Source organism: Delphinapterus leucas, chromosome 10 (genome assembly GCF_059928025.1).
Source record: "Delphinapterus leucas isolate spDelLeu-1000000601 "Yukka" chromosome 10, BTC_Dleu_Yukka2, whole genome shotgun sequence".
Taxonomy (NCBI): domain Eukaryota; kingdom Metazoa; phylum Chordata; class Mammalia; order Artiodactyla; family Monodontidae; genus Delphinapterus; species Delphinapterus leucas.
Window position 1 is genome coordinate 24,974,933 of NC_143138.1, and position 144,179 is coordinate 25,119,111.

General features: G+C 40.5%; 6 protein-coding genes and 1 pseudogene across 8 annotated transcripts; 3 read left to right on the forward strand and 4 right to left on the reverse strand.

Annotated features, from left to right (window-relative positions):
* LOC111178962 (butyrophilin subfamily 1 member A1-like) overlaps positions 1-3,003 on the forward strand; it is a 7,808-nt pseudogene extending 4,805 nt beyond the window's left edge.
* A 3,686-nt stretch (positions 3,004-6,689) lies between these two features.
* BTNL2 (butyrophilin like 2) lies at positions 6,690-19,716 on the reverse strand. The gene is given in 9 exon segments (XM_022581475.2): positions 6,690-6,725; positions 6,727-6,758; positions 7,349-7,447; positions 8,153-8,434; positions 9,463-9,810; positions 12,951-12,971; positions 14,169-14,450; positions 16,139-16,486; positions 18,879-19,716. Coding segments are annotated over 9 exon segments (1,527 nt in total). The 5' UTR covers positions 18,958-19,716.
* An 18,891-nt stretch (positions 19,717-38,607) lies between these two features.
* Positions 38,608-43,312, forward strand: LOC111178931 (HLA class II histocompatibility antigen, DR alpha chain). The gene is made up of 5 exons (XM_022582151.3): positions 38,608-38,742; positions 40,793-41,038; positions 41,485-41,766; positions 42,066-42,231; positions 42,904-43,312. The coding sequence occupies exons 1-4, from the start codon at positions 38,664-38,666 to the stop codon at positions 42,218-42,220; spliced, it is 762 nt and encodes a 253-aa protein (XP_022437859.1). The 5' UTR covers positions 38,608-38,663; the 3' UTR covers positions 42,221-42,231; positions 42,904-43,312.
* A 9,295-nt stretch (positions 43,313-52,607) lies between these two features.
* Positions 52,608-61,139, reverse strand: LOC111178928 (DLA class II histocompatibility antigen, DR-1 beta chain). Of its 2 annotated transcripts, XM_022582146.2 has the most exons (6): positions 60,980-61,137; positions 57,120-57,389; positions 54,587-54,868; positions 53,719-53,829; positions 53,227-53,250; positions 52,608-52,946 (listed from the first exon to the last, which is right to left on the reverse strand). In XM_022582146.2, the coding sequence occupies exons 1-6, from the start codon at positions 61,077-61,079 to the stop codon at positions 52,933-52,935; spliced, it is 801 nt and encodes a 266-aa protein (XP_022437854.2). In that variant the 5' UTR covers positions 61,080-61,137; the 3' UTR covers positions 52,608-52,932. The 2 variants fall into 2 exon arrangements, with proteins under 2 accessions (XP_022437854.2, XP_089774741.1); XM_089918615.1 differs by lacking the exons at positions 52,608-52,946; positions 53,227-53,250 and having other exon boundaries at positions 53,278-53,829; positions 60,980-61,139.
* Positions 61,140-62,455: 1,316 nt separating this feature from the next.
* Positions 62,456-76,178, reverse strand: LOC111178929 (DLA class II histocompatibility antigen, DR-1 beta chain). The gene is made up of 4 exons (XM_022582149.2): positions 75,959-76,178; positions 73,421-73,702; positions 72,059-72,082; positions 62,456-71,744 (listed from the first exon to the last, which is right to left on the reverse strand). The coding sequence occupies exons 1-4, from the start codon at positions 76,161-76,163 to the stop codon at positions 71,731-71,733; spliced, it is 525 nt and encodes a 174-aa protein (XP_022437857.2). The 5' UTR covers positions 76,164-76,178; the 3' UTR covers positions 62,456-71,730.
* A 39,029-nt stretch (positions 76,179-115,207) lies between these two features.
* Positions 115,208-121,867, forward strand: LOC111178927 (HLA class II histocompatibility antigen, DQ alpha 2 chain). The gene is made up of 5 exons (XM_022582145.2): positions 115,208-115,340; positions 119,265-119,513; positions 119,971-120,252; positions 120,511-120,685; positions 120,853-121,867. Exons 1-4 carry the CDS (start codon positions 115,259-115,261, stop codon positions 120,663-120,665), a joined length of 768 nt encoding a protein of 255 aa, XP_022437853.1. The 5' UTR covers positions 115,208-115,258; the 3' UTR covers positions 120,666-120,685; positions 120,853-121,867.
* A 9,553-nt stretch (positions 121,868-131,420) lies between these two features.
* On the reverse strand, positions 131,421-138,599 carry LOC111178925 (boLa class II histocompatibility antigen, DQB*0101 beta chain). 2 transcript variants are annotated; one of them, XM_022582141.2, is made up of 5 exons: positions 138,444-138,597; positions 136,751-137,020; positions 133,314-133,595; positions 132,696-132,806; positions 131,421-131,673 (listed from the first exon to the last, which is right to left on the reverse strand). In XM_022582141.2, exons 1-5 carry the CDS (start codon positions 138,550-138,552, stop codon positions 131,666-131,668), a joined length of 780 nt encoding a protein of 259 aa, XP_022437849.1. In that variant the 5' UTR covers positions 138,553-138,597; the 3' UTR covers positions 131,421-131,665. The 2 variants fall into 2 exon arrangements, with proteins under 2 accessions (XP_022437849.1, XP_089774743.1); XM_089918617.1 differs by having other exon boundaries at positions 131,632-132,806; positions 138,444-138,599.
* Positions 138,600-144,179: the final 5,580 nt, after the last annotated feature.

A 144,179-nucleotide genomic window follows, 5' to 3' on the forward strand; every position in this document is an offset into this window, starting at 1 on the left:
TGCAGGACCACATGGAGACTGCACCTGGGAGCAGAATGAATTAACATGGTCTGTAGGAGCCAGGGTTTTCAGGAACAAGAGAATGAGGTGGCGCTGTTTTCTGTGGAAGTATGTAATTGGCTTGTTTGATATTTTTTGCAGGCTGACAGGGAGGTAAAGTTCATTAGGTTGAAGACCAGCTGTGGTTCAGCTGTTTTGGCCAACAGGGAAATTAGCTGAGAGGGGGAGCTTTTCCTGCTGGGTGGAGGGCATACCTGGTGAGAGCAGGAGAGCTCACGATTAGGCATTTGGAGCCCTGTGAAGCTCAAAGTTATCAAGGCAGCACATAGAATTTTAGGCTTTCCAATACACTCTCACAATTTAAGCCTACTTTTCCTTTCTTCCCGCAAAAAACCAGACCCTCATATTTTAACATAGATGTAGAATGTGGAAAGTGTGAGAAATAAAACAGGAGATGTAAAAGAGGGCAAGTACATCAGAATTGTCATTGAGATAATGAATGCAGAAATATAGTACTATCATAAACCCTCAGATTTCTTGTGGTCACTGCAATTTCACACCCTGAAGTGGCATTCCAATGAATGAGAGAATCTAATTCCTTTGTTCTATTTCAGATTGGAGAAAAGCAGAGTTATATGCTGGTGAGTAACTGATGTTGTCTTGGGGCTTCAGGTACTTCAGGATTTCATGAGACATTTCCAGAGAATTTTTCAGATAGGTGCCATCATCTGGAGATTTTACTTTGAATCTGGGAGTCCAAAAAAATACAAGAGGTAAAGGGATAAGCATCTCACTAGTTCGGAGGAAACGTCCTTAGCATATTTTCCCATATGATTTTCTTTTTAGACTGGAGAAAGGAATAGTTCAAAGCAGGTGAGTGCCCTTACTATTTTGTCTCACTTAATCTCTTTTATACAAATGAGAAACTACTCTATTTGTATAAACTCCCAGTAATACCTAACTGGTTTTTCATTTCGTGGCTTTCATTTCAATCTCATGCAGAAATGTTAACAGATTTCTTACTGTTCTTACACCGTTCATTCATCAGCATAAAATTATACAACTATTTATTCAGTGCCAAATAAATAGAGTGGAGCTGGTCTCTAACTTCACGGAAAAGCACATGTACAAACTGTGATGAATCTTATGAAGGAATAAAAGATTGCCATGAGAAAAAAAAAATCGTGGATTAAAGGAATTACCCCGAGGAATTGATATTTAATATGAGACTTAAGTGATATGGTAGATCTATTCATGTGAATAACATTGAAAGAATAGTTCAGTCAGAAGGAAGCCTATTACATACCCAGTCTGATACACAGAAGAGCTTGTTGCATCTCAGTGGAAAAATGGCCCCTGACCATCTTAGGGTCTTTCCAGAATTATGAGTCGACTCTCTATTTCTACTGCTTGCTACTTCACTCTGAATATCCCTGTATCTACACACATTTCCCAGTTAAATTAATCCTCCAAAAATTAAAATATATTATAATTGCTAACATACAAATTCTTATGAGAAAACTTTTCATTATTGAAGATGTTCGGTTTGACAAGAAGCAGATTAATTACTACTAGTATTAGCACTATTGCTATTATGAGTACAGGTATTAGTGTTATTACAACCATCAGAAGCTAAAATTTACCAAGTGTTCATCATGGACAAGATGTAGTACTAAGTTCTCTACACATTAGCTCATTGACTTTTCACACTAGTCCTGTATGTACTGAGGTACCATAATGATGTACATCTTCATGAGATTAAAGTGGGACAGAGAGAGACAAAGTAACTTCAACATCACTGCTACGAAAGACAGAGTGATTATCAAAATTCAGCTCTTTCTGACCACACAGCCTGGGATTTCAACCATTAGAAATATAATAAGAGTGTATGAGAAGTAGATGACTTAGTTTTTACATAAGCCTAGAGAAAAATGACACCAAAGAAGCTTAAATGAAAGTGGGTACACTGTGATTGGAAATAAGGCATGGCTTAACTATTAAGAGCAAGCAGTAGAGCAACCAGCATTTGCAGGAGGTTAGAGAAACAACAACTTGAAATATATGATCCTGGAGATTTTCAGATGAGACAGACTTCTTGGCTAAATGGTCTCAGCCTGTCTGGAACACATGGTTACCCAAGGTCCTATCCATCCCCGGCCTTCTATGATCTATACATCATGTGTCTCCTATGAATGAACATAGGAGAGAACATGCATTGTTTTACCTAATCTTCCATTTCTCTCCCTCTTATTTTTCTTCATTCTCCTTTCCCAGTAATTTGCATCTTTCCTAAAACTAACAAGTCTCCACTGTGGAATGACCTTTATTTTTTTCCCCCATACCTACAGTGGTTTTTACTCTGGATCCAGCCACAGCTCTTCCCAACCTCATCTTATCTGAGAGCAGAAAACATATTTATTCAAAAGAGAGTGTTTCTCAGAATGGTGATGCCCCAACACACCAAGAGCAAGGGGAGTCTGAAGCCATCTTCAGTGTTCTGGGCAAGATTTTTCTTACTGTGGAGAGACAATACTGGGAGGTAGAAGTAAATATTGGGACAGAAGTTGGATCTAGAACTAGATGGGCTCTGGGTGTTTGCTCAGACACAGCAAAGAGAGAGGGGTGGTTTTTAGAATGTCCAGAGAAGAATTTCTAGGTGGTGGTATACAAGGCAGGAGAATTCATATTTCCCACCTCCCAGAGAAAGCCTCTGTCACTGAGGCAGCACTCCTGCAAGATAGGAGTTTTCTTGGACTGGGATGCTGGGAATGTGTCCTTTTACAGTATGATCGATGGGTCCCACATCTATCCTTTTACTGGAATCACCTTCTGTGGGACCCTTCATCCTTATTTTAGCCTTCAGGGTGCTGGCGCATCTTTGACCATCTGTGCAGCTTCAGATCACACTGAAAATTGTCCTGATTCTTCTCCAAAGACCTCTTTAACTCATTTAAGTAATTGTGATACAAGCGTCCCCCAAGAAACTCTCTATTACCACCATAAGAAGTGAAGTGTCAGCACCTCTGCTGCCTCTGCTCAAGCTTCTTATAGGTATGTTGTCCAAGAAAGCTCTTCTTCTTGAAGAGTAGGTCATTCTCACTAGGTATAAATCCGACCCCTTTCAAAGAGAGGTAGAGGGAGAAAGAGAAATGGCACGGCTAGAAAATGTCTGGGGGAATTTCCTCCAGTGCTCCCTTTGGGGAAATACTCTTTCTGGGCAGCAACGATTTGTCACGAGAAAGCTCCAAGTTAATTCATGGGCCTTTCTTCAGCTCTGGTACTTACTGTGTTTTGAAGTAAATATGTTTAAAGCTACATTTAAAGAGAAAATCTCTCTTCTTACTATTTTTGTTATCAAATATGGAAGAGGGAGTGATGTTTAAAGGGGAGGGTCTCAGTTGAGCAGTACTGTTGGAGATACACGCAGAAATCTGTTCAAGTCTTTTAAAAGTTAATGGCTCAGCTTGTTCTTTCTTCAGACTTTGGTGTCCATCAACTTCTAAACTTGGACTTTGCCAAGGTGTGTTGAAGACTGATAAATAACTGTAAAACCATTTGAGGAGAACAAGCCTCCTGGGTAGGAAGAGCCTTTTTTTTAAAAAAAAAAACAAGTTCTTACTGGTCAGCAAGTCCAGAACTGTATGTGAATAAAAAAGGAATGGATGTTACAATTTATGTTTTCAGAGAAAAAAGAAATCATCAAATAGGAATGGAGAAACATCCTCAGACTTCATGAAGAAAGAGTCATCATTAACATTGCCTATTTTTTTCTTTCTGACCAAGTTCTTTCCACTGTTGAGGGTTTTTCCTTTGCCTTTAATGCAGCTAAGCCTTCTCCAGGTGTTTATCACAAAGCTTACGTTTTCAAGAATATAAAATATGAGCTTCTCCTGTTAAATGAACCCTCTCTTTCTGACAGTAGATGAGATCAACTTAGATCCACTTAGGTTTTTCTGCACTTCTAGCAGATCTTTAAGTGACAAGTCCCTTTAACAACCTCTCTTGGAAGGTATACTGCCATAGCAAAAGTTCCCTAACACACAGCCACTAAGTGGCAGTCAGTATTTGAACCCAAGAAGAATAAATCCAGACCCCAGAATATTAACTTTACTGACAATAAAGGAAGGGCTTAAATAACAAGCAAGAAATAATAAAAGCAGGAGAGAGGTAAATGAACGGTGGGGAAAATATTAATAGGTATAATCAAATGGACATGTGGATGAGGATATGTGAGGGTAACAACAGAATGGGTACAAATGGTATTGGAAGTATGATATGGAACAGGAAGGACAATGCGTTCAGTTTGGGATATTTTACTTTTGTCATATATATGTGTGTGTGTGTGTGTGTATGTATATATATCACACAAAATGTGAACCCTGATGTAAACTATGGACTTTAGTTGAAAATAACGTACCAGTATCAGTTCATCAGTTGTAACAAATGTACCACACCAATGCAAGTTGTTAATAATAGAAGAAACTAAGGGGTGAGAGGGGAGGGATATGGGAGTGCTCTAGATTTTCCACTCAATTTTGTTGTAAACCTGAAACAACTCTTAAAAAATAAAGTCTTTTAATTTAAAAAAAAAAAAAGGATGAAGTACTGTTACATGCCACAACATGGATGAACTTTGAAAACATTACACTAAATTAAAAAAATACAGACACAAAGAAATCCATATATAGTATTTTATGATTCCATTTATATGAAATACCCACTATAGGCAAATTCACAGAAACAAAGTATATTAGGGGCTGGAGGGAGGGAAAAATGGGTGTAACTGCTTAATGGTTATGGACTTTCCTTTTAGAGTAATCAAAATATTCTGGAGCTGGATACTGATGAAGGTTGCACATATTGTGAAGGTAAAAATACCACAGAATTGGACAGTTTATTTTTTTCTTTAAATAAAATTCTAATGGATATGAAAATTAAATACACTTTGATTACATTCCTTCCTAATTTTGATTGAACTCAGATTTGAGACATCATTTCAGTAATTATATATCTTTCTCATCTTAGTAATAACATCTTTCCCATTTTGCATTCTGCCATTGAGATTTCTGTCTTCAAGAAACTGTAAAATCAGAGTCTAAAAAGGCCTGAAACTGTTCATGATTTTTGGTTCCCTTTAAGTTAAAACAACAATAAGAATTGGACACTTTAAAATGACTAAAATGATGAATTTTATGTGTATTTTACCACTACTGGAAAAATTTTAAAACTAAATCAAATAAATGTTCAAATACTTGTGAAATAATAATACTACAGTATTACACTACATAGTTTCAAACATAAGTTCATGAGTTTAAAAATAGAGAAAACATATCATGACCCAAAAGAGAAAACTCCAGAATGCCACAGATGAATAATCCTCAAAGGACAGCTAAAACCGTGATGTCTGCCTTCCTAGAAAGCAGCAGCCTGTCATTTGCGGGTATTCCTCATTCTCACTTCAGAAGCTTTTAAGACTTCTTCCAAATCTTTATTTCTTCACATTCTTTCTTGTCCTATGTGTGGCTTCTCTCTTTTAATTCATTGTGACTTTTAAAATATTTTTATTTCCATTGCATTTTATTACTTGTGTTGCATTAATTGCTTATGTTTATTCTATAATTGTTAATTTTAAACTGTGTGCTTTTTTCACTCTAAAACAGAAATTGATATTTTCATAAACGTAACATATTTTTCTCTTGGACTAAAATTTCTGAAAAATTTCCTTACTCCACATTCTTAATTAACTTTCTGAAGAAGTCTGGTGCAGGAATTACACACTTTATGTGATTTTCAAGATTATGTCTTAGTGATCAGATTTTTCTCCTTATATTCAGCTGTATTTTCTTTACCTCATTTTAACCATATTTTTTGTTTTCTCACCCCCACTTGGATAATTAATTGTCACTTTCCTAGAGAAACCAATCAAATATTTGATCATTCCTTGCACTTCCTCCTCTAGGCTAAATTGTATTTCCCATTGGATTTTCTAAGGGTCTTTTATCACCAGATATCAGATTGTGATCCGTAGGCAGGATATCAGAGAGCTTGGGATATGATAGGTCACAGAAGGGATCAGTCTCCAGGTCAGAATTGATGCCAGAGTAAAGTTAAAGCCTCTTGGTTAGGTAAATGGGTGATCGTGTGAGACCCCTTCAAGCGGTTGGTGAAAGGGGAAAAGAGCTGGGACTTAGAATATAATCCTGGTTTCCAGAATCCAGGGTTATTGTTTTCCTTGGAGGTGTTGCTGGGGCTCTCTTAAGTGCAGGGAAAATGTCAGGAGAACCTACAGTAGGGGACCAAAGAATGAAGGGGGTGCAGAATTTCAGAGAAGAAAATTAGGGGGGTATAGATAAGGCACTTGTTCATGTTATAGAAGGAGAGACATCCAGAAGTGTAGTCCAGAGAGATTCTAACCTGTCCCAGAGACATCTTCAGAGAGCGGAGGCTTAGAGAAGAGGAAATGGCCCAGTACTCATTTCCATAGCAACTCACTGCCCGAACCCATTCTCAGTTGACACAAAGATGACTCCTTCACGACACCATCCTTGGCAACACTCAGGACCCATACTGTCCTGTCCCTAACCTCCACTTCTTGTAACCACCTTCCTGAGATGAGCCCCTCCTGGCCCATCGCAGTGAGGAGGCCGTCAGATCACTGTAGGAAGTCTGGCTGCGTGACCGTCTGTGGGCTACACGCTCATTTCCCTCAGAAAGGATCAGTTCTGAGTGAGCTGTATTTGGATCCAATGTCTCATTCACTGCAGAGAAAGAAAATCCATTCTGATAATAATCAATACAGGAATATTTAAAAATATCAATTTCATGATATTAACATCCAAACAGGAAAACAAAAGTTACAATGACTTAAGAAATTTAAAGTGGAAGAACTTTCTAGGGCACACAAAACAGCCTATCAATACATGAGAAGTCCTTCACTGGCAGAGCAGGAATAGCCAATAAGCAAGTCACCATATTTGTAATGATCTTAGTGAAATGTTCATGCCAACAGAATCCCAGTTAAGTCTCAGCTCTCAACTTCAAAGTGAGGATGGCTTTGCCACTTTTTTTCTTCCTTTCCCTTAACTAAATCACTTGGGAATGTGCACTGGGAGATTAAATTATTGTCTTTTAATTCTTTTGCTTCTATTATCACTGTAAACTGAGCTCTTTCAGCACCGATCCTCAACTACATGAATGTAAGCCATCAACCTCATGTTTCATGAATTATTGACTATCCCCTGAATGTCTCTGTGCTTCAGTGCCTGCTGTAAAGAGAGGTTAGGGAAAGTGTACAGTAAGGCTCCCATCACAAAGTGTGCTCCACGCTGTTTCTGTTTTCCTAACTTACCTTTTCTACAGCTCTTCCTCCAGATCAAGCCTACAGCCCCAACAAGAGGAAGCAATCCCAAAATAAGCAGTATCTTCCATGAAAAAGTCATCCCAGGCTCTAAAATGGAAACCCCAGAATCACATTAAATCATGAAACTGGGAAATTTTCAAGATCGTTCTTTTCATCTGAGAGCTCCTAGACTGGAGAGGAAGGTGAGAATTAGTCCTGTCAAGAAGAAAGTGGGTCTGCTTCTCCCCGCTCTGCAGAGGCTGAGGAGAGGCTAGGGGTTTATGCTAGCTTTCTTGTTTGCTCCTCTCAGAAATACACACACACACACACACACACACACACACACACAGAGTTCTCACCCTTCTCTTTTCCAATTATACCACCACAATCACTGGAATAATGAGGGCAGCAAAAGGATAAATTTACTGAGTCCACAGCCATGAAGACGGTGTTAAGGAAAATTAATTTCTAATCCAGAAGAAAACCCATCATGAGGGGGAAAAAATGATGTCATTGTTTTCACATTAGAAGAAAAGAGATTATAGATATAGTGATGATAGAGTCAATTCTTGGAATTCAGTAGATAATAATGTAACCATATAACCTTAGGGCTTTAGTTGGGAATTTCAGGAAGAAACTCTAAAGAGTAGAATCTCTAGGTGTCCTGAAGACCAGCTTTGCAAGAGATAGCAAGAGACTTCATCAGAAAGAAAACATAAAAAACAGAAAATAGAAAAGCAATAAAATGAGTAAGTTTGTGTTGGTCTTCATATTAATTTCCCAAAGCTGAGAGGAGCACATGGAATCACTAACCTGAAGGAGAAAAAGTTGTCATTTTCTCCTCACCAAGAAGGGGGTTGCTGATGGAGCAGGTCACATTCACAACAGAGCTGTTTTTGACCAGTAGAAATGCCTCCACATGGAACAGGCCCTGGCTGCCTTGAGTCAGGTCCTGGGAAACTGATGGTATTGTCTTTCCTTCCATGTCCCTCCATTGCACATGGGGCTGTGGGAACCACCCTTCTGAAGTGCACTTCAGCTTTGTTTCTCCATCCTTCAGTGTCTCCATGGAGATCTGAGGGGAAGAACCCAAACCTGGGAATAGAGATGAAGGAAGGCAATTTAGAGTCTCTGCAAGTGGTTACACAGTCAGTGATTGCACAGAGGGGGAAGAGAAGGGTTCAGAGACTTGGAGAAGAAAGCAAAGCTTAGGGGGGAATTATACTCCACTCAGGAACGAGACTAGCTGGAGCCTTTACTTGTCTCCTTTTGTTTGCAAATTTTTATTTTTATGCTTTGTATTCCTAAAATCATTCTGGGACAGATTAAAGGATACAATACATTTCAAATCCAATTTTTTTTCTTCTATACCTGAAACAAAGTAACTTTGACCAGGTAGGTCATGAGTCACATAGCCAGAAAGATAAAAAAGACAGAATATCCTCAAAGAACAAAATCTTATAAATACATGCGTCCAATGGCAGAAAATGATGAAGTTCATTAAAAGTTTTAACATGTGCTCTCATGGATGTTTTCTAAACATATTTATTAATTTGAATACACCATCAATGGGAGAAACAAGTAGATTTTCCTCAATTTAGGCAATGTCCTCAATGACATTTGCTAACCTTGGAAAATCAATTCTCACCCACAAACATAGGCAGTGGGAAATCATGATGCAGGGATTGATTTTGTCTTTCCTCCTCCGTCCTGCCAATACTGTCAATGTTTATGATTTTTGATTATATGGTGGATCTAGTTTAGCCTTCAAATCATCATGCTTCCTAATAACTACATATTTCCCAGAATTTTAAAAACACACTGAAATAATGAGTCCTGTGTACTTATGGAGTAAGAATCTCACATTTTACTAGGTGTATGGCCACTTTATGGAGATCCTGGGAAGGATACAAATTTACACACAAAGGATCAAATCTGGTCCTTTAGGGTTTGTGGACTTTATGTATTTATTACAGCTCCTGCATATGGGAGAGTTTACTAAAAATTTGATGAGTGAATGGACATTAAGAAAATTTCAGGTGCCAGAGAAATTTTCCATGAACTAGCAAGTTAAAGCAGTGGGAACAAATGTTGATTTCAAAACATCTATCTAGAATCCTTACCTATGATCTTCAGATCCAAATCAGCCTCCTGGTAGACACCATCTTTTTCAAAGAGGCACTGGTACTTCCCATCATCTGAAGTCCTGGCATTGTTTATCTGCAGGGTCAGCCTCCCCTCACTGATAGCATCACTCACCAATGCAGTCCTCCCTCGATACTCGGCCATTTGCTCTCCAGCCACATGGTCCCCATCCATATAGACATAAACAGCAGGATAACGGTGTGATCGCACCCACCTCACCTCCATGCTCTGTGCATCAGTCTTTGGGGACAGGGAACAGGTTAATTGTATGTCTTCTCCCACTCTGACAAGGATGGGCTGGGAAGGTCCAATCACTTTTAAGGAAGCTGTTAAATACAGCAGACAAAAAGCAATGGAAGATCCAAACTGGAGCAAATAGTGTCATCAGTAAGAACATCTTGAGTAGGGTTTAGAACCCAGGGACATGCCAGGGGAGCCCTGAGGTTCAAGGTCATCCCTTGGAGAGGTAGAGGTTTGGTGGAATCAGGATAGAGGTTGTCCCTATTCAAGGCAGAACCATCCCATTATGTGTGTCTGTCTGAAAATTATCACTAACAGAACCCACACTTGCAGCCCCTACCTATAATCTTATTCAGTTTACAGCCCAATAAGAAAATAATTTTGCAATTAAAATCAAATTAAAATTTTATCATTTTAAATTTGCACAACCTTAAACTACTTCTTAATCTGTGTATGTCTCAGCTTCTTATACCATAAGACAAATATATCACTATCAAAATCATAAGTTTTTACTGGAGTTAAACAAAATAACCATATAAAGAGTTTGATGACCATGCAGTATGAGTGGAGACCTAAGATTATAAGACTTGAGGTCATTGGAGCCAATCCCACTCTAGACCTTGATAATGGGAAGGGAACAAAACTGAGTCAGGTGGCTTTTTAGTAATGAAATGTGAAGAAACCTTCCCTAGTTTGTTTTATAATACCTTATAAGTCAGATCCGCCACCGTATTTCAGTTTCCCAAGCTCCCACATATGTGGGGCACTAAACACACAGCAGTCAATGTTCTCAGGTGATCTTGAGAAATGTTATAAGATCAAGAATTGGGGAGATTGGCAAAATACGAAGCACAAAGCAAGAATGAATACATAAAAATGAGTCTAATTCCCCCATTATGAAGAATGGAGATTTTCTCTGAGGGCTTTCCTGGCTTTTCCTGGACCCAACTTGCAGTTCTCATCAGGTCCTGGCCATGTTGATTATGCTCTATACTATATTTAGAGTCATCCTTTTCCATCAAATGGTAGAACGTTTTTACCATTCTAATGCTGAAGTGTAATGATCATTTATAAAGAAATACAAGCATAAATTTGTAAACTGTCTGGACGGGGAGTCAATGATCAAAGGCAAAATGTCTTCATTATGTATTTAGCCAAAATATTCTAGGTACTTCTCTAGAGAGGAAACTCGTTGCCAACATAATTTTAATTTTCAGATTATTTCATTCTATTCTTGCTAAAATTTGACTCCCAGTTATATCCAGCATGTTGTTTGCTTTGTTCTTCAATTTTACCTAAAACATATTATCTCTACTTCATATGTATCTGTTTAAATATAAAGACAAAAGTAGGAATCAGAAGAAAAAAAAAAACTAGTAGTTAGTTTGCTGCTATTTCTCCATCCATGTATCTTATAGTAATAAAGCAGACTGTTTCCTCATCTCTGTTATCCATATGAGGTTTTTTTTTTACTCCTGTCCATGACCTGTGGTGCAAATCAACTCTCAAACTGAATTACTCTTCCAGAGATTGGTAATTAAGAGCTAAAATTGACTGTTTCCCAACTGTAAAATGATGATAAATCTATTCACCTTTAAATTATTGTAAGAAAAGAAAATAATTCCTGAAAAGCACTTAGCATCGTCCCAGGCATGTTATTACCATTTCAAAAACTTAGTCATTATCTGTATTACCAGCAACATTATTTGCCAGAGAAGGGAACTAGGATTTCAGTCTCAGGACTTCTAAGGAAATCTCGGTTCACCAGCAGCCTCTGAGCTCTAATTCACAAGCTCTAAAAACATGGAGGTAGCTGTGAATCTCCTACTCTACTCTCTATTAGGAGCTCACCCTCAAAGCTCCTGAGGGCACAGCCCTCCTCCTGACAGGGAACCCACGGAAGCTTTGTCTTTTCATATTGTTTCTATGTGGGCCCAGAAGGTGTGCACAACTTGGAAACAACAGGACATCAGATTGTATTTTGTGTGCTAGGTGTCCAATGGGCATGTCAATTTGGTTCAGATAACTTAGAGAAATGAGTCTTCACTTAAATTTTTCTTAAGGGACAGAGACATGGGTCAACCTGCCCAAACACTGGCTTGGCTTTCTGATCTGTAACTAACAAGCTCTGCCAGCCAAGGTTTCTGTCCTATCACAAGCAGATGTCACCTGGGTGGGAGGGTATCCGACTTGGAAGGTAAGACTCGCAGATGTGCACTCTCTTCAAACTGTGGAGTTACCTTTGACCATCCCAAGGCCCTTTCCTTTATCTTTATGGTCCAAAGGGGTCCAAAGTGTCACACTAGACTCTGACAGGGATTGGGGTGTGTTCGCCACCCTAATTTTCCTCAAAAACTCCTACCTGGGCCGAAAAGTGTGCTTAAACTCACCTAACATGTGCACAGGCACGCACCCACATAAGCATATATTCCTGTAACAGGTGACTTGAGGGAAAGCAGAGTACTGATGGAAGGAGAAAACGAGCAGGTAGGGGGCAGGTTGGTTGTCATGGGCTGGGAGGAGAGGTCACAGAAATGAGGAACAGGAGGAAGATGATAAGGCAACAAAGGAGAAACTGAAAGAGGTTCAAAAATCAGTTGGTTACTGTTTAAACCACTTATCTTAGGTACAGTAAAATCATACCTGCAGTCCAACTATTAAGGAAAGAAATAAAAAGGAAAATGATAACCCCAAGCACAGGGTCCCAGGCTGCATCTAAGAAAGTCACAGCTCCCTCCCGACAGTGATGAGGTCAGGCTTACTGGGGTGAAGAGCAGGTACAGAAACCGTAGCAGGGCCAGAGGTTGCAGGTGGTGGGTGAGGACCGCCAGTTATCGTGATGGCACTGCTTCCTCGCACTAGAAACTCACATAAGGCCTCCAGAGCTGGGCCAGCTGTCCTTTGCCTTGCCCTACACACTCCCTTTCCTCCCACCCAGAAGGACAGAGCTTAGGTCTGCACCCATTTTAGGCATCCATCTGAGGCTCATTGGGGTCCCATGAACACTGAAAGTGGCAGGTTACGAGGTGCAAAGGTGCCTTCAGGAAGCTGCACTTTGCTGGTCCCTCTACTACTAAATGTGAGACTTGGGAAGGTCATGTCTCAGTTTCTCATCTGGATCACGAGGTGTCACCTTCTCTGTGCACGCTTTGTCCAAGGAGCACCACCCTCCCCTGGAGAGGGCAGAGGCTCGTGTATACTTGTGAGAGCCACCACCTCTACTTACCCAGCTCTGTCTGGAGTTTTTCTGGAAAAAGAATGAAAATAACATATCAAGGAATTTGATCTAAGGGAAAGGAGAGAAAATATTTCCCCCCCAAAACCCCCAAAGTTCTACATCTTATGGAAACACTTGATTCATAAGAAAAATAAAATGTAAAAAAATAATGATTTTTCCCCATCCACCTCCTGGTGGTCCAGCTGTTTTTCCCTTTCTCTGCACAACAAAAATGCTCTCATTTCTACCACCCCATGATTCTGCTTGTTTCTGCTTATATTTAACATATCGATATTTAACTATTTCATAAAAATAATAATATTCTTTTTATAAATGCATGAAAAGTATAAAAATATATGGACATAGACAATTATCACCCATAATTACAAACTGAGAGATATATAAATATATATGTATATGTTTTGCAATTATGTATATATATGTATTGTTCCTTTTAACATTAACATATAATATTTATTTTAACTTTTTTCCTGTATCCATTTATATGAATAACTATGTACTTATTTCTTTATATCTAAATGTAGAGGGTGTCCCAAAAGTCTTAGTGAAATTTTAAGTTATTTAAAGCCAATAATCTTTCCATGATTGGAAATATCTATTTATAGATAGATAGATGATAGATAGATAGATAGATAGATAGATAGATAGATGTAATCTTTATCATTTAAGTAGTCCATCAGGGGGATATTTTCAACCATTAAAATTATTTGAAAATACCATTTTTCATCAATGCTATAAGTAACATAAGACACTTAACACTCCACTGCTGTATTGGGTTTTTGGCTGTTGTTTTTGTTGCTATTTATAAATGAGGCTATAATAAAGATGCTGCTATGTAAGCAGCTGTCTCCATCTCTGATTGTGTTCAGATGATAAGCTCCTAGAAGTAACTGGCACAAATACAGCACAAGAAAACACTTCAGTTGAAAGAATATAGTTGTATTTCCTTTACAATGTAAAACATACTTGTGAGTAAAGAAAATTAATAAAGAAAGAAGAAAAGGCAGAATCTGAAAGAAACTGGAATGCCATTAACAATAGCTATATAGTATATATATTTCCAGCCATAAATGTTTTATAGTTTTTAATGCATATTACAAAATATTAGATATTCTTCTTGATTAAAAAATATTAAGTGCTATGGAACAGTCCCTGCAACCTTTCCTGCTAATCAGAGCATCTTGGTCCTAGAGGCAGAGCACTGACCTGGGATGGAGATGTCTGAGCCCCTCTCCTCAGTGAGTGTGGGGCTGTGGATAAAGCAGGACACAATCTCTGTAGAGACATTCCTGACCACAAGAGTGCTTTCTACATAGAACAAGCCATCTTCATCTTGGATGCTATGCTTAGACATAGTCAGCAACTTTTCTCCCCTGATGTCTTGCCAAGAAATCTGAGGTTCTGGGAACCAGCCTTTTGCAGTGCACACAAGCTGGAGTCCACTTTCCACAGATCCATCCATGTGGATGTAAGGGTCAGACCCCAGACCTGTGGTGGAAAGACACAGCCCTGAGTCCCGAAGCCCATGGAGGCACAAATCACAGAGGCTGGGAGTCCAATGACATTGCATAGGGAGAGAGCAGAAGTTCAAGGTTCTGGGGAGCAAAAGATGGCCCAAAGTCCTCTTCACATTCAAACTGGAGTTCACATACACTTTATTTATACCCCACTCTGGATCCTTAAATTTTAGCACATGAGCAGTATTTTTATTCAGACCCAGACATGAAAATAAGAGAAAGGGACATAATAACATTTTGCTTGTGTCTCTAGCACGGCAAACTAAGATGTGTTAAAATTTACTCACGAACTCCCTCACGCCACAGACTCTGCCTGTTTCATCTTAATATTATTGTGTCAGGCACTTTGACTTGTTGGATAATATCTTGACTCCAATTAAATAGAATACTTAATATAAAGTGAGACATCATTTCCAGGGAGAATATTCTTCTCATTTCTTTTGTTGGTGGTTGTGAACTTGGGGTGCAAACAGATAATCTGGGTCATGTAAAATGGGAAGCTTCATGTTGAGTTTCTGTATCTAAATATTCCATTCCATGGGAAAATGTTGTCAAGACATCCCAGTTTTATATAATCCTGAAATTCTTTCTCTATTCAACACAACTCTCAAACCCAAACGAAGAGGATTCTATTTTCCATAGATGGTAGTTCTGTCTCTATCACTTGCTGGGGACAGAGACACATTTTCTTCACCTAGAGGCTTAGAAAATGCATGGTTTCTTTTCAAATGTCCCTGATAGTGAAATGCCTTAGTACGTGCCCTCCCCACTCCACATCTCAGAAGTATGTGGATTCTTTCATCCATCTTGAATCAACTTGAACATAATAACATTAATAATCATACATAGGTGTTGAGACAAAATGTGTTAGGGAACAGAAAGAGGTCACATCAGCCAGAGATGTTAACATCTCCAGAGAACCATTTCCCTGATAAGGCAAGTGGATTTGCCTGATTTTCTCTTTAGCACATGGAGGAGTTATTCCTGCCAGGGAACCATACGATAGTTTACTTTTCAGATATTTGTTTCTCCACAGAGACATCCTTTCTTCAGTCGTTCCCTTCTTCTGACCCTGTCCTACTTTGCTAACACAAAAACATCATGCAGACCCTTGTCACTCACAATGGGTATGTCCCCAAAGCATCTGTGAACCCCCAATTCACTGAACACTAGTATACAGTAATCTCCATAAAAGCACCATGTTCTTAACGTCTTAGTCTCATCACTAACTTTCTAACTTGAGGTGGCGTTACACAAAGAAACAATGTGTTCACATCTCAGTGACTGTGTACTTGAGGCTGAGTAGAGAACATGGATGCAGGGCAGTCCGCTAGGGTCGCTCACCCAGCAATTGACTTGCCCTTGTGCACTAGCCTATATGGCACAAATTCTTGCCTCAGCAAAACTGCTAGTGACTACATGTCATCAATGTTAAATAATCCTCAAGAATAGTCAAAACTGTGTAAGTTAAATTTGGGGGGATTGTTTGTGAGTTCACTTTAAAGATTTCAGAACCACCTGCCTCCAAATGAATCAGGATAGAGGACTGGACAGGAGCAATTGCCTTGATGATTCAAAGGGAATTCTTCAATTGGAACCAAGCTTAACACAAATTAATACACTTCTTCTGAGCCCCTATGTCTTTTCTGAGATACTCACCTGCTACGTTGAGCAGCAAGCTTGTTTCTCCACAATAGTTTCCCTCTTGGAAACGGCACCAGTACTGCCCATGATCAGATGGCCGGATGTTGTGTATCTTCAGAGCCACACTTCCCTCAGTAACGTTGTCCTCTATCCACTCTACCCGGCCTCTGTACTCCTCCATCTGCATCTCAGTCACCTCAGCTCCATCCCGATACAAAAACACAGGTGTGCTGAGCTCTGAGTGGTACCACCTCACCTCCATGTGCATCGTGGTCCTCTTAGGGAGGAGCTGACAGGTTAGTAGGGCATCTTCCCCGACCATGACCAGGGTAGGATGGGCAGAACCAATCACTCTAAAGTCATCTACAAAAGAGTGACAAAGAGAAACCGGGAAATGCCAACCGGAGGATCAATATGATTGTTTTGGGATGTCTACTCTATGAAAATGGAGGCACCTGGAGGAGGGAAAGTTTTATTTGCAATGTTTTAGAGAAACCCAGCATTATGATTTGCATCTTTGGTTGTACAGAGACAATCTTGTGTACCGAAAATAACACGCAGTTCAAAAATTTTAGTGTGATGGACTTCCTTGGTGGCACAGTGGTTGAGAGTCCGCCTGCCGATGCAGGGGACACGGGTTCGTGCCCCGGTCTGGGAAGATCCCACATGCCGTGGAGCAGCTAGGCCCATGAGCCATGAGCTAGGCCCATGAGCCTGTGTGTCCGGAGCCTGTGCTCCGCAACGGGAGAGGCCACAACAGTGAGAGGCCTGAGTGCCGCAAAAAAAAAAAAATTTAGTGTGCGTGCTAAATCTATTACTTACCAGCTGTGTGATTCAGGGGCAAATCCATTATTCTCGATGAGATTTTAAGATTTGCAATCTCAATTTATTCATCTTTAAGATTTTAAAACCACCGTCTCTGGGTTGCTTTTATTCTCAAATAAGTTAATGTGTAAATTGATTTTTTTTTATTGGGAACTTTATTAGTTAGTGATTTATTTTATATTTTACAGTGATTTATTTTCTAGTTAGTAATTTCACTTTGGTGACTGACATTGTAATCACTTTTCCTAAAATTTAGATAATAGATTTATTCAATAGATTTTTCAGCTTTTCAGAATTGTTTTTGTCTTGTCCTATGTAACGAACTGGGTTTGTTTTGCTTTGTTTTGTTTCATTTTGTTTTTGTCTGGACTGGGCAAGACTCCAGCTACTGGGGCTATGTAAAATGCAGTTTTTGCAAGGACATTTTGTGGTGGATTAAGGGTAGTGATTAGTGAAGTAAGTCAGAAAGAGAAAAACAAATATCGTATATTAATACATATATGTGGAATCTAGAAAAATGGTACAGATGAACCTATTTGCAGGGAAGGAATAGAGACGCAGATGTAGAGAATGGACATGTGGACACAGGGGGGAAGGATAGGGTGGGACAAACTGGAGATTAGGATTGAAATATATACACTACCATGTATAAAGTAGATAGCTAGTGGGAGCCTGCTGTATAGCACAGGGAGCTCAGCTCCATGCTCTGTGATGACCTAGATGGGTGGGATGGAGGGGAGGGGGGAGGGAGGTCCAAGAGGGAGGGGATATATATATATATATATATATAGCTGATTCACTTCGTTATACAGCATAAACTAACACAACATTGTACAGCAGCTATGCTCTATGTAAAAAAAAAAAAGAAAGAAAGAAAAATAAAAGGCAGTGATTAGTATAAAGAGTTCAAGCCTTCCAATAAAACTTTAAGTCATGTTTGACGTCTTCTTTATCTGCAAATTGAAGAGCTGTTTAATAATTCTGTATGTTCCTATGCTTAATAATTTCATATGTCATGTATATTATGTTTTTTCTCATCCTAAAATGCTCCAGGGCCATTTGCACTTCGTGCAGATCCAACCCTCCTAAGAAGGAACTTCATCTCGTTTAGCTGATGCTCAACATCAAGTAGATGGTGCTCAAAAGGTCACTATGGAACGTAGATAGACATCTGCTTGCATTGTGTTGATGGAATCCGAGTATAAAGCTAGAACTGAAGTCATACCATTTGGGTGACTTCTTTTACAGGTTAGGAAGTTGCATCCCATAGCAGGGAGGGAAGCCTCACCACATCATATAGTTTCTGACAGCCTCAGTCTGGAGCCTGTGCCTTCTGATGTCCTATCCAACGTTTTTTCCCACCTTGCAATCCTGCATTTTCCTTGGGGCTCTGATATTACCCACTGACATTGAATTTTCACAATCCCTTTTCAAGGTACAGTATTTTGACCAACAAAATTCAGCTACTGAGATTTCCAACCCCATTTCTTAGAAGTCTCCTTCTAGTTCCTTCTTTCCAAGTACTTTTATGCTGTTTAATTTATGGTAGGAAGCAGCCACTTTTTTCTCACCCCGGAAGCGTTGTCCTAAATAGAAGCAGGAGAATGCATGACTTACCATGTTCCCGGTACTGATTCAAGTGTTTTCTATGTACAGCCTGATTTAATCTTAAAGGCTGTGCCGAGCTATGAGATGTAGGTAGGTTGTTATTCTTATCATAAAGATGAGAAAACTAAGGCAGAAGGTATTCAAGTAACTTTCCAAAGGTAACACAGTTGGAGGTGGAGGAGCCCTTTTTATAACACAGGTGCTTTGACCCCTGGATCCCCACTCTTAATATTGTACTAGCCCTTTTGAATTTAGAACTCTGCACCCAGACTGGACCTCTGAGACACTCGAATATGCAGTAAAGGGAAGAAGAGCATCCTACCTGACTGCTTCATGCTGAGCAGTACAAAGAAAAAGGAGGCAACTACACCAGACAGACTGTACCCTGGAAAATCCACCATCTTCCCTGGAACAAACACAAGAGAAAATATGACTGTACCTAAATGAGGCTGTAATACAGCAAGCACTTCTGTGGTTTCCAGTGGTTACGTAGACATAAAGAAAAATCAACATCAACACCTTCCACAATCAAATGATGAAATGGGCTTTGTTCCCTTTCTCTGCATTTATCGATCATTTCCAAACTCTTACTTACTGTGTTGTACTTTAACCTATTTGGGGTCCCCGAGGGAAGATTTCTGATTTAAATGAAAATGACTTCTGGGCCAAAGGGACAATAATATTTAGATAATTTTTAAAAATCTCCTTAGATCCATTTATTCTGAGCATGCAGAATTTCAGAGACCTCCTTCAAGTCCCTCCTGCAAAGTCCTTCATCTCTACGGTCTCCAAGATGTAAAGGAAAGAGCAGAAAGGCTCTGCATTCTCATGCTATAGCCAGGAAGCCATTACTAGGGCCTCGGGAGGACCCAGGGACAGGGGATGCCTTGGAAAGGAAAGGGAAGAATAGTGGAAATGGTGATACAGAAGAAGACTGGCAAAGAAATGACTTGAATGACCTTTCAGTATCATCTAGAAGACATATAGAAATGAATTTTTAAAAATAGCCCAACTGGCAGAGATGGGCAAACCCAACATGCCCATTGTACCAGCATTATAAAAATACTTCTACACAGGGCTTCCCTGGTGGCGCAGTGGTTGAGAGTCTGACTGCCGATGCACAGGACACGAGTTTGTGCCCCAATCCAGGAAGATCCCACATGCCGCGGAGCGGCTGGGCCCGTGAGCCATGGCCGCTGAGCCTGTGCGTCTGGAGCCTGTGCTATGCAACAGGAGAGGCCACAACAGTGAGAGGCCCGTGTACCACAAAAAAAAAAAAAAAATGCTTCTACACAGATTTTAAAAAGTTTTAAAACTACCAGGAAAAAAAAATAGAATGCTAACTTTAGTTTTGGAAAATGAAAAATTCAGAGTGAAAGACGTCTAAGACTTATTCTATCTGCTGTGTCAAGTGTTTTATGGAAAGAAAAACTTGCTTCGCACCAAATAGAAGAAACTGCACAGGAGCAATGATAAGTTACTGCTTCTATCACCCCGTAAACTAATGTCAATACGATTTTATAGAGCGGGGCGGTGGGGGGAACAACAGTCATCTGAAATGGGGATGATGAACCATGTGGTTCAGGAGATTATTTTTACTCCTTTATGACTATTTACTTTCTAAAGTGATGCATACTTTCATCTAAAATATCTCTAGGAAAAGTGATACAAACCCAGTCACAAAGCCACAATACCTGAAAGAGTGCTCAAATATTTATGGAAAATTAGACTGAGCATTAGAAGACAGCACGGAACAGCACTAGTTTGCCACTTGAAATAGATGAGTCATGTCCCCTCAGATGAAAGGAAATTGCCTTCTTGACTCCTTGACTCCTCCTGTGAAAAGCAGAAACATGTTATTCCACCAAGTAAAAGCAAAGAAAACCCACAAAGACCGTGCTAAGCTTCACTGCCCTTTCCTGTGAGAAAGAAGGACTCACACTTGCTACAAACCAGTTTATAGGTTTGTGTTCCTTTAGGCTGTTTATGTGAAAGCCAAGGGGAAACCTACAAATGCCCTCTAGAAAAAAAGCTGTCCAAATCATTGAAGCTTTTGAAGGAATTGTGAAAATGCATCTTAACCTTCAGTGATGCTCAGAAAGAGATTTGTGAGAGAGTATAAACAGGGTGAATAAATGCCTTAGACCAGGGTTCTCAACGGGGATGGAGATGGTTTTGCCCTTGAAGGACATTTGGCCAATGTCTGCAGACATGTTTGGTTGTCACACCTCAGGGGAGGGGACGCCCAATGGGTATTAGCCAGGGATGTTGCTAAACATCCTACAAAGCACAGGAAAGCCCCTACAGCAAAGAATTACACAGCCCAAAATGTCAATAATGCCAAGGAAAAGCATTGCCATAGGCCATCAGCTGTCAGCGTGCTGAAAATCTTTGGCACTTTTTTCTGTAAATAAATAACTGGACTCACATTGTAAGTGTTAAATCAAAACATTTTAATCATAAGCTTTTGACATCTCCACGTTACGACTTGAATGTAAGCCAAGAATCTTCTGAAACCGCCATTGATATTAAATATGGTAAACTTTGATATTGTCAAGTGATATGACCTGATATGCATGTGTTCCATCAAATTCTCAAAAATCCATGTTTCATTTAGTTTTCTGGATAAAGTGCAACTGTTAAAATGAGGTGATAAGTGGTGGTATTTAGGCAATGGGTAAATAACATTCCAGATTTCAAGGTCTATGCATGTTCTATTAAAATTCATGCCAGGGCTTCCCTGGTGGCGCAGTGGTTGAGAGTCTTCCTGCCGATGCAGGGGACACGGGTTTGTGCCCCGGTCCGGGAAAATCCCACATGCCGCGGAGCGGCTGGGCCCATGAGCCATGGCTGCTGAGCCTGTGCGTCCGGAGCCTGTGCTCCGCAACGGGAGAGGCCACAACAGTGAGAGGCCCACGTACCGCAAAAAAAATAAAAATAAAAATAAATAAAATTCATGCCAAAGAAAATTACAAGTTTCTACATGTCATGGGTTGTTAGAGGATTTTTTTTCAGTAAAAAACCTCAAAAGTTAAATTCTCAAAATGCCAAGTAACCATAGTAATTAACTGGTGATAATGAATTAAATCAGTTCATGAAGTTTGAAACTTATTTACCTACATACACTTGAACAACAGATCCCCATTATATAGAGAGAAAGCAAAGTAACATGAGATTTCTTGGAGCCAAGGTGACTTGGTATTTACTTCCGTGACCTTGAGAATCTCACTCCATTTCCTTGAACCTCTCCTTTCTCTCCTCTCTGAAGGAGACAATCATTCCTAACATTTTTCCAGCTGTATCATCGCCATGTGACAGACAAGGAAGCAAGGCTCAGAGGCACAAGCACAACATCCGACATGACAACGGAGTCATGTGATCCTGGTTTTCTGAGGTTTAATCTAGAGCCCTTTCCTCACCCAGCCTGCTTCACAGCAACATTGTGAGGCTCGAATACACTATGGCAGCACTTTGAAAAATGTAAAATGGAGTTGAGTATAAAATAGAAGTAGGGGGACTTCCCTGGTGGTGGAGTGGTTAAGAATCCGCAGGGAACACGGGTTAGAGCCCTGGTCCGGGAAGATCCCACATGCCGCAGAGCAACTAAGCCCATGCGCCACAACTACTGAGCCCACGTGCCACAACTACTGAAGCCTGTGCTCTAGAGCCCACGTACCACAACTACTAAGCCCATGTGCTGCAACTACTGAAGCCCGCGCGCCTAGAGCCCATGCTCCACAACAAGAGAAGCCACCGCAGTGAGAAGCCCGTGCACCACAACGAAGAGTAGCCCCTGCTTGCCGCTACTAGAGGGAAGCCCGTGCACAGCAACGAAGACCCAACGCAACCAATATTAATTAATTATTTAAAAAAATACAAGTAGGTGATATGACGACAAGGGGCAGAGGGCCCCTGACAGGTGTCTCTATGCCCTGCTTCATCATCTTAGCCAACTTCCCTTTCCTCCCCAAGCTGTCCTCTACCAGAGAGTCTCCAAACCACTCACGTGTCCCCCTCTTTGCTTGGGGGAGAAACCTGGGGCTGCTGGGGCTTCTCCTCACTGCATCTCAGCTGTACCCTGCATCAACAGAGCAGATGTCCAAAGACAGGTCAGAGCTTGAAGTGCTGACTGGAGCAAGAATTGAGGGACAGGCAGATGGGGTGGAGGCAGCCCCCGTCCCCCAGGGCGTTGGGTGGAGGAGGATTTAAGCCATCTCACCCAAACTGAAGGAAGAGCCCAATCCCTGAAGATGAGATTCCAGTCAGAATTGCATGTTAACCTCCTGGCTGTAATCCTCTGGAAAGTGAAACTGAGATGGCAAGTGAACTTTGGCTGGGTTTAGTGATGAGTTCTTTAGAGCTGCAGACCAAACCGTGACATTTACACTCCTCACCCTTCCCCAGAAAGCCAGGTCCCATCGGACAGCCATCTGTGCCATCTCATCAGGTCCTCACACAGCACCTCAGGCTGGCTGTCTGTCTACAGCATCCCCTCTACCTACACACACGTCAAGGATGTCCATCTACTGCCAAGTTTCTACCAGAATACAGTGCGCATGGGGCTTAGAGTTGGAAGCACGGCTGAATACCAAATATCCTTTCCCTCTTTTTTTTTTTTTTTTGTGGTACGCGGACCTCCCACTGTTGTGGCTTCTCCCGTTGCGGAGCCGCTCCGCGGCATGTGGGATCTTCCCAGACCGGGGCACGAACCCGTGTCCCCTGCATCGGCAGGCGGACTCTCAACCACTGCGCCACCAGGGAAGCCCCCTTCCCCCTCTTTTTACTGATGAGAAAACAGAGGCCCAGAGAAAGGAATTACCTTCTCCTGGATCAGAGCACCAGGCCAAGGTCTCCTCCGTGCTAGTTTATTGCTCTTTTAACTTTGGTTCTTTATCTTTGCTGGGTAATAAAGAGTTTAATTATTCTCAGACATTAAACCAAAGAAATTTAATAAGCTTCTCAACACAATGTTCAGGCACAAAAATTATAATGATGGAAGTTATAGGTACATTTTGTGTGTGTGTGTCTGTTTTGGTTTAAGTTAGATTTTCCTTTAAAGTCCTCTTAAGTCCATTTTCTTGAATCAGAGTGCAAGTACCCCTGGGGGTCTGCAGATACAGGCATACTTCCTTTAATTATACTTCCCAGATATTGCATTTTTTAAAAACAAATTGAAGGTTTGTGGCAACTCTAAGTCAAGCAAGTCTATTGGCATCATTTTCCCAACAGCATCTGTTCACTTCATGTCTCATGTCACATTTTGGTAATTCTTGCAATACTTCTAACTTGTTCATTATTATTATTTTTGAATGGTGATCTGTGATCAGTGATCTTTGATGCTACTTCTACAGCTCACTGAAGGCACAAATGATGACTAGCATTTTTTAGCAATAATGTATTTTTAATTAAGGTATGTACTTTTTTAGGCATAATGCTACTGTACACTTAATAGACTACAGCACAGTATAAACATAACTTTTATAAGCACTGGGAAGCCAAGAAATTTGTGTGACTTGCTTTATTGCGATACTTGCTTTATTGTGGCGGTCTGGAATCACACCAGCAGTATCTCTGAGGTATGCCTGTATATTCTCAGGAATTCAAGAGTTCTCCAGAACAATTTTTTCTTTTTTAAATTTTTATTTATTTATTTATTTTTGGCTGCATTGGGTCTTCATTTTTGTACGAGGGCTTTCTCTAGTTGCGGCGAGTGGGGGCTACTCTTCGTTGTGGTTTGCGGGCTTCTCATTGTGGTGGCTTCTCTTGCTGCTGAGCATGGGCTCTCTGTGCGTGAGCTTCAGTAGTTGTGGCACACGGGCTCAGTAGTTGTGGCTCTCGGGCTGTAGAGTGCAGGCTCAGTAGTTGTGGCTCGCAGGCTCTGGAGTGCAGGCTCCGTAGTTGTGGAGCACGGGCTTAATTGCTCCACAGCGTGTGGGAACTTCCCGGACAAGAGCTCGAACCTGTGTCGCCTGCATTGGCAGGTGGATTCTTAATCACCACGCCACCAGGGAAGTCCCTCTCCAGAACAATTTAAATTTAATTTAGGTGTTCATTTCAATGTAAAATAGAAGCATATGCAACATTATGGTGTGGTAGTGTTTAAGCTGATTCTTTTTCCTGAAGTTTCTTCTTCTCCTCTGGTATGATCAGCCCATATTTGGGCCATCTAACTTGAAACTGCTATTCTTAATGAAGAATTTTTTCCCTCCAATCTTCAGTGTAGATAAAGACCCTCCCCATTGTGGAGGATGAGGGGTTTGAAGAGGAGAAAAAAATAATTAAACTTGGTGAAAGTTCCTTTACCCTGTTTCTTTCTCTCAATGAGGGTAGAAGGGACCGTGCTCCACTTCACCTCTGATTCCCAGAATGGCAGCGGTGCCACAGACGTCTCTCTCCTACAACAGAACCAAAGAGCAGCAGCAAAGGGAAAGCTACCCAAGGCAAGAAGAATTGGGCCCTGGAATCTTCAACTATTAGAATGAAAATTTGCTGCCTAAAATGCTGGCATGGGATGATACAGGAAGAGGAGAGCGATGGTATGGATATAACAGTCATCATCACCAACATGGGAGGGGCAGGGACGAGCAGGGGCAGTGTGACCATGACATACAGTGGGAGCCAACGCTGTAAATATGAGGAGAGCCTTCTGCACCAGTCCTGCACCACCTCCTACCTGGGGACTTAGAAATAACCCTGGGCAGAGAGCTGTTTTTAAATTATTAATTGTTGTGAAAGCCACGGAATTTTCTGGAAATTACTAGATTGACCCCTTTGCTCTAAGACATTATAGGGCTTGACATAAAAATTAGGATCAGTGGGCTTCCCTGGTGGCGCAGTGGTTGAGAGTCCGCTTGCCGATGCAAGGGACACGGGTTCGTGCCCCGGTCCGGGAGGATCCCACGTGCCGCGGAGCGGCTGGGCCCGTGAGCCATGGCCGCTGAGCCTGCGCGTCCGGAGCCTGTGCTCCGCAACGACAGAGGCCACAGCAGTGAGAGACCCGCGTACCGCAAAAAAATAATAAATAAATAAATAAATAAATTAGGATCAGTAATAGGAAAACACAGAAATTTATTTTTTCACACCCAATTTTGTGGTATGAAAATATTCTACTCATGACACATATTCTGTATCATCTTCATGGTATATGCTGTCGGAATTTTCCCAGGACCTTAGGACTTGTCTTTGCGCTTTTTTTATGGTCAGTCACATTAGCACCAACCGACCACTTAAAGAAGCTCTATTTAAAATTTTATGCATCTCTTCACAAAAGGCCCGTACATACACTTTTTCAAGGGGACCCCAGTTTTGAAATAAGAACTGTGTCCTGAATTATGTCGTGGATTATGGATATTCATTTTGTGTAGGGACATGTTGGTATGTGGAAGAGAGAGGCATGAAAACAAGACAAATGCTCCTATCAGTGAGGAAACCAGGGAGAATGAGGATTCCAGAGAAGGCAGGAGGGAGGAGGGAGGGAAAGGGTGTCATACATCAATATGGCCACGAGAAGGCAGCAGAGACATGTTCACTGCCCCTCAAAGGCTTTTGTTCAAAACCTGATTCACTTCAGACCTTTCCTCCTCCAAATGCTACTGTCCTGTATGACACACATTCATGACTCTCTTAGCTAGTAGATGACAAAAGGAGCCCTGAGCTTAGGATGCCTGAGATTTAAATTCTAGTTTTGCTATAAATTTGGGCAAGCTTCTTCTTTGGATAAGTCTGTTCATTTCTGAGGTTTCAATTTCATTAGCTTTAAAATGTGCACTACTCACATTTAAACATTTCTAAAGGGTATGTGAAAATATAACTGTGACACAAAATCCCTATTTAGGTTTCATTATTGGGAGTAGAGAGTCTTGGAAAGGCCAGAGGCTAAAACAATAGGGGAGATAAATGAAAATAAGAAAAAAAATGTCTTACTGAGAGAGGACATCAGGACTCTGGCTATGAATTCAGAGAAATTCAGGTGATCACTGTCAACTTCTATTGGGGGACCTGGTGGAAATCTATTTTGAGAGTTGTCAGGTGGACTCACCATAAAGGTAATAATTATTTCACGGAGTCCCCTAGCAATGGGTCTTAAAGATGTACAGTTCTCTCTGTGCAAAAGAAAGAAAAAGTATCAACTCAACTCTCATATCCTGGTGGCATAGCAGTCTATCATTCTAATGTCTTCTCCGTTTGTTTTCTGACTAGAGGGGAGAAAGCACTGGCAGGGCTCTGAGATGCCCACCCAAATGCTGAGGCACGTGTCTAATGGTCCCCAAAGCACAGAGTGGGGAGGGGGGTTGATGCTCAGAGTTGGACGGTGGCCTTTCTTCATATGTATGACCACAGTGCAGTTGGCACCTCGGGAAGGGTAACGTTCTATGTCTCTCTTCTCCATCACCCTTGATGCTCTGGAACAACTGCAGATAGGAAAGTCTGACTCTCACTATTGTTTGGAAGAAGCCCGAAGCTCTAAAATCTTGTTTAAAATAACATTTCTTGGATCTGTTCCTCTCGCTAATGTGTTTTTCTGACACAGGATAAAAGATAATTAGCTTTGATAGAGAGGGATGATTCCCTTAATTGAAGGTAATATTTGAGCCTAAAATGAGGAGTTCAAGCTACCCGTAACAGGGACAGTAGGGGGAGGAAGTAGGCCCACGAGGGGGCTTAGTGTGCAGGAGGAAGCTGACCAAACAGGTGCAAGTCAGCAACCCTGACCTCTGGGAATGTTGCACCCCAAAGGGTGGTGTGTTCCCAGGTATAAACAGCCTGAAGATTAACCCAAGTCCTGAAGGGGTAGAAGCAAGTTATTCTGTGTCCGTGGCCATATTGGAGGCCCCGCTGTGATATCTCAGGTCCATAGAGATGAAAGTGATGTGGTAATAAATGCTCGGGGAAGAGCTCTGAGGACTCCTTGGTGTGTATGCCTCCCTGTCCTACCCTACCTTATCCAGTGTCACCTTGGCCTCAGTAGGGGACACAATGGACATGGAATTGTGCTTCCCTTCCGGAGATCTGCAGGGCTTAGGGCCATGACCATGTTCCTTTAAATCAAAGGGAAGCACGGCATTGCCGTCTGGCCAAAACCCAGGAGGAAAAAGAATCAGTGACAAAGTGAGATCCTACAGACTGAGGAATCATTTAAAGGAGAAGGAAGAATATAGTGATTTCTAAAGTTCCTGCCACAAAAATAGGGTAACTGTAATACTGTGATTGGCCCCAAGGACTCTCATTCAGATCCAGCTTTCTTAATAAAATCTCCCCATCTTACAGATTTTCCACCAGAAGTCAGTATAAAAATAAAAAGCAGTGGAATTCCTGCACAGCAGTGCTTAAAATACCGAAACATTTAGGGTTGGGGGACTGAGCTAAATCCTAGCTGAAGAGCTCATTGTACTGTTAGAGCCATCCCAGTCTTAGAATCCAAAAAGTGTCTGACAAACCAGTTCCTCCTCTGAAGTGTTTAAATTTTTTAAAATGTACTTTTAAATTTCAGTTTTTACTTTGAAATTTACTTTTGTGAGAAAGTTACGGAAGTGTAAACACAGTCACTAATTATCATCCTTGACTTTTTGAAAGTGATAAAATTATGTAAAATTGATTCCGCTGCAGGTTTAGCCTGTAGGAGTGAAGCTCATGGGAAGAGTTGGTGAAACACACACTAACTCACTAGCAAACTAGCACAGATGCCTCAGTTTGGGAATTAGGAGGACCACAGGATGTGTCTTAATAACTGCAAAGTCCTCCCAGGACCCCAGAGAATGCACAATCACAGAGATAGCCAAGCATCTCACACCGGAAATAGGAGAACCTTCTGAATGTTGGGGAAAAGAGGGTTAAAGAAAAGCACACCAACCTAGCAAGCCTCCTGCCTTTGCACCCTTGTACCCTGCCATACTTCCTTGGTTCAAATACTGCGCTTGGCCCTCTGGCACAGTCCCAAGCAGGCTATTGCAGTTCTTCATGTGACCAGTAGATGGCATGTTTGTCCAAGAACGTGCACCAGGTTTCAAAGAGGCTAGCGACTTTCTGAGCGAGGTGGGGAGGGCTGAGAGCTGGGTCCTAAAATGTCCCAGATCCTAACTCCCAATCTCTTCCTTTCATAAATTTTGCGAAATGGGAGCAGAAATAGGAAAACTGATGCTGCTGAATCTGCTCCAGTCTCCTGGGGCTCCAGAATTCGGTGACTGAACCACCCTGTAGATACTGGTGGGGATGGGAAAAGAAGAGAAGGAGAGAAAGACACGGAAAGAGAGACTGAAGGGGAGGCAAAAGGAAAAAGGAAAGGTTTCTTGAGAGGGAGGCTGCTTCCTTATCTTACATTCACTGTTACCGTGTTTCATCATCAGGTATTCTTAAAGAAGCAACGATGAAAAAATTATAAATCCAGTTCTCAAGGGCATTTACAGTTTTAAGAGGAGAGAACATAGGCACTAAATTATAATAGTTCAGTGACGAATGAGGGAGTCAAGAAAATCTTCATGGAGGAGATGCTTCACGGGATGGAACATGCGGCATAGTTCATACTTCACTGAGAGCTGTGAGCCACAGGTGTAGGAGATGGCGGGTGTGGAGCATCTATCAGGGACACGGAGCTTTCAATATTAGAGAAACATCTACTTGTGGACACATGTGAGAATAAAGAGTATTCCAGATATTGGCAGAGAGAAAGGAAATCTACACCCTGAAGGCTATGAAAATTATTTAAACTGGAACATGGAAACAATTTGTGACTAGTTCCATGATCATGTCTAAGACGTTTAATTAACTGTATCTGGTTGTAATTTAACATAAAATTGGGTATGAGAAACAATCTTTAAAATATTCTTTAATGTTTTTGATTAATCAGGCTTTATTTCTCAAAATAATATTACTTTAAAGTTTAATATGAGCCAAGCAGATTTCCCATTGTCTCAGACTCTTTTTGACAAAGAATGAACATTGCAGCCTGGAAAGCATTTTATATGATTACACAGAAAACCCTAAGAAAGTTATTAAAATGTCTAGAATGTGTGAATTTAACGAGGGCAATATACAACAAAACAATTGTAATCTTATATGCTAGCAGCAGAATACTGCGTATAAAATTAAAAAGCAATTCCAATAGCAATAAAAACACAAAATACTGAGAGATGAATTTAACCAAAATATGTTTGCTCTCTCTACAGTGAAAACTATAAAGCTCTGATGAGAGAGATTAATGAAATCTCAAATATATGGAGAGATAGTATATGGCTGGTTGTGGAAGAATTGATATTGTTGAAACACCAGTTCTCCTCAACATAATCCTGATCAATGTTCCCAACAGGTTTGCTTTGTAGAAATAAACAATTCTAAAACTTATAATATGCAGGGTAAAAAGAAAAAGTGGTAAAGGCAAGAAGAAACATTCTACAGCAAAGATACCTAAATTATATACAAATATGAAAAGTTGTTCAACCTCCTCAGTACTAATCAGAGGATTGCAAACCAAAAACACACTGGAAAAATAATAAAAATGTCAAAACATATCAGTTGTAAGCAAGGATGCGGAACAGTGTTTCTGCCAGTATACAGCTGATGGGAGTATAAATTGATGCAGTCATTTTGGAAGTCAAAATTACACAGTAACATTGAAAATATGTACATACTGCATTATGCCTTAACTATACACCTAGAAAAACTGTTGAGAGCTCATAACAACTTTATTCATAAGAGCAAAACATTGAAAACAACTTAAGTATCTGTTAACCATTGAATGGTGAAATAACTTTATATATCTTCATATAAATTATAGCTAAATTCACAAACATAAATAAGTTTTTTAGGGCTATTGAAAGTGACCTTCACCTGGATTTTCGGAGTGGTGCATATTCGGCGTTGGCTCCCTCCTGCTGGCCACTGTGCAGGGCGTTAGAGTCACTCTCGCACGGTAACCAATCACTTTCTGATAGTGTTCCGTGCTGACGGTCCCCTTAAGCAGCACAGTAATCACAATTCCCCTATGGACGTGACCACCCCCTGGAAGGGCTCAGCAGTCCCACAATCCTCACTTCTTGCCTAAATAAGATCAGCTTAGCTGAAATTAATTCCTGGTTCATGATGACTGGTTTGTAGTTGACATAATCAGAAGACATAAAAGCAGGAAACATCACCAAGGAGGAGCATGTCCACGTGGGGAGAACACTGTCTGCAGCTGCTCACATGGTCAGATTTTTTTCTCTGGTCTGGAAACCATTCAGAGATTTTTATCATAAAGAAACATTTACATCAGCGGAGGAGAAGAGTGAGGGAAAATCCAGGAACCGTTGGTGAAATCAGGCAGCTCTCCACGATAAGCCCTATGTTTGGCTCCATGGTCCAGTGACGTTATTTCTCCTGGGAACCAGTTCCAGCTTCTGCCTTCAGTTGTAGCTTCTGCTGCTCCAATTACCGATACCTGCAAAGCCCAGGCCAAAAGTCCCTTATTCTAGGGCTTCTCTGCTTGTCCTCTCCTCCCTCATGATTACTTTTAACAGCTTCATTGCACTGTTGTGTGTCTGTACTTTATTCGTTCAACCTGTCACTTGAAATGGACATCTGAGCTGTTTCCAGTCTTTTCCTACTGCACATAATTTTGCAGTAACTAGACTCATATGCCCCTTGGGCAATTTTTCTTGGGGAGCAATAAGACTGGCAGGACCGAGGAGAAATAAATCTAAACAGAGAAGAGGAATGGCAAAAAATTTTGTCAGGAAAGTACCAAAGCCCCCTCCAACCCTGGCCTGCACCCTAGCACATCAGAGCCAATCTGAGAGACAAACTTTATAGGCTTATGGACCCTGACCTTCTGCACCAAACTTGCTCCAACTTTCCAGAGCCATCACCTTGAAGCATGCTGAACATATAGGCAGATTGTCAATGGTGAGAGATGCCTCCAGAACAGCAATATAATCCAAAGAACCTGCTTCTCTCTCAGGGCAACTCACAATAATATATCAGATACTTCACAAAAGAAAAAAATATGTATATCTCTAGGGCTCCTACCTTTTCTCCAGGGTCTTCTGTGTTGTGTACTGGACCTCTGGTGAGACCCATCCTTGTGATTTCAGATTTGGGGTCTGAACAGGCTGAGTGGGTATGGGGGTCATTGGCAGCCCTATCACCTCCCCTCCACCCTTATCTCACTGCCCAGCACCACACAACCATCCCTACTTGAAACTTTATCCTTATACCTTCTCCAGGTGGGAGCCAGCATAAAGCAGAAATTGATTCTTTGTGCAGGGTAAGTGCCTGATCGTCACTCCTGGCTTTCTCTCTTGGCCTCCAGATATGCCCACAAGGCTCTGCATAAGCAAGTATGGGTCTCTAGCTGCTGACCATTATCAGCAGTTGCTCTGCTGTCTCGTCCAGGGCCAAACAGCCCATGCCACAGCTGAATATGTTGAGTTATTTCCCCACATGTGACATCAGTTTCACAGAAGCCTGACAGGAAGTCTACCCAATTGCAACAGGAGTGCCACTGAAACCAGCCTGATGAGGGGACACGTGGGAACAGTGTCATCCAGTGCCTGGTTGTTTAATGATGCCCACTGAGTACACTGGTGCACGATCCAGGTGTGACATGGTGCAAGCAATATGAATGGAACATACCTCCACCATTCATGTGGGGTCACCCTCAGGGACACATCCTAAGTGTCATAAAAGCTCCTACCCAAGACTAGGTTTTCCAGATCATGGACTTTACATGCCTAAAGGTTTAATGATGGTAACTCTTACCTCACTTTTTCACAGGAGACTTCCTGTTCACTGTATGCCCCACCCCTTTCCCCAGAATCCCAGGGATATCTGCAGAGTCCAGGTGTGCATCAATCCATTTGAGGGATGGAGGACCCTTTGCCCACACCCTCCTTTGGGCGCTCTAGAGAGCTTTTTAAGGAAAGTCCCAGCTTTGTACTAGGGAGGAGGCTACAGCGGTGGTACATCTCCCTGGCATTGAGCATCAAGACGATCCCAGACAGGTAATGCCAGAGGAAGGGGTGCTCTCCGGTGCTGTGAGTGCTTTCAGAGTAGACAGAAACATGTTTCCTGAAATCCACATATACTGAAAACCTAAATTATCCATGCAGGTAGGAGCAAAGCAGTTCACAAAAAGAAATGGTAGAATTTCTTGATTCCCAAAGCAGCGTTGATAGACAGCAAGAGTGACGTCATGCAAAAAAAATTTATGAGTCTAAAGATAGAAATAGCATCTTAAGGATATTCAAGTACCGATTCCAAAAGTATTATTTAAAAAAAAATGTTTAGTGTTTTCACGTGATGTACATTGGGACAAATCAGAAGAAATACAAATATTAAATGTCATATGGAAGTTAAACCCACTGATTATTAGACTTAATCATGAACATACAGGGAAACTACCTGCCTCAAACTTTCTGCCACTTTGATAAATCACAAAGTGGTGGTGATAAGGAGACTTGTTTGGGGCTATGGTCCTACTACAGGAAAATGGGGGAAGAGTGATCAAAGCAAGATGGGACATTAGTAACCCCTTTATCTGTGTAAATGTAGAAGCAGACACTTCTTAGAGGGGGATCTCTAATAACACTGAGGATGTCTCATATACACACATTTGTGCAAAAACTAAATAAAATGAAAACGGTCCATGTATGAAGGCCCAGGGAATCTTCTTAGGTTTAGTCAAATACTCAGGCTTACTTAGCTCTCAGATTCACTCAGAAGGATCCAGACAGAATCAAAGCATTTCAAGGGCGCAGCATCTGATCATTCTCTTCAGTGGGAGAAGTTCTTGAAACAGTCCATAATGCAGCCCAGGTGCTGGTCTCTGCCCACCTCGTCCCTAAGTGACAGCTTAGGTGCAAGATGAATTTACACCTGTGAAAGTGGCATCTACCCTGTGGTAGAATCCTCATCATTTTGGAGTCAATGCCTTTTGCATCAAGTTCATGTGCATAGCTTCCAGACCCCTGGTAAGTGCATGCCCAATTACAAGGGTCACTGCATTCAGAGATGCCCGAGCTATGTATGGGTTCCCCCACTTGTTATAATTCGTCAGATATTCCTCCTAGCCAAATACAACTTACCAAGCAGAAGCCATTTTCACAATAGATAATTTTGTCTAGAAAGTTAGCTGACATTCTTCCCTTCTTAGGTTTCCTAAAAAGAGCTAGAGATTTAGTCTAAGATTAAATTTGTCCTGGAGAAATAGAAAGGGTATTAAACTTTTACCCGCAAGAATGAAAGTGATTTACAGTTACTTGTTTTCTTTATCAAGCATCATTTTATTTTTCAAATTACTTAAAAGAAACACATTCCATGTTTTGTTTGTGTGCTTATCCAAAAAAAAGCATTGTGATGCTTAGTGTAAAAAGATTTTAAAGGTTTTTAAATTGTAAACCATTTAAGCAACCTAATTAGAGCAAACACATCTGGGAATTTCTGAGTATGTACACGAGGAAAAAATTAGTTAAAGCATCCTGACTTTTAAAATCTTGGATTATTCACTAGCTTTCTGAACACTCAATGTCAAAAAAACTGATATGAAGAATTAAGTACTATTGACCACAAGAGGGAAGCCTAGTCCCGCTTTTACTACGCTTTAGGAAAAAACAAAACAAAAAAAACCTCAAAGGAAAGCCATGTTTGCTAAGAACCTTTAAAATATTCACCAATAAACACAGTTTACAAGACAAAACAACTGTCATCCCCACCTGAGGCTGCATTTGTGACGGGAGTGGTTTTAGTGTTTTGAATGGACTCGTTCTTGGACTCCACATATTACTGGCTATAGAGTTAGAGACGTGATTTACAAAACTACCTTCCCACTTTTTAAGTGAGACATTGACCAAAGGTCTAGACTTCTGTAAATCTTGGTTTCCTCAGAATAAATTGGAAATATAATGGTAGAAAATATAATGGTAATATTTAAGATGATATTTACTATTTTATTAGTAATATTTTAATTGGTAAGGGAGAAAGACCGCACCAAAAAAAAAAAAAAAAAGACTTTCAGTAAAACCAGTGACAGTTCTCTGGCTGATTTCTCACCTTTCTTTCTACCATAAAACTTCAAAGTTCAAAAGTAACCTTATATCAAAAATAGGTAATTCTCTCTCATCATAGTTAGATAAAAACACTGATTTTGCTAAAGCATTTTACGGCATTGGTCATTTCTCATGTATTATCCTATCTAAGTCTTGAAATGCCCTGTGTGTTGGATGACATTCATCCACTCATGTTCTCCCGTGTTCCACTGTGCTCATCTAACAAACTTCCCTCTTACACTGTACGCTTGACCTGTGCCATGTCAATGCGAACGAGAGCCACCTTCTCATCATGACCTCTATTTTTTGAAAATTTCTTTCATTTGTCATAACATTCAGACTTGAAACCTAACTACAAGGTACTTTTTGATCATTTTCTACCACCTTCCTTATCCTAATCCAGCCAGTAAGCAGTCCTAGGGATTCATTCCTCACGTTTAACTTTGCCACGGGGTGGCAAAGATGATAGATGGAGCTGGAAATGGCTCTGAAAATAATTTGCCAAAATGTGGAAGGAACAGAAAGTTGAAGGAGTGAATCAGCCATTGTCCAGGTGCAAGGAGGCAGCTGGTGAAGGCAGCCACTCCCAGGCTTCACTGGTGATTTTTCGAATGAAACTTTTCCTTCACAGTCTCTCAACTACCAAGTTCAGCCTATTAGAAGAGAAAAGAAAATTGGGAATTATACAACAATCTGACTCTAGATGCTCAAATCATAACAATGGGGCCTGTGGAAATATTCTGAGATGTGGATTTGAAGTTTCCAACCCCTCTCCCCACGTGTGTGTGTGTGTGTGTGTGTGTGTGTGTGTGTGTGTCTGCAATTCCTTATTTACAAAAGCTACACAAAGAAAAGTGATTTCGCACCCCTGAGAGCCTGTACAAACTCAGGTCTTTGAAACATCAGATTTCAAGTGGAGGTAAAGAAAAAAATGAATCAAACTCTCAAACTCTCATCCTCCCAGGGTAGAGATGAGCCCAAACACCACGGACCCCTTTATTCACACAGGACATCTTAGGAAGGTCCATTAACCCATCATCCCAGCACATTTGTTGATGTCATCAGTTGGCAGTTTTCAGTCTGACACAGGTTTATTTCAGCAGATTAGCCTTTGCCCCCTCTCAGGATGGAGAGGAGACATGATAGAGAACAAGGAGAGTTTTTTACATGGGGACTTGGGGAGGAAATGCCTAGATCAATATCCTCAAAGATCCTCTGGTAGGAAGTCCTCAGCAGGAGAAATACCATGAAGACTCTGAGTGCTAGAGGGAAAAGGAGGGAAAGGCAGATAAGGAAGGGGCTGGAGGCTCTCAGAGCTCAAACCACACAAACATGAAGCAGAGAGGTCCCAGACTTGACCTGGGTCCAAGGAGAAAGCGATCTCATTTCCAAGCCCTCGCCTTCTACTCCAAAATAACATTTTCTCTGGTTCTAAGTTTGGACTGTGGGGAGAACCCGAGTGAACTATGGGGGAAATAGAGATACAGAGATAGAGGTAGAGAGATATATTTGCATTTAGTAGTTTTTTTTTTTTAATTCCTATTTGCTTCTATGGTCTTGTCTGTATAGTAGGGAATAAAACCAAGAATATTACCTTTCCCAGGCTCTCCCTACCCCCGGTTTCTGAATGTGGTCTACATTCTGCCAGTGAAACTTAGGAGCGTGAGATTCGGGAGGCAGAGACAGGCTGAAGGTTTCTCAGGTCGTGGATACAAGGGTTCACAGACAGGGATCTTGTGTTGGCAGCATCCTTGTGTTCCCAAGACATTCCTTCCCCCTGAGCTCTAAAGGAGCCATGATGTCAGCAGTGGCTCCTACAGGTCCCTCCCTCTCAAAGTTAGGGGTCTGTACTGACTTGTGCTCCTCCAGGCTTCCAAAAGTTTTGAGGTGTAATTCCCTATAATAGAGTAGAATTGTAATAAATAATCCCATTTAGGGTGTCCTCAGGGATTTCTACTTCCTGAATGAACTCTGACTGGTACAGAGGCTCCTCGCCTTTTAACGTTACCGAGACAACCTCATTCAGGTGCCCTCAGAAATTCCCTCAAACACACAGGAAGTTAGGGGTCAGGAGGAAACAGGGAACCATGATTAATGTCCAAGTAGAAACTTCTTTCTCATCACAGAGAAGGGGAACTCAAAGTCTATTCTAAAGACTCCCCAGTTTAGTAATCTCATGAGGAGAACCAATCAGTGTTTTAGGACTGAAAGACATCATAAGTTGCTGAGCAACATCTTGGGTTGAAGGTGCTATTACAACATGTAGAACACAGAGACATATATAGTCTCTGAGTTTACTGTACATATATTGAGCATCTTGTAAGAACAAGGCATTATGGCAGCCAGCAAAGGGCAAGCACAGAAAAATTATATTGGTTAGGTGTGATTAGAGGAGGTTAGGATAGAGGAGATGACAAACCTAAATTATAGGATCAGACTCTCAGCAGAGACTGATACTGTAAAAGTCTCCTCTGGCCCATTCCAGTGCCTCCAGGACACACAGTCCTCAACAATTTTAGGGCGGAACTGTGTGTGCGTCCTCCCAGGCATCCAGAAGTCAGGATCAGAGGATGTTCAAAGCCCTTAGACACCGGCTTCCCTGGTGGCGCAGTGGTTGAGAGTCCGCCTGCTGATGCAGGGGACACGGGTTCGTGCCCCGGTCCGGGAAGATCCCACATGTCGTGGAGCGGCTGGGCCCGTGAGCCGTGGTCGCCGGGCCTGTGCGTCCGGAGCCTGTGCTCCGCAACGGGAAAGGCCACAACAGTGAGAGGCCAGCATACAGAAAAAAAAAAAAAAAAAAAAGCCCTTAGATACAATCCAAAAATCAGCCATGTGTAGAGTCTTGGCTCTTCTGAACTGGGAGGGGAGTAGTAGGGCAGGATGAGACCTCAGCAGTGTAAAAAACACTGTGGAAAACCCACCCTAAGTATATGTGTCATGACTGATCTTCAAGAGTAAACTCACCATCTCGTGAGCCGCCGCACTGCCGGGTCTCTCCTCCTTGGAAGTATTTGGATTCCAGCCCTTTCTAGGGTTGGTTTAACACTTTCCTTTCTGTTTTGCTATATTTTCAAAAAATGAGGGTCAGTCAACATGTGCTAACTTTCAGTATTCTCAACAGTGAACATCAAGATAAATTCTTTGAGTCAGAACTTTCATCATGAGGAAGTAATGGTAAAGCCCTCCTACTGGTTGTTATCGCTAGTCTTCCAGGTAAAATAAGCTCTGCCCCATTTACTCTCTTTATTCATCTATCTGATTCTTCAGGAAACGTATGTGCCCAAAAGTCTTTTCCAATCTCAGGACATATTTAAGGTAATGGGAGTTAGGAATAGGTTTCCCCCTTTTCGGTCTACTATCTCCAGTAACCACTACCTACGTTCCAAGGTGTAGCTTTCCATACATCTCCAGCTTTGGGAGTGTTGGAACTCAGAGTTTCTCTTCTGATGTTCTCCTGAACTGTCAGGGATCCCAAACTCTTGGGTAGAGTTGGCCACCTTGGAGTCTAGGACACTGGAGGGAGCCTGAAGCAGTAAGAGGCGCCTTAAGGGCAGCTCTATCACCCAACACTGCCAAGATTCAGGCATTCCTCATAGCCTGACCATTTACCTTCTTTTTAGATGAACTACTGGCCCTTAAATAAATTCCCCGGCTGTCACAGCACAGAGACATGATCTGCCACTAACTCTTATCTTAGGATATTTCCATTGATTCTATTCTCACTAATGTGCTTCAGGCAGATCCATTTCTGGCACTTGGATTGGGATGGAAGAGTCTCTGAGTGATTGCCCATCATTCTTGAAAACTCGATTTTTTTGTTCTTTTTGTTTGGTTGTGAGTTTGTTTGATTGATTAAGAAGTTCCTTTTTATCTAATGAACAAAGCATCACCTTTCCTGGACCCTTTGCAAAAGTCCATCTCTTAGCAACAGCAGTGTCATATAAAATGATTTTTCTGATTGGCTGCAGCTCAACTGATTTTAAATTATAATCAGTCTGACTCTGAAACCCTACATTCTCTTTACTTGTATTCCAGTCTGTTGTGACCCACCTTGAGCTCTACTGACCCTCATCGAGACACCTAAAAAGAAAATGGCCATAATTGGAGTCCCAATACCAGGATTTTTCATCACTGTCCTGATAAGCTTTCAGGAATCATGGGCTATCACAGGTAAGTGCTGAAAGAATCAAAAGTAGGGATAAATAAGTTCTGAGAGCATCGGAGAAGTGAACTGTGGACATTTGAAAGACAATCTTTGGAGTGAAAAAGAAGAGTGACAGGTATTTTCTCGGTCTAACTCTAATGTTATAATAAATTGTAGTTAGAAGAGTTCTCTGCTCACCAGCAATTGAAGTGAAATTTAGATTAGAGAAGCAAAACTCAGTTGTATACTGATTAACACTATTGACTTTGATATAAGCCAAACTTTCAGGGAAATATTTTCTGACAGGCATTAACAAGATACCTTTCTGCTCTTTAACTTTTCATTCCTGGAAAATTAGTAAAAATTAAAAACCTCATGTAATTTCATGAGGATTAAATCAGAAAAAAATATGAGATTTCTTGGCGCCTGTTCTTAACTATTTTTGCCACGGTAGCTATCTTTTGGCCTGTCAATTCTGTCAGCCTATTTGGAGCACAGACATTATACTAAAGATCACTAGAAAGGAAAATCACCAAAAAGCAACCATTCACCCAAGGGAGGGGGAAGGGCAGCCATGCTGATATGAATTGCATTTAATTTACTGTCTCTTGGGACGGTGATAACCCTAGTTACAGTGGATCTTAAAAGGATCTTTGGTCGCTGTAACTTAGTAATATTCTTAAGAGAGTAGAAAAATTGAGTAAGGAAGTGAAGTGTCTGATATTACTCTCTACCATCTCCAGAGCAAATATTGTGCCGTTGTGAAGGTGTATTGTGAAAAAACATTCTTCGCCCAGAGTGACCCCCAAAGAAGGTGGCAGGTAGACTGGAAATAAGTAAAGTAATAACCTAGCTCCAAGACCCATGGTGACAGTGTAGGTTTTTATTGCCCAGAAAGAGTCACATACAAGGATGCCTTCCAGGAAAGATAGCTTCCCTTGGAGCTAAAAGAGGAAGTTAGAATGTGTGTGTGTGTGTGTGTGTGTGTGTGTGTGTGTGTGTGTGTGTGTGTAGCTGCAAATCCTAAATAAATCCCTAGGTTTATCAATATACAGTCAGATTTTAAAAGCCACCGCTCATTTACATGCACCACAGAGGCAGCATACTCTTCAATTGTAGCTTTCTTATTTCAAGTCCATTATTCCCTTGGTGTAGATTATTCTCACTATCAACCATAATAGAATATGTCTCTCAATGACAGTCTCAATCTAAAGATCTTTAAGGTGCAAGGGAATGTTGGTGAGGTCAATCCAAATATAGTACTTCCCTCAGAGGGATGCAGGGTGTGGGTGTGGATACAGGAAAGTGAGTGCTCTACAATGCTACAAGGTCTCAGACTTAATTATTTGCGTACCACAATCTCCAGTCATATAGTCCATGGGTCTGGCCTTTAAACATAAAGCAGTTTCTGATGCTAAAGTACTTGTTGTAATCCCGATGATATACTAAGAAATTACTTAAAACTAGTCTCATTTCATCTTAAAAACAAACCCAACATGGAAGCAAAACCACAGTAGAATATAATGGGAAAACTACATATAAATAGATAAAGTAATCTACTCAAGATCACTAGGTAGCTGAATGAGAATTCGAGATTTAATTTGATTCCAGAGTTCAAACCCAACCTTTTAAACATTGTTTCTCTCTTCTTAGAGTTATGGTGCTCTGAGACATGCCCTGGGATTCTGGCTTAAATTATTTAATTCCTAGGTCAAGAGAGTGAGAGAACATTTCTCTCTTAGGGGCTACTGCTGAAATTCTAAAGAGGGAATCATTTCTCAGGCAGTAACATAGAGACAAACAAAAGCTTCACGAGACTCTAGTTTTTCAGCCCTCATTTCCTCAATCCACACTCTCTACATTGAACCTTTGCTTGTCCACTCCCAGCTCTGTTGAACACGAATGTCCTTCACCCAGGCCTCATCTTCCCATTCATCCCTACTCTCCATCACTCCTCCTTTCCACTTGGCCCTCTCTTTCCACTACCCCTGCCCACATGTGTGTGTCTCACATCCTGGGTTCTTCTTCAACTCTCTCTCCTGGTTGCCACCCTAATTCCCTTTCTTGTCTTTTCAGAGGATCACGTGATCATCCAGGCTGAGTTCTATCTGTCCCCTGATCAATCAAGCGAGTTTATGTTTGACTTTGATGGTGATGAGATTTTCCACGTGGATATGGAAAAGAAGGAGACAGTGTGGCGGCTTAAAGAATTTGGAAATTTTGCCAGCTTTCAGGCTCAGGGTGCATTGGCCAATATGGCTGTGGGAAAAGCCAACCTGGACACCTTGATAAAGTGCTCCAACCACACCCCAAACACCAATGGTAACTCTCTCTGCTGCACTCCTAGGCTTGGGAATTGTAGCTTTAAATAGATACTTCAGCTCTTTGTGTTATGTTACTGTGACTGCCTTTCCCTCCCAGGGACCTGTTCTTGCCATATGCAAGCTCCAAATTCTCATGCCACCAGCCCAAGAACTTTATGAGTTTGTTTCTTTCTTGATGTGCTCACATCTCGTCTCTAGCATCTACAGTCTCTCATAAAGTCATTGCCCTGAATCCATGCTGGGGGAGCCAGGAATGAGGTCCTTGGGTATCTTACACCTCAATGTTGGTTCCCGTTCATGGGGGAGGGTATCAGAGCTGGGTACCTGAGACCAGACCATGACACAGATTCTCAGGGCACAATTTCAATTGCTTTTTCAGCCTTGGTGGGAGGGAGAAGGGCAGGGTTAAGCAGGGGAGGCTAATTTCTGTCACCTGTCCCCCAGTACCTCCAGAAGTGACTGTGCTCTCAAACACCCCTGTGGAACTGGGAGAGCCCAACATCCTCATCTGTTTCATCAACAAGTTTTCTCCACCAGTGATCAATGTCACATGGCTTCAAAATGGCAAACCTGTCACCACAGGAGTGTCAGAGACAGTCTTCCTGCCCAGGAATGACCACCTTTTCCGCAAGTTTCACTACCTCCCCTTCGTGCCCTCAGACGAGGATGTCTATGACTGCAAGGTGGAGCACTGGGGTTTGGAGGAGCCTCTTCTCAAGCACTGGGGTAAGAACCATCCTTCAATCTCCTGTATTTTACGGTTTTCTCCTGTGATGCATGTGTCTGGCCCTTTGGGGCCACAAGTCCCCTAACTGTTTCATAACAGCTGCTCCAGTTCCTGTTCCTGGTCTCCCATTGCTCAGCTTTCCCCACTTGTAATCTGTAATTCCCTTAATACATCATCCTGTCTTCCTCTTATTTAGTTGATGAAAAAATATTCTTTTGACTAAGTACCCTATATTTGGTCCTAAGTGCTGCTCCCTACCACATGCATTACTTCTGTACTCTGATTTATTTTTCCCCAGAGTATGAAGCTCCAACCCCCCTCACAGAGACCACAGAGAACGCAGTGTGTGCCCTGGGCCTGGTTGTGGCTCTGGTGGGCATCATTGTTGGGACGATCTTCATCATCAAGGGTGTGCGCAAAGGCAACACTGTTGAACACCGAGGGCCTCTGTGAGGCACTTGCAGGTGGGTTTGATGTGGTCAGAGGAAGACATATATGGAATGATCCAGAGGAAGGAAACAGAGTGAAGGAAAGGACATGTGATGCCTTTAAGGGAAAACAAGTGCAAAAGTCATGGCCCTTGATTTATCTTTGCTGGACAAAATCAGACATTGCCGTCATCTGATATTCCAAAGCCTCACAGTCCTATGTCCCTTTCCATACATGTGCCCCTAAAACCACACCTCCTGTCTTAGAACTTATCTCCAGTGCCTAAAATAATTGTTTCACATTAGAATACTGAGTTCTGTGATCTGGGAAAGTCAACTTCAAGATTAAGACTCTTCCTGGCTTATATTTCCTGAGCAGGATATCTGTTCTGAAGCATTTCCAGAGCTTCACTCTTTGGGGTTTAGGGTAGATTCATTGTATGAAGTGGAAATCTCTTGGAGGCCAAAGCCTGTTTTTGCCCCTCCATTCTGAAAAATAGTGTCAGAAGGTCTAAGAGAAAGTAAAGCATGGTCTGCTCATTCACGCTTACTTGGAAGGTTTGAAAGGTTGTATTTACAAGAGGTCACACAAATACTAAGAAACTGTTCCAAAGTCAAAGGATTAAAGGTGAAGAGGAAGGAATCTAAAGGTGGGAGCTCAAAATATTCATCTTAAACTCTATAGTAACTGTGTGTGTCCTGCTACAGGTAATGGACTTTGTTAAAGAGAAGATCGGTGAAGATATTTCTGCTTTAATGCTTTACAAACCCGGCAGTACTCCGATTTTTCACCTCAGTGACAGCAACCATCCTTCAGCACTTCCCAACACTTTAGCTACTCTAAGAGTAAAGACGCCTTCTACAATCTCCAAATTCTAATGTCTAGTTATTCCCTATCTATTGCTCCTTCCTGTATTGGCTTTCCCTCCGTTTTCCACTGTCTTTTTATTATCACCATGTAATGCCTTTGGAATAGAGCCCATAGGATCCTTTCTCTGCTATGGAACCTTTTGAATGTTCTATGGGCTATCTCTTGTAAACTTATTATTTTGAGTTTCTTCTGACTGCAATTGTGATTTTTCTGAATACAATAAACTTTGAGTAGGTCTTAAGTGGAGTTTTTGGTATCTGAGCCAATTCTTCATGGTGGCTGGGGAGTATATGTGATCCTTTCATCCTGAAATGTCTGAATGTTAAATGTATCTTATAGGCTCTGTAGTTAATCAGAAATAGCCTGGTTCATTGGGACTCAAGTCCATTCAGAGGATCTTCCAGCAATCCAGTTGCTGTGGTCTGGTCCTCATATAGAAAACCCTAGAGTAGAGTTTATTTGTGGAGAGATGACTTAGCAACAGGTTCATAATCTGGTTTGGGTTCTTCAGCTTCCAAATCAATGAGATATCTGGATCTTCAGGAGAGTGAATCTTAAATCCTAAGGAAGACTTCTGATAACGGATGAGAAAGATGGTGGGGAACAGATGGTGGTGGAGCGGTGAGAAGAATAGAGGAGCGTTCATATACATAACAGGATATCCAAATCAACAACACGCATTTTAGACTTAAGGAGGCATGAGATTGGACACTGAGATTGACATTACCACTTTCTTCTTTTTTTTAAATATCTTTATTTGACTATAATTGCTTTACAATGTTGTGTTGGTTTATGCTGTATAACAAAGTGAATCAGCTATACGTACACATATATCTCCAAACCCCCTCCTTCTTGCATCTCCCTCACACCCTCCCTATCCCACCCCTCTAGGTAGTCACAAAACACAGAGCTGATCTCCCTGTGCTATGTAGCTGCTTCCCACTAGCTATCTATTTTACATTTGGTAGTGTATATATATTAATACCACTCTCTCACTTCATCCCAGCTTACGCTTCCCCCTCTCCGTGTCCTCAAGTCTATTCTCTATGCCTGTGTCTTTATTCCTGTCCTGCCCCTAGGTTCATAGGAAGCATTTTTATTTTTTTTTATTCCATATATATGTGTTGTGTTAGCATGCTGTACTTGTTTTTCTCTTTCTGGCTTACTTCACTCTGTTTGACAGACACTAGGTCCATCCACCTCACTACAAATAACTCAATTTTGTTTCTTTTTATGGCTGAGTAATATTCCATTGTATATTTGTGCCACATCTTCTTTATCCATTCATCTGTCGATGGACACCTAGATTGCTTCCATGTTCTGGCTATTGTAAATAGTGCTGCAGTGAACATTGTGGTACATGACTCTTTTTGAATTAATGTTTTCTCAGGGTATATGCCCAGTAGTGGGATTGCTGTGTTGTATGGTAGCTCTACTTTTAGTTTTTTAAGGAACATCCATACTGTCCTCCATAGTGGCTGTATCAACTTACATTCCCACCAACAGTGCAAGACTGTTCCCTTGTCTCCATACCCTCTCCAGCATTTATTTTTTGTACATTTTTTGATGATGGCCATTTGGATCAGTGTGAGCTGATACCTCATTGTAGTTTTGATTTGCATTTCTCTGAGGATTAGTGATGTTGAGCATCCTTTCATGTGTTTGTTGGCAATCTGTATATCTTCTTTGGAGAAATGTCTATTTAAGTCTTCTGCCCATTTTTGGATTGGGTTGTTTGTTTTTTTGATATTGAGCTGCATGAGCTGCTTGTATATTTTGGAGGTTAATCCTTTGTCAGTTGCTTCATTTGCAAATATTTTCTCCCCTTCTGAGGGTTGTCTTTTGGTCTTGTTTATGGTTTCCTTTGCTGTGCAAAAGCTTTGAAGTTTCATGAGGTCCCATTTGTTTATTTTTTTTTATTTTCATTTCTCTAGGAGGTGGATCATAAAGGATCTTGCTGTGATTTATGTCATAGAGTGTTCTGCCTGTGTTTTCCTGTAAGAGTTTGATAGTGTCTGGCCTTACATTTAGGCCTTTAATCCATTTTGAGTTTATTTTTGTGTGTGGTGTTAGGAAGTGTTCTAATTTCATTCTTTTATATGTAGCTGTCCAGTTTTCCCAGCACCACTTATTGAAGAGGTTGTCTTTTCTCCATTGTATATTCTTGCCTCCTTTGTCAAAGATAACATGACCATATGTGCATGGGTTTATCTCTGGGCTTTCTATCCTGTTCCATTGATCTATATTTCTGTTTTTGTGTCAGTACCATACTCTCTCGATTACTGTAGCTTTGTAGTATAGTCTGAAGTCAGGGATCCTGACTCCTCCAGCTCCATTTTTCTTTCTCAAGATTGCTTTGGCTATTCGGGGTCTTTTGTGTTTCCATACAAATTGTGAAATTTTTTGTTCTAGTTCTGTGAAAAATGCCATTGGTATTTTGATAGGCATTGCATTAAATCTATAGATTGCTTTGGGTAGTATAGTCATTTTCCCAATGTTGATTCTTCCAATCCAAGAACATGGTATATCTCTCCATCTGTTGGTATCATCTTTAATTTCTTTCATCAGTTTCTTATAGTTTTCTGTATACAGGTCTTTTGTCTCCTTAGGTAGGTTTATTCCTAGGTATTTATTCTTTTTGTTGCAATGGTAAATGGGAGTGTTTCCTTAAGTTCTCTTTCAGAATTTTCATCATTAGTGTATAGGAATGCAAGAGATTTCTGTGCATTACTTTTGTACCCTGCTACTTTACCAAATTCATTGATTAGCTCTAGTAGTTCTCTGGTAGCATCTTTAGGATTCTTTATGTATAGTATCATGTCATCTGCAAACAGTGACAGTTTTACTTCCTCTTTTCCGATTTGGATTCCTTTTATTTCTTTTTCTTCTCTGATTACTATGGCTAAAACTTCCAAAACTATGTTGAATAATAGTGGTGAAAGTGGGCAACCCTGTCTTTTTCCTGATCTTAGATGAAATGGTTTCAGTTTTTCACCATTGAGAACAATGTTGGCTGTGGGTTTGTCACATATGGCCTTTATTACGTTGAGGTAAGTTCCCTCTATGCCTACTTTCTGGAGGGTTTTTATCATAAATGGGTGTTGAATTTTATCAAAAGCTTTTTCTGCATCTCCTGAGATTATCATATGGTTTTTATCCTTCTATTTGTTAATATGGGTTATCACACTGATTGATTTGCATGTATTGAAGAATTCTTGCATTCTCTGGATAAAGCCCACTTGATCGTGGTGTATGATCCTTTTAATGTGCTGCTGGATTCTGTTTGCTAGTATTTTCTTGAGGATTTTTGCATCTATGTTCATCAGTGATATTGGCCCTTAGTTTTCTTTCTTTGTGACATCTTTGTCTGGTTTTGGTATCAAGGTGATGGTGGCCTTGTAGAATGAGTTTGGGAGTGTTCCTCCCTCTGCTATATTTTGGAAGAGTTTGAAAAGGTTAGGTGTTAGCTCTTCTCTAAATGTTTGATAGAATTTGCCTGTGAATCCATCTGGTTCTGGGCTTTTGTTTGTTGGAAGATTTTTAATCATAGTTTCAATTTCAGTGCTTGTGATTGGTCTGTTTATATTTTCTATTTCTTCCTGGTTCAGTCTCGAAAGGTTGTGCTTTTCTAAGAATTTGTCCATTTCTTCCAGGTTGTCCATTTTACTGGCATATAGTTGCTTGTAGTAATCTCTCATGATCTTTTGTATTTCTGCAATGTCAGTTGTTACTTCTCCTTTTCCATTTCTAATTCTGTTGATTTGTGTCTTCTCCCTTTTTTCCTTGATGAGACTAGGTAATGGTTTATCAATTTTGTTTATCTTCTCAAAGAACCAGCTTTTAGTTTTATTGATCTTTGCTATTGTTTCCTTCATTTCTTTTCCATTTATTTCTGATCTGATCTTTATGATTTCTTTCCTTCTGCTAACTATGGGGGTTTTTGCTCTTCTTTCTCTAATCGCTTTAGGTGTAAGTTTAGGTTGCTTATTTGAGATTTTTCTTGTTTCTTGAGGTAGGATTGTATTGCTATAAACTTCCCTCTTAGAACTGCTTTTCCTGCATCCCATAGGTTTTGGGTCATCGTGTTTTCATTGTCATCTGTTTCTAGGTATTTTTTGATTTCCTCTGATTTTTTTCAGTGATCTCTTAGTTAACTTTTTGTAGTGTATTGTTTAACCTTCATGTGTTTGTATTTTTTCAGCTTTTTTCCTGTAATTGATATCTAGTCTCATAGCATTCTGGTCAGAAAAGATACTTGATACGATTTCAATTTTCTTAAATTTACCAAGGCTTGATTTGTGACCCAAGATATGATATATCCTGGAGAATGTTCCATGAGCACTTGTGAAGAAAGTGTATTCTGTTGTTTTTGGATGGAATGTCTTATAAATAATCAATTTAGTCCATCTTGTTTAATGTGTCATTTAAAGCTTGTGTTTCCTTACTTATTTTCATTTTGGTTCATCTGTCCATTGGTGAAAGTGGGGTGTTAAAGTCCCCTGCTATGATTGTGTTACTGTCGATTTCCCCTTTTATGGCTGTTAGCATTTGCCTTATGTATTGAAGTGCTATGTTGGGTGCATAAATATTTACAACTTACGGATTGATCCATTGATCATTATGTAGTGTCCTTCTTTGTCTCTTGTAATAGTGTTTATTTTAAAGTCTATTTTGTCTTATATGAGAATTGCTACTCCACCTTTCTTTTGAGTTCCATTTACATGGAATATCTTTTCCATTCCCTCACTTTCAGTCTGTATGTATCCCTAGGTCTGAAGTGGGTCTCTTGTAGACAGCGTATATACGGGTCTTGTTTTTGTATCCATTCAGTCAGTCTATGTCTTTTGGTGGGAGCATTTAATCCATTTACATTTAAGGTAATTATTGATATCTATGTTCCTATTACCATATTCTTAATTGTTTTGGGTTTGTTTTTGTAGGTCTTTTCCCTCTCTTGTGTTTCCTGCCTAGAAAAGTTCCTTTAGCATTTGTTGCAAAGCTGGTTTGGTGGTGCTGAATTCTCTTTGCTTTTGCTTGTCTGTAAAGGTTTTAATTTCTCCATCGAATCTGAATGAGATCTTTGCTGGGTAGAGTAACCTTGGTTGTAGGTTTTTCCCTTTCATCACTTTAACCATTTTCTTAACTTAGACTGAAACTAATTTTTATCACATTGAGTTATTATGAAAATATCAAATTAAAATGCAAGCAAAATAGTTAGATATCATGCTTAGTGATATTATAAATTCCATTAGTTTTCTTCAAAATTTTTACAGCCTATTGATAAAAATCTAAGAGAAGCAAAATAAAAATAAGCCAAACAAGCACAAATCATGGCAGCATGACCTTGAAGGGTAGCAGAATATGCCACCACACAATATGCCTCTTTGGCATAAGGATTATTTTGACCTAACAGGTGGTTTTAGATAATAGAATTTAAATTACTTGTTGGCCACAGGAGTCTGCAATACCAAATATCTCCTGCAAATATCTCTGGTATTGTAGAAACTCAAATACAAAAAATTATTAAGCCACTTGGCTAAAAGAGATTAGTGCCTCTTCATGTACATTCTTTTATTTATTTGGTACAGAATGGTTTGGTTCATGGGGCCTATGAATAGATGCCTATTTCAGCCTCTTGGTATTTTCCTTCTGATAGCCATCATTGTTGACTCCCTGACGAGCTGTGTTCTCTCAAGGGTTTTATAGGTGTTCACAGCACCATTAATACATCAGATTGTCTCACTGTGCTTTGAGAAAGAGAAACAAGATGAACAATGAGATGAACAGCAAAAACCTTCTTCAAAAGTGATTTCATAACCTGTAAGTTTCACAGCGAAAAAAGTCACCCTGATGATAACTGAGTGTGCTAATAACAAACACATGAGAGGATGACCAAAAGGGGGGGATTGCTGAAGTAATTACACAAGGAGGCCATTAGACTGAGATGGCTTGAATGCCTTGGTAGCCTGCATAAGCAAACCCAAACCCAAGCCAGATCTAATATCCGTTAATGCACTCGTATCCCAGAAAACGAATTTAAGAGCAACCAGTCACAAACACCCAACTAGGCTTTTGCAAGTAAGACGGCCACTTAAGTTATAGCCAATCAAATAATTTCCTTTCTTTCCTACTGCCTCATTTTTATAAAAGTCTTTCCCCCAGCTTATGTTGTTGGAGTGCTCCTAACCACTTTTGGTTTGGCACTGCTGGATTTGAGTTGATATTCCCTCAAATAAAGTCTTGAAAAAATTTTGGTGGGTCTCAGTTTACCAGATTGTAAATGATATTGTATACTTAATTTTTGTTTAATGCCTTCATTGTCATATATAGAATACAAATCGATTTTTTGGGTTGATTTTGAATTCTGCAACCTTGATGAACTTTCTTATTAGTTGTAGCAATGGGGTTTTTTTTTGAGGGGGGGAAGCATTCCTTGGAATCAAGAAAATGATACCATTTGCAATAGCATCCAAAAATGTCAATTATCAAGGAATAAATCTAATAAAAGATGAGTGAGATTTCTATAGTGGAAACTACAAATCATCATTAAGAGAAATTAATAGAACTACATAAATGATGAGAATACAAAATTTGGAGATCGATCATAAGAGTAAATATTTTAAAGATGTCAGTTCTCTCTAAATTAATCCAAATTCAGTAAAAATCTCATTAACATCATGGCAAGGAATTTTGTTTGCTGGCTTTCTTGCTAGTTTTGTTTCTTCACTGTTTTGGGGTTTTCTTGTTGTTGTTGGTGTTGGTGGTGGTGGTGGTGGTGGTGTGGGAGGATTGCCAAGCTGAATTTAAAAATTCACATGTAAATACTATAGTCTTAGATTAGCCAAAAACATTTTGAAAAAAAAAACTGGAAGAAATTCAGCACAAGATAATGAAAACTATATGAGTTAATATTGTGTGATATATTAATTGATATAGTGTGGTGTTTGCTCAAGTATAGACAAACTGCACAACAGAACAAAAGAGAAATTCTAGAAACAGATCCCCTCACAAATGCAATGCTCTGGTCTACGGTGACACTGCAGAGCAATGGGGGAAAGATGGTCTTTTCAATAAATGCTGCTAGGTCGTTTGAAGGTCCTTTTAAGGAAATTTAATGTGACACCTACTCAAATTTCAATAAAAACCAATTTCAGATGGATTGGAAAAATTTAGTAAGATTTAACATTGAAGCAAACGGGGCCTTGGATTTCAATTGACGGTTGATCTAAATTTCTTTATCAGATGTACCACTATACAGATTGTCTTTTTTTTTTTTTTTTTGCGGTACGCGGGCTTCTCACTGTTGTGGCCTCTCCCGTTGCGGAGCACAGGCTCCGGACGCGCAAGCTCAGCGGCCATGGCTCACGGGCCCAGCCGCTGCACGGCATGTGGGATCTTCCCAGACCAGGGCACGAACACGTGTCCCCTGCATCGGCAGGACGACTCTCAACCGCTGCACCTCCAGGGAAGCCCCCAGATTGTCTATTTTGAGTCAGTTTTGGTAAATTATATGGGGTAGATTAAAGAAGGGTACAAATTATTTGCATTTATCTCATGGAGACGTAGATTGTATATCCCCTCCCCTTAAATCTGGACTGACCCTGTGCTCACTTAGACCATTATAATGTGATGGAAATTACTCCACACAAGTTCTGAGGCTAAGTTTGAAGAAGTCTTGTAGCTTTTACTTTCCTTTCTCGGGAGTCCTGAGGCATCAGGCTTGTCTTCACAGCTGATGGGACCACATAGCCCACGTTAGAGGGACTGGAACTTCATGCAGAGGGAGAGAGGGTCTCAGTGTCCCAGATGAGCCTCCAGAGGACCCCAGCCCCAGCTACTGTCTGACTGCAGCCATGTGAGAGACCCTCCATGAAAACCACCCACTAAGTTTAACCAACTCTTAGAATTGTGAAAAATCATCAAATAGCTACAGTTTTAAGTCACTAAGTTTGGGGATGATTTGTTACACAGAAATAGATCATGAAATTTAGTGTTTTTCAATGAATTTCATCTAAAATATCAAATCTACTGGCATAAAATTCCTTATAATATCTTCTTAGTATCTTTTTAATGCCTGTAGGAGCTTTAGGAATATTATCTTTTACATTCCAGGTGTTAATAATTTGTAATTTAGATTTTTTTTCTGCTTTAGCAATCTTGTAGGTGATTTATTTAAAAAGTGAAAGAAAGAAAACCTTCTAGTTTTGTTAATTTTCTTTATTATACATTTATTTTCAATTGTATTAATTTTCTCTTTTACCTTTATTATTTCCTTTCCTCTATTTTTCAAGTTAAATTTACTTTTCCTAGATGCTTAAGATAAAAGTTTAGGTCTCGTGCTTCCCTGGTGGCGCAGTGGTTGAGGGTCCGCCTGCCGATGCAGGGGACATGGGTTCGTGCCCCGGTCCAGGAGGATCCCACATGCTGTGGAGCGGCTGGGCCCGTGAGCCGTGGCCGCTGAGCCTGCGCGTCCGGAGCCTGTGCTCCGCAATGGGAGATGCCACAGCAGTGAGAGGCCCGCGTACCGCAAAAAAAAAAAAAAAGTTTAGGTCTCTGATTTTTATATATTTTTCCTTTTATAATATAAGCATTTAAATCTATAAATTTCCCTCTGGAGATTCCTTGGGTTGCATATCACATGTACTGAAAATCTATTTTAACATTCCCATAGTTTTCTAATTTCTCATCTGATTTATTCTTTGATAAGCCATGGATTATCTAGAAGTGTATTACTTCATTTCCCAAAACCGGCTACTATCTCAGCTAAATATTCCTGATTACAGAATACAGAAAACTCAAAATAAAACAGAGAATGAAGCAAAGAAACCTACCAGACCCACATGTGACCAAAATTCAGGAATAAAAATAAAAACAATTATTGAAAACCTCTTGTTGGGGCTCAGGGAAGGCTGTTCCCAAATATGCCACAATGGCATATTGATTATTTTGAACTAGTTACTTAAGAAATGGCCAATGCAAGAGGGACACTCTGACCCTCCTTCTGTCTCCCTGAAAGCAGGAAATAATCTCTCATGTGAAAGACGCACTCCCTGCATCTGGAGGTATGACACACTTATCAGCATTCAGACCAAGAAACCTATATAAACAAACCTTATTGCATCTTTAATTTATTGATACTACCTCAAGCCCAAACTTTGGTTAGATTCTTCACTATTAGAGCACCCAAAACCTAAGTTTCTTTGTCCTGTCAATTACTCACAAACTTATTGTTTCTTTGTCTAAAAAGCATAAAAGCTACCTGCTTTGGCCACTTCTTAGGTCCTATTTCTAAAGACCTCCATGCACGTGAATTAAAATTTGTTTCTTTTTCTCTTGCTAATCTGTCTTGCATCAATTTTATTAATAGTCTAGCCACAGGAACTCAGGAAGGATAGAGAGGGAAATTCTCACCCTCCCGCTGCCCACCCTCCCCACCAGACACTCCCTTTCTTTCTCTCTCTCTCTCTCTCTCTCTCTCTCTCTCTCTCTCTCCCTCTTTTCGTTTTTGCCTACGTTTTTCCTTGAAGCTGTATCAGGCAGATGCTTCTCACTCCACGTTTATTTGAGCAAAACTTTGTAAAGAAATGTGGGTTAAAGATGTGTTCACATGAAAGGGAGGCCATAAGGCTTGAATATAAAAGGGACCAGGAAAGAATGAAGATAGGATACTGCTTTCAATATTCCGGATTTCCAGGTCAAGGGGCAGGGGCTGAGGAAGCCATCAGGGAGGAGATTTTCTGCAGGAGCAAACCAGATCTTGAGAAAGTACTCTCTTTGTGGATTAAAAGCCCAACAGGAAACACTTTCATGCTGCAAAGTAGCTAAGCCAGAAGGTTCTTTCTCTTATGAGTGTCATTATCTTCACTTCAGTTTAGGAGTCCTGCAAAAGACAGAAGATAGCGTTGTTTTTACGACAAGCTAATTCTACAAGCAGCTTCTTTCCCCCTCTCCCAGGGTCTCATGTTAAAGCAGTATTGTAAGAAGGGAAAAAAAATTCCTAGATCTCCCTGAGCCAAAGCTACTTTAGAGAACTGGCCTTTTGTTAAGTGGCCAGAAGAAGTTTAGAATTCAAAGTCTTTCCCATTATGTCTGTCTTGTCATCTCTACAACCAGTTCTAGGAGACCAAATCTATCTCTAAAAGAGGATTAAAAGGCATTACCTGTTGGCTGAAGTCCAGAGTGTCCTGGGAAAGAGAAGAGAAGATATATATTTAAAGGATATGGAAGGAATTCTGTCCCCAGCCCCAGGCCCCCACCTGATATATCTCTACTGCACAACATATATCCCCTAATGCCAGGGTAGACAGGAGAGCAGACACTAGGAGCATGTGATCCATGAAGTTTCTGTCACACAAATCCAGTGTAATTTCATCAGCCTTTGTGTCTCTTCCCGCATTTGCCCCAGGATCTCCACCCAAAATCTCCACGCATGTTAACTCTTCTTTTATCTCTACAGGCCATCACCTCTTATTTTTCAACCATAAGTAACCATGAACTGTTGATTTCTGGATTTCCGGAAATTTGAGGTCAATAAAGGGGAAATAAAAGTTTTATACAGGGTCACTGATATACAGCGAACAGACTTGAGCAAAACCATCTTTCTTCCTCCAAAAAAGTCTGTGGGGCATCTCAGCTGCCAACAGGTTCCTTACCTTTCTGATTCCTGAAGTAGATGAACAGGCCCACCCCAAGGAAGAGCAGACCCAGAACAAAGGCCCCGATTCCACTCAGCATCTTGCTCTGAGCAGATTCAGACTGTGCCCCTGAGAAAAGAAGCTAGTTTTAGTGATTCTTATCCCAAATCCAACTTCTCTAATTGAGATTCTGAGATTGAGATCTTTGAGAATGGGGAAAGAAGGATGCCCTGGAAGAACTAGAATGACTGGTCATTTCTGGAAAAGAGGTTAAAAATACAGAGTAGCTACAAGGTTAAGACATTGAACCCATTTAAATATCACAGCCCTGACGTAAGGCCATGACTACAACATCTGATGGGTGAGGACCCTGGGGCTGAATGAGGTTAAGGAGCTTGTCTAGGGTGACAGAGCTAATAAAAGGCAGAACTGAGGTTGGACTCCCCTCATGTCAGGAAGGTCCCTATATTGTAGAGGATGTGCCCCTTCTCAGATCACAGTGAACATCTCAGAGAAACAGTGTCAGAAGTACAAGCCCAGCCTGAGGCAGGAGACTGGTGCCCAGGGCCATGTAGTGACCATGACCTGAGATTTCATGGAGGCTCAAAACAGGGACACCTCTTTTCTACATGTCAGGCAGAATTGCCTCCCAGGGGGTATAGGTACTTGTAGAAGATATCATAGGATATCTGTAAACTATCAGAGGATTTCTATCACAGGATATTGTAAGGTTCCTGTGATATCCTCAATAATAACCTCAGCCGAAGGAGAGGAGACCACAGAGCAAATGAACACATGCTGTGGGGAGAGGAGAAACCTGTCACTCAGGGGTAAGCAAGCCCCTCCTTGGTGACTGAGGAACTTATGAGGCCAGAAAGCTTCTCACTCCATTCCACTGTGACAGGGCTGGTCCGGCTGGGGTGCTCCACGTGGCAGGTGTAGACCTCTCCACTCTGAGGGACTGTTTCAAGCATCACCATGGTCTGGAAGGTCCAGTCTCCATTTCGGATCAGGCCTGTGGAGACCACCCCCGCCTCCTCTTCCTGGCCGTTCCGGAACCACCTGACTTCAATGTGGCCTGGATAGAAACCATTCACAGAGCAGACCAGGAGGTTGTGGTGCTGCAGGGGCTGTGTCTTTGCAGGATACACAGTCACTGTAGGCGCCACTAGGAGAGAAAAAGGTAGAGGGGATAAGTGAGGGAGACAGAGTAAGTCTCGTTGGTTGGCTGCCTTTCTGCCCCCAGTCTCCAGTCTCCGGCAGGCCTCCCTGAAAGCTGGCTATGTAGCCCAACAGAAATTAGTGCCATAAGACTTGACTTTAATGCTTACAGTATGGGCCCATTAGATCTGGCAGATGTTCAGGAAATTTGTTTTCTATTGTTTTGTTTTTCATAGCATGAAAGAGTTATTCATTGTTGAATTGATGCGTTTACAAATCTTTGCACGGTATATAGTGTATTATTAATAGCATGATTTCTGGAGCCAGGGTGCCTGAGTTCAAATCCAGGCTCTGCCTCCTACTGATTGATCCTAGGTGAGTTTTAAAATTCCTCTGTGCCTCAGGTTGCTCACCTGTAAAGGGGGATAATAATACTAACTTACCTCTTAGGGTTATGTGAGGATTAATGTGAAACGATGGCTGGAACTTAGTCTTTAATATATGTTAGCTATTTACTATCTTCATTTACTTGGAGAGAAAATATGACTCAAAGCAGTGTGGATAAATTAGGGGGCAGCTTGGGGTAGATGGGGAGACAGAAGATAAAATCCTGGGAATGCTACACTCACACCTTAGAACACCACAGAAAGGGTTCTACCCTGGGAAGCAGGAATAGACAAAGGTGACTCTTGAACTCTGAGTTGAGTTCCAAGGAAAGCATGATTCCTGAAGGGGAGAGAAAGGACCAAGTAAAGTCACTCATTAAAAAAAAAACCCAAACAAAACCAAAACAAAAGCTTATTATTACACTCAGCTGATCAACTCTTCTGTTTTGCAAAACAAGTAGATCTATTACTGGAATTGTATCATTTTACAATTGTCTTTATTTTTAAGCTGGCATTTCAGTTCAGGGCAGGGTCTGAGACTCATTAATATGTGTGCTTAGTTCCTGAGACAACCCTTGACACCACCAGCCACAATAAACACAATTATTATCTGCAAAAGAGAAACCTGGGGGAAAAAACATTTTTACAATAATGCAAAGTGGTAGATTTAAGATTGATGGTAAATCATCACTAACAATTTTGCAGTATATTTCATTAAATAAAAATGTTTAAGTTCCTAACTTAGAATATAATGAACAGAATCAAAACATAAACCACAGACTGGAGAAAAAGCTAAATCAAATGTCAGCAACTTGTTACTCTTAATGCATAGAGAACCCATAAAATCACCGAGAAAACCACCAGGACCCAGAGATAGTCAACAATAGATAATTCTTAGAGCCATAACAAAGGTTAGCCAATAAATATGTGAAAAATGTTCAAGAACCTTAGAAATCAAAGAAATTTTAAATAAAAACAAAAAGATATAAATTTTCAACTGGTAATGTTGAAAAAGATCTAATAAAGGGAAATGTAAAGTAAAATGAGGTAAATTGTTACAAGTATAAAAAGGAAAATATGTAACTACTCAAATACTACTAGCGTTATAAAAAATAGTAACATCAGCATATTAAGTAACAAAATTATAATTCAAAAAGTTGATTTCACAATCATTTCAACTATGTAAAATATATATACTAAGGAGAAAAAAAGCAAGAAATTTAGACCTGAAATAAGCTTCAGAGAGATCAGAGGAGCCGCAGAGGCTCCCCTGCCTGCACCTGTCAAAAAGTAGTCTGACACCTTTTTCTCAATGAAGTGCTCCTACACACAGACAGACGCGGCACACTTATTTCCGGGGTGTCAGGGGAGTAAGAGGGTGTGTGCCCAGAGCACGCTGTGACTCTTCTCCTCGCAGGCTCCCAATCCTTTCACTTTCCTCACCTCTCCTCCCCCAAACCTTCCCCCAACCATAGACACCTTGAAGTCCCTCCCGCACCTCTAACCGCTCACCCCAGTCGGGGTTTCCTCCCCTCCCTTACCCTCCCCCTCCCCTCCCCCACAGGGACCACCAAGGACACCCGGAGCGTCCCTCCTGCACCCCTCCCGCCACACCTCCCCTCCCTGCCGGGCCTCCCCACACCACACACGCTCTCTCCCCTCTCACAGTCACTGACAAAATCACACACGGTCTCCAGACAACAGGCTCTCACAGGAACCCGCCTAACTTGTACTTGCTCACAGCCCTACACACACCCCGCCCCCCGAACGCAGTCTCCTCTGTTCCCGTCTCCGTTTCTCTCAGTCTCTGTCTCAAACACACACTCACACGCACTGCGCCCCCGCCCGCTGGCCGCCCAGCCCCGCGCTCACCTCGCCGCTGCACCGTGAAGCTCTCCACAACCCCGTAGTTGTGTCTGCAGTACGTGTCCACCTCGGCCCGTCTCCGCTCCAGGAGGTCCTTCTGGCTGTTCCAGTACTTGGCGTCCGGCCGGCCCAGCTCGGTCACCGCCCGGTACTCGCCCACGTCGCTGTCGTAGCGCACGTACTCCTCCCCGTTATAGATGTCTCTGGTCACGAGCCGCACCCGCTCTGTCCCATTAGAGAAACGACACTCGCCCTTAAACTGATACATGAAAAGTGCTGTGGGGACAGGAAAGATCTGATTACCTGGGCGGGCTCCTGGGAAGAGACTGAAGGCAATAACCACAAATGCAGGGCACCCAGACGGAGGATGGGGCACTGACACTCCTGTATTGGCTCCACTGGCACCCCCAACTACCCCACCGGTTCATCTTTGATCTGCAGGGTCAAGCGAGACCATGGTGGGTGGAGGAGACCCCTCTGATCCTAAGGCATTTGGGATGCAGTCAGCTCTGTATTTGGCAGGAGACCTCCAAGCCGGAGCCGGAGCCGGAGCCGGAGCCGGAGCCGGAGCCGGACGGGGATTTGCCCCATCACCACCTCCTCCTGAATGCCTCCACCAGAAAAACACTCTCTGCTTCCTCCTCTCATCTCACAACCCTTTAGCTGTTCCTGAAACACTTCCTTACCTAGTGCTGACCTTGTGCCAAGCCTGTGCTGCTGCCCCTGGGATTCCACAGAAGGAAAAACAAACATCTCCTCTACCTTCTAGGAGCATAAAATTTAGTGAAAGTGATGGACAAAACCCAACCACACAAGAATTAATTATACAGCAGCCAGAAATGTCACAAGAAAAGCGTGGAGATCTAGAACAGAGAATAATTTACGTTAGGGTGTCAGAGAAGTAGTCTCTAAAGACTGATATTTAAGATGTGACATGAAAGGTTAAGTTGATGTGAGCTGAAAGGGAGAGTGGGTGTAGGGGGGTGTATGTGAGGGAAAGAGGAGGCATATTTCAGGTAAGGGTAATATCGTGTGCAGAAGCTTGAAAGACATGATGAACTTCTGCAAGAAATCAGAAAATAACAGTTCACTGAGCACAGAGAGTGAGAAAGGAGGAGGGTAAAAGACTAGACTGGAGAAATGGTGTGGGGTACTTAGAAGCCTTGGAGACAATGTTAGGATTTTGACTTCATACTAAATGTAATGGGAAACCCTAACCCTAACCTAGGTTAGGTAGAGATACGTGAAGCTACTGAAGCATTACAAGGAGGGTCATTTATGTTTACTTTTAAGAAATAATTGTAGGTACCACACAGAGATTAGATTTTAGGAGTTCACAAGTGGAGACAGGGAGACCATTTAGGAACATGGTAGAATTCTCCAGTGAAGGTGTGCTTGTGGCTTCATTTAGTGTGGTAGTGACAAAGACAGTAATAAAAATAGAGTGAACAGACTTGGGGTAGATTGTTGTGTGACTTGTTAATGAATTAAATTGTGGGGTTTGGTGGATAGAAGGTCAAGCTTATCCCTCAGGACTTTGTCTTCACATATCTCCACAAATAAAAATCAAAGTTCTCACCATGACCATCAGGGCCCAATATGATCTGGCTCCTGATCTCCTTTCCAACCTCATCTTATTTCACTCCCCAACTTGCTTGCTCTGCTTCAGTCACTCTAGCCTTCTTTCTGTCCCTTAAACAGCAAACATCTTCCCACAGTTTGGCCTTTCCCTTGGTCCCTCTCCCTGGAGCATTTGTCCCTTAGATCCCTCACATGTCTGGCTTCTTCTCATCATTTATGTCTCAATTGAATGTCACCTTTCCAGGGAGAGCTCCCTAGACACTTGAATTGAAGGCAGGTGAATCCAATACTCTCTGTCCCAAAACCTTGAACTATTCTTTTCAGAGGACTTGTTGCTCTCTGAAATGTTTTTTTGGTTTTGTTGGTTGTCATTGTTGTTGTTAAATGTTTATTGGATTGTTGTCTTTCTTGTCATTAAGTTCCAAGATAATTGGGGATTTTTCTATCTTATTCAAATAGGATTGTCTGAGCCCAGAATAGAGCCCAGCATATAATAATAGTTGCTCAGAAAATTATTTGTAGTCTAAATTAATAAACCCAGGGTTCTAGGAAATGATTTTTGTGGGCATCCCAGAAAGCAAGAAAGGGTTCAGCTCCAACACTCTTTTATTCTGATGACACATTATATCCCTTCTACTTCTCATGAAAAACCCAAATTTCCTCTTTCTTCTTCTACTAGTTGGAAGAAACATTCACAGGTAGAAAATGGTAATTTTAAGAGAAGGGGAAGAGTTCATTATGTTCGAAATCATCCAGTGAACCTGTTATAATGCTGAGGGTTTGTGCATACTTTGGGGATTATCAGATCTGGTGATGACATAGCTGGGGAAAATAGGGAGGAACTAAAATTTGAGGTAACCAAACATAGCTGATTAAGGAAAACAGAGGGCATGATGCATGATCTTATGAAATTTGGGTCCAAGACTCCAAGAAACCAATGAGTTCCCTTGACTTGCTTACCAGCTTTCAGCCCAATGGGATGGAAACAACTTTCACACTGTCTGTACCCTAATGAGGTACATGGTTTCCCATTTAAAACTGCAGATGTTTGACTATCTGTGAACCACAAAATCAGAATTTCATGTAATTTATTCTATGCTCCGGCCAGAGAAGGGGGAGATAGGAGGGAAACTGATAGTATAGAAAGGCTCAGGCTTCCCTGGTGGCGCAGTGGTTAAGAATCCGCCTGCCAATGCAGGGGACACGGGTTCGAGCCCTGGTCCTGGAAAATCCCACATGCCGCAGAGCAATTAAGCCCATGTACCACAACTACTGAGCCTGCACTCTAGAGCCCGTGAGCCACAACTACTGAAGCCCTCATGCCTAGAGCCCATGCTCCGCAACAAGAGAAGCCTCCGCAATGAGAAGCCCGCGCACCGCCATGAAGAGTAGCCCCCGCTTGCCACAACTAGAGAAAAACCCGCGCACAGCAACAAAGACCCAACTCGGCCATAAATAAATAAAATTTTTTTTTTAAAAAAAGAAAGGCTCAAAATAGTTTCATAATGATCACTAACCCGTGTTGGGTGTTCAGAAGATGGCTTACATTTCTTAAGGCATCAAAGAACACCCCATAGGTGCTCTTTATCTACAGGGTCATTCCAAGTACTAAGAATCCCTGCTTCAGCTCCAGGGTGCCTTACCCAGGAGCAATAGAGAGAAAACTAACCCCAACTTCTGTCAAAGAACTCCTAGTACAGGGATTCAAACCTTATAAACATTGGAGTTCAGGGAAAATGGAAAGAAGATAATGGGGGAGTTCCCTTGATACATCCTCATATATTAGGGAGAGGTAGCAGCATCACAGATCCTGTTGAGGACATAACACAGGACCTTCTAGGAGAGATCTTCCTAATTATTTAGATTCTCCATAAAATCTTCAGAGAATGTTCTCTTTTTCTTGTACATTCAACATAATAAAGATATCTGTTAATGGAGAATTATTTTAACATCATTTTTTCTAAATCTTTTCAAACACCTGAAGGGATGGGATGCAAGGCTGGGGAAGGTTCATTGCAGGACACTTGAGAAGAAATAGACTATAGATATGGAGGCTACGTATGCCACACTCATTGAGAGGGCAAGTATCCAGGTACATTTTGTTGTAGATAGATTGGAGATCCATGTGATAAAGATAGGTGGTCACTAAAAACAAAGTCACTGCACCACCAGGGAAGCCTGAAAAGTCACAACTTTTAAAGAAGGCTGGTCTGGACACAGAGATAAAGCTAACTCCCTTCCTTCCCCCACCCCACAATAGCTCACCCCCCAAAGTGTTCACTTACATTGGGTCTCCCTGGCCCAAGCGAGGGGCGGGCTCAGCACCATCAGTATCACTGTCAGAGCTGCCATCCAGGAGCGTCCGGAGAAATACAAGGACACCATGCTGGAGAACAGGAGAGGACAGGGTGTGTGGGGAGCAGGCAAGCCTCGCTGAATTGGGAACTGTGACTCTCCTCCACCCAAGTGATACCAACCAAGGAATTCAGTATTTGCTCCTGGATTGGGTTATCTCAGTGTTGGAGAACCAATCAGCATCACAGATGAGAAACATCATCAGTTACTGGTCAGAGATTCAGTATGAAGGTCCTCTTCTGAAACTTAGAATTTCCTCCATTAAAAGGATCGTTTTAATTTAGTGCTTTAAATGTTTGATCCAGTTGTATCTGACACAGTTTATTTGGGCTTCTCTTGAGAGCCAGCTCCCTGCTGGTCAGTGATGTGTCACATGTTTGAGCCTAAAGATCATTCATTTCTCTTACTCGAAGACATAGATATTTTGACAAGCATATGTGTGAGTGTGTTTAGGAGTTGAGCAGGTAGAGAGAAAGTGATTGCAATTTAGGAGACCTTTAATTTGGTCCTGCTTGTACTTGTAGATTTGGCGAAATTATTTAACCTCTGCAATTGAAATGAAGGCACTGTGATCTTTCAGGTATAACAATACTGAAAAATGCTGTGATTCTCTGGATGCTTTAAGGAACACCATCCCCTGGTAACTGATGATGCGACAGAATTATAGCTGTTGTTTAGAGTATAATCTGTACTTCCTGACAGGCAGGGGCGTCTCTGATAAACTAAAGGAAATGGAAATTTAGTGAATTACTTAACATGAGTGAAAAAACTTTACAGGTTTTTCTCCTGATGCTGTCTAAGTTTAGTGGCACCTCCAGAATATTCATACAGAAAGGGGCTTAGAGGAGGCAATCTGCATGGAATGGAAGATCTTGAAGGCATCTTTGTAACATTTAACTTAACAGTGTGATAAAGCCAGCTGTACTGATCAGAGTTTGCAAGTGACTGAAAGATCAATAAAAAGTCAAAGTCAGCCTTTGACACAGCACCTCCTCTTTAGAATAATTAATATTTTATGTAAAATACGTTCAATTCCTTATTCTTGGCTCCCATTAGGATTTTCTTATTTTCTTGGGAACATGTCCTCTTATAATTCACCTTCTCTTGCTTTATCCCCAGAAGATATTATAAGAAGATGTTGCTAATGAATACATTATGGAGTGTTCATAAATAGAACCCTATGAAAAAACTACGAATTATATCCTTTGATGTAGTCATATAATCTTAAAAATGTAATTCTACTTTTAGGTTATTATTACACATTATATTAACATAAATATAATATTTCAGATTTAGAATGGACTTTAAATGCAACTATTTATTTAAAATTATGCATTAATTCACACTCTGCCCAAGCCATTCTTTATGTGCCTTAATATTTCTAGTGACAGTACTCATCACGCTGCTTTAAAATGATTAAAATTTATTGAGCATTTGAGAGCTTTACTTAGTACCCAGAATTATACAAAGACTTTTTACATGTCTTTTTAAAATGTAATTCTCATGTCATCTCAGTGATTCAAGTACCCTTTTTAATCCTGCAAATGGAGAAAATAAAATAGTGGAAGGAGGTTAGATAATCTTTGCAAGGATACAAGACTAGTAAATGGTACACTCCAGATTGAGCCAAGTTACATGTGATTTCAAACCCTGCAAGCTCAGCCATCACATCATACCACTTCAGATTTAATTTCTAAAGAAAATAATGTCCCTTACATTTAAACTATTTTTATCACTTTAATTCACGGATATGTGTATCAATAAAACTACTCCTTTTAATGACTGACAGCATCATGTAAATTGAAGTAGCTACAGTATAGCAATTATAATTCTTTAAAATTTCCCTTCATCAACACTGTAACCCTCCTCTGGAAATGACAGTGTTTGCATTTGTCTTACGTAATAATGCCCGTTGCTCCCCACAAGTCTCCTGCTTATTGAGGCTGCAGAGGCCTCCAAATTCCTAAATCTAATCCATGGTCCTCAATCATTATTTTAGATTTCTTGGCATAATGTAGTGTTAATCTGAACATTTTGGAGTAGAATAGAAATAGTATCTTGCTTACCATGGAATAATATATTTCTATTAATGTGGAAAATTCAAAATTCTTGGAGAGGTTGGGTAGAAGTCACTATTGTCCCTGGATTCCAGAACAATCTATGTCCCTAAGACTCCAGTGATAGTTCAGTACTATTGGATATTGTGCAGTTGCAACCATGAGAATCTCATGCTTAATTTGACCAAGAGAAAATCATAATTTACACAGAATTAACTAGTTGTGACATGTGAAAATCTGAGAAAGTCAAACTAAGGTTCACCTTAGATTATAGGATAAAAAGAATGGCAAAGAAAAGTAATTCTATATCAAGAACATACTGAAATAGAATTAAAGAGAACAGTATCAAAACTTGTTCATATAAGTTTGATGTGCAATTTACTAATTGTATAATATATATACTGAAACATAGTTAAAGAGAGCACTACCAAAACTTCTTCATATAAATTTCACATACAATATACAAATATTACAAATTTATTTTAAAAGAGAATGAACCAATGACCTAAATTCTGTACGTTGTATACATTTATGAATAATAAAAATGTGCTGCTCTAAATATTATATATTTCAACTTTTCTGCAATATTAATTCAATAGAAGGACAGTTCACGTAAAACAATGCAGCAATTGTCACCGAACCATTGCTCCCACAGGTGATCTTGAGGCTGAGCTCCTTCACTGAAGGCAAGAGGAGAAGCAATGCTGCTCAGCTTCTGCTCTGTAAGAGAAGTGTCAACTAAAGGCTTATTTCCTGAAGAAAAGGCAGTTATACTGGTTTCTGGAAGAGAGTGGTTATCAGTACAGAAGTTCTAGTCTTTGCTCTTGTTGTGTGAGACCACAGGTTTGTTTTTATGGAAAATGAATTGCAACACTAGTGCAAGCAAACAAGTGGCATCAGAGGCACAGACTTGTTGAACAACAGGAAGACTGAAATTTGTATCATTACAGAACGCCTTGAGTACTACCAATCGTCACAGCCTAGGACTCACTTGTAGTAAGCCTGAAGGGTTGCAATACATTGGGGAAAATGGGGTCTCAGTGGTCAGCAAGCCAGCTGGCGTAGAATGAGTCTTGTCCAAATAGTCTCAGAATATTCTCTGTAGTTTTCGGAAGCTACCACCACTAAACTGGAACTTAGTGAGAAGCAGGTCAGTGGTCTCTTCATTTAAGGAAAAAATATTATTAATAAGAAACGGTGAGAGTAACATCATCATCATCATGGTGGAGTGAGATGTTTCCTTTGTCTGTCCCCCTCATCTACAACCACTGAAACATCCACAACTCAACAAAGATGGCCCTGCCTGACACACCAGGATGCCGGAGAATTCCACACATCTATATGTCTGCAGGTGGGTGGACTGGAACACACAAAGGAGGCAAAGCGGGAAAACAGTGAAGGTGGCGCCTGTGACCCAGCGCCCCCAGCCTAAGCAGCTGAGCTCACAGCCCTAGAGAACCCAGCAGCCACAGGGGAAGTGGAGCACAGGACTCTAGCCTCCTGGCCACAACAGTGCCCACAGCCACAGGGAACTAGGCAGCAGCAGTAGGGGGATTTACAATCCCATCCTTCCATCACAGAGGAACCCACAACTCCATCCCCCCGGCCTCTGCCCACAGTGGTGGTTCCAGTGTACCTGACAACTCAGGACAGAGTAGAAAAGCCCTTGACCCTGGCCCCCCTCCCCCCACCCTCTTCTTCCCCTCCCAACAGCAGCAGAGCCTGTGACTCAGAAGACCCCCATGCTCCATCCAGAAGTGCCCATCATCCCATTGCCCCAGGTGGCAATGCCAGTGACACTAGCAGCTGCAAGGTACCAATGACCCAGGAAGTACAAGCAGTAGCAACGAGGGTACTAGGTGGCCAACACCTCTGACAGAGGCAGTGAGAGGTGGAAATTGCCAACTCTCAAACATAACCAGAGGCAGCTCTAGTAGGAGAAACCAAAAACCTGTGCTGTAGCACCACCTACTGGAAACCACAGAAAGAACTCAGAATTAAGGTTTTAAAATTTTTTTAAAGCTTTACCTAAAGAAGAAAGGTGTTCACTACTTCAAATACACCAGCAGAGGAACAACTCTTCAACCACCATGAAGAACCATTGTTACATGGTACCACAAAGAGAAAATGACAAAATGGCAATTCTCCAGAAACCAAACTTAAAGTCATGGACTATTGTGATCTGACAGAGATTTCAAAATAACGAGCTACTAGAAAATCCAGAAAGGCAGTTCAATGAGCTCGGGAATAAAATTAATGAACATAAGGAATATTTACAAAAGAGGTAGAAACTCTAAAAAGAAAAAAACAGAAATCCTAGAGCTGAAGAAATCAATAAATGAGATGAAGAATGCATTAAAAGCATTGGAAATAGAGGAGACCATATGGAAGAGAGACTTAATGAGTTTGAAGACAGAAATCTAGAAATGATACAAGTAGAAGAGAAAAGAGACTCAAGATCTAAAAATAAATGCGGAAATTCTATGAGAATTATTTGACTCTTTTACAAAAAGAGGGAGAAGGGAGCAAAGAGTTTATTCAAAGAACTAATAGCTGAGAAATTCCTAAACCTGTGAAAGGAACTGGATATGCAAGTCCACAAAGCTAAGAACAAACCTAATTATCTCAATGCAAAAAGACCTCTGCGAGACACATTACATTAAGTCTCTCAAAAATTAATGACAAAGAAAGAATTTTAAAGGCAGCCAAGGAAAAAGGATGGTATACTCCAAAGGAACCCTCATTGGACCATCAGCAGGTTTCTCAGCAGAAACTCGACAGAAAGGTGAAATGACAAACTCAAACTTCTGAAAGGTAAAAACTGTCAGCCAAGAATACTCTATCCAGCAAAGTTATCATTCAGATATGAAGGAGAAGTAAAGGCTTTCCCAGACAAACAAAACCTGCAGGAGGTCACCAACATAAACCTTACAAGAAAAGTTGAAAGTGCCCTTCTACCTGAGACATAAAGGCAAAAGTATACAAAACTTTAAGTAAGGTGATATACTGACAGACAGAATCAGAAAATTGCAACTCTATATCACAACAGATCTTAAAACACTTCATTATAGCATGAAGGGGAAAGGGAGGAAAAAAAGCAGTAAAAATAGCTCTAGCTGCCTCAATTTGGTAACAAGCTCACAACATGGAAAGGGATAATTTTAGACAACAGAAACATAAGAGAACAAGAGGAGAAGGATGGAACCCGTATGGGCAAATGGAAATACGATGCTATCAACAGAAAAAGGACTATTTTATCTGTAAGACATTTTATACAAACCTCAAGGTAACCAAAAGACATAAACCTAGAGCAGACACACGAAACAAAAAAGAGGAAACTGAGAAAAACATTATGCAAAACCACCAAACTAAAATGGCAGACAGAGACACAAAGAAAAGAAATAATGGAGATATAGGGCAACCAGAAAAGAGAAGACAAAATGTTAGTGCTAGGTTTTCATTTATCAATAATCACCCTAAATGTAAATGAATTGAATTCACCAATCAAAGGCACACAGTGGATGGATGGATTAACAAACAAGACCCAACTATATGCTGCCTCTAAGGAGACTCTCCTCAGCTATAAAGACAAACAGGCTCAAAGTGAAGGGATGGAAGATGATACTCCAAGGAAATGGCAGCCAAAAGAAAATGGGTGGAGCCTCACTCGTATCAGACAAAACAGACATCAAGCCAAAAAAGATAAAGAGACAAAAGATGGACATTTTATAATGATAAGGGGAACAATTCATTAAGAAGACATAACTGTTATTAATATATGTGCACATAACACGGGAGCACCAAAATATATAAACCAAGTATTAATCTATCTAAAGGGAGAAATCAACACTCAACACAATAATGGTAGGGGACTTTAACACTGCACTTATATCAGTGGATAGACCATATAGACAGAAAATCAACAAAGAAACAGTGGCTTTAAATAAAACATTAGGCTAGATGGATTTTAAATATTTGTAAAGACATTCCATCCAAATGCTGCAGAATACACATTCTTCTCAAGTGCACATGGAACATTCTCAAGAATAAACCATATGTTGAGACACAAAACAAGTCTCAATAAATTTAAGAAGATTCAAATCATAGCAAGCATCTTTGCTGATCACAATGGTATGAAAATAGAAATCAACTACAAGAAGAAAGCTGGAAAAATCACCAATACACAGAGACTGAACAACATGCTACCAAATAACCGTTAGGTCAATGAAGAAATCAAAGAAGAAATTTTTAAAGTACCTAAAGATAAATGAAAATTAAAATATGAAATACCAAAACCTTTGGATGCAGAAAAAGAAATACTAAGAGGGACATTTATAGCAATACAGGCCTACCTCAAGAAGCAAGAAAAATCTCAAATAAACAATTTAACCTTACACCTAAAGGAACTAGAAAAAGAAGAATAAATGAATCCCAAAGACAGTAGGAAGCAAATATTAAAGATCTGAGTGGAAATAAATGAAATAGAGAGTAAAAAGGCAACAGAAAGGATCAATGAAACTAAGAGCTGATTCACTGAAAAGATAAACAAAATTGGCAAAACTTTTTCTTTTTTAATTCTCAAATCTTTAGCTAGACTGACTAAGAAAAAAAAGAGAGAGAGAGAGAAAAGGATCTGATAAATAAAATCCGAAATGAAAGAGGAGAAATAACAACGGATAACACAGAAATACAAAGAACTATAATAGAATATTATGAACACTATACACCTACAAATTGGACAACCTAGAAGAATAAACATATTCCTAGAATCACCCAGCCTTCCAAGACTGACTCATGAAGAAACAGAAAATCTGATAGACCAACCACCAGCCCAGAGATTGAAAGAGTAATCAAAAACCTCTCAAAAAACAAAAATCCAAGACCAGATGGCTTCACAGATGAAGTCTACCAAACATTCAATGATTTAATACGTACTGTTCTCAAATTATTCCAAAAAATTGAAGAGGAAGGAATGCTTCCTAACTCATTTTATGATTCAACATTGCCCTGATAGAAAAACCATATACAACACACACAAAAAAAAATTACAGGCCAATTTCTGTGATGAACATACATGTAAAAATCCTCCACAAAATATTAACAAACCAAATGCAACAATACATTAAAAGGACCATACACCATGATGTGGGATTTATTACAGGGATGAAAGGATGTTTCAACATCAGCAGATCAATCAACATGATACACCATATTAAAAACTGAAGGATAAAACTTACATGATTATTTAAATAAATGTATGAAAAGCAGTTAACAAGATTCAATACCTATTTATGACTAAAACTCTCAATAAAATGGATCTAGAAGTAACAGAGCTGAACATAATAGAGGCTAATTATGGCAAACCCACAGTTTACATCATACTCAACTGGGAAATTTCTAGTAATTTTATAGATATGTGCAACTATCACCACAATCCAGTTTTAGAACATTCCTGTTTACAGTTAATTCCCACCCCCGCCCCAAGCCCTAGAGACCCACTGATTCTCTTTCAGTCTATAAATTTGCCTTTTCTAGATGTTCCATGTAAATGGAATCATACGACAAGTAGTCTTTTGTGTCTGGCTTATTTCACTTAGTATATTTTTGAAGTTCATCCATTTTGCATCATGTATCATCAATTCCTTTAAATGTGTTTCAGTTGTTCTTTCTTATTGCTAAATAGTTTTCCATTGTATAGATACAGTGCATTTTGTTTTTCCATTCACTGACTGATGGATACTAGGCTTGTTTCCAGTTTTGTGTTATAATAACTAATGTTGCTATGAACATCTGCACATGCATATTTGTGAAGTATCCATTTTGTTTAAAGGAATGAGTATGGGCTATACCTGACAAACAACTTGAAACTCTCTATACAAATCTAAACCTCAAATGTCCAGGGATCTAATTCTGGACTTTGTTTTACTGGTGTATATAACAAATAATGAATGAATGCCAAAAAGTGCTTAATGAAATAGAGGTATAATAGGTTTTAGCATTTTAAAAAGTGAGTCATTCCTCATTATGTGTCTTTAAAAAAAATATCCCTGGAAAATATACTTTTCCTCACAAAATTAAGAGTCAGTATATGTTCTAAAATCAAGTAAATAATCCTCCCGCTTGCTTGCTTTTTGGGGGGAAGGAAGTGGCTTGTGGCTGATATTTAAGTCTCAATGCTAAAAAAAAATCCTTGCAATGATGCTGTCCATTAAATATCTATCATCCTTCATAAGGAAATCACTAAAAACACAATCTAATACTTCCATACCCTAAAATCATCCTCCTTACCCATGGATCATTTCTTTCTCTCTAAAAAAGATGATTTTAAACCTTTTCTTCCCTTGTGTATCACGGGAGGCGGGCCCATGTCACAAAGGATGAATCAAGGTTTGTCTGAGCCTACCGTTGTAATCCATGGTCCTCCGAATGTGTGGGGAAGTGGGTCTATTGGGAAAACTCTGGAAGAAGTTTGGTTGCTCCTTATAAAACCACACGAGAAGAAACAGTTCTCTTTTCTTGCCTTTAAGATCATTGGTGATGCAACTGGTCTGATGAATTGACCAACTCTGGAGATTCCCTACCTTGGGTCTATCTGTTATGTGAGATAAATAACTTAAAGAAAAGTAAAGCCAACTAGATTGGATTATCTGCTACTAGCAGCAGAAAGCATCTTCATAGATATATGCATACCGTATACTTTACTTCTACCTTATCATTTCCCACCACAGGTCTCAAATAAAATGAGACAACTTATTTTTTCATCCCAGAGAACAAAGTGACAGTGCAGTGAAGGTGCAACCCTGGGATCAAATGGAACTTATCCCAACTGAATGCACTTTGCAGACATGACTACTGGTTTATCAAACTCCTACAGGATGATAACCTGTTTCACACAAATAACACAGTATAATTAACATATGCAAAAATAAGCTTTTAATTTGCTTGAAAATAAAATAATAGTTATGTCTGACTGTGGAGAATTCAACTATTACTTTGAAATAAACTTCTGAATCTATTAACTACTGTTTAGATTTGATTTACATTTGAAACTGACTCTTCAGATGGCATACAATAGCAGAAGCCACCATCTTCTTAACCAGTTTAATTATCTTTCTCTGAGCCTATCCAACTCGCTTACATTATTAAAGTCTTTGGAATTTAGAACTATATACTTACTTACAATTATAGTTCCACAATCTTTTATGCAAGGGTCAAAGAAAGTTTGATTTACTTTTCTAGCTTGTTTCCCATCATATACTTTTTGTCAAGTTTGTTTTAATCATTCCAGTTTGTTTTTAGTTTTTATGTATCTCCTTGTTAAACTTTTGATTTAAATTTTTTATTACATAAAATATTTGAATGTCCCTCAAGTTAAAACTATTAAATATATTCCAAAAAGTCTGGCTTTCGTATTTGTCCCCTTCAACCTATTCTCTCATCTGGCCCTAAAGGCAACCATTTTTTTAAAAAAATCCTGCCATTGTTTATATTTACAAATGTAAGTAAGTGATAGATAGATAGATAGAATGGGTATAGTTATATATTTCTATTCTCCTCCTCTATCTTATTTTTTTTTAATGTTGTATACTATACAAATCTCCTATACCTACTGAAAGTGCATTTTGGGGATTATTCCATAACAGGGATTCTCATTTGTCTTCCAACTGCAGGATATTTCATTGTTTGAATGAACATCCCTGTATTCATAAATTTTCCTTTGTTTCTCAGAATTGTCTGATTTCTGCTGAGATAAGATCCATACAGGATTTTCCCTTGAAAGACAGTAAGTTTGTAACAGAAACTGGAGGGCCTCAGAAATGCATCTTATTGACATGAGTTGTGGCTCTGTCCTGATGGCCTTCCAAAACCTATTTATGGGGAAGAATGCATCCCAGCCAAAGAGTCAGCATGTCACTGATGTTTATCTGAGTGACAGAAAAAGACAAATGTTGAAGCCCACCATTAGTCTAATTAAAGAGGTGATCAAGGTGTGAACTAACCCAGGATTAGATACTTTCTTTAAAAATCATGGAAAAAGAGAAAAAGAGCATGATTATAAAATTTGTAATTTTTAAATAATAACAGATTTTTATAAAGCGTGCTTATCTTTGAGATTACAAAGATGCAGGAAACCATCATGATAGGGTCAATTAAGGGCTTTCTCCTAGCTCAGGAAAACACGCCTAATGACAAAATGCAGAAAACTCGAGGAAAAAACAGGGAGAGAAACAAGGAAACCTCCAGTTCCACAAGTGACCAAAATTCAGGAATATAAATAATAACCATTAATAGTTTTGCGATGAAATCCTCCCTTTCTCTTTTCTTTCTTCTTGTTTCCTTGAAACTGTATGAAGCCGATGATTGTCACTCCATATTTATTTGAGAAAAACATTATATAATAATATGGGCAGAAGATGAGATCAGGTGCACAGGAGGCAGTAAAGATTGAAAACAGAGGGAACCAGGAAAGAATGAAGATACGGTGTTGCAAACAATATGAGGAATGTCCAGGTCAAACGCGGGGGCTGAGGAAACCAGATCCTGATAAACACTCTCGTTTTGGAAGAATAAGAACTAAGCAGGAGACCTTTTTAGGCCATGAAGAAGCCGGGACAGAAGGTTCTTCAGCGGAGGAGTCCTGCAGGAGACAGAGGACAGTGTCATTTCCTGTCTTAACTTTACAAGCAGCTTTTTTCCCTCTCTCTGTCTCTCAGGCCTTCATGTTAAAGCATTGCAGTAAGAAGGGGAAAAATTCTTAAGTCTCCCTGAGCCAAAGCCACTTTTAGAGTTCAAGCCCTCTGTTTAGTGGAGAGAAGAAGCTTTAATGTAAACTGCTTGATCAGAAGTCAGATCCAAAGTCTTTCTCATTATTTCTGTCTCCTGTCTTGTCACTTCTACCATCTGTTCTAGGGAGACTAAATATGATCCTAAAAGAGAGTTAAAGAGCATTACCTGTTGGCTGAAGTGCGGGGTGTTCTGGAAAAGAGGAGGGAAGGTATATACTTAAAGGATACGGAGGTAAATCTATCCCCAAACACAATGTCCCTGGGCACAGACAACTCTCCTAAGACTTCTCTAACACCACAACCCACTTCACGTGATGCCAGGGTAGAGAGAACAGACACTGAGAGGATGAAGCTTCTGTCACACAAATCCAGTGTAATTTCATCACCCCTGTGTCTCTTCCTGCATTTGCCCCAGGATCTCCACCCAAAATCTCCATGCATGTTAACCTTTTTCTTATCTCTGCAGGACATCACCTTTTATGTTTCAACCACAGCTAACCATGGACTGTCAATTTCTGGATTTCCAGGAAATTTGAGGTCAACTAGGTAAAGAAAGATTTTATACAGGGTCATTGATATAGAGAGAACTAACCGGTCAAAGTCATATTTCTTCCCCAAAACGTCTGTTGGGAGTCTCAGCTGCCAACAGGTTCCTTACCTTTCTGATTCCTGAAGTAGATGAACAGCCCCACCCCAAGGAAGAGCAGACCCAGAACAAAGCCCCCAGTTCCACTCAGCATCTTGCTCTGAGCACATTCAGACTGTGCCCCTGGGAAAAGAGGCTAGTTTTAGTGATTTTTATCCCAAATCCAACTTCTCTATTTCAGCCTCTAAGACTGAGAGCTTTGAGAATGGGGAAAGAGGGCTTCCCTGGAAGAAATAGAGTAATTGTCCATTCCTAGGAAAACATCTTTAAATCACACTGAGTAGCTTCAAGGTTAAGGCACTGAATTCATTTAAATATTACAGCCCTGACATAAGGCCACAAGACTTCAGTATCTGATAGATGAGGACCCTGGGGCTGAATGAGGTTAAGGAGCTTGTCTAGGGTGGCAGAGCTAATAAAAGGCAGAACTGAGGTTGGACTCCCCTCATGTCAGGAAGGTCCCTACATTGTAGAGGATGTGCCCCTTCTCAGATCACAGGGAACATCTCAGAGAAACAGTGTCAGAAGCACAAGCCCAGCCTTACATTGCCCAAGGGTCTGGTGCCTTGGGCAACGGGGTGACCATGAATTGTGACATCATGGAGGCTCAGAACAGGGACACCTCTTCTCTGCCTGCCAGGCAGAATTGTCTCACCAGTGGGTATAGGTATTTATAGAAACTATCAAAGGATATCTACAAACTATCAGAGGGTTTCTATCACAGGATATCACAGGGCTACTCCCAGTAACTTGTGCTGAAAAAGAGAAGAACATGAAGCAAATAAAAATATGGTGCAGGGAGAGGAGAAACCTGACAATCAGTGGTAATCAAAACCCCCTCCTTGGTGGCTGAGGAACTTATGAGGCCAGAAAGCTTCTCACTCCATTCCACTGTGACAGGGCTGGTCCGGCTGGGGTGCTCCACGTGGCAGGTGTAGACCTCTCCACTCTGAGGGACTGTTTCAAGCATCACCATGGTCTGGAAGGTCCAGTCTCCATTTCGGATCAGGCCTGTGGAGACCACCCCCGCCTCCTCTTCCTGGCCGTTCCGGAACCACCTGACTTCAATGTGGCCTGGATAGAAACCATTCACAGAGCAGACCAGGAGGTTGTGGTGCTGCAGGGGCTGTGTCTTTGCAGGATACACAGTCACTGTAGGCGCCACTAGGAGAGAAAAAGGTAGAGCGGATAAGTGAGGGAGACAGAGTAAGTCTCGTTGGTTGGCTGCCTTTCTGCATCCACTCTCCAGTCCCAGACTGTAGCCTTGGGCAGGTCTCCCTCAAAGGTGGCCATATGGCCCAACTTTAGGAGTTAGTACCATGATCCTGAATTTAACCCTTACCGCATGGACCCGTTAGATTTTAGAGATGCTGAGGATACTTGTGTGTCTTTTTTTCCCGTTGCATGAAGCAGTTTATTGTTGATGTGTTTACAACTCTTTGCAAGGCATTTAATTAAAAGTGTCATTTCTGAATCCATGTTGCCTGGGTTCAAATCCAGGCTCTGTCTCTTACAGATTCATCCCAGGAGAATTCTTCCATTCCTCTGTGTCTCATCTTTCTCACCTATAAAAAGGAATAATAATTCTAATTCACCTCCTAGGGTTATGTGAGGATTAATGCACCTGAAGTATGTAAAACCATAACTGGAATTTAGCCTTCAATATATCAGAGCTATTTATTACCCTTGTTTAATTTGAAAGAAAATATGATTCAAAGCAGTGTGGTTAAATTAGGGAACAGCGGGGGGGCGGTGTGTGGAGACAGAGGATGAAATCCTGGGAAAGCTGTCTCCAGGCACTCACACCTTAGAACACCTCAGAAAAGGTTCTACCCTAGGAAGAAGGAAAGACAAGTGAATCTCTAACTCTGAGTCGAATTCCAAAAAAAACCCATGAGTCCTGAAGGAGAAGGAAAGAAGGAAGAAAAGTCATTAATTAAAAAAAAATTTCTTATAATTAAACTCTGCTAATCAATCCCTCTCCTTTGCAAAACAAGTGAATTTACTACTGGAATTGTTATCAGTTTGCAATTGTCTCTCTTTTTAAGCTGACACATAAGTTCAGGCAAGGGTCTGGGACTCATTAAATATGTGTGCTTAGCGCCTGAGACAATCTCTGACAATACCAGCCTTAATAAACACAATTTTTTTAAATGATGGAGAAACTTGGTGAAAAACATTTTTACAATACTCTAAAATGGTAAGTTTAAAATTGATGGTAAATCTTTCCTAACAATTTTGCAGTGTATTTTATTAAGTAAAAATGTTTAAATTTCTATCATGGAAAATAATAAACTGAATCAAAATATAAACCACAAACTGGATAGAAAGCTGAATCAAATATCAACAGTGTTAATTTTGCTGCAAAGAGAATCTATATCACTGAGATAAACACCAGGACCCCAGAAATAATAGAGAATAAATAATAGAGCAGTAACAAGGGGCCAATAAATATGTGAGAGATATTCAAGAACTTTAGGAATCAAAGAAATATAAATTTAAAATAAAAAATGTAACTTTTAAACTGAGTACTTGGCACTATATATCTTTGAAACAAGATCTGATAAAGGAGATTGTGAGGTGAATTGTTACACTTATAAAAAGAAATATTATGTAACTACTCGAATACTATTAGCGTTATAAAAATAGTAACATTAGTGTGTTAACACAATTATAATTCAAAAGCTGATTACACAGTCATTTCAACTATGTAAAAATATATAGGCTAAGAAAAAAAAAAGGCGAAAAATTTAGACCTAGAAGAAGTCTCAGGAAGGTCAGAGGAGCCGCAGAGGCTCCCCTGCCTGCACCTGTCAAAAAGTAGTCTGACACCTTTTTCTCAGTGAAGTGCTCCTACACACAGACAGACGCGGCACACTTATTTCCGGGGTGTCAGGAGTAAGAGGGTGTGTGCCCAGAGCACGCTGTGGCTCTTCTCCTCGCAGGCTCCCAATCCTTTCACTTTCCTCACCTCTCCTCCCCCAAACCTTCCCCCAACCATAGACACCTTGAAGTCCCTCCCGCATCTCTAACCGCCCACCCCAGTTGGGGTTTCCTCCCCTCCCCCTCCCCTCCCCTCCCCTCCCTCCCCTCCCCTCCCCCACAGGGACCACCAAGGACGCCCGGAGCCTCCCTCCTGCACCCCTCCCGCCACACCTCCCCTCCCTCCCGGGCCTCCCCACACCACACACGCTCTCTCCCCTCTCACAGTCACTGACAAAATCACACACGGTCTCCAGACAACAGGCTCTCACAGGAACCCGCCTAACTTGTACTTGCTCACAGCCCTACACACTCCCCGCCTCCCCAAAGCAGTCTCCTCTGTCTCCGTCTCTGTGTCTCTCTGTCTCTGTCCTTGTTTCAAACACACACTCACACGCACTGCGCCCCCGCCCGCTGGCCGCCCAGCCCCGCGCTCACCTCGCCGCTGCACCGTGAAGCACTCCACAGCCCCGTAGTTGTGCCTGCAGTACGTGTCCGCCTTGGCCTGTTTCTGCTCCAGGAGGTCCTTCTGGCTGTTCCAGTACTCGGCGGTCCGCCGGCCCAGCTCGGTCACCGTCCGGTACTCGCCCACGTCGCTGTCGAAGCGCACGTACTCCTCCCCGTTATAGATGTGTCTGGTCATGTACCGCACCCGCTCCGTGCCCTTGGTGAAGTAACAGTAGCTCTTAAACTGGAGCAGGAAATTCTCTGCGGGAGACACCGTCGCTCAGTCAGGCCTCAGCCCCAAGCGGCAGCCGACATTACATTTGTTGAAAATCTTGGTCCCACTGAAATTTATATTTTTTAAGAATCCAGACCCACTGAAGAGCTGTTTTTCCAGGAAAATTAATTTGTTCAGGACCAAGGTTTATTTATTTCTTTGCTTGCCAACCAATTGCAAAGTCATAGTTTATCCTTCACATCATCTTTTTTCTTAATTTCTCTGCCTCTGGTCCACTACTTATCTATAGTAGTAAATTACAGCCACAGACATCTTATTCCTGTTCATGCCTCAACGATTTCATTTTCTAACTTTGTCTCCTAGTTCCAACAATACAAGTAGGCATCAAATTACCACCCTTGGCCAGATGTAGAACTTGTTTCTGTAGTCAAATCTCCTCAGAAGGGGAGAAACTAAGAAGATGATATTCTCATATAGACAGTTTACAAAATAATGAGCAGGTCCCCAGACTTTAAGTAGAGACCATCACCTAGAAATGATGGCAGAAAGAAGGGTACTCTGGGTCAGACCAGGTCTATTTTACTATTCAGAAATTCTCAAGTATCTTATCGACACATAACAACAGCGTTACAAAATAAAAATGTGTGAAGTTACTGCTCACTAGCTTGTATGGTTAGCACTGTTTGTCCAGTTCTTGTCCCCAACTTAAGGTTGCCAGATTTAGCAAATAAAAATACAGGATTCCCAGTGAAATTTCGATTTTGATAAATTACTGTTGTTTATCAGAACTTCAGATTTAACTGAGCATCCTGTATTTAATTTGGCAACCTTAGCCCAACTTGCTAACGTAGCCTCAGAAGGAGGAGGATATTTAGTGCTTCTTCTTTGTATTCTTTAACACATGCCCGTGGCAGGCTGCAGAAGGTGTGAACACATATGGACTTTTCAACTAATAAATGCAGAATGAACGTAAATGTCTCTTTTTTGTCAATAACAACAAAAAAGAGACATTTACATCTTATTTTTTATTTTATTATTTTATTTATTTAACTTTTTATTTTATATAAGAGTATAGCCGATTAACAATTTGTGATAGTTTCAGGTGCACAGCAAAGAGACTCAGCCATACATATACATGTAACCATTCTCCCCCAAACGCCCCTCCCATCCAGGCTGCCACATAACATTGAGCAGAGTTCCCTGTGCTATACAGTAGGTATGTCTCTTTTGTATTGGATCTAGCAGACCTTGCAGCACCCCTCCACACACACACACACACACACACACACACACACACACACACACACACGTCCAAGACACACACTGTGCATATGAACATCAGAAATTTTGTCAGTAATTCAGACACAATCAAGCCACTATCCACTAATGGTGGTTAGAATCCCAAGCTGTAGAATCAGAACTTCTGAATTTGAAGATGAGCTCTTCTACTTACGTCAGTTTTAGGATCCATGAGCCTTTTTTCTTGATCTCCAAAACAGATTTGATGATAGTATATCCCTCACAGTATATATATATATACATATATATAATTTTATTTATTTATTTATTTTTGCAGTACGCGGGCCTCTCACTGTTGCGGCCTCTCCCGTTGCGGAGCACAGGCTCCGGATGTGCAGGCTCAGCAGCCATGGCTCACGGGCCTAGCCGCTCTGCGGCATGTGGGATCCTCCCGGACCGGGGCACGAACCCGTGTCCCCTGCATCGGCAGGCGGATTCTCAACCACTGCACCACCAGGGAAGCCCCTCACAGTATATTTTTAAGTGTGAAATTAAAGAGTGGCACTTCCTAGTGCTGATCATATAATAAATACTCAATAAATATATTGACATTTTTATTTTTATAACCCTATGATAGCAAGCTCACAAGATCTTTTTATTCCTTAACTTCCTAAAGCAAGTAATATCTTCATCATCATTTGGCATTGTCTTCAATTAATTTAATTACTACTTACCATTTTGAGCAAATAAGAGCAGAACATTTTATATATAATAATGTGGTATATATAAATCTAACACAAAAGGGGTATGCTGACTTAGAAGAAAGGGAATTTCTATATACTCAGACTTGATAATATAATCTAAGTTCTAGAACTAACAATGTGGCACTGGGCAAATAACTCAAAATTTTTGAATTTTAGATTCCATAGATATATATGTTTTTTTTTAACATCTTTATTGGAGTATAATGGCTTTACAATGGTGTGTTAGTTTCTGCTCTATAACAAAGTGAAACAGTTATACATATACATATATCCCCATATCTCCTCCCTCTTGCGTCTCCCTTCCACCTTCCCTATCCCACCCCTCTAGGTGGTCACAAAGCACAGAGCTGATCTCCCTGTGCTGTGCAGCTGCTTCCCACTATCTATTTTACGTTTGGTAGTGTATATATGTCCATGCTACTCTCTCACTTCGTCCCAGCTTACCCTTCCCCCACCCCGTGTCCTCAAATCCATTCTCTATATCTGCGTCTTTATTCCTGTCCTGCCCCTAGGTTCATAAGAAGCATATATACACTACCAAATGTAAAGTAGATAGCTAGTGAGAAGCAGCTGCATAGCACAGGGAGATAAGCTTGGTGCTTTGTGACCACCTAGAGGGGTGTGATAGGGAAGGTGGGAGGGAGACGCAAGAGGAAGGGGATATGGGGATATATGTATATATATAGCTGATTCACTTTGTTATACAGCAACAACTAACACACCATTGTAAAGCAATTATACTCCAATAAAGATGTTTAAAAAAAAAGATTAGCAATAAATCTTTTTCAGTAAAGTCTGGGCCCTTTTGAAATGACTGTGTCTGTGTTAGACCCTGGGGCAAGGGAATCTGTGCATAAGCCCTTTTAAGGGTGTCTTCTCAGTTTGCCAGTGTCCCACAGGTCTTGTTGGTTCTCAAAGCCAGACGTTTTGGAGGGTTGTCTCTCAGATACAGGTACTAAAAGTTGGATGCCTTGTCGAGGTACAAACACTTTGCTTCTCAGAAAGAAACTCTAGGCCTGTGGGCTCCCTCCCTATTACGGTTGCTGTGTCAGGGTTGGGGTTTATGGCGAGACCTTGTCTCAGCCTCTCCTACCCACCTCCATGTGGCCCTTTTCTTGTCTGCAATGTGAAGTAGCTGCTCAGCTACTTCAGGTCTTTTTCAGAGGAAACTGTTTCATATAGAGCAGTAGATTCAGTGTGTTCATGGGAGGTGAGTTCAGGGTCTTCCTACATGGGCATCTTGGACTGCCTCAACATTTTTTTTTTTTTAATGAAAGGTCCCAAGAGAACTGGAAATATTTTTGTGAATATTAGGGCAGATAAAAGAAGGTAAGTGTAGAAAAGGGAGATAGAGAAGAAACATTTTTTAAATGCAAATGTTTGGGAGAAGGAATAGGACCTGGGGAAAAAGCTGAGCATTGTGTTCTGTGGCCAAGTGCACAGATGGTTCACAGGAAGTAGCACATGTGAGCCATAGAAGGACAATAAGATATGGAGAGTGAACCAAGATGGTGCCATGGGCCAGGATTACCAAAGTCTGGTCAAGAAAAGAAGAAATACCTCAGCAGCAGCATTAAATAGGGATAGTGAATAATGGGAAAATAATGGGAAAACACTGGGGCAAGGCTATTGATTCCCACAGGATATTCTAGGAAAGCTCCTGACCAGAGGCCCAAAATAAGCACATGGCTAACACTAGCCCCTTTGCACTTCATGGACTCCAGCATTTGGTACAGAAGAATGAGGAGATGAGAGATCAATCTCAAGAGGGTCTGAAATAGGTAATTCTATAAAATATCAGAATACAGTTTTCATGAGACTTTTTGTGGATATATTGAGGACTGGGAGAAAGTAGAATAAAGGACATTCAAAACACCCAAAGAGCAAGCATCCAGAAAATCTTTTGTGATTAATAATAAATTATGAAATAAGGAGCACAGAGTATCATCTGGGACATGATCCTGGGACTGGTTAACCCTTGGTCACTAGTCAGTTCATCCTCTCATTTTCTAGGAAGAAATAGTTATCTGTGTCTATGTAGGAGAAATTGTTGGAGCCACATGCTAGGGATAAAAAGATATGTATGATTTAGATCGTACTTTTAAGAAAACTAGAACCCACAATAAAGACAGAAATATAAAATTAAAGTAAAACAATGGTACAAGACCTACAGTAGAAACATCTATAAAAAACAATCAAAATCCAAATTGATAAAACAAAATAATTAAAACCAAGTAAAAACATAATTTATAATAACAAGGAAGCATTTGTAGAGACGTGAGTTCTGGAGGAAGTGAGACTTAGAGCATAGAGGAAGGGGTTATGTTTCAGGTTGTTTAGAGACATGTGGGGAATAGGAACCACAGTGAAATCATATGTGTAGGGAGGGAGGGAGTGGTCAGGAGGCAGTAGGTGGTGAAGAGTCCTTTTTGACAGAATTGTAATCCTACCTAAATAATGTTGGGCAATATGAGAGAGTGGATATGCAGAGTTAAACTATGCTAGATAAGTCATTGTAAAAATGGTAAAATTACATCTTTTAGAAAGATGGGAATGAGATTAGAAAAAAATATTAACTAGGAAAACTTTCAGCAACCCAAGGTTAGTTATGAGGGGTTGGGCAAAGAGTGTGACAACAAAGTGTGATGACAGTAGGAATAAACAATATAGGACTCCTAGACATGTATAATATAAAAAAAACTGATATTTGATGAATAAGGGAGGAACATGAGATCTTTTAGAAGTATCTTTTCTTTCCTTTTGGAGATAGAAAAATCATCCCTTTTATCAGCCTGTGAGTTGGTTCTTTCCTTCTGAGTGAGACATTTTGGAGAAAGAAAGAGAAAGAGAAAGATTTGCTGGAAAAACCACATCCTTCCTCAGATAACTGTTTGGGGTTTTTTTTCCCTATAACCAATAGGGATAAAGAATGAGGCAGCATCACTTATCTCCAGCGGATACATCTGACCAGAAGGTCTTATTTAAAGTCTTGGGTAGAAATCAGGAAAGGACAGAATGACTAAGTTAGATGTTGATAATAAAAGCCAAAAATATCCTTTAGTGGAATGAATTAGGACATGATTAATGGTTAGTGAGGAAAGAGTATTTGCAGAGTAAAGCAAAGTGTGGAGTGAGGATTGGAGGAGATAGGCATTTTGATAGAGACATGATGCCTGACTTTTCATACCTATGTAGGAAGTCCCTGGCTATGATTAAAAAGCACAAATAAAAAGCTATGATGCTGGTATCTCCCTGCTGTTCCTGACCTAGAAGCGATGGGGACTGTGAATGAGATCTACTATCCCAACTCTGGTTGCACAGACAAATGAAGGGAAAATCAAAGAATGAATTATCATTTATTTTCTACAAGGCACTGATTATGTACTTCCAGACGCTTTAGTTCATTTAGTTCTCATCATAGCCTTGAAATGGCTGTGTTGTATCACACTGTATTTTCAATTAACTGCAGCATCCCCAACACATGGCAAAATGCTGATCACTTAGTGATACTCAGTAATATTGACTACAAGGGTCTAGTCAGGAAATTAAACATTTTACATTCTTAATACTTTGTAGTGAAGTAGAACACACATATAGAAAAACACAGAAAGCATAAATGTACAACTTAATTTTTATAGTGCCAATATTCATGGAACCACTGCCCAGATCAAGAAATAGAACACTGGGGACACTGGGCCAACACCCTGTAAGTGCATAATGTACCGCTTTCCATCCACACTCCTCTCTCTCTCCCAGGATAATTCATTATCCAGATGTCTATACCAATCACTTCCTTGATTTTCCATGTACTTTCCCAGCCTGACATCTATTTCTAAACGTGCTTTGTAGCATTATATAAATTGAATTATTACAGTATGTTCTCTTTTGTGCCTCTTTTGTGACCTAATTGTTTTCAATTGAGCAGCTAGGAAAGGATGGTCTTTTCAATAAATGCTGCTGAATCAGTTGGATACCCTTATTTTTAAAAACAGAATGAAAATTGACACCTATCTCACACCATACACAAAACTAATTCCAGTTGAATTGTATATCTATATATAAAAACACAATGCAATAAAATCTTTAGAAGATAATGTTAGGTGATATCTTTATGACCTCGAAGTATAAACAGATTTTAAAAATAGGATACAAAGTTCACTAGTCATAAAGAAAAAGATTACCTGGCAGTCACAAGTATAACATTTAAATAAGGATAGTAAGAATGTATTGGGTACAACTAGTGAGTATCATGGGATGTACTATGAAAACTCCTGATGAGGGCCTTCAACAAGCATATCATGCTGATTCTAGAAGCCTCTCACTAGCTGGGCTCCAGTTTCTATGGTTAGGAAAAAGAGGAATAAGAACGACAGAGGAACACACTCTCGAATACTTTGGAAATCACTGGAAGGAAAGGGGCAGTTAAATCTGGGAAACAAGGTGACCTTTAGGAAGGTGATGAACCAAAGTGTGAAAATGCAAAGAGGGGAAGGAGAGTGGCATGGCAGAGATTACCCCTAAAATCATCACTTCCAAAGTCAAAAAACTCTTCCTTAATATTCATCTTAATTTCTCCTTGACTCAATGATATAAATTAAACAGCAAATTTAATCCTGCTCACCTATGAACGTCAAGCATCATGCTAAGTGCTATGTGGACATAGAAGCATGGAGTACAACTGGTGAAATTCAAAGTGCAAACACTTACTGGATACCTCTTACATTCAAAAGAGTGCTAGTGGCTAGCGATACCAAGATAAAGATAGGATTAACCATCTCCACCGGGAAAGAAAGAAAGACACGTAGAATAATAGCTCTGTGAGTCAGAGACTTTTATCTTCTTTGTGCACCATTCTTTCTCAGTTCCTGGAGAAATACCTGGTTCAGCGGAGGTAATCATAAATAGTTGTTGAATTAATAAACAATACATTAAGAATAAATACAGTGAAGGGGAGGGGCAACATAGGGGTATGGGATTTAGAGGTACAAACTATTAGGTGTAAAATAAGCTGCAAGAATATACAACCCTAGGAATATAGTCAATATTTTATAATAACTATAAAGGAAGTACAACCTTTAAAAATTGTGACTCACTCTATTGTACACATGTAACATATTGTACAGCAGCTATACTTCAATTTAAAAAAAGAAAAGGGAAGACAGACAATTACAATGAAAATACAAATGGGTATTATTTTAAAGTAATCAAGTTTAAACATAGTAGAAAAAGGGTATATTCATATAGGTTGGAGTATTTAGAAGAAACTTGAAAATGTAGTTCGTTTGCAGAAGTGAGACTTGAATCAAAGAAGGAGGAAGATATGATTCAGAAGAACAGCAGTGGAAAAGGAACAATCATGAATCATATGAGCAAAAACAGTACTGGCTTAGGGTTGGAAGTACTGGGGGAAGGAGGAATGAAGAAATTTTAGGAGAAGCCCTGATTGCCTGGAGTGAATGTCCACATTGAAGAGCAGTGTGGAATAAGAGCAGATAGGCAGAGAGGACCTGTTGTATAAAAGGCCTTAGAGGCCGAGCAGAGCAGTTACTTCTTTAGTAAAGTGATGAACTGAGATATACAAATGCAAAGCAGCAAAATCAACTGTTGGTAACCCAGGTGTCATATAGGCATAAGAAGAGCTTCAATTCTAGGGAGGTGAGAGTGAGACTGGGGGGCTGGTATCACTGAATGTCTTGTGTCTTCACAAACCTGTGAGGGTACTACTATTGGATGAGTAGGGAAAGGAAATGCAGAGCTTTTTAGAACCATCTCTTTTCTAGACTCACAGACATAGAAAACAAACATATGGTTACCAAAGGGGAAATGGGGGGAAGGGGAGGGATAAACTGGAGTCTGGGATTTACATATACACACTACTATATAAAAAATAGATAAACAACAAAGAGCTACTGTATAGCACAGGGAACTATACTCAATATTTTGTAATAACCTGTAAGGGAAAAGAATCTGAAATATATATATATATATATATGTCATATATATAAACTAACATGACATTGTAAATCAACTATACTTCAGTTTAAAAAAAAAAAGAACTGCCTCTTTTCTTTTTTCAGAAGTAATATCAAAAGACCCAGTCCTTCAATCTCAGGCTGCTTCTCTAGCCTGGGTCCTAGGCTCTTTCTTCTAGGATGAAGCAGGTCAATTTGCTGAACAAAGATACTTTATGGAAATTCTCATTTCTATCACTTTCCTTCCTATACAACCAATAAGTGAAGTAACATCATTTGTCTCCACCAAATAATGCTACTGTAATGGTCCTAGTATTAGTCTGGTTTCAAGATCTTGTGAGAAAGTGGAGTCAGGACAAGTTATGAGTTATGTGGTGAGAGGAAGGTCTAATACCTAGAGTTTGTGAGAAGAAACAGGATATGGCTATGTGGATTGCCAAGAACTCTCCCCTTTTGGTTTTCAAGCATGATTTAGATGGGTCTAGAGTGCTATAATCAGGATATTTATTCCTTTTCAGGCATCTTTGGAAAGCCCCTGGACAGGATTAAATGGAAAGGAAATTGCTATGATGCTAATATCTCATTGCTGGTAAAAATTTAATCTCTGTGGTGGAGACAGGACTGAGAGAAGAGAGAGGTATTAAGGGCCATCTCTCCACCTGCTGGTTATCATGAGAAAGTGCAGGGACAATGATGGAAAAAGAAATCAATAGTTCTGGGTCCTGATTAAGCAGTTTTCAATTATCTCATTTAATCTTTGTAACAACCCTACAAATAACATTTCATACTATTTTTAGAAGTGAGAGTAGGAGTACAGGAATTATATTCTGAATTCAAAAAAGAAAAGAATATTCTCTCTGAAGACTATAAATTTAGTAAAAATGTATTAGTGCTGAAGATTGTGTGAAGCATTCTTCAAGGTGCTGGCATTGCCAGGATGAATGGGATTTGTAGATCTTGCTCTTAGGAGTTCAGAGCCTACATAGTCTTGTTATAATACACTACAACAAGAGCTTCAATAGATTTGTTTATAACGTATAGTTAGAGCATAAATTGGTGGAGCCATATGTTGTCAAAAGTGGGGAAAATGGATAAAATGTTTTACAAATCTATAAGAACCTTAAAAACTAAAGATTGGAGTTCTCCATTTATGTGAGGTAGTAAGAGTCATGAAAAGAGGAAAAGGGGTATGTTTCAGGTTAATTGATTACAGAGCAGAAGAGGCAAATAAAATATAATGGAAGGATATGCAGGGACAATAAAAGATGAAAGATGCAGGCAGGGAGAAGAGTCCTGGTGGATGTGAGAGAAAAGTCTTCCTTAAGGAATAGAAGGGAAAATACAAAGTGAAGCTACCCCCAACGAAGCAAAATTGTATAGCTGCAAATAGAAGCGGAAATGAACCAAGCCATTTTGGTAATCCCGATGCAGTTACAAGGTTAAGAAGGGACAGTTAGAATGGAAGGAAGGTTTGAATTTACTGAGCACTAATGTTCTCATAATTGCACTAGGAAATATCATTTGATAAAGAGGGAAAGATGAGTCCTTTTAGAAGGAATGCATCTTCTCTCTTTTCAAAGGCAGCACCTACAGGCTCAGCCCTCAAACCCAGAATCTGCCTCATCTGTTATTTCAGGTCCAGGTTAATTCCTTTTTAGGAAGGCATTTCAGCTTTTCATACTGAAGCATTGTAAGAAAGAAAGCGTTCCTGGAAATCCCCATCCCTTTAACCTTTCTCTTCAACCAATAGGGATAGAAAATGAAGCAGCATCACTTGTCTCCAAGCAGATGTACCTTTTAAGAAGGTCTGATCTGATCCCAGGTCTTGGGGAGAAGATGAAGAGGCAGGATGACGAATATGTGGTGAGAGGAGTGGCTGACAACCTAGTTTCATGGAAAAAAATGATATTCCATGTTAGAGAACCAAAAGAAACCACACATTTTGTAGGTGTGAAGCAGAGTGGAGGGTATCTAAGTATTTGGTGTTGGATGGAAAAAGGAGAGGGAACCTGATATTTTTCATGCATCTGTGGGAAGTCCCTGCTCAAGTTTTAAAAAGAAGGAAATGGCTATGACACTGAACTCTCCTTGATACTGATGCATGAGTACCTGTTGTGGACAAGATGGAAATTTTGAAAAAGTCCATGAACCCACCTGCTGATTGTCATAGGACAATTCAAGGGAAAGTCATATTACCACGTGCTGACGGTTTTGCTCTAGAGAAGCAGCACTTCCAGATGTATTATCTCTCTATTTATCATCATGACAGTCTTGAATTTTTCTTAACTGCTGAATTTTCAGCACCCAGAGTAGTTCTTAGCATTGAATAACCAGCTAGGCAATTAATTAATAAATGAATAGGAGACTAAGATTTAGTGAGTTTAAGAAACATAAGTTCATAATTATTAGGATCCAAACTTAGTTCTGCCTAAGTCCGAAACCCAGGAAATCAAATATTAGTTTTTCTGAGGTCAGAAGAGTATCTGGAGTAAGAGTTGAGTGAACCTTCATTCTACAAATTTCACGCACCTCAACTTAACATTTCCTCTTCTAATATTCTTCCAACACAAAGCAGCTTTCACTTGATCAGAGTTACCCTGGAGCTCAGTGAGTGAATATACAGTGGGGTGGAAAAAGCAGTGTTCACTGTCATAAGGTCAGAATTCTGGGACCTGATCTGTAGGCTAGTCCAATGACTTACTCTTTTGAGCTTCTCATTCTTCATCATTGAAATTAAGGAATTGAATTACATGATTGCCCATGTTAACACTGAACTGATTCCTCAAACATGATAAATGTTAATAAACATTTAATTTTTATTCCACTGTCACTGATCATTTCAATTAACTGAAAATAATTACAAAAAGGCACTCTCATGAGCAGTAGATGTTGTGACGAAAGGCAATTGGGAGGCAATTCATGGATCTAATGAAGACACATCCTAGGCTATAGGCTGGCTAGTTTGCAGGTAAAAACCAGGGAATAAGAGAGCTGAGGGGTGCCCTCCTGGCGTCAGAACAAATATCAAACACTGACCTCAGAAACTATCCCATAGAAAGAGTCACAACTTTATTGGATTAGTTTATAGAGGAATTTATGCTCCAGGGCACTGTTGAAATCGATGGCTGTTGGAGCACCTAAATATATAAAACAATTATTAGCAGATCTGAAGGGAGAAACAGAAAGTAATGTAATAAGAGTAGGCGACTCTCAAGTCCATTACCCCACTTTCAACAATAAATAGATCATCCATGTAGAAAATCAATACGAAAAGATGGACTTGAGTGACAATTTAGACCAAATGAACCTTGAGTGACAACTTAGGCCAAATGAACCTTACGGACATATATAGAACATTCCACCCAACAGCAGCAGAATACACGTACGTTCTTCTCAAGCACAAACAGAACATTCTCCAGGATAGATCGTATGTTAGGTCACAAAACAAGTCTTAACAAATTTAAGAAGATTGAACTCATATCAAGTATCTACTCTAACCAAAATGGTATGAAACTTAAGTAAAAATAAGAGAGTAAGATTGGTGCAGGGACAGACATGTAGGCAAACGAACACAAACAAAGGGCCCAGAACCAACCCATCCATCTACTGGAGTTGGCATTGGAATTCATTTAGGAAATGGTATAGTTTTTAATAAATCATCCTGTGAGGTTGGTTATCCAGAGGGAAAACTCAGCATTGGATCCAGACCACATAACACATAACAAAAATTAATTCCATGAAGAATAAGTACTTAAATGCGAACAAGAAAAATTTTTAACTTCTAGTGAAAAATTTAGAAGTTTACTTTTATGAGCTTAGGTAAGGAATCATTTCTTAACAGGAATATAATAGCAAAAAAAGTAAAATATAGATAAATTGATTTTATTACATGTTTCTTAAAATTATATCAACCCTAAGGCACTTTTAAAAATACATAACAGGGTTTCCCTGGTGGCACAGAGGTTGAGAGTCCGCCTGCCGATGCAGGGGACACGGGTTCGTGCCCCGGTCTGGGAAGATCCCACATGCCGCGGAGCGGCTGGGCCCGCAAGCCATGGCCACTGAGCCTGTGCGTCCGGAGCCTGTGCTCCGCAACGGGAGAGGCCATAACAGTGAGAGGCCCGCGTACCGCAAAAAAAATAAATAAATAAAATAAAAATGCATAACAAATTGGGAGAAATCATTTTAATGCATATAACTTATATAGGAAATTGAGATAGTAAAAACTAAAATCTAACTCCTATAAACTTATTTCTATCTAGACATATTTTTATATATTTATAAAAATAATGAGGAATTTATTGTCACTGGAAGGGCTAGAGCTAGATTATGAAAAGGAAACAGACTAGACCAATACACATGTGAAGATTCCCAACCTTATTAGTAATCAGTAAAATGCATTTTAAAAGCACCAAGAGGCACCGTTTAATACTCAACAGATGGAAAAAATGAAAAAGTCTGAAAATACCAACTACTGACAAGAAAGTCAATTAGTTAGATTAATTATACACTGATAGTGGAGGTGTAAATTCATACAACTAGTTAAATCTAGTAAAGCTATAAATACGCATACAATACACAGCAATTCTACCCTTACATATGCTCTAAGGAACTTTACACATGTGGACCAGGAGACATGCACAAGGATGTTCAGAGAGGCAGGGATCATAATAGTAGACAAAGAAGAATAGAAGTAACCAGAATTCTGTTATGGGAAATGTTCTTAGAAACATTCTCAGAATCTCCAGGGATCCACAGGGGTTTGATATGAAGAAGTCCTTCAGATCAAAATGCTCAGAGTGGGGGAAGACATCAGTGCCTTTCACCTAATTACTTGACACAGTGCAGCTGATTTCCCATGACCAACCCCACAAAGCCAGTCACATCCTTCATTTTCCCCAAGGGACAGAGTAAGGACTCCCATATTAAGGAGATCTCAATAACTGAGGTACCTAGCAGGAAGATTTATCACTTCTAGTTTGTACTTTAACCTCCAGACTCACCAGCTCATATAAAGGTTGGTAAGTAAACAAAGGAAGAGAGAGATGCTTCCTTTCAGTGTCCAAGGGTCAGAAAGGATTCCTAGTCTTAAATTAAAATTTAGACACAGAAAATCTACTGGAAGAAAGAGATTTCAAAATTTACAAGCTTAGTTGATAATGCCTCGGCAAAAGTAAGAAAGATACAACAAACTTCAAGACAGAAAACCCTAGAGAGCTAAAATTGAGCATTTCGTGGTACCAATCTTGTTACAAACTGCTTACTACTGTGTAGATCTTTATTCAGCACTAGAAAAGAACAGGTATATGAATAGACAGTGAGACAAATTATCTGTCACTGGTAAATCTGCATAGCAATGCATAATAATTCTATTCTTATACTCGAGTTACCACTACACATTGCTCATGAGTCAGCAAGAGTAGTTATTTGGCTTAAAGTAACAGCCATCACATTTAGCAAATCCTATAATGCAAAGCAAATTAGGGCTTCTTTACTAGATTTACCATTCGGTGGGTGAAGGGAGAGAGGGCGCTGGCTAATTTAGTCCAGGCCCGGAAGTGTTCACTGTTCCAGAAAATATACCCGTGCCCTTAGTAATGGGCCAACATATGCACAGGGTTTGAGGTCTGGCCTCCAGCAGGGGGCTCTTTCACCACTTGGGCCCCAGAGCTGGCAGTAAGCATGCTTCCAATCTCTGTTCAAATGTGAACTCTAAGATCCAGCGCTCTGGATAATGCAGTCCTCACCATTCAAAACCCCAGTCTCTGTCAAATATTGAAACAGTGGCCCTATTTCTGTCTGACCCAGAGCTGGACACAAGCTCACTGTTATACCAAAAAATTGCGGATCCTTCTTATCGCAATGGGTTTCCCAAATGCTTTTTTCTCTTTTTGAGAAACTTCTACGATGTTGTTACTAATATGTTGGGTTCATGTGCTAAGAAGGTGCCCTGTAAAATATTGTCTTAGTGAAAATTTCCTTCACAATTGGGAGGGTTAACCTACAATACATTCCTTTGATAAACTTATGTATAAATAGTTTGTTCTTATGTTCTTCACATCTTGTATGAAGATTGTTGGAGGATTCACCAAAGACTATATTGCCATCTAAAGTTTACATTGAAAACCTCAGAAAAACTAATAATCTATTTGATGCTTGTAGGAAGAGAGGAGCTGTTGGGAAGCGGTTGTTAGACCAGGGCTGTGGTTAAAGAGGAAGGATGATGACATAAATCTTTGCATAAACCACATTTACACGAAATCGTGATGTAGCATAAAATACTTTTCTTTCCAGCCAATAAGAAGAAGGAAGGAAGGCAGCATCATTTGTCTCTGGCAGACTAAAATTCCCAAAAGGCATACTCAGGGTTGTGGTGGAGGGCAGGGGTGGGGGAGAAGAAATTCCATTTACATCTCAGTTCAGTGAAATTGGTATATGGAATATTTGAATGTGGAGCATTATATAGAATTTCTGAAGTTATCTGCCCATGCCAGCCCCACTGTGCTTATTCCCTACCTTTCTTCTTCTCTCACAGGCATTCATGGCCCCCCTAGGATTGTGGCCATAAACATATAAGTCTCCAATCTTAGCTGAGCTCTCAAGCCCACTTTTCAATCCTTTCACATACCTTTGGTCTTTTTTTTTTTCCATTGAAGTATAGTTGATTTACGATAACATATTCGTTTTGGGTGTACAACATAGTGATTTGATATTTTTATAGGTGACACCATACTTTATATAAAGTTATTATAAAATATCTTTAGCCATTTCTACTTCTCATTTCCCTCCAAAATGTTCTTTTTTTAATCAATCACCTCATGGAGCTTAAATAATTACCACTTTGTACCTCAGAGATAAAGAGGAGAGAAAAAACTTGAACACTCCCCAAATCTGATGGGCCTTAAATTCACAGTCCATGATCCCTGTGATACCCAAGCAAGCAGACAGAAGAACACTATTGAGATTCACACTCTTTTTGCTGCAAAAGGAAACTTTCAGAAGAAATGTCCAGTCTGTAGTTAAAATACAGCAACTTTTGTGTTGGAACTTCTGGGGTTGGGTGTAGCCTTGACTCTTTGGCCATGTTTAGCAATGGTCTCAGCTCAGGAACATTTCTTTGGTTTTTGATAAAGCTGGAAAGATTTTTTTAGCCTCAATGTGTTTGAGAGTATAAGATTTCTAAGTTTAACTGTATAACATTTCAGATTCTTCCACTGATCATGAAGACTCCAAAGTGTATCATCTCTTTAAATAACTGGAAGATAAATGATCCTGGATCTCATCAGGAGTGTTCATACATGCATGCATGAGTCAAATACTGTGTTGAGTATGAGAAACAAAGGGTTACAGAAGACCCCTTTTCTACCCATAGGGAGTCCACAAGAAGAGCTTAGTCAGCTGCAAAAATACAACTTTCCACTTCCTTAGAAGAATTAAGTGGGTGGTTTAAGAACTGGTCCAGTGCCTGTGAGGGGAAGTACGGCATCAATGGTCTTCTGTGCCACAGGGTAGCACAAGGGCCTCCGGCACATCACTCTGGGGTTAGACTGCCTGAATTTGAATCCTGACTCCACCTCTTATTAGCAAGGATTCAACTCCTCCATGCTACAATTTCCTAACTGATAAAATGAGGAAGGGAAGTAATAATAATATACCTACCTCATGATATCATAAAGAGTAAGTCAGTTAATATAGTAAAAGCACTTCAAAGAGTGTCTGGCATATAGTAAGCACTCAATATATTAGGCATTTTAGTTATTATCATTATTATTAATTACCATTATCACCATGGCTGGAGGGTAATCTCGCCATCTGTCTTCATTTTCTCACCAGTCTGGCTAATAAGGATCCAACACATCTGGGGCAGGATCAAAAGCCAAAAGAAGCCTGGCTTTCTTTATGTTTGGGGAGAAAGGGGAAAAGAGAAGGAATTTGAGAGAAATAGCCATTTCATGCTTTAGATTCTGCCGTTGTTCTAGCCACCTCCAGGAAACTCACCAGCTCCCAGACACCAGGGGAAACAGCTGGGTCCATCCCTTCACCCCGTCCGGATTTCCTTTCCACCATTTACACATTCCAGAATTTGTTGGTTGATTCTAAAACTGCAAGAATCAGGTTCACACCAGTAGGTTGAACTCACAGTTGATTTTATGAGCGTGTGCTGTGTAGTAAACAGAGTCTACACCATAAGACCCAACTGGCATATCATGAAACTCACTTGGGACTGAGTGGACATAAAGAAATTAAGTATCCTCAGAATTTCCAGAAGTAGAAACACTTTAAGGTGGTAATATTTACGGTTCTCATTTCTCTACAGGTGTATGGGTGTGAACCCATCCTTGGTTTAAGCTCTTGATCATGACCTAGATAATAGGGTAGTACAGTACGTGTGGTCTCAGCTGACTGCTAAGCCCTTCACTTCTCTGTTCATGTGGAACATTTTTCTAGACAGAGAAGCAGAGCACCCTAGAAGGCACACCCATGGAGTAAGTGCTATCTACATTTCCTCAGTCTCCACAGTGCCACTCCCCTCTAGCCAGACTGTGGTGACAAACAAATTTTGCAGAAGTTGGGTTTAAGTGAAACCGAAATGAGACACGGGAAAGCTTCCTCTCAGGCAAATTAGAACCATATGGGAGGCAGCATCCTTTGTCTCTGGCAGACTAAGCCATGAAAAGTAGTTATAGAAAAAGTAGTTATAGAAAAAGTAGTTATAGAAAAAGAAAAAAGTATCTATTTAAAAACTGTAAAATACTAAGTCATACATTTAACAAGTAGTCATTAGTGAAAATATTACAAAACTTTTCTGAGACCTCAAAAGATGAATAAGTGAGGGAGAATACGTTGTTCCCAGAAAGGAATATAACACATAGATTTAATGCAGTTTCAGTCAAAATCAACATGTGATATTGTGTTTCCAAAGATCAATATGAACATTACTTATTTATACAAGGCTGCTACTGTATTGAGCAATTTTTAAAAAATAATTAGCTTTCCTCTCTATGCTGCTTAATTTTCAAAAGTGTTGTTTCTTTTTTGTATTATTTTGTTCTTATATGGAGATGATTTATTCCATTAGCTCTGATCACCATATTAATAATTATAGTTCCGGTCTAAAGAAATAAATCATAGAGACAGGTTCAAGGTACCAAAGGGAAAAAAGAAAACATCCAGAGTGGTTTTGCAGTCCTGCCTTGCTCTGCTCAACTCCCACCCACCACCACCTCTTTTCCACAAAGAGATCCTAAGCTAAAGTAGAATTCACTGATAAAGAACATTTGGAGAAGTTGTGTTTAAGTGGAACGGCAAATCTGACATTGAACATGTTCTCTCCAGCCAATGAGGATCAGGTGTAGGGCAACATCACTTGGCTCTGGAAAACTAAGCTATTCAGAGAACTCAAGAGTAGAGCTAACTGTGTACAGAAAAAGTGTCTGTCTTCACAATACCAACAAAATGTAATATGTAGGAAGCAAAGAATGTAACAGAACTTTACTAATGTATTTAATGTAACATGAAGGGCTGAAGAGATAAAATATAAATCAAATGCCACATGAAACTGTAAAATTAACAATGCACTTCTAAAAGTCAGTAGGCATGATAACTAGGCAAGACCAATGAACACTTTCTCTTATTAATTTCACCACTTGGTTTATAATTACTCTCTTCTCAACTACGCTGTTTAATTTTCAAAAATGTTTCCTTTTTAAGAATGCATTTCCTTTTCTTAAGGAGGTTCACACCAGTAGGTTGAACTCACAGTTGATTTTATGAGCATGTGCTGTTTAGTAAACAGAGTCTACACCATAGACTTATAATAATAATATAATAATTTAATAATATAATAATTTATATAATATATAATTATATTATATAATATTATATATACAATTATATTATATTATATAATAATTTCTCAAATATTTCTATAGTTTGAGGGGTGAAATAGTTCCTAAAGTCAGTAGCTGGAAGGGACACACAAGTACAAATTAACTCTCCAGCCCCACACAATAAGACAAAGGCAAGCAGGATTTCATGGTGTCTGCATTTATCATGGAAGTGACCTTGACACTTGAGTGGTGAATTTCACCTTAGTTCTGATTGTAAATTTACAATCCCTTGTCACCTCACAGCCAGCCAGTAATGTCAGCAGTATATGCGAGGTATTTGAGAAATACAGAGCTGGAAAAAAACCTTCCCAAAACTCTATGATTGCCTCACATGTTTGCAGCCTGGAGGTGAGACCTTGTTGACAAACATATCTACTGTCTCCATACCAGATGCTCAGGCTGTCACCTACAACACTTATATCATCAGTCTTTCAAACTCCATTGCCAAGGTATTTTAAAGAAGTAAGCTCTTCCAGGTTTATGACGGCTTGTATTCAGTTATCTGAAGGACCAAGAATCTCTCCTTTTCAGCCCCAAAGATCTAGATGGCTCTAAGGAAAACAGATGCTCATTTTACTCACTACATTAATCCATGGGATGGGGAGTGAGAAAACAAATTTACATATTATAGAAGAGTAATTGCAGCATCATCTTTTTAATGTGATTAAGGCGCTAAGAACACTGGCTCATTGCTAATTGGGCTGTTCACTACCATGTCCTAAAAGCTCATGACTTACAGGTCACATGATCTTCTAGCCTCCGAAAGGAGAAAGCCCAGGAGTAGGGGAAGGAAAGCTGTGTACTTGAGCGACATGGTTAGTTGAATCTGGATTCTAGACTTGTATATGTCTCTTGTCCAGACTTCACCCACTTAATAAAAATAAGATCTATAGGTCCTAAAGCACAACCTCTATGTGTAAAGTATCTAGGTGATTCTACAAAAGTGATTATAGTTCACGGAGAACCTCTCAAAAATATCGGAGGCAATAATTTCATGGGCTAATAATATTTCATTTTGAACTTCAACAGCTTGACTAACATCCTTCTCACCTACCCGCCCAACTCACCTACCACCCCCCCACTCTGACTGCCATCTGTCTCCTGATAAAGAATCAGAATTCACCTGAACTCCAGTCATACCCTATGTGTTGTGAAATGCAAGGCATCTCTTAATATAGTCCAACCTGACACACCTGTACGTATTGGAGACAGATGCTTCAACTATTAGGATGACCCAGATCTGTGTACATTATTGACCAGAGACTGCATCTTGTACTTATTTCTCCCATTAATCAACACCAGAGAATCTACATTACTCATTATGAGGGGGGAGCTTGAAGTAGTAAACAGCTTTGAGGCAGAGAAGCTTTGGATAAAAGAAGCTTAATATGCCTAGAATATCAAGTACCACTATGCAAACTAGAACTATCATCTCCTGCAAGCCATCACCAGTATATCCCTCCATGGATCTCCTCTTAAGGAAACTGAAAGGTAAGAGCACCCTGGAGTTCCCACTATCCAAAGGAGATTCAGTATGTGATGCCCAGATGCACTCTAGATCAATTAATTCTTGATCTGTGAGAGACAGAACCAAACATCAGTACCTTTAAAGGCCCCCAGGTGGTGCCAGGATACACCCAACTTGGGGGACTAGTACTGTAGAGCAGTGATTCTCAAAGGCAATCCACCCTTACCCTCTGCCAGGAGGATATTTGGCAATGCTGGAGATGCTTTTCGGTTTTCACTGGCATCTAATGGATAGAGGCAAGGGAGGCTGCTGAACATCCTACAATGCACAAGACAGCCCCCCAACAACAAAAAATTATCCTGCCCCCAATATGAATAGTTTTAGTGAAATAAAGGTTTAAAATTAAATTTTAATTAAATAAAATAGTGCAGAGGTTGAGAGATCCTCTTCTTGAGTGTTGCCCCTGAAAAAGTGATCTGTAGACTTTGGGAATTTGTTAGAAATGCCAAATCTCAGGACCCACCCAGGCCTAGTGAATAAGAATCCTCATTTTAACAATATCCCCAGGTGATTTGAATGACAATAAAGTTCTAGAAACCCTGCTTCAGAGCAGTGGTCTCAAACAGAGCTGCACATAAAAATCATGTGATGCTCAGCCCTCTTTCCTAGGTAATTAAATGAGAATATCCAAGAGTAGAGCTCAACCATATTTTTGAATCTCCCAGGTGATCTTTATGCCCAGCCAGGGCTGGGAACCACTCACTACACTAAAGCCATAAAAATGGGTATGGCGTGTACTTCACAATCAGTCACAATCAGAGGGGAGGAAAGACCCTGAGCTACAGGCTTTGGGATCCTAGTGAACATAGCAGGAAACACAAAGTGTAAAGTATCAAGTGTTAGTGCAGACGCAGAGTCAAAGGCAGACCTACGGGAAAGGAAGGAAGGAGCAGAACCCTGACCTCAGGCTAAGGTAGCTAACACAGACTGCCTGATCACAAGGTCTGCCTCCAAAAAGCTAAAAATAACACTTCAACAAATCCTGTCCCTAATTTGCCTGTTCCAGAAACTCAGAGCAACTAATTGGCTGTATGTAAGATAGAAACACATCGTTTGTTACTCTGGGAAAGGGAGGAGGGACAATACCAATTACTTATCCCTGCTGACTAAAGGTGTTGAACATTTGTCGTGCATGTGTTGACAATTCATATAATGTCTTTTATTATTTTTATTGGCTTTTTGTCTATTTATTTTGCCTTTATTTTTATTGGCTTCTTTGTCTATTTTTATTACTTTGTCTATTTATTACTGAATAATTGGAATCCTTGATACAGTTTGGATACAGTTTTTTATCAGATATATGATGCATGTGTTTTCCCCTAGTGTTAGCTTGCATTTAGATTTTTTAAATAGTGTTTCTTAAGAAGTTTTCAATTTTCATAAAGTGCAATTAACCAGTCTTTTTAAAAATCAGTCTCTTATGGCTAGTGGTTTTACACTCTAAGTCACTGACTACCTCAAAGTCCAATGACATTCTCCTGCACACTGCATAGTTTTAGCTAATAAGTTCAAGTCAATTTTGAATTAATTTTTTGTGTACATTAGGAGTCAGAGTTCATTTTTTTTCTGTACAGATAATAATTTATACAGCACTAAATATTGAAAAGATTATCCTTTTCCTATTGAATTGTCATGGTACCTATGCGAAACATCGACAGTGTATAAGTAGCTCTATTTCTAGACTATTCTGTTCCATTTATTGATTTGTCTATCTTATGCTAATACCAAGCTCTTTTTTTTATTGTAATAATATACTTTAACCCAATACATCCAAAATATTATCATTTCAACATACAAGCAGTACAAAAATAGTGAGATATGTTTTTGTTCATACTAACGCTTTGAACTTTGATATGTATTTGACACTGCGCATCTCGATGTGGATTAATCACTTTGCAAGCATTCAGTAGCCACTCTGGTGAACGTACTGGACAGCGCAGGCATTGATTATAAATGAAGAGAGTTGCAGAGTAAGTTATATGAGAATCTGGGATTTCAAAGCTGAGCATTTCTGCTTTCAGGACAATGAGTTTTAAGCTTAAACTCAAAGGATCTTGTTGACCTTCATCTGTCATTTTTCCATAAATTAAGGGTTATGCTGTGCCTGCCTGATAATGCAAGTGTGAGACTTTAACAAGATAATATCCCTAAAGCACCTGCCATGCCATAGGTTATCAAAAAACAATGGTTCTCTCGCTGGCTGCTCCCCTGCTCTCAAACATCCACGAGCAGTTAGCAACCTTAGCCAGGACTGAGGCTCATAATGTTTGAAAGCAATACCAAAAGCATCTTTATAGAGAGTTGTATTTGTGTGCCTTTTACAAAATCTTGACCAATTTTCCAATCCAAATCCAGAAAGGAATTGTTCAGAGAAAGGTATAATGCTATGTGTTCCTTTAAAGTGTAAAACACTTAATTAGATGCCAAGGATTGAAAACCTGGGCTCTAAGGGTTTTTTCCCCCAGCTCTACTGAGACATAATTGACTTATATTTGTAAGTGTAAGGTCCAAATTCTCTTGATTACTATAGCTTTTTTTCCCTAGTAAGTCTTAAAACCAGATAATTTAAGTTCTTCAATTTTTTTCTTCTTTCTGAAAATTGTTTTGGCTGCTTTAGGTCCTTTGCATATGCATATCTATGTAAATTTCAGAATTAGTGCAGCAATGTCTACAGAGGAGAAAGAAGGGAGAGGGGAGGAGAGGGGGTGAGAATCCTGCTGAGATATTTATTGTAACTGCATTGACTCTAAATCAATTTTAGAGAATTGACATCTTGAGTCCTCAAGGTCCATCTATGTTGTTGCAAATGGTGGAATGTCCTTTCTCATTATATATATTTATATATATATATATATATATATGTATATATATATCTCACATCTTCTTTATCCATGCATCTGTTGACGGGCACTTAGATTGTTTCCATATCTTAGCTATTGCGAATAATGTTGCAATAAACATGGGAGTAACAATATCTCTTCGATGTCTTGCTTTAATTTCCTTCAGGTAAATACCCAGAGGTGGAATTGCTGGATATTGGTAGATCTATTTTTACTTTTTTGAGGAACCTCCATATTATTTTCCATAGTGGTCGAACCAATTTACATTTCCACCAACAGTGTACAAGGACTCCTTTCTCTCCACATCCTTGCCAACGCTTGTTATCTTGTCTTCTTGATGATAACCATTCTAACAGGTGTAAGGCGATATCGCATTGTGGTTTTGATCGTGTACTTCCCTGATGATTAGTGATGTTGAGTATCTTTCCATGTACCTGTTGATTATTCAGATGTCCTCTTTGGAAACATGTCTATTTAGTTCCTCTGCCCATTTTTTAATCTGATTGTTTATTTGGTAGGTTTTTTGTTGCTGTTTTTGTTGTTATTGAGTTGAGTTCTTTATATATTTTGAATATCAACCCTTTATCTAATATATGGTTTGCAAAAATTTTTTCCCACTCTGAAGTTTGCCTTTTTATTTTGCTACTTGTTCTTTTGCTGTGCAGAATCTTTTAAGTTTGATGTAGTCCCATTTGTTGATTTTTGCTTTTGTTGTCTGTGTTTTTAGGTGTCATATCCAAAACATCGTTGCTGGGACCAATGTCAAGGAGCTTCTTCCCCATGTTTTCTTCTAGGAGCTTTACACTTTCAGATCTTATGTTTTAGATTTTGATCCGTTTCTAGTTAATTTTTGTGAATGGTGTGAGGTGGGGACCAATTTCATTCTTCTGCAAACATTTGTTCAGTTTTCCTAGCATTACTTGTTGAAGAGTATAGCCTTTCCCCTTTGGATGATCTGGGATCCCTAGGCAAATATTCATTGACCGTTTATGCAGAGGTTTAATTCTGGGCTCTCTACTCTGTTCCATTGCTCTATGTGTCTATTTTTATACCAGTACCATACTGTTTTTATTTCTATAAATTTGTAGTATAGTTTGGAACCAGGAGGTGTGACACCTGCAGCTTTGTTCTTCTTCCTCAGAATTGCTTTGGGTATTCAGGGTCTTCTATGGTTCCTTACAAATTTTAGGAATTTTTTGCTTGTTTATGTGAAGAATGTCATTAGTATTTTGATGGGGATTCCACTACATCTATAGATGACTTTGGCTAATATGGAGATTTTAACAATATTAATTCTTCCAATCCATGAACACAAGATGCCTTTCCATTTGTGTCTTCTTCAATATCTTTCAACAAAGTCTTACAGTTCTTGTTTTACAGATGTTTTTACTTTCTTGGCTAAACTTATTCCTATGTATTTTATTGGTTTTATGCTATTATGAATGGGATAGTTTTTTATTTCTTTCTCAGATGTTTCATTATTACTGTATGGAAATGCAACTTATTTCTGTATGTTGATTTTATAGCCTATAACCTTATTGAAATTGATTAGTTCCAACAGTTTCTTGGTTGAGTCTTCAGAATTTTCCATATACCAAATCATATCATCTGTAAATAGTGACATTTTACATCTTCCTTTCTGATTTGGATGCCTTTTATCTCTTTCCTGGGACTAATTTCTCCAGCTAGGACTTCCAGTACTATATTGAATAAGAGTGGTGACAGTGAGCATCTTTGTCTTATTTCTGATCTTAGAGGTGAAGCTTCCAATTTTTCTTCATTGAGTATATATTAGTTGTGGGTTTGTAGTACATGGCCTTTGTTATGTTGAGGTATTTTTTTCGTCTCGAAAAAGCTTTGGAAGTTTGCATTTTTCAAAAAAAAATGTCCATTTCATCTACTTTATTGAATTTATTGCCATGAAGTTGTTTGTTGCATGTCATTATTATTTTAATATATGTATGTTCTACAGGAATGCTCCTTTTTTTCTGACATTTGTAATTTGCATCTTTTTAATTTTTTTCTTAGTTCATATGACTAGAGGTTTATCAATTTTATTGATTTTTTTAACATTCTGATTTTTATTTAATTGATTTTCTGTATTGTTTTTTGTCTGTTCACAATTTCATTAATTTCTTCTTCTTATTATTCCTGCCTTCTACTTGCTTTGAGTTTAATTTGATCTTTTTTCTAACTTCTTATGGTAGAATTTAGATCATTGATTTAATACCTTTCTTTTTTTCTAATAAAGTTATTTAATTCTGTAAATCTTCTTCTCAATATTGTTTTAGCCACATTGCACACATTTTGATATGTGGCTTTTAATTTTCTTTCAAGTTAAAATCTTTTCTAATCTCCTTTGTAATTTTCACTTTGATAGGTTATTTAAAAGGCTTTTCTTTAAATTCCAACTATGTAGGGATTTTCCAAATATTTTTCTTCTATTGATTGCTGGTTTAATTCCCTTATGGTCCAAGAAAGTATAAACACTATATAATTTCAATACTTTTAAATTTTTAAGATTTGTTTTATGGTCCAGAATATAGACTATCTTGGGAAGTATTCCACATCCACTTGAAAAAAAATGGATAGTCATTGCTGTTGTTGGGTGGGGTGTTCTATAAATGAATCTTAGTCAAGTTAGTTGATAGTATTGTTGAGATATTTTATAGTCTTACTGACATTCTATTTTTCTAACAAATATTGAGAAACAATTATAAAATTTCCAGCTATAAATTTGGATTTTTCTATTTGTCCTTTCATTTCTGTCAGATTTTGTCTCACGTGTTTTGAAGCTCTGTTGTTAGGTGCACACACACTTAGAATTCTTAAGTCTTCTTGGGGAAATAAATGCTTTATCAATAAGTGATGTCCTTTTTTATCATGCCTAATGTTCCTGTCTCAGACATTGACTTTGTCTAGTATTGACATAATTATTCCAGCTTTCTTTCGATATTGTTTCCAAGGTATATATTTACCCTCCTTTTAAGTTTAATGTAGCTATGTCTTTATATTTTAAATGGGTTACTTGTAGACAGATTATAGTTTGATAATGCCATCTTTATTCAACCTAATCATATCTGTCATTGAATATATGTTTATATTAATTACAATTTAACAAAATTATTAATATGGTTGGATTATTTTTGCTGTATATTTTCTATTAATTCTATTAGATATTTGTTCATGTTTTATTCTTTGCCTGTCTTCTTTTGGATTAGCAGTTGCCCTAGGATTTACTATATATAAATATAAAATCTACCTTCAAATTCTAATGCAAGGAATTTAGATCAGTATACTCCAAATTCCTCTCTCCCATTTTTTGTTCAATTATTGTCACATACTTCACTTTTTCATATTCCATAAACACACAACACTTTGCTACTATTTTTGCTTCAGAGAATCTCTCACCTTATAGAGCAGTGATTCCCCAAGTGACATCTGGCAACATCTGGAGATACTTTTTGTTGTCCCAGCTGGGAAGGATGCTACTGGAACCTGTTGGGTAGAGGTCAGGGATGATGCTAAACATTGTGCAATGCACGTGAAAGCCCCCTTCAAAAAAGAATTATCCAAATCATTGCACCAAAAGGTACAAACTCCCAGTTACAGAATAAATAAGTCATGGGATGTAATGTACAGCATGGTGACTATAGTTAATAATTTACTGATTAGTTATCAATAGTAAACTAATTAGTATCAATAGTTAACTATTATATAATATTAAGACATCAATAGTATCAGTAGTTAACTATTAATAGTTAACTAGTAATTGATTGATTGATTGATTAATACTGTATTGTATATTTGAAAGTTGCTAAAGGAGTGGATCTTTTTCTCACCACAAGAAAAAAATTTGTAACTGTGTGGTTATGTATGTTAACTAGATTAATTTCAGTGATCATTCCACAATATATACAAATATCAAATCATCCTGTTGTACACCTGAAACTAATATAATGTTACACGTCAATTATATCTCAGTAAAATAAAATTAAAAAAGAAGAATTATGCAGCTCTAAATGTCAATAGTACTAAGGTTGAGCAACTTTTTTTAAAAAAAAAAAGAGGAGTTTCGTTCAAGATGGTGGAGTAGAAGGATGTGCGCTCACTCCCTCTTGCAAGAGCATCAAAATCACAACTAATTGCTGAAGAATCATTGACAGGAAGACACTGGAACTCACCAAAAACGATACTCCACATCCAAAGACAAAAGAGAAGCCACAATGAGACAGTAGGAGGGGCCCAATCACAATAAAATCAAATCCCATATCTACTGGATGGGATTCCTAGAGAATCAGACTTTGAAGGCTAGTGGGACTTGATTGTAGGACTTCGGCAGGATTGGGGGAAACAGAGACTCCACTCTTGGAGGGCACACACAAAGTAGTGTGCACATCAGGACCAAGGAGAAGGAGCAGTGACCCCATAGGAAACAACCAGACCTACCTGCTAGTGTTGGAGGGTCTCCTGCAGATGCAGGGGGTGGCTGTGGCTCACCGTGAGGACAAAGACACTGGAAGCAGAAGTTCTGGGAAGTACTCCTTGGCATGAGCCCTCCCAGAGTCCACCATTTGCCCCACCAAAGAGCCCAGGTAAACTCCAGTGTTGGGTCACCTCAAGCCAAACAACCAACAGGGAGGAAACCCAGCCCCACCCATCAGCAGACAAGCAGATTAAAGTGGAACCTAGAAAAATGGTACAGATGAACCGGTTTGCAGGGCAGAAGTTGAGACACAGATGTAGAGAACAAACGTATGGACACCAAGGGGAGAAAGCCAAGGGGGGAGGGGGTGATGAATTGGGCAATTGAGATTGAGATGTATACACTCGTGTATAAAATTGATGACTAATAAGAACCTGCTGTATAAAAAAATAAATAAAATAAAATTTTTTAAAAAACCAATTATTAGTTCAAATCTCCTTTGAGAAAGCTGTGCTGTGCTTTCAATGGGGATAAAGTAAAATTTAGTAGGTGTGCGGGAGGAATTGAGTCCATATGTGGAAGCGCTCCAACTCTTACATTCAAAGCTCATTTATATATACCCAAAAGCCAGAGGACATTTATGGTAAATTGCAAAAATAGTTACAGATTCTTTTCAGCCCTTCCTATCAAGAAATGCAATCTGTTAACCCACCTCTTAATCTGAGCCAGTGCTCTGACTTGCATTGGCTAGTAGAATGTAAATTTAGGTAGAAGAAGCCCTGCCGTTTCTCTCTTGCGCTAGGGAGCCTTCCAGCACCTGGTGGGGAAGCCTCACCAGCCTACTGGACGGTGAGCCCAAATGGAGAGAAACTCAGTAATCCCAGCTGAACCAACTGATGCCACAGACGGATGAACACCTGAAAACATCTGAGCTGGCACAGACACAACTGCCCAAAGGGACCTAGCACAATTTACTGTCTTACAGAATCATAAGAAAATACTAAAACATTGTTTAAAGTTATTAATTATGTTTTGGAGTGGTTAGCTACATTAAAAAATATCTGACTGATACAACGCTCCTCAAAGTGTTTTATTTCCTAGTGACCAATTAGTGCTTCTGTGACTCACAGGCTCCCACATACCTAGACTGCCGCAGGGAGAAGGTTGGCTGAATAAGAAAAAAGCTATAGGCTGTCCCTGGCCTAGGCACAGTTAGTATTTGTCATTATATAGTTGCTCTCATTTGGAAATAATTGCTATGTGCCAGACACTGGACTGTATTTAAACCTTATAATTTGTACTTATTTACCATTTTATTTTATCATATTAACTAGCATGTAGCAGGTTTTATCCCATTTTATAGTAAAGTACCCTAAAGCTCATGTATTTTGAGTGACTTGCCCAAGATGATGCAGCTGGTAAAATCATTATTGAACACTTATTCATTTGATTACAAAGTCCATCTTCTTTTTACTTTACTACTCTGGACTCTGTTGTTGTTGTGAAGCATCTTTCATTACTGCAAGATGGTAGAGGCTTGGCGTTTTCAGTAAAACCTCACCAATGCACAATAACTAGGGTTGTGTCAGGAGAAAACAGTTGAAAGTCAGAACCAAAGAATTTGAAAATACACAGCTTCTTAGAGAATTATATAAATGTTAATTAGAAGTAACATGAGTTCTATCTAAATAATTTCTTAGAGGATGCTCAAAGATGTAAGCTATAATGACACATTCCATTTACATTGACAGCTTTAGGTACTAAATCAATGGCAGGAAATTAATGATTTTTAAGAAAATTATTGGTGGGGGGACCTTCAAGATGGCAGAGGAGTAAGACATGGAGATCACCTTCCTCCCCACAAAGACATCAAAAATACATCTACATGTGGAACAACTCCTACAGAACACCTACTGAACACTGGCAGAAGACCTCAGACTTCCCAAAAGCCAAGAAACTCCCCACGTACCTGGGCAGGGCAAAAGAAAAAAGAAAAAACACAGACAAAAGAATAGGGATGGGACCTGCAACTCTGGGAGGGAGCTGTGAAGGAGGAAAATTTTCCACACACCAGGAAGCCTCTTCACTGGCGGAGACAGGGGATGGGTGGGGGTGAAACTTCGGAGCCACGGAGGAGAGCGCAACAACTGGGGTGCAGAGGACAAAGCGGAGAGATTCCTGCACAGAGGATTGGTGCCAACCAGCACTCACCAGCCTGAGACACTTGTCTGCTCACCCACTGGGGCGGGTGGGGGCTGGGAGCTGAGGTTCGGGCTTCGGAGGTCAGACCCCAGGGAAAAGACTGGGGTTGGTGTGTGAAGACAGCCTGAGGAGGCTAGTGCACCACAGCTAGCCCGGAAGGAGTACGGGAAAAAGTCTGCACCTGCTGAAGAGGCAAGAGACCATTGTTCTTGGGCGCATAAGGAGAGGGGATTCCTTCCCTGTGTACCCACAGAAGGCAGAACACAGACTAAGCAAGCTCTAGAGATGGGCACAAGTTGTGACTGTCAGTCCAGACCCCAGAGACGGGCATGAAACACTAAAGCTGCTGCTGCAGCCACCAAGAAGCCTGTGTGTGAGCACAGGCCACTATCCACACCTGCCCCCTGGGGATCCTATGCAGCCCGCCACTGCCAGGGTCCCAAGATCCAGGGACAACTTCCCCAGGAGAACACATGGTGTGCCTCAGGCTGTTGCAATGTCACGTTGGTCTCTGCCACTGCAGGCCCGCCCTACATTCCAATTATGACTGTACTACCCCTCCCTCCCCCTGGCCTGAGAGAGCAAGAGCCCCCAATCGGCCGCTGCATTAACCCCCTCCTGTCTGGATGGGAAACAGATGCCTGAGGTTGACCTACACGCAGAAGTGGGGCCAAAGCCAAAGCTGAACCCCAGGACCTGTACAAACAAAAAAGAGAAAGGGAAATTTCTCCCAGCAGCCTCAGGAGCAGCAGATTAAATCCCCACAATCAACTTGATGTACTTGCATCTGTGGAAGACCTGAATGGACAATGAGTCATCCCAAAATTGAGGCAGTGGACTTTGGAAGCAATGGTAGACTTGGGGTTTGCTGTCTGTGACTGATTGTTTCTGAATTATATGTTTATCATAGTTTAGTTTTTAGCTCCTATTATCATTTCTGGTTTTGTTTATTGGCTTTGTTGCTCTCTTTTTTTAATTTTAATAATTTTCCCTTTCTTTCTTTTTTTCTCCTTTTTCTTCTGAGCTGTGTGGCAGACAGGGTATTGGTGCTCCGGCCTGGTGTCAGGTCTGAGTCTCTGAGGTGGGAGAGCCGAGTTCAGGTCACTGGACCACCAGAGGCCCCCCAGCCCCACATAATATCAATTGGCAAGAGCTCTCCCAGAGATCTCCATCTCAGTGCTAAGACCCAGCTCCACCCAATGGCCAGCAAGCTTCAGTGCTGGACGTCCCATGCCAAACAACTAGCAAGACAGGAACACAACCCAGTTCATTAGCAGAGAGGCTGCCTAACATCATACTAAGTTCACAGACACCCCAAAACACACCACCAGACATGGCCCTCCCCACCAGAAAGACAAGATCCAGCTCCACAAACCAGAACACAGGCACCAGTCTCCTCCACCAGGAAGCCTACACAAGCCACTAAACCAACCTCACCCACTGGAGGCAGACACAAAAAACAACGGGAACTATGAACCTGCAGACTGAGAAAAGCAGACCCCAAACACAGTAAGTTTAACAAAATGAGAAGACAGAGAAATATGCAGCAGATGAAATAACAAGGTAAAAACCCACCAGACCAAACAAATGAGGAAATAGGCAGTCTACCTGAAAAAGAATTCCGAGTAATGATAGTAAAGATGATCCAAAATCTTGGAAATAGAATGAAGAAAATACAAGAAATGTTAAACAAGGACCTAGAAGAACTAAAAAGCAAACAAACAATGATGAACAACACAATAAATGAAGTTAAAAATTCTCTAGAAGGAATCAATAGCAGAATAACTGAGGCAGAAAAACGGATAAGGGACCTGGAAGATAAAATAGTGGAAATAACTACCGTAGAGCAGAATAAAGAAAAAATAATGAAAAGAATTGAGGACAGTCTCAGAAACATCTGTGACAACATTAAATGCACCAACATTTGAATCATAGGGGTCCCAGAAGAAGAAGGTAAAAAGAAAGGGTCTGAGAAAATATTGGAAGAGATTATAGTTGAAACTTCCCTAACAGGGGAAAGGAAACGGTCGATCAAGTCCAGGAAGTGCAGAGAGTCCCATACAGAATAAATCCAAAGAGAAACATGCCAAGACACATATTAATCAAACTATCAAAAATTAAATACAAAGAAAAAATATAAAAAGCAGCAAGGGAAGAGCAACAAATAACATACAAGGGAATCCCCATAAGGTTAACAGCTGTTTTTTTCAGCAGAAACTCTGCAAGCCAGAAGGGAGTGGCAGGACATATTTAAAGTGATGAAAGGGGAAAACCTACAACCACGATTACTCTACCCAGCAAGGATCTCATTCAGATTCAATGGAGAAATTAAACTTTTACAGACAGGGAAAAATTAAGAGAATTCAGCATCACCAAACGAGCTTTACAACAAATGCTAAAGGAACTTCTCTAGGCAGGAAACACAAGAGAAGAAAAAGACCTACAAAAACCAACCCAAAACAATTAAGAAAATGGTATTAGGAACATACATATCGATAACTACCTTAAATGTAAATGGATTAAATGCTCCAACCAAAAGACATAGACTGTCATACAGAGTGAAGTAAGTCAAAAAGAGAAAAATAAATACTGTATACTAACACACACATATATATATGGAATCAAAAAAAAATGGTTCTAAAGAACCTAGGGGCAGGACAGGAATAAAGACGTAGACGTAGAGAATGGACTTGAGGACATGCGGAGGGTGAAAGGTAAGCTGGGATGAAGTGAGAGAGTGGCATGGATTTATATATACTAACAAATGTAAAATAGATAGCTAGTGGGAAGCAGTTGCATAGCACAGGGAGATCAGCTCAGTGCTTTGTGACCACCTAGAGGGGTGGGATAGGGAGGGTGGGAGGGAGATGCAAGAGAGAGGAGATATGGGGATATATGTATATATATAGCTGATTCACTTTGTTATGAAGCAGAAACAAACACACCATTGTAAAGCAATTATACTCCAATAAAGATGTTTAAATATATATATATGTAAAAAAAATGAAATAGACTGGCTGAATGGATACAAAATCAAGACCCGTATATATGCTGTCTACAAGAGACCCACTTCAGACCTAGGGACACATACAGACTGGAAGTGAGGAGATGGAAAAAGATATTCCATGCAAATGGAACTCAAAAGAAAGCTGGAGTAGCAATTCTCATATCAGACAAAATAGACTTTAGAATAAACACTATTACAAGAGACAAAGAAGGACACTACATAATGATCAATGGATCAATCCAAAAGAAGATACAACAGTTGTAAATATTTATGCACCTAACATAGGAGAACCTCAGTACATAAGACAAATGTTAAAGCCATAAAAGGGGAAATTGACAGTAACACAATAAGAGTAGTGGACTTTATCACCCCACTTTCGCCAATGGACAGACCATCCAAAATGAAAATAAATAAGGAAACACAAGCTTTAAATAACACATTAAACAAGATGGACTTAATTGATATTTATAGGACATTCCATCCAAAAATAACAGAATACACTTTCTTCGCGAGTGCTCATGGAACATTCTCCAGGATATATCATATCTTGGGTCACAAATCAAGCCTTGGTAAATTTAAGAAAACTGAAATCATATCAAGTATCTTTACCGACCACAGTGCTATGAGACTAGATATAAATTACAGGAAAAAAACTGTAAAAAATACGAACATGTGGTGGCTAATCAATACACTACCAAATAACCAAGAGATCACTGAAGGAATCAAAGAGGAAATCAAAAAATACCTAGAAACAAATGACAATGAAAACATGATGACCCAAAACCTATGGGATACAGCAAAAGCAGTTCTAAGAGGGAAGTTTATAGCAATACAATCCAACCTCAAGAAACAAGAAAAATCTCAAATAAGCAACCTAACCTTACAACTAAATCAATTAGAGAAAGAAGAATAAAATAACCCCAAAGTTAGCAGAAGAAAAGAAATCATAAAAATCAGATCAGAAATAAATGAAAAGGAAATGAAGTAAACACTAGCAAAGATCAATAAATCTAAAAGCTGGTTCTCTGAGAAGATAAACAAAATTGATAAACCATTAGCCAGACTCATCAAGAAAAAAAGGGAGAAGACTCAAATCAACAGAATTAAAAACGAAAAAGGAGAAGTAAAAACTGACACTGCAGAAATACAAAGGATCATGAGAGGTTACTACAAGCAACTAAATGCCAATGCACAACCTGGAAGAAATGGACAAATTCTTAGAAAAGCACAACCTTCCAAGACTGAACCAGGAAGAAATAGGAAATATAAACAGGCCAATCACAAGCACTGAAATTGAAACTGTGATTAAAAATCTTCCAACAAACAAAAGCCCAGGACCAGATGTCTTCGGAGGTGAATCTACCAAACATTTAGAGAAAAACTAACACCTATTCTTCTCAAACTCTTCCAAAACATAGCAGAGGGAGGAACACTCCCAAACTCATCCTACGAGGCTACCATCACCCTGATACCAAAACCAGACAAAGATGTCACAAAAAAAGAAAACTACAGGCCAATATCTCTGATGAACAAATAGATGCAAAAATCCTCAACAAAATACTAGCAAACAGAATCTAACACCACATTAAAAGGATCATAGACCATGATCAAGTGGGGTTTATCCCAGGAATGCAAGAATTCTTCAATATATGCAAATCAATTACTGTGATACACCATATTAACAAACTGAAGGATAAAAACTATATGATAATCTCAATAGATGCAGAAAAAGCTTTTGATAAAATTCAACACGCAATTATGATAAAAACTCTCCCAAAAGTAGGCATAAAGGGAACCTACCTCAACATAATAAAGGTCATATATGACAAACCCACAGCCAACATCATTGTCAATGGTGAAAAACTGAAACCATTTCAATATAGTTTTGGAAGTTTTAGCCACAGCAATCAGAGAATAAAAAGAAATAAAAGTAATCCAAATCGGAAAAGAAGTAGTAAAACTGTCACTGTTTGCAGATGACATGACACTATACATAGAGAATCCTAAAGATGCCACCAGAAAACTACTAGAGCTAATCAATGAACTTGGTAAAGTAGCAGGATACAAAATTAATGCACAGAAATTGTTTGCATTCCTATACACTAATGACGAAAAATCTGAAAGAGAAATTAAGGAAATAATCCCATTCACCATTGCAACAAAAAGAATAAAATACCTAGGAATAAACCTACCTAAGAAGACAAAAGACCTGTATGCAGAAAATTATAAGACACTGAAGAAAGAAATTAAAGATGATACAAACAGATGGAGAGAGATACCATATTCTTGGTTTGGAAGAATCAACATTGTGAAAATGACTATACTACCCAAAGCAATGTACAGATTCAATGCAATCCCTATCAAACAACCAATGGCATTTTTCACAAAACTAGAACAAAAAATTTCACAATTTGTATGGAAACACAAAAGACCTCGAATAGCCAAAGCAATCTTGAGAAAGAAAAACGGAGCTTGAGGAATCAGGCTCCCTGACTTCAGACTGTACTACAAAGCTAGAGTAATCAAGACAGTATGGTACTGGCACAAAAACAGAAAGATAGATCAATGGAACAGGATAGAAAGCCCAGAGATAAACCCACGCACATGTGGTCACCTAATTTTTGATAAAGGAGGCAAGAATATGCAACAGAGAAAAGACAACCTCTTCAATAAGTGGTGCTGGGAAAACTGGATAGCTACATGTAAAAGAATGAAATTAGAACACTCCCTAACAACATACACAAAAATAAACTCAAAATGGATTAAAGGCCTAAATGTAAGGCCAGACACTATAAAACTCTTAGAGGAAAACATAGGCAGAACACTCAGTGACATAAATCACAGCAAGATCCCTTTTGACCCACCTCCTAGAGAAATGGAAATAAAAACAAAAATAAACAAATGGGACCTCATGAAACTTCAAAGCTTTTGCACAGCAAAGGAAACCATAAACAAAACGAAAAGACAACCCTCAGAATGGGAGAAAATATTTGCAAATGAAGCAACTGACCAAGGATTAATCTCCAAAATTTACAAGCAGTTCATGTAGCTCAATATTAAAAAAATAAAAAACGCAATCCAAAAATGGGCAGAAGACCTAAAGAGACATTTCTCCAAAGAAGATATACAGATTGCCAACAAACACATGAAAGGATGCTCAACATCACTAATCATTAGAGAAATGTAAATCAAAACTACAATGAGGTATCACCTCACACCGGTCAGAATGGCCATCATCAAAAAAATCTACAAACAATAAATGCTGGAGAAGGTGTGGAGAAAAGGGAACCCTCTTGCACTGTTGGTGGGAATGTAAATTGATACAGCCACTATGGAGAACAGTATGGAGCTTCCTTAAAAAACTACAAATAGAACTACCATACGACCCAGCAATCCCACTACTGGGCATATACCCTGAGAAAACCATAATTCAAAAAGAGTCATGTACCACAAAGTTCACTGCAGCACTATTTACAACAGCCAGGACATGGAAGCAACCAAAGTGTCCATCAACAGATGAATGGATAAAGAAGATGTGGCACATATATACAATGGAATATTGCTCAACCATAAAAAGAAACGAAACTGAGTTATTTGCAGTGAAGTGGATGGACCTAGAGTCTGTCATACAGAGTGAAGTAAGTCACAAAGAGAAAACAAATACCGTATGCTAACACATATATATGGAATCTTTAAAAAAAGAGGTTCTGATGAACCCAGGGGCAGGACAGGAATGAAGACGCAGATGTAGAGAATGGACTTGAGGACACGGGGAGGGGGAAGGGTAAGCTGGGACAAAGTGAGAGAGTGGCACTCACATATATACACTACCCAATGTAAAATAGATAGCTAGTGGGAAGCAGCTACATAGCAGAGGGAGATCAGCTCGGTGTTTTGTGACCACATAGAGGAGTGGAATAGAGAGGGTGGGAGGGAGACGCAAGATGGAGGGGATATGGGTATATACGTATACATATAGCTGATTCACTTTGTTATACAGCAGAAACTAACATAACATTGTAAAGCAATTACATTCCAATAAAGATGTTAAAAAAAATAGAAACTTTTTGGTCTAAATTAATATTTTAAACTGCAAATTTCATTTCCACCATTAATTTATGAAAAGGGTCTTTTATTTTCCTTTTAGACAAAGGTCACAAATTGGTTTTTGTCAAAGTGGTACACCATTCCTCTGAGTTTAATTCACTCATAATTTTACTTTATGTTAAAATTATGACCTGAAGACAGAAGCAACTAGAACAAGGTTCATTGTGTGATTGCAGGAAAAGGAGGGACACAAAGTCAAGTTAAGGACAGAAAAGCTCATCTTCTATCTCTTAGCTAGTAACATTGCCTGCTTGGAATTCCCCTGCATCCCACTGGATGTGAAATCTGAGACTGGTCTTCAACTTCCCATCTAAGATACAGTTCTGATCCTGAGTGTTTAATGTCCTAACTTCCTAATTTGAGTTGAATTCTTTTAACTGTAATATTAGTAGGTGAAATTCTGAAGCACCGTCAGGAAAAGTTTTGACCATTTGCCAAACTGTAAGTGATTTATTTAAGATATAAAGCAGGTAAGTCTGGATCCAGAAAAAAAGCATAGAAACATGTTATTTCTGCATAGAAAGGAGGATGCTGCATGGTAAAAGGAGCACATCTCAAGTAGAACCTCAAAATTTCTCTTGGTCCATAATGGGAGAGACTAGAAAGAATGATAAGGCCACCTGTAGGGTCAAATATTTATCCTAATTATGTCAGGACACTGTATTCTGAATCCACGCAGGAGACCCCCTCCCTCTCTCACAGGGACTTGTGGCTTGCCCTTGTCACATTTCAGCTCTGCACTCACCAGCTGTGTGACTTTGGGCAAATCCTTTCACCTTTCTGAAATTTGATGTCCTCCTTGTAAAATGGGGATGATATTAATTTATTACAAGTATAAAGAGCTGTGGGAATTTTTCATTCCAGGTGCAGTATGTCTATGTTCCTCACAATAATCTAATGAAGTGCTGTTAACGTCTTCAGCCAAGGATCATCGGAAGCACATCCATGGATGAACAAGTTGGTTGTATTGTTCATAAACTCACCATGGGGAATCATGAGCATCTCAATATGAAGATGTTGGAACCAAAGAAGCAGAACCTGTTGGTGAGATCTTTTAAGAGATTCACTGCAAAGAATTAGTTTACACAGTTGTGGGGTGGGCTAGGCAAGTCCAAGACCCATAGGGAGGGCTATTGTCAGGAAAGGCAGGCTGGAAATTTCAGCACAGGCTGAAGCTGCAGCCCACAGTGAAATCTCTTCCCCTCAGGGAAACCTCAGGTCTGCTCTTGAGACTTTTCACCTGATTCGTCCAGCCTCACCTAGATTATCTAGAATAATCTCTCTTACATAATGTCAACTGATTTTGGACCTTAATCACATCTATAAGATAACTTCAGAGCAACACCTAGGTTAATGTTTGAGTGGATAACTGAGGACCACAGCCTAGGCAACACATGAAACAGACCCTTAAACTATTATAGGATCTGGGCTTGTGTTAGGTGATCTTGAGGAGGATTTAAGAAACAGAGACTTTGTTCTTAATTGGATTCTCTCAAGAAGTGGGTGGTGAAGTGGGGTAATTCTGTTATCGGGCATCTTAATAAATCTTCCCTAGGAGAAAGGAAGATTATACTGAGGCTAAAGCTGTAATTAGGAAAGAAGCAGAGGTCATTCATATTATCTAGGGGAGAAGTACGCTTGGTCATTTTTGTGATTTGGACACAGTTCATGTTTTGTCTGTGTTGAGACATGATTACTGAGTGGCCTTGTTTTCTGCTTTGATAGTCAAAGCAGAAAGGCTGATGGTCACAGAATGGCTGTCTGATGCTGTTGCTATACGACGTTGCTTATGTTCAGCAAGAAAACACCAAAACCTAGTTATGAGTCGCAGGCCAGCTCCTGGCAACACCAAGGCCTAATTAATAGTCCCAGGCAGCTCCCAGATGCCAGGGCTTTTTCTGTCTCGCTCTTCTTTATAGTCTTTGTCACTGTGAGGTAAGACAGTGCTGAGAAACTGGGGGCCATCTAACAGGGACAGGGGGATTGATTCTAAATGGAACCCCATTAACCTGTGGTTTCCATAACACACAGAAAATCAATTCTTCTGAAAAAGTAAGTTCCCCACTAAAAATTGTCTTTCACTTTAGCTCAGTCCTTAGTCCCTCACAAATACCTGGGGTTTTAATGTGGCAGGATAAAAAATATTAAAATATCCAGTAGATTAAAGGAAGAACATTTTCTAAGTCAGAACAATTCCCTGAATTCTACCCTCAATATTTGACTTGACATTCTTAAGTTTAAAAAAATTATACAGCATGCCAGCCAGAGCTTTCTTTAATGTAATCAATGCTCTCCAAATTCCTTTAAAAGTAGATAGGTTCACCAAAATATAGAGCATAAAGAATACTCAAGACAGGGAAAAAATTCAAATGAAAGATCATGCAGTTATTTTAGGCAGCATTACACGACATTACAAGTACTTTTATTGCCCTGGGTAATTTTAAAAGCTTTTGAGAGTACGAAAAGAAAAATTTACTCAACTGGATTCCTATAAGTAGAAAAGGCAAAGGTTTTCCTTGGCTATCACCAGCAGAAATCACTTGGATCAACTCAATATTTAGAGAATTCCATATGCACTATGGAAGCAAAGAGAAAGACAGTTAACCCACATAAGGAGGCAAGAGAAATGGGAGGAGGTGGGGCCTGCCAGGGAGGGGGACGAACTCAGGGGAGAGACCCTGGAAGTTATAGCCCAGAATATCCTGTCGGACACCATATTAGTGATGACTTCATCTGTCCACGAGGCTGCTCAGAAATTCCCAGCCCTCTTGTCACCAGCAGGCATACACATAAGTGAGAAGACTCTGATTTAATACCCTCCCTCCTTTCATAGAAAATTCCCTCAGGTCCACTCTGAGTGGAGGCCGCCTCAGAACCAAGAGATTTCCCAGCCCCTTCGAGGCCTCTTAGTACAAAGTCTTCATCTGGCAACTGAGGTGTCATCACAGGGGATTTTTCTGATTGGCCAAATCCTGACCTGGCAGAGTGTGGTTTGGGTGTCTACAGCGTTCCTTCTCAGCTCAGCCCTCATCATTGCTCTGCAACTCAGCACGGCAACTGCTGAGACCCCCTTAAAAGAGGATGGTCCTGAACAGAGCTCTGATTCTGGGGACCCTCACCCTGACCATCATGATGAGCCCCTGTGGAGGTGAAGACATTGTGGGTGAGTGCATGGTTGAGGGATGTGGGGACTAGAGTTGGGGAACAGGGAATTGAAGGGAAAAAAAGATAGAGTTTGGCCTAGAAACAATAGCGACTCCTCAAAGCGTTCTCAATATTAAGCAAATCTAAAACTTAGAGTCATTCCTCCTGCAGGAAACCAGAGTCCAGACCCACTCTCTTTGCTACTTGTGCTGTTGCAGAGCTCACCAAGGACATTATTCTGTTTCTGATATTGGATCCAGTGAATATGTCCTGGAGGGCTCTAGCGCATTCATTCATTATTGCCTCAAAAATTAGAAACGTTTCCATAAGTGGATATTTTGTTACTAAAATTTTATGAACTATTGCTCCCAAATTTCTCTGAGCAAATTTTGAAGCTTTTTGTATATTTCTCCTAAAGTGTATCTTGGGGCAAACAGTTCCATGAATTCTGTATACTGTGTAGATACAAAGAAGGGTGACCTTTTCAGTCTCAGATCTACATACATTTTCATGCTGTCATCTCGCACAGGTGGGGAGAGGGTAAGCAAGCCCAGCAGAATGCCTTTACACAAGGCGTTTTACCACAGGGTCCTCACTTAACCTCAGTTACCTCATACATGTCACTTCACAAATAACCAAGTAAAAGACGTGTGTAGAAATGCTTTCTAAGTGATTAAGACACACAAATGTCAAAGATTATTCTTATTTTTTTAGTTTTACCGTTACAAGTGTAGCTCTGCTTTATTTTCTTTAACAAAGTAAGAAATTTCCTTATTTTTATTTTAAAATTGAGAACTTTATGATAAGAAACTTGATGAATCAAATTATATTGTTTTCAAATTGTTAGCCCAAATTACCAGTTCTTTGCCCCATCTAAGGAAGTCCTTCAAGAAGAATGGGCAAGCACAGATTATTTATTTGGTCCCTTAGGCCCCTCTGCCTTTGCTGTCCCCCTCCTTCCACCCTCCTTTCTTACATTCCTTCGTCTTCCTTTCCTTCCAGGATCCATCCCTGGCCCACATCTTTGTTATTTTATAGACATTGAGTGAGTTTGTAAAAACCAAAGTAGAAAGGCCAGATACTTAGTTCAAAAGGGAAGTGAAATGGAGGGTTACTCTAATCTTCAAGCAACTTTGCTAACCATGAATGCTCCCATTCTAATTGTGTGTGGTAGTGGAAGTTTCACGTACTTCTCCAGAGCACTTCTAAATTTTGTTTCTTCAGCGTCACACTAGAGTGTCCTGGTCAGGCTCGACTTCCTCATTGGTCACAGGGGACACAGGCCAAGGGCCTGCAGTCCTTATAGGGCTCCATAAAAATATTTTATTATTTTAATTAGAAAAAAAAATGAACTTTCAGGGTAGAAGAAAATGTTTTAATTTTTAATTTAGCCTAGATTATATTTGTCCTTATACCAGTATGGCCATAAAATATGACTTTTAATATTTTTATGGAGGAAAGCTCGCTTATGCAACAGCGCTTAGGGCTCACAATCATACTGCAGCCCTGGTCACTGCTGATTCTGATTGTCATATAATTCTGCTACCTCTGTGCTTGTCAGTCTTCCCCAAAGTCTCTGTGATCCTCAAGAATAGTAAGTGACATTTTGTACACATTTTTGAACACGCAGGAGGCTAAGTTTGGGGGATGCAAAAATGAAAAGACATGCTATCTGCCCCATAGAATGTACTAAGATTAGTAATGCTAAGAAAATGGTGCAGAAAAACAGAAGGAGTATTGCTGAGCAGGGCAATGGATGCAGCTGAGGCTGAAGCTGTAAAAGTGAATTGGTTCCAGTTGGCATAGCAGTGCTATGCTCTTCAGTGCTGGCAACTCAGGACAAGTAGCCGATGAAGAGAATAATTGCATACATTCATGGTTGAAAAGGAGTCAAGAATATTCACTATAGGGATAAGAAGGCTACGTTGGAAGGCCTTTTAAGTGATCAACCAAGGGGTCATGCTGGGTAATGATGAGGAATAGATTGACCTGAAAGCAGGACACTGGGATGGAGAGGTTGGAGGTTATAATGTGAGCAAAAACATGTGTAATGAGAGAACTTAGCTAAAAAGTTGGTAACTAAGCAGAAACTTCAAGAATGAACTGGGGCTTCCCTGGTGGCACAGTGGTTAAGAATCCACCTGCCAATGCAGAGGACATGGGTTCGATCCCTGGTCCAGGAAGATTCCACATGCCGTGGAGCAACTAAGCCCGTGCACCACAACTACTGAGCCTGCACTCTAGAGCCCACAAGCCACAACTACTGAAGCCCGCGCATCTAGAGCATGTGCTCCACAACAAGAGAAGCCACCACAATGAGAAACCTGCTCACCTCAACGAAGAGTAGCCCCCACTGGATGCAAATAGAGAAAGCCCGCACGCAGCAACAAAGACCCAACACAGCCAAAAATAAATAAATTAATTAATTAATTAAATTTTAAAAAAAGAATGAACTGGAGGTGTCCAGAAAATCCTAACAGATAATTTCATTTCAGGGGAAAAAAAAAAAAAACAGACCCCTGCAAAGACCAAGGAACATGAAAGGATAATGTCATTTGGTTTGATTAATAGATAAGGTCAGATGAGGATGTTGGATACATCCACACCAGAATTCAGTACAGTACACTGTACTTCCTCCTTTACTCACCTGACTCTCCCGTTAATCAATATTCTCCTTGTTGGCAGAGACCATGCCTGATTGATGTTTTACTCTTTGCCTCCCACAATGTCTGAAACCCTGTTGATGCTCAGTAATTGAGGAAGGAAGGAAAGAGAAAATGATAAAAGGCTTGTATGTGTCTGGACAAAATTGTCCAGTCAGGCTTACTTGAGTAGAGTCCAACTGAACCGGTTGCCATTCTGCTTTGGCATCCTCAGAAAAGTATATTGTCCATTTGAAGAAAACAGCAGCACAGTACCTTGAGTCCTCAACAAATACGTGTTGAGTCAGAAAAAGAAGTTTAGTAACCTCCTTAAAGAAAAAAATAGGGGTGGGAAATAACAGAAATCCAAAATAAAACTTCCATTTCTTACTTCAGAAGCAATCAAGCACTCTCCTTTAAGGATCACTACTGTTAACAAAACAGACAACTTAAAACCACTGTTTATTCTTTATATGTTTTGTAATACTGTCACTGTCCTTGTCATACTCGTTCTTACACCCTGTAACAGTTAGAGGAAACTCTTTTAAAATAGTAAGATCCCGTGTGCTTTTCCTTGGTTTAAAAAAAATAAGATGGGGCTTCCCTGGTGGCGCAGTGTTTGAGAGTCCGCCTGCTGATGCAGGGGACACAGGTTCATGCCCCGGTCCGGGAAGATCCCACATGCCGTGGAGCGGCTGGGCCCGTGAGCCATGGCCGCTGAGCCTGCGTGTCCGGAGCCTGTGCTCCGCGACGGGAGAGGCCACAACAGTGAGAGGCCCGCGTACCACAATCAATCAATCAATCAATCAATAAGAAATGAATCTTGTATAGAAAACGTTCTGCTCTGAGCCAGTCCTGAGGGGAGAGGAACCATAATGAATGTGTTATTAACTGATGAAAGAAGTAAGTGAGAAAGAAAACTTATGAAGCAAAGGGAAGTAAACTAACACCATGATCATTCATTCATTCCCTTATTTCTTCTTTCTTTCCATTATGATATTTATCACAAGCCTACAATGTGCCAGGTACTGAGCTGGACATGCAGGAAATAGCAGTAAACAGGGCCTGTGAAAAGTCCACCCTTCTGAGCATATGTTATAGTGGAAAGACAGACTGGATTCTAACAGGACAGCTACCAACACTGAGGGCGAAGGAAACAGGTGCTGGGAATTTTGCTTCGAGACTGTGCCAGAGGTGAAGACTACAATGTTTGAGAGTTGTTTCTTCTGTAACTTTGTTTAACATGGTTCTTTCCTCTCCCTCTGTTTTGCACCTTCCTGCCCCTCACCTTCACTTATCAGCTGACCACGTTGCGTCCTATGGCACAACTATCTACCAGTCTTTTGGGCCCTCTGGCCAGTACACCCAAGAATTTGATGGAGATGAGCTGTTTTATGTGGACCTGGAGAAGAAGGAGACTGTCTGGCGGCTGCCTGTGTTTAGCGAATTCACAAGTTTTGACCCACAGGGTGCCCTGAGAAACATAGCTGTGGTGAAACATAACTTGGATATCCTGATTAAACGCTCCAACTTTACCCCTGTTACCAATGGTAGGTGTCCACCATTCTGCCTCTCTTTACTGAAACTATTGTTTCATACCAGGCCTCACTCTCTTGTTCCCTAAGGAGAGATACCCTTCACCACTCTATAAAACTCTCTCCTTTCCAAGGAGTCCCCAGATTTTCTCATAGTAATTACTGAACCCTCATCCTCCCTCTTCTCAAAGATCACATATTTCCATGTAATATAAGGATCCCTACTCCCATAACATATCCCTTGAATCCCTCAAGGAGGAGTCCCACAGACCTCGCTCCTTAACAAGCATGCCCACAGAGAACATGGGGATAAAGCAGAGGCAGTGAATAGCATCTCGCAAGCAAAAGGGAAACAAGAGCTCTTCCAATGTCAGACTGGGAAATGTTGGTGGGAGGGCTCCCCCAGGATGCAATGCAGAACCTCAGGGCAGAGCTATCCTCATTTCACATCAGTGCTGTTTTCTCACCACAGAGGTTCCTGAGGTGACTGTGTTTTCTAAGTTCCCTGTGTTGCTGCGTCAACCCAACACCCTCATCTGTCTTGTGGACAACATCTATCCTCCTGTGATCAACATCACATGGTTGAGGAACGGACACACAGTCAGAGAGGGTGTCTCTGAGATCAGCTTCCTCACGAAGAATGACCTTTCCTTCCTCAAGATCAGTTATCTCACCTTCCTCCCTTCTGACGATGATGTTTATGACTGCAAAGTGGAACACTGGGGCCTGGATGAGCCACTGCTGAAACACTGGGGTATGTACGAGTTCCACCCCTTTGATACTTTCTCTTCTCTATCAAGTACAGAATGTCCTGCCTTTTAGCCCCTAAATCACATGGGTCCAGAGCTTGTTTTCCACACTTCAAGTGTTTCTAAAGATATACTTCCCTCTCTTCCCTAAGCCTGCTGCCCTGAGTCTTTGTAGAATGAACACCACACCTCCTGCCCCATCCCAAACACATGCACATGAACCAACACTCTGTATTCTGAGTTTTACAACTTCACTTTTGCAGAACCTGAGATTCCAACCCCTATGTCAGAGCTGACAGAGACTGTGGTCTGCGCCCTGGGGTTGACTGTGGGCCTCGTAGGCATCGTGGTGGGCACTGTCTTCATCATCCAAGGCCTGCGCTCAGGTGGTCCCTCCAGACACCAAGGGCCCTTGTGAGTTGCACCCTAGAAGGGAAGGTAAGGATTCAGATTTGTCAGCAATGGAGACAGTATAGGAGGAAAGAAAGTGGGAAGAGGTTTGTGGACTCAAATGTGGTTGAAAAGTTGAGGAGAACTGGGAAAGGTCATGATGATTGCACAGAAGGCCGCTAGGTCTCATCAGTCTCATGTCTGGCCTGTTGCAGGTGCACTGCCCGTCTACCAGAGCAGAAGAGTGGACATGCTAGATGACCTAGAACTGTCTTCATGTGGCTTCTCTCCTCTTACACTCCTCCTCTCACCTCTTCTCTGGGACTTATCCCTTAAAGCTCACGTAGACCTCGGAATTCTCCCCCTGACCACCTGATGATTTTTTTCTGTTCTCAGTAGTTACCTACCGTGGGATCACTGGCGTATTCCACCCAGTTACCTAATCCCTAGTGACCCTGATCCAGTATCATCATGGAAGCAATGAATCCTCCTTTTATTGAAACTTTTCCTGTCTTTCATCTCAAGGCTGACTAGGACCTTGTTCCCTTATGCTTTAGGCCCCTTAATTTCGTTTCTCAGATCATGTTTCATGCCCAGTAACACAAGAGCAACCTGTGTAGACTAATAATATGTTGTTATCTTAGCTGAGATTATTATTTCTCTCTTCCTTCTGTTCCCATTCTTGGCACTGTCACCCACCCCCCTAATTCAGGCATCATTGAAGATAATATATACTCTTCTCCCATGGTGTAGATTTGTTATAGCAGAAATACAAAAACCAAGAAATAAGTCTGTACTCATCTTAATATAGCTTTTAAAAGTTATGACAGAGGCTTCCCTGGTGGCGCAGTGGTTGAGAGTCCGCCTGCCGATGCAGGGGACGTGGGTTTGAGCCCCTGTCCGGGAAGATCCCACATGCCGCGGAGCGGCTGGGCCCGTGAGCCATGGCCGCTGAGCCTGCACGTCTGGAGCCTGTGCTCCGCAATGGGAGAGGCCACAACAATGAGAGGCCTGCGTACCACAAAAACAAACAAACAAACAAAAAAAATTATTGTGAGACAATCAGAAATAATTTTAGGTGTGGTAATGGCATTGCTGTTATATTTCTAAAAAGTTGTTATATCTTAGATTTTCATAGTAAAATATTTATCAATGAAATTATATATTGTCTAAGATTATCTTTAAAATAACCCAGTATGCATATAATATTAAATGGGTGGATTTACAAAATTGTCCATGAACTGATCATTTTTTAAACTGGACTGTTGATACATGGTACTATTCTCCCTATTACTGTATATAGTTGAAATGTTCCATAATACAAAGGTTTTTTTTAGATATTCCAGGAAAGCCAAAAGAAAAAATAAGCAGAGAAGCATTCTGTTTGAAGTTATTTTGGTTTCTAAGGTTTTCCTTATTTGTATTGCAGTTAAGAAACACTGAGTATCCAAATCCTGTTCTACACCATAGAACCTCTCAGAAATGTAACCCTAAAGAGTGTGTATACAACAAAGAATAATAGCAAAAGAAAGCAAAGTAATGCTCACTTTATTATTGGTTGGGCTAAACCCCAAACTTTATTAAATATAATTACTAGTTCAATCTATAATGTAAAAATGGTCACTTAGAAGCGATGCTGTGTTACATACCATACTACATTCTGAGTGTATTAAAGTAATGTGAAAACAGATACATTTATTGTCTTTGAAGAATTTACATTCCAATAGGAGGAAGCATACATACGTGAAACAGTTTCACAAACATACAAGTACAAACTCTGAAGAATTTATAAAGGAAAAGAACAAGGTAATGTGAGAGAGTATTGCACAGGAACCAAGTATAATTTGGTGTTTAGAGAAGGCTTGTATAAATGTCTGAGATGAAACAAGATGGTTTACAGTAAGTGAAGGACAAGGTTAAAGAGGGCAGAGCAAATGTTTGAGAAATCTAACAGTATGAAAGAGAGTATGAGGAACTTCCCTGGTGATCCAGTGGTTAAGAATCTGCCTTCCAATGCAGGGGACGTGGGTTCGATCCCTGGTCGGGGAACTAAGATCCCACATGCCCCAGGGCACGCCACAACTACTGAGGCCATTTGCCACAACTAGAGAAATCTGCACGCTGCAATGAAGAGCCCGCGCACCACAATGAAAGATCCCGCATGCCACAACTAACACCTGATGCAGCCAAATTAATTACTTTTTAAAAAGAGAGTATGACAATAAAATAAAACAAAAATTATTACAGTTTAGTGAGAAAGTTTATGTAAGAGCAAGCAAGTTATTTCAATTCTTTCTAATTAGAATCCTTAGTGAAAAGATACTTCCTCTATAAAAGTAATAATGAGGGGCTAAAAAATTGGAAAATGTAATAGGAAGATGAAAAAAACAATAGAATAATATAAAAATTATAATAATAGAATTATTATTATGTAATATAAAAATTAAATCAAGAAAACCTCCTTGAAATTTTCTCCCTGAAAAAGAAGACAAAGAAATGTAATATATGGTAGAAAAGATAAGACACAGAGAATAGACCTGGCAACATCAAGTAACAGAGCTAGAGAGGGAAACAGAAAAATGAAGGGGGAAATTTATGAAAACAAGTAAAGGATAATTTTCCAGATATAAAAGACCTAATTCTTTACATGGAATGGGGACTTTCAGATATTTAGCAAAATTAATGAAAAAAACCTCATTCTTAGATACATTAAAAATTTTTTAAATCATTTTTAAAATTTCAGAATCTCAAGTGTTAAAAGAAGATCATAAAATATCCCAGTGAGGGAAACAAAACAAACATACAACAGACACTGTTAAACCATCAGATACTTATATCATAAAGATAATGAGAAAGGCCTGGAAGTTCTAAAGGAAAATTATTTTCTATTAATAAATGTATACCTTTTCAAAATCACAATTAGGCATGAAGAAAGGATAAAATACTGTTAGACATAAAAGAATATAAAATGTACCTAGCACACATAGCTTTATTGGAAGTTGATTAAGAATATGACTTAGTTAAGTGAGGTTGTTAATCAAGAAACAGGAACGTACTTGGGGAGTGGCATCAGCAACATGGTCGAACAAGATGTCTCTCGTTCATATCCCCCTTTTAACAACAATTTGGTATCCATTCCTGGATAAAGATACCTTTGTGGGAGCTATGGGATCCAACACCATATGCTAAGGAATCCAGGAGGAGTCTTGCCGACCATGCATCAGATAACAAGCATACAGACCTCAGACATGGCTAGGGACCCTGCAATGGCCCATGAACTGGCTCAGCCCCTCTTAGCTATTATCTGGGAACCCGCAGAGAACAGTCTTAGACAATTACTCATAGGTGAGAGAGCCTTTGTGGAAGTCCAGGTTTCCAGTGGAGAACTTCCAGCACACCACTGGAGCAAAGAAATACAAGTTGGACACACTGGAGAGGGTAGGAGGAAAAGCATCACTCCTCCCCAAGGCAGCACAGCTTGGTGTCAAGAGAGACCTTCTCAACTCACAAATTATCCTGTAAGGATAATTGTAAGGAAAGTGAGAGCATGTGAGTGAACACCTGTCTTCCTCAGCTGTGCGGGAAACTGCCATTTCTCTCTCACCCCATCCAGAGTAGTGAGTCATAACTTACATTACTGGGGGTGAGTAGAGGCCAGCAAAGTGGCAGACAGAACTCTTGGAAGATATGAAAGAGGCGCAGATCCCTCAAGATGTCCACCAACAAGCCACTGGGGATGCCTCACCATTGAATCCCATCAACTTGCCCACAGGCACTCCCAACACTCCATGCACCTCACCCACACACACCCCACACTGTGGCCAGCTCCCTGTGTGCACTCCTGACAGCAGCAAGAGTGAGCTTTGGCAGACAACTAATGAGTAGCACAGAAAGCCAGCCCGAATCTGTAGGCCAGGGAGAGAACATGAACCTGAGCTTCAGCTCCATTCTTGGGAAAACAAAAGGGAAGCTGTCAGCAGCCAGACTGGTACATTGCAGAATCAAGAGAAGGCATACAAGCTTAAGCATTGTGCCACGAGAGAGCAAGAAGTGTGGTACAGGCATATCCACAAAAGGTCTGAGAGAGTCTCAGAGTCCCTAGCAAGACGGACAGAACGTGTTTCTCTCCCAAAGTCAGTTAGTAAAGACTGGAGGAGGTTATTGCTACTTCAAATGCAAAGACAGAAATGAAAGACTTCAAGAAACATGAAAAATCAAGGAAACATGACACACCAAAGAATCAAAATAGTCTTCCAGTAACTGACACCAGGACGTGGAGGTCTATAATTTACCCAAAAATGCTCTTTTAAGGAAGCTCAGTGAGCTACAAGAAAACACAGAAAGACAGCTCAATGAAATCAGGGAAACAATACATGAACAAAATTAGAAGTTTAATAGAGAAATAGAAATCTTAAAAAAAAAAACAAATAGAAATTCTGGATATGAAAAGTACAACAAAAAATGCTCTTTCTGCCTGATGGAAAGAAGAGGAAGATTGTTTCATCTTCTTTCCATCAAGTAGAGGAAAGAATCTGTGAATTAGAAGACAGGAACTTTGAAATTATCCACTCAGAACAAAACAAAGAAAAAAGAATGCAAAAGAGTGAATAAAGCCTAGAAGATCTATGGAATACAATCAAATGTAACCCTCTGTCAATTATTGGAGTCCCAGAAGGAAAAGAGACGGAGAAGGGAACATAAAGCTTATTTAAAGAAACAATGGCAGAATCTAAAAAAGAGTGGATATATGTATATGTATAACTGATTCACTTTGCTATACAGCAGAAAGTAACACAACATTGTAAATCAACTATACTCCAATAAAAAATTTTAACGCAAAAAAATAAGTAAATAAATAATAAAATAGCCCTGCCAGTATCACTCTCTTTAAAAAAAGAAAAGAAAAAGAAAGAAAGAGAAAGAAATAAAAAAGAAAGAAAAGAAACAATCACTGAGAGTTTCCCATATCTGAGGTGAGATTTGGATATCTAAGTTCATGAAGCTCATAATTAAGAAACAAATTCAACTTAAAGGGCTTCCCTGGTGGTGCAGTGGTTGAGAATCTGCCTGCTAATGCAGGGGACACGGGTTCGAGCCCTGGTCTGGGAGGATCCCACATGCCGCGGAGCAACTAGGCTCGTGAGCCACAACTGCTGAGCCTGCACATCTGGAGCCTGTGCTCCGCAACAAGAGAGGCCGTGACAGTGAGAGGCCTGCGCACCGCGATGAAGAGTGGCCCCCTCTTGCCACAACTAGAGAAAGCCCTCGCACAGAAACAAAGACCCAACACAGCAAAAATAAATTAATAAACTCCTACCCCAACATTTTCTTAAAAAAAAAAAAAATTCAACTTAAAGAGATTTTCTCAAAGATGTATTATGATAAAGTTGTAAAAAATCAAAGACAGAGATAATCTTAAAAGCAGCAAGAGAAAAGAAGCTTATAACGTATGAGGAAAACTATAATGCTATCAGATTTCTCAAAAGAAATCTTACGTTTAAGGACAGAAGGTGATGATATATTCAAAATTGCTGAAAGAGTTTGGTACAAGAGGTTGATGAAGGAAGATCATGAACTCACCTCCTCCAATGGACACACCCAGTCTACAGCTATAAATGGAACAATTTCCTCTGGAAAAAAAAAAATAACTAAACTAAAAACTGGCTTAACAACACCTGCACATCAGGCAAATGAGAGGGAAACCACATCAAGGCAAGAGAGGCTGAGTCATTATCTTTCCATAAACCCCTCTCCAGGTACAGCAACCCACAACTGGGAAGGAACTCAAAATCCAGAGCTTCTCCCTGAGGAGCAAGGGGTTTGAACACCACAATATAGACATCCCAACTTTTAAGACCTGCACCTGAGAGATGAGTCCCCAAAACTTCTAGCTTTGAAAGCCAATGGCTCTCATGTCCATGAGACAATATTGTAGTGAACCGAGAAATGGCTCTTAAAGGGCTCACACACAGACTCACTCGACCCAGGTCCCAGCACAGAAGCCACTTGAAAAGTGCCCAGACTTTATGGGAATGAGGCTCATTTGATGACCTTAAAGTGTCAGCCTAAGGAGCAGGGGTCTGCTGGGATACTCCCCAGGGATGGAGGCTGGCAGCCACCATCTTCGCACTCTTCCTCTGCTATGCTAAGGTGGGCAGACACCTTTTTATTTTTTTATTCTACGCCTTTTTTTTTCAGGGATTCCATCTTTACACTCCCACTTTGTATCGCGCTAGCCAGCAGGTGCTATCTTCACACTATTCCTGTGCCACACTCCAGAGCACCAGTATTTCCTGCAGGGGAGCTTTTACTTGGGTCTGGTGTCCTGGTTTTTGTGGCTGCAACCCAGTGGGATGTCTTTGGATCACCTGGTTCTGGAGGGCAGGGAGATTCACACTCCTAGGTCCAATAGGACTGTAACAATCAGATACGGTTCTTGGCGGACTACCACCCCAAGGGTACTGCACAAATAGCAGACTGAAACACATTCCCAGTCTTTCTGAGAAAGAGGCTTATTTTTTGTCCAGGAGTTTTGGCCTGAGGGGCAGGTTTCTGGTTTGGCACAATTCTAAGGGGCTATAGAGGTACTTGCATGCAACAGAAGCCAGTGGACAAAATCTTTGCCCTCTCCCCCTGCCTTGCTCCAGCCCACTGGTGCCCTTCAAAGAAGCTTATACCTTTGGTGCCCTGATTTTTCCAGCTGGTGCTAGGAGATGCCTCTACATTGTCTGGCTTAGGGTGACACTAGGCTCATGGGTGACAAAGAACTATAACAAATGTATTAAAGTTCTTAAACAGCTACCAACCCAGGGCACAGTAAGAAGCAACAGACCCGGGAGATCAGTATTTCTGTGAAAGAGGCCTATTAGCTTACCATCATAGCTACAGCCTGAGGGGGAAGCTTCTAATTAAACACAAATCTAAAGGCTGACTGTAATCCCTTCCAGAGAACTTGGAGGGTGGGCACTATCATTTCACTCTCCCCTGCCACGCTCCACAGTGCCAGTAGCTCTCAGAAGGGAGCTCTTACACTCTTCTGGTGCCCTGGCTTTTGTAGCTGCAAGATTCAACCTCTGCAAATCAATCTATGAGATGCACCACATTAACAAATAGAAGAATAAAAACATAGGATCATCTCAATACATGCAGAAAAAGCTTTTGGCAAAATTCAACACCTATTTATGATAAAAACTCTCAACAAAGTGGGTATAGAGGGTTCATACCTCAACATAATAAAGGCCATGTATGACAAACCCATAGCCAACACCCTACTCAACACTGAAAGGCCAAAAGCATTTCCTCTAAGATCAGAATGAAAACAAGGATGACCACTCTAGCCACTTTTATTCAACATAGTATTAGAAGTCCTAAAATCAGATTAAAATAAATAAATTAATTAAAGGAATCCAAGTTGGAAGGCAAGAAGCACTGTTTGCAGACGACATGACAGTATACATAGAAAATCCTGAAGGCACCACCAAAAAACTATTAGAGCAATAAATTAATTCAGTAAAGTTGTAGGATACAAAATTAGTACATAGAAATCTGTTGTGTTTCTATACACTAACAACAAACTGTCAGAAAGAGAAATTAAGAAAACAATCTTATTTACAACTGCATCAAAAAGAATAAAATACCTAGAAATAAATCTCACCAAGGAGGTAAAAGACTTGTACTCTAAAACCTATAAGACACTGATGAAAGAAATTGAAGATGACACAAACCGATGGAAAAATATAACATGGTCATGGAATGGAAGAAGTTAATATTGTTAAAATGACCAGAGCAGATTCAATGCAATCCCTATCAAAATACCAATAGCATTTTTTCACAGAATTAGAACAAATAATTCTAAAATGCGTATGGAACCACAAATGATCCAGAATAGCCACAGAAATTTTGAGAAGGAACAAAGCTGGAGATATCAAGCTCCCTGATTTCAAATATATTGTAAAACTATAGTAATCAAAACAATATAGTATTGACATAAAAACAGACACGTAGATCAATGGAACAGAATAGAGATCCCAAATATAAACCCATACACAGATTTTCGATAAAGGAGCCAAGAATACACAGTGGGAAAAGAAAAGTCTCTTCAATTAATGGTGTTGGGAAAAGTAGACAGCTACATGAGAAAGAAAGAATATGAACCACTATCTTACACCATACACAAAAATTAACTCAAAATAGATTAAAGATTTGAATGTAAGACCTTTAACCTTGAAACTCCTAGAAGAAACATAGATGGTAAGCTCCTTGACATTGGCCTTTGTGATGACTTTTTGACACCAAAAGTAAAGGCAACAAAAGCAAAATTAAACAAGTCAGACTACATCAAACTAAAAAGCTTCTGCACAGCAAAGGAAACTATCAACCAAACGAAAAGAAAATTTACTGAATGGGAAAAAAATTTGCAAATTATATATCTGCTAAGGAGTTAATATCCAAAATGTATAAAAATATCATACAATTCAAAAGCAAAACAAAGTCTGATTAAAAAATGGGCAGAGGGGCTTCCCTGGTGGCGCAGTGGTTGAGAATCCACCTGCCGATGCAGGGGACGCGGGTTTGTGCCCCGGTCCGGGAAAGATCCCACATGCCGCGGAGCGGCTGGGCCCGTGAGCCATGGCCGCTGAGCCTGCGCGTCCGGAGCCTGTGCTCCGCAACGGGAGAGGCCACAACAGTGAGAGGCCCATGTACCGCAAAAAAAAAAAAAAAAAAAAAGGGCAGAGAATCTGAATAGACATTTTTCCAAAGAAGACATACAGACGGCCAACAGGTAAGTGAAAAGATGCTCAACATCACTAATCAATAGGGAAATGCAAATCAAAGCCACAATAAGGTATCACCACAAAAATAAATAAATAAATGGATGAATAAATAAATAAATTTTTAAGATTAAATAAATATATTTTTTAAAAAAGATATCACCTCACACATGTTATAATGGCTATCATCAGAAAGACAAGAAATAACAAGTGCTGGCAAGGGTGTAGAGAAAAATGAATCCTTGTACACTGTTGGTGGTAATGTAAATTGGTTCAGCACTATTGAAAGCAGCATGGAGGTTCCTCAAAACGTTAAAAATAAAACTGCCATATGATCCAGCAATTTCTCTTCTGGGTATTTATCCACAGGAAACAAAAACACTAACTTGAAAAAGATCTATGCACCCCATGTTCATTGAAGCATTAATTACAATGGCCATGATATGAAAGCAACGTAAGTGGCCATTGGTGAATGCATGGATAAAGAAACTGTGGTGTGTATATATACATAATGGAATATTATTCAGCCATAAAAAGAATGAAATCTTGCCATTTGCAACAGCATGGATGGACCTTGAGGGCATTATGCTAAGTGAAATAAGTTAGACAGAGAAAGACAAATACCATAAAATCTCACTTAACTCACGTGGAATCTTTAATAGAAAAGAACTCATAGATAAAGAGAATGAATTGGTGGTTGCCAGAGGTGGGCAAAAGTCATGAAGGTGGTGAAAAGGCACAAACTTCCCGTTATAACATACATAAGTCCTGGGGATATGATGTACAGCGTGGTGAATCTAGTTAATAATACTGTGTTGTATATTTGAAAGTTGCTAAAAGAGTAGTTTTTTTTTTTAATTTGACTATGCTTTAACTGTTTAGACCCAGGATAACCCACAAACCTCTCTGTGACACAAAAGATTATCATGGTTATTCCCCATTTCATTCAAAATATTGTAAAGATTCTACCATTTGCAATTCTGTTATTTAACATAATAAAAATAAAATAAAATAATATAGTCCGTAAGTTTCTTTAAGAGGGCACAGTAAACTACAATACATGGAAACATGCTAACGTGAGTGAACAAATGAAGATACACCTGCAGCTTTCAATGATGGAATACTCCTGCTCTACCTACAGTATTCTATGTGACAGTTGTGACACGAGACTGTCTGATTCACTAGACCTCAAATATTAGTAAGCTTACCTCCTTTTTTTAACTTTTAGATAAAACGCAAATATGAAGGAGATGTCCTTTTCATTCTTCCCACCACTGTGGAATCCACTGATCTGCTCCAGTGGTTTCCCAGCAGAGATTCTCTGGATTCTACCCAGAGCTGCTGAATCAGACCCCTGGGCACTGCCTGCTTCTCAACCAGCTCCCAGCCTGTGTGTTGGTCTGACAGCTGGATAACTATCTAATCTCCCCACAAGGGAGGCCTCCTTCCTGTAACCCTGACAGGTGGTCATTGGAAGAGTAGATCTAAAAAGTTCTCATCACAAGAAAAAAATTGTAACAATCTATAGTGATGGTGTTTACGAGACTTATTGTAGTGATCATTTTGCAAAAATATATACAAATACTGAATCATCATGCTGTACAGCCAAAACTAATATAATGTTGTATATCAATTATACCTCAATAAAAAATATATGATTAGCATAGGGACTTCCCTATGGTCCAGTGGGCCAGTGGTTAAGACTCCGTGCTCCCAATGCAGGGGGCTCGGGTTCAATCCCTGGTCAGGAAACTAGATCCCGCATGCTGCAACTAAAGATCCCACATGCAGCAACGAAGATCCCATGTGCCACAACTGAAACCCGGCGCGAGTCTTAATAAATATTTTAAAAATATATGATTAGCATAAACTTAATAAAAAAGAAGGCTCAGGGTATAGATAACTCATATTCATGTTTAATTACGATATACCCTATAGCCAGGTAACGGTTACAATGTGCTTCTCTTGAGCAGTCTGCAGAGGAAGAATGCAAACAGAAAAATCCCTTGGGGTCTGAGTAGACGCTCAGTAGACGCTGTTGGCAGTACACCGGCAGAGGCTCCGGGGTCATTGCAGGAAGCAGCATCACAGTCAAATTCTTGGGGCAGGGCAAGGGGTAACCTGGTGACTGTGTTAGAGTTAATGGAGGAACCTGATCTCAGAGGAACAGGCTGACAGGCAACTGGGAATTCTGGGCAAGAACAGGCAGCTATTACAGAAGAGCAAAAACCAATCCCCGTCAAAGCATCCTCAGGAGTCAGTGCCCTGGAGAAGAGAGAGAGTGATCAGCACATGGCACCCTGAGGGACGTGCCCCCTCACCTCTTCTCGGCCTGCAGCATCGGACAGAGAAAGCTGAGGTCCGGGGCATGTCACCATCACCTCCCCTAACATCTGTGTAGAGGTGAATCAGCTGAAGAGGGCACAACACTTCAGCCTGACGCAGATGTGTGGAAGGCTGGGGAGCAGCTGTTATCCTTCTGGGGGACATGAAGACGTCAAACTTTTAATAAATTAGATAATAACTCACCTTCTTTCCACCACGCATAGCCTCTTTCAGTCACTATAAATGCCCACAGGCAGTAGTCACCAACATGTGGCACAAAGTGGGTATCATCCTGGTGTCTAGCACTAACACCACAGTTCTGGCTCCAAGTTTCACAGAAAGAGGCCACCAAAGTTATGGCCTGATTCTGGAGAACAACCTCAGGAGCTTCCTACAGAAACTGGGTGAACTTCTCCCCTAACCCTTGATCCCATAGCAGAAAATAGGCCATGGACGAGACCATTGTGCCCAGGTATACTCACCTCACACCCTTCCCTCTTTTACCTGTCCCTATAACCCCCAGTGAAACAGAGCAAAAGCAGTACCTGCTGGTGGAGGCCCAGGAGGTCCCACAAAAGGTCTCATGACACAAACAGCAAGTGTCTCACCCACCCCAAAGGGAAATGAGATAAGCAACTTAATTTGAAATATATTTCTTCCCTACCCATCCTCTCCACCCACAAGGCCTTAACTGCCCTAAAATAAAATCTCCCCAAATGAATGGAACTGTCACTAGAAGGAAGCCCTAGAATAAATCCCACCTGTCACCTCTGTGAAAGGGCTACTTTTCAACCAGTAAAATCAGACTCCAATGTCTCCCTAGGTCGTTCCATTTCCGCCCACCACCAGCCTAGTCTCCTTCCTTCCAGGGTCAGGAGGAAAGAGCTATATGTAGAGGCACAGGCCTCCCCGGACAGGGGGTCTCAGTCACAGCCCGTCTCCCCTTCCCCAGAGCTCCTTACCCTTCTGGCTCCTGTGACGGATGACAAGACCCAGCCCGAGGAAGATCAGCCCCAGCACAAAGCCCCCGACACCACTCAGCATCTTGCTCTGGGCAGATCCAGACTGTGCCCCTAGGGATCAGAGCCTGAGTGTCAGGGTTTGTCCCCACACCAAAGCGGGGTGTCCCTTTGAGAAGCCTAAAGTCTAGTCTGAGATACAGGAGGTGGAGGTGCCAGGGGAACCTAGTTCTCCATTCTGACTACCCCTAGGGGAGGGACCTGCCAACAGATCCTTGGACAGAGTGGACGGGTGGGAGAAGGGGAAAGTGGATCCCTGCTCCTCAGGGACACATCCATAACCTTACGCCCTAAGACTCTGGTCACCAGTCAATCCTTCAGAGCTACCAGGGCTGGGCTCTGGGGCCCTGGTGTGTGGAGTGAGCTCCCTGTATCTGGAAAGACAATGAGATCAGGATTCTTCTGATGCCCTTAATATGAGGCAAGAGGCACTCTTGTGTCCTGTAATTTCCAGCTCAGTAGGGATTCTGGGGACAAGGGATGAGATGGGATGGACCAAGGAAGCTCTATTTGCCCCTGTCCCGTGGGCCCCACGGTGAAAGGAAACCAAGTGCCCCTTACACCACTCCACCATGATGGGACTCTGGAGGCTGGGGTGCTCCACATGGCAGGTGTAGACATCTCCTGGCTGGGGAGTCATTTCCAGCATCACAAGCATCTGGAAGGTCCAGTCCCCATTTCTAATAAGAGGGGTGGACACAACGCCAGCTGTCTCCTCCTGGTCATTCCGGAACCACCGAACTTTGATCTGGCCTGGATAGAAATCTGTCACCGAGCAGACCAGCAGGTTGTGGTGGTTTAGAGCCTCTGTCCTGGATGGGGAGATGGTCACTGTAGGTTCCACTGAGGGAGTAACAGACAGGAAGAGACACAGTGAGACGTGAGACCACGCAGCAAGTCTCCGCACCGGGAAGAGTCCTTCCCTGGTACCAGGGTGGAAAGACCCTTGGATTCCAAATCTTGGATTTGGATCTAACCTGGACCACTTTATTAGCTTGAATAAAAACATTAGTCAGTTTACTTTTCAGAGTCTCAAGAGACAGTTTTAATCATTCTATGGGAGTTACTCTGTTGACACTAATTGATAAAAATGAAGCACTTTAAAATTATAAATTGCTATATTATACAAGCCACTATTTATAACATTTTTTAAATAAAATAATAAACCTGAACTTGTTCCCCCTCGCTCTCCCATCTAGAAGTGACCATGAGGATAAGCTCTAGTGACTTGTGCTAGGTCAGTGACACTGTTTTCTGTTAGGTTCTGTGCTCCCCACAGTAGAGAAAATCCAGCAACTTTGACTCCCACCTGCTGGCCATGAGATGATCAACAGTAGTCATGGCCCCATGGACTGAGAATTAAGAAAGTACAGACATTTCTATGTCCAGTAAAATGGGACAACAGTGACCATCACGTCCTTCCTACAAAGCAGTGCTTTTCAAACAGGCTACATCTATAACCCTCAGCCCTGTAATACAGAATTCGAGAGCGAGAGCACTTCTTACCGGTCAACAAAGCATCCCTCTCAGTTTTTAGCCTCATCTTAGCTCAAATGCCATTCTGTGGCGAACTCCCCACAAAAATTTATATAATTAAATACCTACACTTCCATCTCGAGTTCATTTATGCCACATATACTTTATTTGATTCATTCATTCATTCATTCAACAAATATAAATTTGACAAGCACTGGGGACCCAAAGATAAACATCAAACTGTGGCCCCTGCCTTTACAGAACTTGCAATCTAGTAACAAAGACAAAGCAAAAAATAAAAACAAAAAAGAACCACAAGTGTTATGTCAAAAGTTTGTAATTTTTGAAGGAAAAGAAAGGAAACCGTGAAAACAAGTAACACTGATAAAACATCATGTTTGACCATGCCTCGATTCCTTTATCTTCTCAGATTGCTACTCATGGTCAAATATGACACACCTCCCAACCTGTTTTACACGTATTATCCTTTATCTCTGCAGCCATTTTATTGCATCTCCCTCATTCCCTTAGTGCAAAACTATAGTAAATATTTCATGTAGTGTTTTAGCTATTTGATAATACATTACGTACTCTCATTTACTTTTTTCCCCTAATTTTCTTTTAACATTCAAGTGAGCTGCCAACCCTACTCCATCCCTTTGCTATTAAGAATAACTGCCTTGCTCTGAAATCAGACATAATTATCATGTATGTTCTCTATAGAAAATATTCTGAGACTCTTGCAGAAGTTGGCCCGGGCTAGTGAGCATGTCACATGAACATACAATATAACTGGGACTTGCTGAGGTCGGCAGGCAGTCTCGTCACCTCAATAACATGGTACTCGTGAGCCATCATCTGGAAAGAATCATGTTTTCAGTTTGGACTTTAACTCTTGATCAGGTTCTTCTTCCTGGGCTCTGACTAAAGTCATGGTCAGCCAAGTGGACTTATAAAATCTGTTCGTCTTAAACAGATTGGGAGTAAAAAATGGGGGTCACAAGTTCAAGAGAGAAATTTTAGAATAATTTTTAGGAAAAAGAACTGAAATAGCAAAAATATAAGTATGTACTTGGTGGCATCAGAATGAAGGAGAAGGCAAGATAGGGTAAAGTAAGCTAAAAGTTATGTGAACATACACAGAGAACACCAGGGTCAGACTAGGGATTAATCAGTGAGTTTTCAATCCCTTGAATGTATCATTTTGTCCCACTAACATTGAAAATAAGCAGGAACAGACTCATTGCTGCTTCTGGTCACAACTGGCTTAAACGAGGCTTTGCTTCCATTAGACTCTATATACATGTAGTAAAGAACATGATGCCTATTGTGTATTTGGGGGAGGCTTCAAGACAGTGAATAACTGTGTGTAATTACTTAAGCTGTTTATTATGTACCAATATTAGCATATATAAAGTGGTGATGCTGATTGCTAACACCAAGGAAATTAAGTGGCATAGTATAGGTAGTGTTTGGTAAGACAATTGCCTAGCAACAGGTGCTCATGAAACTGGTATAATTAACTTTCAGAATGTCTACCCCTGCAGTGGATGTTGGGGGAGCTGGCAGGGAGAGAGAGAGGACAGGCAGGCCAACGGAACCTGAAACAATTTTTATTCAGTAATTAAATGGCATCAACTTATTTACCCCAAAACTTCAGCTCTGATATCAGCCATTTGTTGAGCTTTTCTAAGAAATTAAAACGTTGCCTTATAACAACACTCAAGTACTGTTTCTATTTTTACTAAACACTTTTTTTCCTCAGGCTTTGCATCCACGAATTCTAAATTGTTAAGATCCAAGTCAATAAGAGTTTACTATAAAGCATTACGCAAAATCGTAAAGAATGATTAATACGGTCAGTTTTTAAAACCCTATTTACCTTTATGCTTTCTCTTGAGCCTAAGTGGCTGGGCAACAGAGAACATTTATTCATTAATTTAAGCAAAGTTTATGGAGCTCATACTACCTGCCAATGTGTCAGGTACTAGGCACACAGGGATAATTAAGACAGTCCCTTGCCAGAAAGAGGGCCGGGACAAGTGATACAGTGACATCCATTTAAGAAACCAGGATTAAGATGAATAATGATTTGAAACCAAAAAGTGAAAATGTATTCTTTCATGGCTGTAATATATCACCACGTGTGTAAGGTGCCCTGAGAGCAGCCGTGGAGCAGCCCTAACTCCACCAGGCTGAGCTCCTGAGCTTCGGGAAGCAAAGAAGCCAAAGGCACGAGGCGGGAACGTGCAGAATTAGTGGAAAGAACTGCGCAGGACGAGGCTCTCGAGAGCTGGGGCCATACTGAGCAGTCCTGGACCCGCCTCTGCGGGGAATGTTCCAGGGCTACCAACCTCCGTCTCCCTGCTGTGCCCTCGGTCCCCGGCCCTCCGCGCGGGACGCCAGGGCTCGCTGTCCCCTCCGCGGGCCTGGGGATCCCACCCCCGCGGCCCCGCCCCCTCACCCCCGCGCGGAGTCTCGGCAGGGGAGGGTGGGCCCCGCGGAGGGCGGCCTGCGCTCACCTCGCCGCTGCACCGTGAAGGTCTTATGAACCCTGTAGTTGTGTCTGCACACCGTGTCCAGCTCGGCCCGTGTCCGCTCCAGGATGTCCTTCTGGCTGTTCCAGTACTCGGCGTCCGGCCGGCCCAGCTCGGTCACCGCCCGGTACTCGCCCACGTCGCTGTCGAAGTGCACTAACTCCTCCCGGTTATAGATGTATCTGCTCACGAGCCGCACCCGCTCCGTGCCGTTGGTGAAGTAACACAGGCCCATATGACGGTACAAGAAATCCTCTGCGGGAGACACCGCCGCTCAGCCAGGCGGCAGCCGCTCGGCAGGCGGGGCGATGTCGGCCCGTGGCCAGCTGGGTCGGAAAAACCTGAAACCCGCCGCTCAACCCCGGGTTCCCGGCCCAGCCCAGCCCTGCGCCTCCCGCTGCGAACCCGGAGCCTCCCGGCGGCTCTTCCAAGGCCTCCCGCCCCGTCTGAGGGCTTCCAGAATGACCTTCGTGCGAGGAGGCCTGTCTCTGAGGGGAGCCCTGGGACCTGTGATCCCTGCCTGAGCCTGAGAACCGAGTAAACAGAGCTATCGGGTTGGTTTTACATCCATCTCTGTACTTAGAGGGATCAGGACGTTCTCACATGAAATGTCATTTTCCCTCGAAATCCTGGGAACCTCAGAGACAAACAAGTGTCTACATAAGCACAAGACTTCAAGGGAATAACAAAGGAGCTGTAGAATGGAGCCTGTCCTCGTCCTGACAGGCACATTCTCTGGGTCCCTGGCAAAGTGCCTTCCTTCCCATGCGTGGGTTTCTGCCACCCCGACCCGACTCCTTTGTAGTTAGAAGGGACCGACACGGCCCTAGTCCTAAAAAGGATGGTTTATTCACGGAAAGTGCACAGACTTTCAAAACAGATAAATTGGATTCCAATTAAACTGAGACAGTTACCAGCTTGGGTGGGTTACTTAACGGAGTATCTGTATCGTAAGTATAATTGTGTAAAAAGTCATTATATCTACACGTAGGGGTGTTAGGAAGATTGAGAAAGAATTTATTTGAAGCTACTAGTCCTGTGTCTGAAATGAATGCTTTCTCAATATACATATTTCTCTTCTTACGTTCTCCTTTCTCCTAAATCCCATCCATCCTCAACTCAAGTCTCTGAATACCACTCAAGTCACTATTTGACCATAAATCAGTGAAACTTGAGGTTAAGATTCTGTCGGTGGCCACCCAGTCAGCTCCACTCAAACACCAGGAGTTTGCTTCCAGGAACCCTCCACTCAAGAGTCAGGAATGTAGAGTCCTTTTCCTCAAATTCTGAGACTACAGAGACCACTGCTGCCCTACATTTCCCCAACCCAGGATCCCATAGTATTAAGTCCAGACAAGGTCTTGGGGGATCCTGAAATGACAAGTCCTGCTGTGTCTTCTTTGGAGAAATTCTTTAAAACAAAATACCCATGCTCACTTTGTCCCAGCACTTGTAGTAGATACACACTTTGTCTCCTCCTCCCTGTTATAATGTCCCCAGGCTTAAGCCTGTGGGAGGGGGACTGTCCTCACTTTGTCATTAGAAGGTGGAAATGAGAATGTAACATAGCTCGCATCCCCGAAGAGAGGAAATATTCTGAGATCACACCCCAGGCCAAGTGTCCCTCAGAGCCTGGTCCCCAGAGTGGTGGCTCTGGGAGCAGCTGCCCTGCACTTACGTGGAGAGTCTCTGCCCTCAGCCTCTGGGGTGCTCAGCACCGTCAGCATCACCATCACAGCTGTTGTCCAAAGGCCTCTGGGGATCTGCAGAGCCACCGTCCCAGACATAATTGAGAACAAAGGAAGAAGTAATGGTAGTGAACACAGCTCACACCCAGTGGATCTGGTGTGCCTACTTTAGAGAATAAAAGCCTATGAAAGCTTCCATGTATGGCAGGATTGGAGAGTCCCAAGGAAAGGAACCAATCAGCACTGGAGCTGAAGTACCTCATGTATCTCTGGGCAGACATTTGTTTTGAAGGTTCTCAATCTAATGCCTGGCACTCTGTCTTCATCAAATTACACTGGATGAACATTTCGGGTGAAGAGTCCTTGCAGTTTTGAATGATCTGAAGATTGAATGCCTTCGGAGTTTAAAGAACAAGAAGAGAAAAAAAATGATTCAAGAGTAGACATCTCTGTGATATATTTTTTAATTATTTATTTACTTATATTTGGCTGTGTTGGGTCTTCGTTTCTGTGCGAGGGCTTTCTCTACTTGCGGCGAGCGGGGGCCACTCTTCATCGCGGTGCGCGGGCCTCTCACTGTCGCGGCCTCTCTTGTTGCGGAGCACAAGCTCCAGACGCGCAGGCTCAGTAGTTGTGGCTCACAGGCCTAGTTGCTCCACGGCATGTGGGATCTTCCCAGACCAGGGCTCGAACCCATGTCCCCTGCATTGGCAGGCCAGATTCTCAACCACTGCGCCACCAGGGAAGCCCTGTGATATTTATTTAAAACCTATTGTTCTTGGGATTTGGGGTAAGGGAAAATAAGTGGGGATCATATTTCAGGGAGAGAAAATCATTGTTGCAGACAAGTTCACTTTTATTATCTTAGACACTCTGAGGAGCCTTAAGTTGTGGTGGGAAGAGCAGAGTTCTTGAAGGAGATGGTTTTGAGCTGCACTGATGTAGCAAGTGCCTGCTTGCCACCCCAGGTATCTTGCTATGCCTGGCATTGTTGTTGTCCATCACTGTCACCAATAAAGGCATGGAAGAACAAAAAAAAAAAAAAAAAGTTTTTTTTGTCGTTGTTTGTTTTAAATTTATTTATTTTAAACTTATTTATTTATGCTTTGGCCGCGTTGGGTCTTCGTTGCTGCACACAGGCTTTCTCTAGTTGCAGCGAGTGGGGACTTCTCTTCGTTGCAGTGCGCAGGCTTCCCATTGCGGTGGCTTCTCTTGTTGAGGAGCACGGGCTCTAGGCGCGCGGGCGTCAGTAGTTGTGGCTCGCAGCCTCTAGAGTGCAGGCTCAGTAGTTGTAGTGCACGAGATCAGTTGTTCTGCAGCATGTGGGATCTTCCCGGACCAGGGCTCGAACCCGTGTCCTCTGTATTGGCAGGTGGCTTCTTAACCACTGCGCCACCAGGGACGTTGTCTACCACTGATGTGCTTTATGAGCGCCAACAAAATACTGAACGCTTTTGCCTCAAACTTCTCTTTGTAAAATGTGAGTCATGCTTCGTGCATTTTATATCTAGGCCTTCATATATACAAACTTAAGAGTAATATGACTTGCTTAATATCGCAAAATGTTCCTCAGCTGCCAAGTGTAACTGTTGGCAGTATCAGGTTTATACGTGGAGCAAGAAAACAAACAAAATTTGACAACCAGTCCTGCTGGAAAGTGATTTTTTCATTACACAACAATCTATTGCATTTATGCTCTTTGAATGAAAGTATTTGAAAAATTAAGTTGACTTTTCTCTTAAAATCTCTTCAGCCGCTCAGATCCTCCCTGAACCATCTGATGTCAGCAAAAACACAATCCACAAACATTAACAGCATTCAGACACAGTCACCTTTATTTCTGAGGACAGAGAGCAAAAGACGTGGAGAAGCATTTCCTGCAGCTTGAATAGTGTTAATGAGGGAGCAGATACTTGTAGTTACAGATTGTACTACAGTACAATACTATTGTATTGTACAGATTGTGCCAGCCCTAAGCATCAAGTCCCCAATGGCAGAAGTATCAATGTGTTTTTTTAAATAAATGTATTATTTATCAGGCTCCTCTTGCCCATGACTAGGGGCAGTATTAAATGGTTATAGAGCAATTAGAACAGTGTCTGGAAAACATTAATAAACAAGAAAATAAGTGTTTCTCCCTCTATTCTCTCTCTTCCTGAATTTTAGGTTCTTCTTTCAAAATAGAGGAAAGGATCTACAAGCAGGACATAAAGAGTTTACCAGGTAAAAAGAAATAGGGAAGAGGCAACGACAAGAAGTTTCCATTAGTGGCACATGAAGACAATGAGTTAGTTCAATATTCTGAATTAGGTGCATAGTCCCAGAGCACCTGAGACTGGGAAATCTGTCACTGGGCTTCCACCAGCAGTGGCGCAATCAGGATCAGGGTAATTTCAGAGCAGGGAGGGCTTCCATGGTGGGAAGAAAACATAAAAGAGGAACATCAAACTCAGACCGGTAATAGGGTTGGGAGGCAACAAAGAACAGTCAGAGACGGATTTTGAAGGTGCCTCAGGTCCCTCAGACCTTACTTCAGGATCCCTTGGAATAAACAGAGGCTTCTGGCCCATGTCCTCCCTCCTGTCCTAAGGGAGAAATTCCCTCCATTCTGCTCTGGGGCTGTGCAGTGGATGCTGCCTCAGACCTGGGGATTGCCTGGTCTTACAGCCCTCTTCACACAGACTTTTCAATTAGCAGCAGCAAGAGTGTCAGCTTAAAATCCTCTTTCTGATTGGCTAAAACCTCATCGGCAAGGCTCTGGTTTGAGCTTCTGCCTGCTGTTTCTCCCAAGCCAGGCAGCATTCTCTACATTTTCTAGAGTTCTCTGTACTGTCCATATCCCTGCTGTGCTACTCAGGGCAGTCACTGCTGGTCTGGCCTGAGAGAAGGCGACACGCACAGACCTTCTGATTCCAGGTGTCTACCTGAATCACCCTGTGGAGGCAGAGCACCTAGGATGAGGCCAGTGTATACCCCATGAGGGTAGACAGTGGCATCAAGAAACAGTCGTTGATGTGGTTCAGGCTTCCTGTAGGAAGACTCTCGTGGTTCATCCTCTGTTCCCTCAGGATGAGAGATAAAAGCTGTGGACTGTTTCCTTGGGGAAATTCAGGGAGAAATCATCTTCCCTGGTCAACATCCCTCAGAATCTGTACTTGGTCAGTTAACTGTGAAGGTACTAATCATCTTGTCACCAGAAGGGCCATCCAGGACCCTATTCTACATTCAATTCAGGAAACAAAATACATTGTACATTCTGAAAGATTCCATGACCTTCTTAATGCCAGTAGTAATATAATTAGTACTACTTCCCCCAGAATATTATTCCCTTCAATAAAAATTTGTCACACCACTATCCCTAAGTTTTTCCAAATCTTTGTGAAGCTACTCACACATGTCCCCTATATGAACACTTAAGTAACCAGTTATATGAATTTTCCATGACATATATAAAGTAGGTCCTTTCTCTTCGCACAGTTATCTCTTTAAAATCACATTTCACAGAATCTGAAGAAAGAGTCAAATTAGTAACAGAGTGACCATGTATAAGCCATTTCAGTTCTGAAAGCCTGCAGAAAGAATACACATATCACAGGACCACTTCATGAACACAGATATCATTTGCAAAAGTCCACTGCAATCTATGGTGAGTTACATACACACTAGTTTTTAATATAATAGTAGTGAGTTCATCTTTCTTGACGTCATTAACAAAGAAAAGTTTTTAATATAATAGTAGTGAGTTCATCTTTCTTGATGTCATTAAAGTCTTGTTATTTGCCATTTCTACTCAGATGATAGAATCATCATGGTTTCAAATCCTCATTATGGAGAAAAAGAGAGGGGAAAGCACGTTAGGTGTATTTGATCATGAATCCACTGCATTTTCCCTCTCCGAAGCTCATGACTACCCTTGCACAGAACTGCCATTTTAACTATAATTTCAGATCTCAGAAACTGGTCCTCTTCTCAGTGGGCTCACAAATGTGGAAACTTGAGTGCAAAACAGAGTTTAATACAAATTGATGAAAGAAGAAGAACGTGAGTGCAGCTTTGTGAGCTTCATAGACTGCTATGGCAGAGAGTCCAGGGTCATATTTCACACATCTTGATTTGATTTAGAGGAAGAGGGACTGGCCACTCCCCGTTGTAGCTTCTACCAAATATCTAAAAGACACGTCCTATGCCACATGCCTGAGTGCCCTGCTTTCCTCACCCTCATTATCAGGGGTCCCCCTGTGTCTGAGCTCTGACACATCTATATGGTTTGGTTTCCAGGAGTTCTGTCCCCCTTCCCAAAAACCCAGCACACCCTAGGTGGTGGTTACTGTCAGTTACCAATATTTTTATACAGCTCCAGAGTTAAGGTCCTGGGTTCCAAAGATGAAAATACATGGATCCTGCCTTCTAGGAGTCCACACATTGGAGGAGAGACATATATGGGGAAAAATAAAAGAGACAAAAGTTTGCAATAGCTACTAAGGGGAATGTCAAATACTATTGACTAAAGACAAGACTGGGCAGTGTTCAAGGTTCAGGGTACATTTAAAACTCTAAATTGATAATGATGCCCATTTGTTCAGTTATTTTCTTTTCTCTTGGAAAGGGTTGGCAACACAGGACTAGGAGGTGATGATTATTTGTGGATTAATTCATAAATAATAATTTTTCAAGATGGTGAGAGTGGGGAGTTAATGGCATAGAAGTCATGACAGGATTGAAAGAAAGGTTTTTCAGGTGCACTTCTCAGAGGAAGTGACGGCTCGATAGATAAAGGGCTATGATGATTCCAGGCAAAGAGACATACCTGAGTGCAGACCCAGAGGTTTGGCAAGACTGGGGGTGGGGAGACAGGGATCATTCACAACTTGTGGTTTGGTATGATTAGAGGGTGGGATTCAAGTACCCTAGTCTTTGTGAGATTTGATGATAGTACCGTTGGAAGTTGCCTGCATTTTCTTCAGCTTAATGAGAAAGAATAGAGGGAATTTAAGCAGCAGAGTGCCACGACATGCTTTTCTGTTCATAAAACCACCTTGGAAGCAGTGTGAAGGAGACTTTTCAAAGGGACTGTAGATTACTGTGATCCAAAAAGGATCAAGGTTAATTTGATGAACCCAATCTAACAAAAGCCAGTTTAGAAAGGAACCAATGTACCAATGACCACTTTGCTAAATTTACCAACATTAATGTACCCTAAACTCATTTCTTTTTTTTTTTCCTACTCCTAAGGTTTGTGTAAATTCATATTTGATGGTTTGGAAGTGTATTAGAGGGCTGAGAATCATAGACTTCCAAGTGTCTGGGGCCCTCCTGCTCTCCCATGGGTCCTGTCCCCCTGCTTCCTGGGACTCTATTCTGTATTTCTGCCAAAAAACAGCTCCCGTTTCCATGAAGCTTTATAACAAATGCATTTGTAAAAACAAAATCAAAGCAGGTCAACTTCGCTTCACAGGCAATTTCATAGGTTGTTTTCAATGTTTTTAATATAAGTTGGAATAAACATTTTAAATAGTTTAAAATGTTTTGATTTAATTTTTTAAATTAATCCTTCAGAGATATTAGCAAAAGAGCCCTTAAAATGTTAAAATCTTAACTAAATACAACTTTTAAAAGTATTTGATACCAATATAAACTGAAAATTTTCTATGTGAAATGATTCCATTACTGTAATGTTCATGTCCTACACAAGGCTGACACTTCAAAAGTGGAAGACGTGAGCAGAA

What these genes read in the sequence shown, in the direction of transcription:
- LOC111178931 (XM_022582151.3), top strand. Translation starts at nt 38,664, where the DNA reads ATGGCCATAATTGGAGTCCCAATACCAGGATTTTTCATCACTGTCCTG. An exon ending in CCACACCCCAAACACCAATG is followed by an intron (nt 41,039 to 41,484) that starts GTAACTCTCTCT and finishes CCTGTCCCCCAG; the next exon opens with TACCTCCAGAAGTGACTGTG. An exon ending in GCCTCTTCTCAAGCACTGGG is followed by an intron (nt 41,767 to 42,065) that starts GTAAGAACCATC and finishes ATTTTTCCCCAG; the next exon opens with AGTATGAAGCTCCAACCCCC.
- LOC111178928 (XM_022582146.2), bottom strand. Translation starts at nt 61,079, where the DNA reads ATGGTGTCCTTGTATTTCTCCGGACGCTCCTGGATGGCAGCTCTGACA. An exon ending in CTTCACGGTGCAGCGGCGAG is followed by an intron (nt 54,869 to 57,119) that starts GTGAGCGCGGGG and finishes TTTCTCTCCTAG; the next exon opens with TGGCGCCTACAGTGACTGTG. An exon ending in CTACTTCAGGAATCAGAAAG is followed by an intron (nt 53,251 to 53,718) that starts GTAAGGAACCTG and finishes TCTCTTTCCCAG; the next exon opens with GACACTCTGGACTTCAGCCA.
- LOC111178929 (XM_022582149.2), bottom strand. Translation starts at nt 76,163, where the DNA reads ATGACCAGACACATCTATAACGGGGAGGAGTACGTGCGCTTCGACAGC. An exon ending in CTTCACGGTGCAGCGGCGAG is followed by an intron (nt 73,703 to 75,958) that starts GTGAGCGCGGGG and finishes TTTCTCTCCTAG; the next exon opens with TGGCGCCTACAGTGACTGTG. An exon ending in CCCTGTCACAGTGGAATGGA is followed by an intron (nt 72,083 to 73,420) that starts GTGAGAAGCTTT and finishes CCTCTTTTCCAG; the next exon opens with AACACCCCGCACTTCAGCCA.
- LOC111178927 (XM_022582145.2), top strand. Translation starts at nt 115,259, where the DNA reads ATGGTCCTGAACAGAGCTCTGATTCTGGGGACCCTCACCCTGACCATC. An exon ending in CTTTACCCCTGTTACCAATG is followed by an intron (nt 119,514 to 119,970) that starts GTAGGTGTCCAC and finishes TTCTCACCACAG; the next exon opens with AGGTTCCTGAGGTGACTGTG. An exon ending in GCCACTGCTGAAACACTGGG is followed by an intron (nt 120,253 to 120,510) that starts GTATGTACGAGT and finishes TCACTTTTGCAG; the next exon opens with AACCTGAGATTCCAACCCCT.
- LOC111178925 (XM_089918617.1), bottom strand. Translation starts at nt 138,552, where the DNA reads ATGTCTGGGACGGTGGCTCTGCAGATCCCCAGAGGCCTTTGGACAACA. An exon ending in CTTCACGGTGCAGCGGCGAG is followed by an intron (nt 133,596 to 136,750) that starts GTGAGCGCAGGC and finishes TTACTCCCTCAG; the next exon opens with TGGAACCTACAGTGACCATC. An exon ending in TCCCATCATGGTGGAGTGGT is followed by an intron (nt 132,807 to 133,313) that starts GTAAGGGGCACT and finishes TCTGATCCCTAG; the next exon opens with GGGCACAGTCTGGATCTGCC.